This window comes from Eupeodes corollae, chromosome 1, assembly GCF_945859685.1.
Source record: "Eupeodes corollae chromosome 1, idEupCoro1.1, whole genome shotgun sequence".
Lineage (NCBI taxonomy): Eukaryota > Metazoa > Arthropoda > Insecta > Diptera > Syrphidae > Eupeodes > Eupeodes corollae.
The window spans coordinates 202,518,113-202,629,306 of NC_079147.1; the positions used below are offsets into that span (position 1 = coordinate 202,518,113).

Here is a 111,194-nt window from a genome sequence, read left to right on the forward strand (position 1 = left end):
TTCCACACCACACTGTGAAGAAGCGATTCCATCCAGTCTCTTGAAAAAATCATTATAGAGTATAGAACATCACAAAAACCAAAAAAAAAAAAAACAAGGAGGTACTCAAGACGAAAAAGCAACAACACGTAGCCTGCAGCCCTCTTAGATTTTCCCGGTATTCTTAACAAAGAACAAAATCACGAGGAAAGAAAAATGTCTCCCTCAAACTCAAACTCTAACAGCACAGCCAAAAAATACACCAGGAAAAAATCTACTACTAAATATCCTTTCCTTTAGCCAGCATAGCAGTTGAGTTCAGATGTAGGTACAACAGCAGAACGCATGCTCTAAGGACCTCATATTGTGAGCGCGTTGTAATTTTAACAATTGTTAAGGGTTGTCGCCTTATGAGTTTTTTTTGCACTATTTTGTTTTTAATTGCCTACCCCAAACGCTGGCTCGCTCGCTCAGAAATCATGAGAATGTAGCTAACAAAGCGAAAAAAATACATTCTCATAGATCCCTAATAATCCACAGGTTAATGTTGCTATGTGTTGGAATGAAGTTTATACTAATACAAGTCCTCGATAAAAGGGCGAGAGATTTTGCGCAGGTGATACAAAGGAAAAATTTGTCTCACACTCTTATAAAAGACATAGTAGTCTATTTTGCAAGTTTACTATTCGGCTGTTTCATAGTCAACAGTGCTATGAATACTCTCGTACAAGGGGCAAAAGTGGGGGTTGAGTGTGCCTGATTGGGGTTGATCTTCAATGTGTCGGTAAACATGTAATTTCAATGGTATGAGTATAAATGAAGGTGAATAAGATTGCCCCAATGTTGCGTTCTAAAGTAAATGGATTTTTGTTTTGTAGCTTATGAACGTTTTTCTTCTTTTGTTTAACTTTAGTGGCCATTTTCTTCATGATTAATTTTGGGCGTCTCTTATCTGGCAATAGCAATATATTGGACGGCGCGGTGTATCGTCTTGTTTTTTTTTGTAATTTATATCAAACTGATTAGTAATTTAATAAATTTGTAATATAGGTGTAGAGAAAGAAAGATTGAGTCTTTAATTTAATGGGTAACAATAATAAATTGGTTATTTCTCTTTAATAGTATTATTTTATTTAAACTAAAGAGTGCTCCTTTACATATAGATACCATCATAACACATAATTTATGTGTGGATACACTGATATACATATTCAGAACTTATATATAGATTCATGTGCAGTCATATCAACGACCATGAATTTAAACCCATTAAAAACTCTCAAGTGGATATTTGACCTTTTTGTTTGCAAAATAGAAGCACACTTTAAATAAATCCGCGAATACGATTTTAGGAAATTTTTCCGGAACCCGTACCTTCTTTCTTCCTACTACACATAAGCTCCGAAGATATATGACACAAAAACTTAAACTGAAATATAAGCAAATCTCCACACACTCCCCCGTGCCCGTCCACTGATGGGGTTTTTGTTGTGATTTTTGTACTTTTCTTTGGTGATGTGTATGGTTTCAGAAGGACAACTTTTTTCTTGAACTAGACGATGGTCCGTCGTCGTACCAAAGCATCGCATCGTATACTCGTACCAGTGCTATATGTTCACATACCAAAGTTATACGTATAATGAACAAACAACAACAATAAGTAGGATCTATTTACAAATTCAAATAAAACATTCACATCCCTTTTGTGGGTTTTCAACTTGTTGGAATTTTGATATTTTTATCCTCTTACGTTAGGTAGGTATACAAACCTACGTAACGTACAGTGTACACTGTTATACATAACAACATATTTTTTAAAACAGATTTCCATGGCTTCGAGACAAAATATGTTATCCTCGCTTATACCGTGTGAAGATTAATCGAACAAAAATAAGTATGCTCCAGCATATACACACTTCTTGTGATCTTTGATTGTCCGTTTTTACATTTTAAGTTGCAATTAAACAAAAGTAAAAAAATGTGAAATGGCTTTGAAAAGTTTTCTTTTTGTCAAACGAAGATTTTCAAGATATGTACCTTTTGATTTTATTGGAAAACTTTTAGTAACCATTATTGTCTAAAGTAAGTAAGCTTTAACGACCGCGACTAAAAACTTTGTTTTTTTTAAATCTTTGAAAACAAATCTTAAACTAATTCTTAAAATTGTTAAATCAACAAGTTTTCAAAGTTTTATTCATGTAATTGTATGACTTGGTTCATTCAAAACTTTGCCCTCTTTTAAAAATAAACTTTGAAATTATGTATTGCATTAATTTATTAATTATAACGTATTATTAACTACGTGCTTGTTTTACACATTTATTACATCAATATCTGATACTCTATTAATAAATAATATTATTGTCAGGTTTTATCTACGCTAAACTGCTTTGTCTATAATCTCATTAAATATTGTAGATTTTAATCCATTTTTATGTTCCCATTGTAAGTTATTGTAATCAGTCCGATTTATCGAATTGAAAATTTTGTCATTTTCCGTACACAAAGTAGTTTTGAAAAAAAAATATTTGTCACCTAGAATATTTAACAAGCAAAAACTGATTTTAATTAAAAAATAATTTTATGCGAAAATAACGTTTTTAACATGTGGTAAAATTTTGAGAGTATTTTGACAGTATTTTTTTTACAAAAAATAAAAACCTAAAGAAAAAATATTACTAAAAGTTGGTAAACATTGACTTTTAACTCAAATATCTTTTCAAAAATTAAAGATATTGGTTTCAAACTGATTTCACCTTATACAAAATTTTGTTTTCAACATTAACTACAATTTTAAGTGAGATCATGAGATGATGTTCAAATGGTAGACATGTGCATTCAAGAGGACACAAGCGTCCACGGGTCAACTCCTACTCTCACCTCCCCGTGGTGAACATCGGATGCCTAGTACTTCAACTGAAGATTGGGTTCCAATCCCAGTAGAAAGTTGTTGGGGGCAGCAAATGAGAGAGGGGGGAAGAGGTGTTTCCACTAAGGCACCTCTCCTTATCCAGACGGCAGCGGACGAATTCTCAAGATGGAATCAACGGTGGCGTCTACAGTTCCAATAAAGTTGAGCCCAGGCCTGTAAGGAGCGGTTTATCCGGCTCCCCTGCCTTGAAGTTATACTAAAGATCTGGCCCTCTAGGTTGGGGGTTGTGCCGTCGGGGTGACTTCCTGGCCACGTACAAAATACCTTTAGTTGCGAAGCACCAATAAGCCTCGGATACAAACGGATTCATTGTTGACAACCCACGCAAACAAAATAAGGACAACGAACTTCGGATTTGTACGTGGAATGTTAGGTCCCTTAACATTCCAAGTGCAGCCGAACAATAAGCGGAAGCCCTAAACTGCTGCAAGGCAGATATTACCGCCATCCAAGAAGTGCGATGGGATGAACCGGGCAAACGCAAACTAAAAGACTGCGATATATACTAATGCGACTGCTACCACGAAAACCAACAGCGCTTATTTGGATGCGGCTTCGTCATTGGAGCCAGACTTAGGCAAGAAGTCTGATATGAGCGCGCGCCCACAAAAGAGAAAGACGACAACACCAAAGATATGTTCTTCGAGCTCCTAGACAAAACATATGAGCAGTGCCCTAGCTACGATATTAAAATAGTCCTGGGCGATTTTAATGCCAAGCTAGGAAGGGAAGACATCTTTGGTGGAATAATCGGGAAGAACAGCCTGCACGACAACACTTCCGACAATGGATTCAGGTTCATAGATTTTGCTGCGGGGCGAAACGTCATGGTAGCCAGTACGCGTTTTCCACACCTCAACATCCACAAAGAACCTTGGACTTCTCCAGATCAATCTACCGTCAACCAGATTGACCATATTGCGATCGACGCCAGACACGCTTCCACCATTATGGATGTACGAACAACCCGAGGAGCTAACATCGACCCGGGCCACTACCTCGCTGTAGGCAAGGTAGCACTTCGGATTTCCAGACCCAAGGCAAAACAGGGAGGTGCTGTGAGAAGGTACAACGTCGAACGGGTACAATCGCCAGAGATCGCCAAATCCTTTTCCGACCGAGTTAGAAGTAACCTCTCTCGAAGTTCTCTGCCGCCAACACAATGTATCGAAAACCAGTGGCAACAGTGCCAAGATGCAATCAGAGAAGCCGCCTCTGATGTGCTGGGTTTCAAACAGACACCAACAAGGAACCCCTGGTTTGATGAGGAATGTCGGCAGGCAAATGCAGCCAAACAACAGGCACGTAAAGCGGCGCTGCATAAAAGGACGAGAGCTGCTCGTGAGCTCTATGAGTAGAAGAGGCGAGAGGAACGCCGACTTCTCAGAAAGAAAAAGAGAGCGTGCGGTCGAAGATGTTGAGAGGCATAAAAGCAGGAATGAGGTTCGAAAGTTTTATGAACAGGTGAAACGAAATTCACAGGTACATTAACCTAGAACCGAAGGCTGCAAAGTCGAAAGTGGAAACATCATAGTGGAACTGCAGTCAATGCTGATGATATGGAAGGACCACCTCTGTAGATTGTATAACGGCGACGAAGAGCTGAATTCCGCTGTCAGGCAGGATGATCCATTCAATATAGACGACGAAAGCCAACAATCCCGTCCCCCCGACTTAGACGAAGTAAAGATTGCCATATCTAAGTTGAAGTCTAATAAAGCCGCTGGAGCAGATGGCTTGAATGCCGAGCTCTTTAAAGCAGCTGGAGATAAGTTGGTTAGGAGCATGCACCAACTTATCTGTAAGATATGGTCGGAAGAAAGTATGCCCGATGAATGGAACTTCAGTATTGTTTGCCCGATCCTGAAAAAAGGAGACCCTCTAAACTGCACCAACTATAGTGGAATCAGTCTACTTAACATCGCCTATAAAATCTTCTCTGCCTTAATATGTGACCGTCTAAAGCCCATCGTCAACAACCTGATAGGACATTATCAGTGTGGTTTTAGACCAGGAAAGTCCACAGTTGATCAAATATTCACATTACGGCAGATCCTGGAAAAAACCAAAGAACACCAAATCGACACCCACCATCTTTTCATCGATTTCAAGGCCGCATATGACAGCATCTACAGGGACGAGCTGTATAGAGCCATGTGTAGTTTTGGCATCCCTGCCAAACTCGTCCGTTTGTGCAGGATGACCATGGAGAATTCACGCTGCTCCATAAACGTTGGAAACAACTTAACAGAGCCTTTCGATATCAAAAAAGGTTTTAGACAAGGTGATGCGCTGTCATGTGATTTTTTTAACATCGTGCTTGAAAGAATAGTGCAGAGCTCACACGTCAACACTAGAGGCACTATCTTTCAAAAGTCTGTCCAATTACTGGCATATGCTGATGACATTGACATAATCGAAAGAACTTAGCGTGATGTCAATGGGACTTTGAGGTAATCAATTACAAGTTTTGATACTGATACGTTATAAAAAAAAACGTGCAACTCGAAACATAGGCAATGAATGATAGTTTTGCAGTCAACTAGTTTTGAAGAAACTCAACAAAAATACAAGGAGTCAATTTGTGATTAAAACTTCTGTAAAATTTAAAAGGTAATGAAATAGACTAAAAAATAATAAAATACAAAAAATTGAATTAGTTTACGATGTGCAAAATCATCTTTTTGGCATAGTAAGTTACTAAATTTTAATAAAACGTTTGAAATTTTGCCCGAAAGTTTCTATTAAAATAACTAAAAAAGTATATACCTTTCAAAATATGAATAAATCGTTTTCGTTCGAAATACCACAAGTTCCAACATTTGCCGTAATTTCGGTATCTTTATTTTATTAGTATTAGGTTAACCACGGCCATTTTCCAGAACTTGCGAAAATTACTCTGATCCCGAAACAACATACACCTCTTACGTATTTTTGTTTGTTTGAAAAAGCACCCTGTGTTTAATGGAAAGAAAAAACTTTGTTGGATTCATAATTTCAAATATAACACATGAAATCAAAGAAAATTCCCAAAGGGATAAAACTCTTGCATTTGTGAAAAACAAACGAGAACAACACAACCGGAAGAAGTCAAAATGAAATCAACAGAAAATGCTATTACATCCCCACGATGATGTTTATAGAAATGACGATGACGATGTTGATGATGGGGGAATTACGTGTACCTTCTGCCTCGTTGCGAGGGTGTTTTGTGGTGACTAGAAAACCTGGCAACTTAATAGAAGGGGTTGAATCTAACCTCTGGAACGGCAAAAAGAATGGGAATGAAAATATAACGACACAATAAATATATTCCTCCCTAGGGGTAGAAACGGTCCTGTGGCTTTTCAGTAGCATTCCAAACTAATATGACAGACTCATTCATACACCTATGAATATGAACGATTGATTAGAATTCATAAACATATAATAATGTTGACAGGTTCACTTATGACTGAGCTTGTTTACACCATGTTTACGAACAGTCTCAGAGGTTTAATGAGTGAAAAGAAGAGTCAGGAGGGAAAGGATGCTTTTTAAACGCTAAACATAACTTATCAAAGATTTTCGAGGAATAATCTATAAAATTCACAGATCTGCTGATAATAAATACCCAAAGCAATAGGGTTTCGAAACAACCTATAATTTTAAATCACATCATTAAGGAAATATTGCAGTCCAGCCTTTGTGTTAGAATCATTTTTGGGCAATAAAAAAAAACATCAACGAGGATAGCGATTTTTAAAGTGTATATTTTATTAGATTTGTAGAACGAAGGGCCAAAAGTTATAGCTGCCACTTGTATACCAAACGGGAAGAAACTTCGCCTCAACTATACTCGTATTTACCCCTGTGGAGCAAGGTCATTTAGTGCACAAGCACTTTTTCATTATCTCAGATTTTATTTGCCAAAGTGACAGATGAAGGGAACTTTGTATATATAGCAGTTTAAAACACCACCCTCATGCCTCATGCTTTTTTATACTTTCATTTTTCTCATAATTACTTACAGATAGGACAGAAGAATTGTTTATCTTTATTACCCAACAATCATCTTTAAAAGTTCCATTTTTAAACATCCCAAGAACCAAACTACAGCTACAGATACCAACGACTTCGACTGCGACCAACCTTCTTGCCACTTAAGAAAAACTTTGAATAATTTTTTGAAATTCCTTTTTTAAAGTAAACAAACATTTTACTGTAACATCTTCTTTCATACTTGGCTGAAGAGCGACGAGCGACGGTAGCATTGAAAGCATCCCGCTGGGGTGGTAATAAACAGTAACCGGATACGAGCATTTTCTCTGTGATTTTGACATATGTTTTTTCAAACGTTAAGCCAACACATTATGACACTTATTGCCCGAAGGCCTCCTCATAAATCGCGAGTCACATACATTACTATTCAATTTTTTATTGTATTACACACTTGGCTCAAGGAATTTGGCAGGCGGCAACTTTATATTAAAATCAGATATACGTAAGGTATAAGGTAGCTAAGGTAGTAGGTACCTTTACACGGGGTTGTTGAACGAATTTGTTCACCTCAGGGCAGCAAGGCAAAGTTTATTTCAAGATAAATGCCACATAACAACACATCCGAAAAAGGTTTCGTTGCTGAAGGAAACACGTGATACTTCCGGACGCACACTATACACAAGTGTATTTTTTATCCATCACTTTATCTACTGAATCATTATAGAGGCCATCGTTTTGGGGAAATTACAAGGAGCTATCTCTATGTAGGTTGCATCCTTCATACCATAAGTTATCATTTGAGAAACTGTTTATAAAAATAAAAAAACAACTGTTGTAGTTTTCGGAGGGTAAATGGATTTCCCCCGATTGAGGCCTTGCAAAACGGGCGCCAATTTCAAAAAGGGAAAATAAAATTGTTTTCATATTTTTAATCTTGAGTTGCGTATATAATGGTCCATATCAATTAACAAGCAAATTTAATAAAAAATTATCGAAAATATGCAAAAATAAAAATTTTAGTAAACGAATTCAAGTTGCTACTGCTGGGCATTTAACACTTATTGCTTAACAACCCAACAGAGCGCTAACTAACACAAACCTACCAATTATGGCTTAGTGTGAGTAATTTTGTAGCCGCGTAATTTTACGCTATTACTTTCAAATTTGTTAACTAATAAACTTAAACTTGATTTTAACATTTTGTTAAAACGGCAGAAACCAGAAATCATTTCATCATTTTCTTTAATTAATTGTTTTATGGTCGCACGATTTAAGCCTTTAGACAAATATTTACAATGCTTAGCTAGCAAATTATTACAATCTAATGCTTATGATTTACAGTCCAATAAAATGAGTCGAAAAATGGGTCAACCTAGAAATAACAGATATTAAGCTGGTTATCTATGTTTCTATAGGTCAAACATGTTAACGCCTTTACCAAAAATATTAAGCATACTATTTACATTACATTACATTTACATTTCACACTACTCTGCACATAAATGTACAGAGTAGAGAACACAGCACCTTGAGCAACTAGACTATGTAAGGTGATAACAACACAAGACATTAATACAAGACAGAAGGACAGAAGAGAAAGAACAACAGAAAGAAAGAACACATGACAACAGCACGCGGTAGGTTTCGAGACGGTCCCCCATCTTTCTACTAACCACGCTCACTGATGCTTGATTTCGGTGATCGATGGGAACCAAAGCTTTATCAGTGACTAGGCCGTTTTTTTTCAAATTAATTTTTATTTATTCAATCTTAAACCTATCTTAAAGCTAGACAAAAATTCATATAACTAGCCTAATTATCCATAACTTACAACTAACTTAATGGTCCCATACGGACACTCTAAGTTAAACAATAATACTTAATACTAATGCCTTTCGGCCCTAAGATCTATTTTACTTCAATTTATATTTTATTTATTTCTGTATTTATTAGAAAATTTTGAAAAAAAACTAATATCAAGATCCTTTTTTATTTTTACTTAAAAACTACTTAAAATAAGGTCCTTAATAAAAAACTTAAAACTAACTTAAACTACCTATTCTACCTATAAACTACTTAAAACTAGAACAACCACAGCAGCAAATCTAACTATCTAACATTTTTGTTTTTCATATTTTGTTGTCTTTTTTTTTAATTTTTTTTTTTTTGTATTCCATGTTTTCTTTTTTTTTTTTTTATTTTAATTTTTTTTTTGTATTTTTTTTCCATTTCTTTTTGTGCCACCATGCCTATTCTACTTAAAACTAAACCCTAAAACTATAAAACAAGTATATAAGCCGGCCAAGGCTTAAAACCCCATCCCGACTACCCACTATCAAGTGCCAATTGAAGCCACCAAAACTGGTTCTCCTGCTTCACCCTATCAGTTCGGTCCCGTTCGGACACAGCCCTACTGAACCGAAGGAGCTCTGCTCCGCCTTGTGCCATGACGTCCCGATTGTACAGGAGTCGCCTATCCACGGTTCTTCGTCTGACGCGGTAGGTTAACGGAACTGCCAATCTATCCTGTATCAGACCGCATCTATCTAAAAAGAGGAATGCCTCTGGGGGAATAAAGCCGCTCAAGCATGCACTCTCAAAATACTCGTCGTTCGGATAGAACGCCCCGAAAATTAAATTGTTGGTCGAAGACATAGCCCTTGCAATGTGACCTCGAACGAGTTTTATCACGAAATTGTCAATTCTGTTGATTCGAGCCCCGTTGTATAGGACCTCGTTGGAATAGTAATGCACATAAGAAGATTCGGCTGTTCGATATAAGCCGGTACAGCGTCGTAAACACTGCCGCTCGAACACCCGAAAATTCTCCATCTGGGAAGGGGCAACGTTGAACCACACAGGACAACCATAAACGATCATTGGCCGTATGAGGGCCATGTAGCAAATTAACTTCACTCTGGGGTCAAGCCGACTGCTAAAAAACAGCCGTTTCGTCAAAACAAAGGCTCCTCTGGCCCTGGTCAGAGCAGCATTTATATGCCTGTCGAAATATAAATACTTATCTAACCAGATACCGAGATACTTCACTACACTTTTGCTCGCTAATGGCTGCCCGTGAAGATCAACGATGACCATCTTGCGCCAATTCTTACACGTATCCCTCGTGGCCCCAGCCAACGGAGTCCGGAACAGAATTGTCTCTGACTTCTGGACATTTAGTTTCAGTTTCCAGTCGTCGCAATATCGCTGAATCTTGTCGAAATCACGCTGCAAGAGAATTCTAATAACCTCAACCTTTCGGGCCGTTCTGTACGCAATTAGATCGTCGGCGTACGAAATTGCCTTTGTAAGACTACCTATCAGATCGCTGGTGTAAATGCTGAAGAGAATCGGCGAATTCACCGCTCCCTGTTGAAGACCATTTTTAATTGAGAATTTTGTGGTAGAAGTTACATTGCCACTTTTGACAACAAACTTTCTACCGTTAAGCATATCATAAAGTATATACAACAATGGCTTGCTTATGCCAAGCCTGCTCAGTTTTAGGTAAAGACCCTCTAACCATACGGTGTCAAAGGCCTTTTCCAAATCAACCAGAACAGCACCTGTGCATTGTTGTTTTGATTTATTCCATTGGATATCAGAAACGAGTTTAGACGCAGCATGAATTGTGTCATGACCCGCCTTGAACCCAAACTGTTTATCCGGAATTATTTTGTTGTCCGCAGCCCACTTAGTCAGAGCCCTATTAATGATCTTTTCGAAAACTTTGCTGATGCTCGGAAGAAGACTTATCGACCGAAGATTTGACCGGGTTGGAGTTTTCCTTTCCCTTTTTCGGGAGAGGATGAACCACAGCGGTCTTCCAAAGCACTGGATAATATGCATTATTCAGTGCATTATTGAAGAGCATGGTGTATATGTCAATTGCTTCCATCGGTAAATGTCTTAGTACAACGTTGGATATACCATCGACACCTGCTGACTTTTTGTTTTTTATTGAATTGAAGATGAGCTGAAGCTCAACCTTCGTCACTAACAAGGGACTTGGTCCCGTTTGCTCGGCGATTATGGCATTTGCCAAGGAATCGTCATTGAACCGCATGAAACCGCGGTTCTCAGATCGCCATTGTGTCATATCATCTCGAAGGTAAAAGTGATTAAGTAGGGCTTCAGTTCTTTGGAGTTTAAGACACGGAAGGTCATTATCGTTTTTTTTCCTGAATATCTTGTTGATTTTAGGGAACATACTAGGGTCACTCGAATTAACTGACCGGATCTTGCGGTCCCAGTACTTGTTAATTGATAACCTGTAGTTCTCCTTAATCAACAGATTGACATTTTTTATTGACGATTTCAGTGTCCTAACCTCCAAGTCGCGTGGGTCTGTAAGTCGTCTGTGCAAGTTTTTGAGTCTTGTCAGTAAGCCAATCTTGTGCCTACGTAGTGCGTCAATTGTACATTGACGCACTACGTAGTGACTAGGCCGTTGCCATAAGCATACTATTTGCTTAGATAATTCTATCAATCATTCATCATTCATTTTTTAAAGATAGAGGGCAAACCCTCAAAAAAAATTATTTAAATTAAATTGTTGGTTAAAAAATCATGAAAAAGCGGTTTTTGCTACTTTTGGAGGCCCACAACTTACAAATTTTCAAATTAATATCTCTCATATCGATGCGAAAGCCTTATTTTACTGGATTACAAAATTTTTTTTTTTTTTGATTTTGATTTTTTCATGACAAGAAGGATTTGTCAGTTCCTCGCAAGAGGCAGTACCCGTGAAAATAAATTGATTTTTTTAAACTTTAGGTGGCAGAGGCAGGGATTGAACCCAAGACCCCTTGCATGACAGTCCAATGCACTTTTTTTTTAACTCATTTTTATTAATTCGTTCTTAAACCTATCTTAAAGCTAGACAAAAATTCATATAACTAGCCTAATTATCCATAACTTACAACTAACTTAATGGTCCCATACGGACACTCTAAGTTAAACTATAACACTTAAAACTAATGCCTTTCGGTCCTAAGATCTATTTTACTTCATTTAAATTTTATTTATTTTTTGAATTTATTAGAAAATTAAAAAAAAAAACTAATATCAATATCCTTTTTTATTTTTACTTACAAACTACTTGAAATTAGGTCCTTAAATAAAACACAAAACTAACTTAAACTACCTATTCTACCTATAAACTACTTAAAACTAGAACAACCACAGCAGCAAATCTAACTATCTAACCTTTTTGTTTTTCATATTTTGTTGTCTTTTTTTTTTTTTATTCCATGTTTTTCTTTAATGTTTTTTTATTTTTTTTTTTTGTTTTTTTATTTTTTTTATTTTTTTTTTGTGCCACCATACAGTCCAACGCACTAACCATAATGCCACGGGTACTACGATTATACTGGATTATATCTGCAAAATTAGTTATGTTCAAAAAATCAAAGGCCATATGATTTATCATAAAAGCCTTAATTTTTATGTTTTAAAATTGATAGAGCGTTTTTGAATTCCTTTTTTAAAAATGCAATTTTGTTCGTACTTTCGATTTTTGAACAACAAATTTGTATGGAGTGTGCTGTTGCGCCTTACGCGAATCTGCTTAAAAACTAAATTTGGAAATTTGAACACAATCGACCCAATAGTTTTGGCTGTGGGGGCGAGGACAGACAGACATTCTGACGCACAGATCGGTGGACCCACTATTTTCTACTTCTCTACCATCGTAATGACATGCTTGATTAAATTCTCGAGTTCGAGACATAGTTCCAATATGTCGCAAGTAAAAATCTTACCAATACCATTCTCTTTTAGAATGTGACATAGTAATGGGATCGTTTAAAGTTACACCTCAACTAAATCGAATAATCAACTTTGCTTTGATAGATATATAAAATTTGCCTATATATGGCGAACTCTCTATAACTCAAGGGCCAAGGCCACTTTCTATATTATTACATCCCTGGATATAGGTACTATTTGATATGGTTTTCAAAAACACATAATATGAGAATTTTTGCGTTATTTGCTGTGGGGGTGTAGTAAAGAGGGTTAAATTGGATTTAAAAGTTACTGTAAAGTTAACATACATAAATATATATACAAACTTAAGCTACAAAGAAAATCTATGGCGCCATAAATGTCAAGAAGTGTCTGAAAGTATCTTGTTTGATGTTTTAGAAAAATAAGAAATAAGTGATCAAATTTCCTTTTTACTTTTTTTTTATTTGGGGTTTTGGGAAGAACACAAACTAAAATGGTTGAACAAAAGAAAGTTTACTATTCTATTTTAATTATTAAATAAATAAAGAAGTTTTGATTATAAATATAAAAAAATTAAATATAAAAAATACAAACAAACAATTTTTATTCTTCTTTCTGTTTATTTGAAGATAAGTTTCTGACAGGCTTTTTAGCATCCACCTGTGCTAAATATATTGACGTTGAAAATATTCTTAACCATTTAACTATCGTTATATCAATAATTTGTTACTTAAGGATGTTCTCAATTAAAATTAGATGAACTTATTTATAAACAACGTTCATATTTCTATTCCAAAATCCAAACATCTTTAATTTTCTTATTTTAAAGAATTCTGTTTTCGCATAACAAAAAACCACCCCGAAAAATATGAATAATAATGACTTAAAAATCTAGCTTGCATTGCGATTAATTTTATCACTGGTCTATTTAGTGAGCGTAAAACTCAAGGAACATATTTGGCTAGCGATGCAAGATAAAGTCAAGAGTTCTTTTAAATTGTTCGCCACATTGCAATGCTCAGAGAATAATACGAAAGAGTTTCACGGTCTCTTGAACGTTTCAGAACCGCAAAGCGAATATTTTTTAATTGAGGTTGAGTGTGCCTTGGAAGTTAACCTAACAACTGTCACTTCAAAAGTGAAATAATATCAACTTATTGACACTTCTCTGCTATGCAGTATACACACATATATACATATACAATTTTTATATACAAATAGAAGCTGTAAATTCTGCATTTGTAAATAAGTAACAAATAAATATGTATGAAGATTGAAAATCTTGGTGTTCATTGATTTGTCTTGGTATAATTGTTTCATAATTATATTAAAGCAGCTTGGTAACTACAAACTTATGGCTGGTTGAAATATATGCAAATCTCTGTGTCTATTCTTAAAGTTAAAGTAGACGCCTTTGCCTTTAGGGACTTATGACCAAAGTAGAAAGGAATTTTAGTTAATATTCAGTTATACGATATACAATCTCTTGCGTTCAAATAAAGCACCTCTATAAATAGTATATGAATTCATTTTAGAAGTAATTGCACATAAAGTGTTTTATTGGTAACTTATAGGTAGAGCAGTAGTACAAGTTGCAATAATACGCTTAAATCACTGAAAAAAGTCACTTTCAATTCAATCCTTAATGGTGATTCTCAATAAAAACTTACATACTTGAGGTTGCTTCCAACTATTTTTTCTTAAACTAAAATACTCGTATTTATAGAAACATCTATAAATAGAAACGATTTTGGGTAAGTATTGCGTTCGTAACAAAATGCGAACTCGAATTTTTAATCAAATATGACATTGCGATGGTAGAGACGCGGTAGAGTGGTTCCCCCGATTCCGACCGTCTGTCTGCCCTTGCCCTTATAACCATGCGGTCGATTGAGTTCTATCTTGGAAGTTAAGGTTTTAAGCAGATTTGCGTTAAGTGTTGTAGTCCCTTTAACAAATTTGTTGGTAAGAAATCCAAAAATAGAATTTTGTCAGATACGAATCGATAGATTTGTTTTATAAATGTTTTGCTAAATTTGTTTCTAAGTTTTATTTTTTATTTTCGTAGTACATTTGGCGTAATACTTAATGCGAAGGACTGTCGTGCCAGAAGTCTTGGGTTCGATCCCTACCTGTGCCATCTAAAGCTTTTCTCACGGGTACTGCCTCTTGCAATAGGTCCTAGTTCTCAACGGACTGATACGCCACCTAATTTTTTTATTTTTATTAATTTGTGTTTGTATTCCTTCAAAAGGGTACCCCACAGAACCGTTTTTTTTTTGTTTTTAAGTTTTCTCAAGAGCTAATGAACAGATTTCAATAGTTATGTTTCCGCGCAAGCTATTTTACTATCTTAACAATATTTGATAATACAAATTAATTAATAAAAAAAATTAATAATTTTTTTCGAAATTTCATGTCTCGAAAACGATTTATCAATTTTTTACGGAAATCCAACGTAAAACGTAACGGGTTCTTCAGATTGCGGTTTCAAAAGTGTAGACCTGGAATTAGACATGTGACAAACTTAGTTGATAAACCAATTTTATTCAGTTAAAAGTCCGACATTGTTAAAAAAAATACAAAAACGGCGTTTCTGCCACAGCCAAATATCGTGATTGGTTACAAATATTTTAAGGATTTGTCACATTCTTTTGCTTGTAAAACTGAAAATATCGCTGCTGTAAGTGAAAGTGTTGCTGAAGACTCGAATGTGTCGGCTCCTGGTCGTTCTCGGGAATTAGAACTGTCTTACGGCACGTACATCCATATTAAGTCCAGCTTACACAAGAACTGAAGCCAGCTGACCATTCACGACGTGGTAGATACGTCGAATGGGTGCTTGAAAAACAGGCGGTGGACGGCGAACAAAAATTTCGTCAGCAACATTTCTCACTCGGTGGGAGTTAATAAACAAAATTGTCGTATTAGGGTTTCTGAGAATCGTCAAGTAGTTGAACAGAGGTCAATAAATCTACAAATAGTCACTGTTTGGCGCGCTTTTTTTTCGGAGGTGTTAAAAACGACAATGGATCGACTGTCTCCGTCAACTCGGAGCGATATGGTCATATGATAACCGACTTTGTTTTGCATGCTATTAAAAAAACAACAACTTGGGAAATTATGTGTTTTCAACAAGACGTTGCCACATGCCACACAACTCGAGCGAATATGACTTTATTGCTAGTGACATTTATGGCTGAAACACATACACGCTTCAGCTTCGGCTTCGTCTGCGTTACGTTAGGCCTGCTTCGAGCTTGCTTTGAATGACATTTCTATTATTTCATCCCTCCAAAGAGCAAATATTTTGTTTGTTGACATTTTTTTACAGCTGATGAGCTGTCAGCCAAAGCAAATGTTCAGATAATTGAACTAGAGCTTCCGTTTGGAGTCACATTACGTTACATTACGTTCTTTTCCTTACGATTGTCAAACGAAACGTGAGGTCGAAGCTTCATTGTGATAGCATGCATTGAATTCCTATGGCTGAACTCGTAAACGTCAGGCGAAGCCGAAGCTAAAGCGTGTATGTGTTTCAGCCATTAGTGTCCGTGTAATTTCTCGTCGTGGTGATATCAACTGGCCACCAAGATCATGCGATTTGACACCGCGGGACTTTTTTTGTGAGGCTACGCAAAATACCATTTTTATGCAGATAAATCTTTAATTCTTGAGCAATTAAAAACTAACCAACAAAGTTATGGCTGAGATACCGCCCAATATGTGTCAAAGTGTGATCGAAAATTGCCTGAAAAGAATCGATGATAAATACAAAATAAATGACGTTGTATTTCACACATAATGTCAACGTTCAAACTTTATAATAAAAAAAAATATCGTTAAAAAACAAAAAATTATTTTAAATGTGTTTTATTTACATTTACTTTTAAAACCGCAAATTGGAGAACCCTGTATGTATATGAATATTTCAATGCATGGACATAAACCATAAACGTTATTTCCCTTAGTTTCCGTATAATTAAATTATCTTGTTCACGGTCAACTAGTCATTTACTTGCATTGGAATGAATCTTATTTAATTCTGACATTTCACCTGCCCTGACTTTATCTTTATTGTATTTCAATTAAGCCCGTTTTCATTTTCTTGGTCTATAGTCTTACGAAAGGTATCCACATATCCTCTTCAAATAAATGAATAGTACCTACTTATAAAAATAAAAGTGGTAACTTGTATTTTTTATACGAATTAAATTACATAAGTAAATTTTCATAAGCTATACACGCACAATACACGTTTTAAACATTTAAAAAAAAAAAAACATTAAAATGACGATAATATTAAATCACGTGCAATCATCAAGTTTATCACGTGCAAAAATAGTAAGAATACAGAGACATTCATCATTTTTGAAAAATTGAGTCATCTAATACTCGTACATAATTAAATTTGTCGATAAAAGGATTATATTTTTAAAGTTGAACTTTTTCGAAATTTGCTTAGTGCAAAGCCAACCGAATCCGTATCTGTATAGTGTATAGCCTTAGCCGGAGCTGGAGGGTGCCGAGTAAATAAAAGATGGATACAAATCAAATTATTAACGTTACTTTATTTAAATTCGCACTTAAAGAAATCCATTAGTGAGAAACGTGCATAAATTGAAAACAGTATTCACTCTATTGACACTAGTCATTTGAAGGAGTCCTTTTTGGTAGGTTGGCTATACACAAAACACAAAACTTGTATTCTCTTGCGTGACGAGTAGCAGTAGCTTCCAACAAATTCAATGTATCAATCAAGGTAGTAATTCCCTTTTATAGACGCCCATTGGGAATAAAGAGGGTGTACTTTGATTATTCGGCTAGAGTTCGACAAGTTGTCACAACACATGTCAAATGTGCACAGAGGGCGGATGGCTTGGCATACCAAAATTAAGAATCTAAGCTTACCTACATAGAATTTTCAATGCTATACTTCATTCGTTGGGAGGTTATCGTGGCGATGCGATGTAGCAAGATTACCATATACGCCACGTGTAGGTCGCGTGCTCATCTTGTGAAAGCGCTACAGTGCGAATTGTTAATAGAGGCCAACTAAACTCAGCTTTTCCCATCGAACCATCGAAAACTCTAATCCAACTTGTGGTTTTGGCAGACTTTGGGCAGGCAGGCAATGCCCGCCCAACCCTTAGCGATAATTATAATTGAACCCTTCGACTTACTGCTTCTGAAAATTCATGGGTTCAAAAAACCCTAGGACGCTTCTTATGACGAGACGACTAGAAGCTAAATTTATTTTTATAGTTTCTGGTTCATGTATATATAGTAGATCAACCCACCCTTGGGAGTTGGGTAGTAGAGAGAATTGATTCTGATGAAGCGTTAGATAGACTTCTAATTTACTCCGAGGGTGCCCGGATTGTTGTTGTCGTAACTGCATGCTTTATTAATTTATGCCAAAATCAGACATAACATTTTACACTCAATTATCGGCACTCGATTGCTTGCACGTGACATTTAACTGTTTTTTTTTTTTAAACTACCAAAAGAATATGCTTTCAAATTATGTCTACATTCAAAGTTCAAAGTGTAACGTTGAACTTAGAATAAAGCAAATATTATGTGATGTTGGTATTTGGATTCAAAGAAATAAGCTTTAAGTTCAAAAAATTCAAATAATTACCTTCAAAATTTGAGTATACAGAAAGTCATAAGGTATCAGGGAAATATTGCAGAATGCAAGGGTCAGTACGGTCAGATAGTTTATTCCTTATAAGAGTGTATTAAATATAATTTAAATAACTAATTAACTTAGATAGACATGTGTTTCCAGTTTTTGATGTGACTATGAGGCTGCTGAGCAAGAAATGTCCTTAGGGCTTTTTCTTACAAATTCTTTGATGCGTAGTCACTCACTTTTTCAAACCTAACATTATTTATTGAGTTAATTATCCCTTTTGTGTTCCACAAAGTCAGAAATTCGTTTTAAGTTCAACAATTCATCAAGTGCATGTTGTGGAATGAACCCATTATGTTATTTTGTTCTTTACTTAAAACATGTATGCCCCATATGAATATAAACAAGTTGTTTATTTAAATGAATTAATAAAATTTTGTGATGTCAAACTAAGTCCTTAAATTTCTCATTTTAAAGCTAGAATTACTCGTTCAACGCAAAAGGTCAAAGTGTTGACTCCCTGAAATCACAAAAAAAATTTAAATTTTCTGTGACTTTATCATACAAATTACATCCTTCAGTCAATTCAGTCCTAAAATGCATTGATGTGTATGTGAGTCAACGTGATTGATTATAACTGGCAAAACTTTGACGATTACACGATTTGAAAAAATGTGTTTATGAGTCAACGTAACATATTTAGAAATCAATAGTCCCAAAAACAAGTCATCGTAACAACGAGTCATCACCAATAAGTTTACTTAAAGAGGGTCAACGTGTTGACTCAAAAATGTTTGTCAATGTGCTAGTCAACGTGTTGACAGCATTTTTCGTTGACTATCACTATCACACGACATATTGTGCGTCGTTTTTACGTCAGAGAGTAAACGCGTTGACAGTTTATGTTGACCGCCTAACAGTGGCTTAAATAGTTATTATTATAACAACTAACATTTTTAGATGTAGGTAAAAACCATTTGGGTACAAAATTTGGTGTTGCACATTTGGGCAAAATTGTTTCTAAAGTTTGACTGATTGTAGTTTGTTGACCGTGTGAAGGGAGTGATCAAACCCTACCCCCAAAATGTGTTCTGTGTCGTGTGAAAATTTAATAGAGGTTAACTTCTCTAACTGATATATATATTGAGAAGGCTTTTCAGTATACTCACCAATTTCCATTATAATAGATACAATATAAAGGGTGTTTTTTTAGCTATTATCTTATCGGCAACATTGGTTTAAATAGCTGACACACGTTTTGTGTTTTGTTTTACTGTCAAGCATCTTCAGTTTGGTCTACAATTTAACCATGAATCGTCTTACAAACAACAACGTTCGCAAATTATTGAATTTTATTATCAAAATGCGTGCTCTATTAAGAAAGTTCATCGCGCGCTTCTTCGAAATTGTGTTCAGCGACGGAGCTCATTTTTGGCTCAATGAGTAAGTAAATAACAGAATTGTCCTTTTTGAAGTGAATATCAGCCAGAAGAATTGCTTCAGTTCATAATGCATCTAGAAAAAATCACAGTTTGGTGCAGTTTATGGGCAGGTGGCATCATTGATGCCGTACTTCTTCAAAGATGCGAATCGTAACGTAACAGTGAATGGTGAGCGTGAGATGATATCCAACTTTTTTTTTGCCCAAAATGCAAGAACTTGACTTGCATGACATGTGGTTTCAACAAGACGGTGCCACATGTCACACAGCACGAGAAACAATGAACTTATTGAGAGGTGAGTTCAGTAAACATTTTATTTTACGTTCGGGACCGATCAATTGGCCGCCTAGATCGTGTGATTTACTGCCCTTAGACTATTTTTTGTAGGGCTATGTTAAAGCTCATGTCTATACAGACGAGCCCGCTTCAATTGACGCATTGGGAGACAACATTGAAGCATTTATTCGTGAGATACCGGCCGAAATGTGTTAAAGAGTATCCCAAAATTGGACTAAGCGGATGGACCATTTGAGGCGCTGTCAAGGTCAGCATTTGCATGAGATAATCTTCAAACATTAAATTATATGGACCGTACTATCGATTCAAATAAACATTTCATACATTTTTCTAAATTGTATGTGTTTTTTTTTGAAAATCGTTGCTATAGCTTTTAAAAAATCACCCTCTTTCAACATAGTCTTTAATTATATTTAATACTCCCGTTTCCCGGTTAAGGTTTGTTTGTTTCTTTTTTTGTCACAAACTGTCAGTGCTTAGACGTTTTAAAATGCACTGGCTCAGAATTGAAACAATTCTCGGTTAAGCAATAAGACCGACTATTGTTAAAGCAGTTCTTTATTCAAATTCCTATTATAATTGTTCTTATTTCTAAACATTTTAAACAACTCTTCTTACTTAAAATATGTTTAAAAAAAATGACAGCAAACTTTTATTAAATAGGCCTAATTTTTAATGCTGCTTAATAAATCAAACAGAACAAAAAAATTTTAAAATATAGGACTTACGATTTGAGTTGGTCGTTTAATTTGCCCATGGGTACAGTCAATTATTGCTCTGATAACCTTGTTAAAACTGGCTGTCTTGTAAAAATCATTTTTTGTTTAATTCAGCTCCGTAGATGTAGTTGTAGTTAATGAAATGTTTCAATGCCGCAGGATGCATTTAGAGTTTTTTTTATAATATTTTATATAGTAGATTGTACCATGAAAAAATGAATAAAATTAAATGAAAAATTCACTTATCAACATTAACTTGGAGGTCATTTCTTCCGAAAAAATGAGACTTGCAGCTCTGGTGAAACGAAAAGTACGTGATATGTTACTGGCTCCATAATATTTAGATTTTCAATTAAAAATCGAACCGTGGTCTTATCAAAACTGTATCTCGAGTAAACTTCAAGATCTACAAGCTCTACGAATGGACAAGTTTAAGGTTTACAAACATCGAGTTAGACCGGCATGTTACATCTGGTGACATCGCCTAGGAGATTGGAGTTAGTCACTAAACTATTTTAAACCATCTGCAGATTGCTAGATGCCACATGATTTGAAGCAAAAAAACTTCTGGACCGAATCAACACCTGCTTCAAGAATTGGGCAACAGGAAGGTTGGAGTGTTCCACCAGGACAACACCACACACTTCGTTGATGACTCGTCAGAATCTATACGGATAGGAAGTTTTATCGCATCCACCAACTAGCCCCAAGTGATTACCACCTGATCCTGTCCATGGCGAACTTCCTTGGTGGTGTAAAGTTAAACTAAAAAAAGCTTGTAGAAAATGGCTGTCTGAGTTCGCAAATAAGGAGGGGGGCTTCTACGAGAGGGTACTATGAAGTTGCCGTCTAGATGGAAACAAATTAGGTATTGCACAAAACTGCGCATATTTGAACTAAATATAGCACTTTTAACATTATGAAATGGTCTCAATGAATGCTAGTTTGATTTTTATGGACACAAGTCTTGATTTGAAGTTGTTATTTTTGTTTAACTATAACACCTTTCTTCAAATAAAAACATCTTAGTGTTCCTTGAGAATCGTCGTTGAATTTTATAACAAAAATTAACGATCTAGTTTAAAGCTGAAATTCTCTTGTTTTTTTACAAGGAAAACGGTATAACCATATTGCGATAGAAATGATAATTAAGGAGTTACTTTTTCGACATTTAATTTGACATTTTTACAATTTTGTATATAAATATATATATATATCTTGTTAGTATATTCAAGCTACATAGATATTTAGGTAAAGGTAGTACCTATAGCATATTTACAAAGCTTCAATCTACTAAAACCTTCACATTTTCGCATACTTAACTTTTAATTGATCATAAGATGTTCATACATCTATAAGCAGGCTAAGAAGCTTAATTGTGTTTCTTGAAAAGTCCACCTGGGTTCTTCAATTTTCCTAGCAAGAAAGCGCACAGAGGCATACACACTTTAAAAACGTATATTTTTTTATTACACATATATGATGGTACAAATGTCGCTAATTGGGTCCTTAAAATCAGATCCTGGGCACATGTGTGAACACCCATGACGTACGTTGTAAAGAAGAGGCACCCCAACATGTTTCGCAATCCTTTCATCACTCATCGTCACCATCATCATCATCATAATTGGAATCTCAAGTTGGTAGTGGTGGTTAGCACCCATCTTTCTTTTAATCCCATCTCCATCTGCAATACAGGCAACTACTTAATAGAAGGGGCTGCCAGGAGGTTGGCCTCCTTGTGTTATGAACCCATTTTTGGTGTGTTTAGTTAATGCACCACGTAGAGGTGCTTACGTTATAATTAAAACGCTATTCTTATCATTTTACAAGGCGTCTCCCACTTAGCAAAGACTGAATAATTTGTTATTAAGCAAAGCCCTGGTCGTGTATAAGTACCACAAGGACTGCATCATAGGTATTTCTTCTCAAAACATATTTTATACTTAGTTAAGACAATTATTCTTCAACATAATAATTTCAGGATATGAGTATTCACATGCACCTGCCTCTACTACTCGTATTCTTATATAAGCGACTCACCTCACATTATAAAATATAAGCAAAGTGCATCTTTTGTCTAGGACGGCTTCATTAACGTCTTGAGCAATTTAAATACCTTTGAACATTTGTCATTATATTTATTTGTGTTGCAATGGTATCGCGTTATGAAATATAAAATATTAAGTTCTAGTTTAGAAATGAATAGTTTTTGCTTAAACCTGTTTATGTTATGCTAAGTAAACTTATCAAAAACATCCTTCATAATTTGATAATTTACACATATTTGATCAGAAATTATTTCATTGGGCTTCCATGTTAATTCTTGTGGATTTAACGGTCAATTTGAGGGTTAAACAAAACTTCAAACGATATAATAAGATTTTGAATCAATTTTTGTGCTTGTTGTGAAGCTTAAATGTATTTATTTATTTATTTAATAATGTACTCTAAATGCAAGGTTATCAATTAATTCAAAATGGCATTCTTAATTTTAAACAATTGTAGTTGTTTTACTTTTTAAATTTTTTAAATCCATAATATTCTCTAAGTTTCTGAAATTTCAAAATTAGGTTTGTTTGCTTTGCTTTTATTTAACGAATTGTCACTTTTTAGACGTGTTCAGATACTTCGTTTTTAATACAAAAAAAATAGTTATAGAATTTTGCTAGTTAACAAAGTTTTAAGATTTTTGAAGAAGCTTTAAAGATTTAGCACGTAATACATATCCTATTTAATAATTGTTATGAGCAGTGTTTTATTTCCTAGCAAAAGATTTTCCTTACTGCAAACATTATACCTTAGAAAACTTACATACTAACTCGTATAACTTACTCATCTTGTTAATTACATAGGTAACAAAATTTTACTACAGTACCTATCTTCTACGTTGATATTTATTAATCATAACGTTGCACAGGCATTGGAATGCAATAATCCATTAATAATTACGTTTTTAATATTACTGACAAATCACTACAAGCTGCCATGTCAAGATAAAATTTTCAAAATAAATTTCGTGGAAGATGAATAAATTTTTCGTTAAAAAAAAACTTATGTAAAGGTTGTTTATCTTTGGTCTTTAACAAGTTTGTAGTTTAGTATTTCTTTGATTTGAAAGTGATTTAATATCTTTTGTACACTCCATTGTCGAAAGAAAAAATAACAACTTTAAAATGCAGTTACAGTTCCAGTACTAAACTTGATTATCCATTAATTTTGGTTAGTCTTATTAATAATCGTGTTAACCTCCGCAGCTTGATGGATGATTTTATCATTGACTTCTTCCAAAAATATATTCCCTTGGCCCAATATTACATTTTTAACGAGTTGAATAATATTGTTAACGGAAGCCAATACCGAATGAAATATCCCAGCAAACTTTAAAAGCTGAGCATTATGCTTGCTTCCTCTTTCTTTCCGCCTTCTTCAAAGATTTTAAAATTTACGAAATCGTTGGTTGATCCTTTTCCGGTTGATACACCCGGAGCGGAAACATCCCATCCAAGTTTTCCTCTTTATATGTTCGTTGTATCATTTAGACACCGAAGTGGATTTTCAATCCCTTGCAAAATACGGCTGAATATGATTAGATATGTATTCTATGGATATGCATGTGTATTAAATATGTGTAATCACTAATTTTGCAAAAACGAAGCTCGCCTAAGTAATAAACCTGTGTTGGTATTGTATGGGATCTATACTTTTCAATATTACATTGAGAGAGAAATCTATATAGACTTGGCACAAAAATGTGTAGACACATAATTTTGGTATTCATTACATAATGGAAGCATGTAGCCGACAAAGATATATTACATATATATTTTTATATTTATAATATACATATTTATCTATTTTTCGTATTTGTCCTCTGAAATTCCAAGATCCTATGTAACTATCATAACATTCCGTGAACTGTTCATATAATATAAGTCATTTCTAAAAGATCTATTTTTCGCTCACAAATATTTTTTTAAATCGTGTGTAAATTCGTAAAAATATAAAGTAGAGTAAGTGCGGCAAATGTGGCCTGCGTGGCTAATATGGTCTATGACGGTATTTCTCAAACCGGAAGCCAAAGCAAAAAAAGTTTTGCATTACGAACACCTTCAAACCGGTTTAGCCTCAGTCTTTCGTGCTTATTGTGGCACGACGGTTGTAAAAGATATACGGGCCATTTTGTTATCTTTTACTTTGATTGTAATTTTTGGTAAGTTTACTAAAAGGTTTTAACATTAAGTTTTGAGTTAAATTGGTAACTTATTTTTTTAATTAAATGTTGTTTAATATTTTCTTAACATGTGTGATATCGTGATTTAGAAAAAATTATAACATTTATATATATGGCCAACCCTGGGCCATATTTAACTCCAGGTGGGCCATATTTTTTATTTTTTTTTAATATGATTTATGAAGTTCCTCTAAGTTTTTTTTTACATTTTGTTGTGTTTCCTTTTTTAGTTAATGTTTCTAAAAGCCGAATTAAAAATGTTTTGTTAGAATGTTTTAAAAAAATATATATGAATTAGACTTACATTTATGGTTTTATTTAAATAAATGTTAAGGGTAGGCCATATTTGCCGCACTTACTCTACATTTTGACAGTAGTAATGAATTTCAATATCTGTTTGGGGGCAAACATAAGCGAATACCTTCTTGATTGGAACCAGAGTCCAGTAGCAGGGTAGCTGTACTGTTTACACCCAAGCTACTCGACCATATCCTTGACAAAGAATTTCTCTTCATCTTAGTTTTGTTCAAATGAAACACCCATTGCTTAAACAATTTCATATATGTATTACACAGTTAAACTCTTATGTAACGCAAAGCAAGTCTAGTTAACAAATCATCTGTCACTATTGGTAGCTCCTACTGCTATACGGTTTGCGGATGGTTCTTTTATACTTACTAAAATACTATTTTCTTACTAAGCCAACTTTATATATTAACTAGCTGACCCTGTAAACTTCGCACAACCTATGCAACCTTTGCTTTGCGATGCACTCTCTAATATTTAGTTATTTACCCAACATTTCAAACACAGATAAATCCAAAAGTTCTACTGTTTTATAAAACATATTTATTTAAAAAGTAAATGTATTTTATTGATTGGATATATTGAATTTAAGACTTGTTGATTAGTAAACAATATTTTCACTTCCATTTTTTTTTGAGCATCAATAAATAGAGAATTAAAGTGTTTAGGTCATTGACATCTAGAATTTTTGCTGCAATATTGCTCAACCAAAATTATAAAGTTGTTGAATTACTGCGCTACTTCAAAAAAAAAAACACGTAAGCTGACAAGAATCGTTAGGGAATAACGTAAATTCAGTCAAGATGTCAGCTGCAATTTTCCCATCACCAATATCTTACAATAAATTGTTTAAGACACACACCTGCATTTAAGTCTTGTTGTAAAATTGTTTTTCACATGGCAACAATTTAGTTGATTTCACGGAATAACCGGAAAAGTCTGACGAAAATTACTGGACAAGAATAACATAGCTCCACCTAAAATGTTTTGGTTATCACGAAGATCTTTCAAAGTTCTTTGTATACAAAATTACGTAAAATATTGAATCAATACACTTTACGTGGCTTGGTACAGCTAACTCGAAATGTTTACCACACCTAAATAAAATCAAAATAAGTAAAGTCACACTCAATTAATTTAGCCTAAGAGTTAAGACTCGTGGTTTGACTTTAAATATTAATAAATACATGGGCTATTTTTGAAGTTCCAACTTGAAGTCACACAAGTGGAAACGGCTGCTGAGGAACCTGGTGCATCGGTCACATTTCCTTCATTGGAAGACGATGCATCCCAGGTAGTAGCAGTGGAAGCTCCTATTACCGACCAAGGTTTTTCCGAAATGGAGGGCGAGGTCTACGACACCGGAGATAAGGACATTTTTTTAAAATTGTCCTCTGATATAGATGACTCCGACATCACTGTGTTGGAGGCTGATCGGTAGCACGGTAGCGAAAATGATGCGGTTACTCCAGATTAACCTCCAACACTTCATAAAGACTTCGGCCTCCCTTATTCTTCGCCTATCCAGCAGCGATAAAAATATTGTCCTGATTCAAGAACCCTGGATTATAAAATCCATTGTTCGAGGAATCAGGACTCCCAAATGCTACGTGCTTTATGGATCAGGCGGGAATGAACCTAGATCTTGCATATTAGTAAAACATAGCCTAAACGTATATTCTCCCTAATTTCAGCGATCGAGATATCACCGCCGCAAGTCTGAAAACAGCCAGAGGAACATTCTGGTTGGTGTCGGCGTATCTCGGCCACGACCACCTTGGCCCTCTCCTGGGTGTCACCCTGGAGAGATTAACAGCTGAAGTGCAAAGGCTCAACATCGTCCTCATCATCGGAAGTGATGCTAACGCCCACCATACAGTGTGGGGTAGCACGGATATAAACGACAGGGGTGAGTCTCTTTTCGACTATATTCTAAACACAAACCTACTCATAAGTAACGTTGGTAAAGAGTCAACCTTTATTACTAAAAATCGACAAGAAGTTTTAGAAATAACTCTTGTCTCCGGCTTCATTGATAATAATATTTTGAACTGGAAGGTATCTAAAGATCACTCCTTTTCTGATCATAGATACATAGATAACTTTATAAATGAACCACCTTGCCAACCGAACAAATTGGCCAAAATACCTCTTGTACGTTAAATAGTTTAGTAAAACCTGAATACGCTGAAGATCTTGACGACAAAGTCAATATTCTAACATCAGCCCTAAACATAGCTCTAGATACTGCATGTCCTCTTATACAAGTAAGAGGTAAAAAAAACCACTCTGGTGGAACTCAGGAATGCAGAAAACTCTTTAACAGAACGAATGCTTCTAGAGGCATGTCTGACTAGGTTTCATATAAAGAATCACTGAAGATATATAAAAAAGAACTGAGGAAAACCAAACGATCGTCCTGGAGAAATTTCTGTAGCCACGTGGAAGATTGCTCTGAAGCATCCAGGTTGCCCAAAATCCTCTCCAAAAATCCAATCATGCTAAGCTACTTGAAAATGCCTCTGGCCTCTGGATCAATTCAAGCGAAGAATCGCTCAACTTGCTACTAGATGTTCACTTTCCAGGTAGCTCTAATATTATTAATAACATTTAACATTGTACCAAATAGTTGTGACAATACATTATATCCCCCACAAGGTCTAGTCACTAGGGAAAAATTTTAATGGGCTATTAACAGCTTTAAGCCATATAAACCTGCAGGTCCGGATGGTATAATTCCAGCTGAACTGCAAGAAAATGCAAGTTTTCTTATATCCATCCTAGAAAACATCTTCAAGGGATGCCTTAAATTGAAATACATCCCGATGTCTTCGAGACAAGTTAAAGTTGTTTTTATTCCAAAAGCTGGAAAATCCAGTCACTTTAACCCTAAAGACCTAAGACCTATCAGCTTATCATCATTCCTTCTCAAAACTTTTGAACGTTTGATCGATATCCACTTAAGGGCAAGTATTGATATGTCCCTCCTTTCAAAGGCTCAACACGCCTACAACAAAGGAAATCAGTGGAAACGGCTCTACACAGTATAGTACGTACAATCGAATATTCTCTCCATCATAAAGAGTACACACAGAGTACGCCTTCTTAGAATAGAAGGTGCATTTAACAATGTCGACCCATCTGCAATTGCACGTGTATTGACTTCTCTGATGGTAGATAAGTCGATAAGCGAATTAATTAATCAGATGCTGATAAGCAGGATTATCAATTCAAAACTGGGCGATTTTACTGCACAAAGGGGTGTCAGCAGAGGTACGCCACAATGTGGTGTCCTATCCCCTCTCCTCTAGAACTTAGTAATAAATAAATTACTAATTACTCTAGAAAGAGAAGAAGTGTTTTTGGTTATGCGGACGATTTTGCTTTTGCAGTAACGGGTAAACATCCCAATATACTAAAAGAACTCTTACAAAACGCTTTAAATAAGCTCACCAGATGGGGAAATCGGTGTGGACTAGGCGTTAACCCACAAAAAACCGACCTTGTCCTCTTCGCAAGGAAATACAAAGTCCCACTCATTGACCATCCCCTCATAAACGGTGCACCACTTAAATTCTCTGAACAAGCAAAATACTTGGGTCTCATTTTGGATAAGAAATTAAGTTGGAAACCTAATATTAAAGAGAGAATTAACAAGGCCATTTTAACCCTGTTCTGTAAAAAGGCCATTGCTAATAAATGGGACCTACAGCCCCGCATTACACACTGGCCTTATGACCGAGTCCTTACTTATGGAGTAGCGGTATGGTGGACGGCGCTAGATATAGCGTCAAATCGCGATAAACTCAACAAAGTCCAACGAACAGCCTGCCTGTGTATGGGAGGAGCACTTCGCTCTACCCCCTCCGCCTCACTTGATATTCTGTTCCATCTTATACCACTGGACATTTTCAGCAAGCAAACGGCCGCTAATACAACTATATACGGTTTCAAGCCTCCTCTATGTGGATCAATAATGGAATTTTCAACAACACTCTTTTGAACTCGTTCAGAACTATAAATGGTAATATCGACTACACCATACCCCATCCTCAGATTAATAACTATAGCTTCAAAGTGACTATACCTCCCCGGTCTTCATGGGAGAATAAATCATTTTTGAACGATGATCAAAAACGGAGGATGGGGTTGGTGGAGACGTATACTCAGATAGACTAAACTTAAGTCTCTCCCGATTTTAGCAGGTTCCAAGCTGAAATCCTGGCTATAAAAGAAGTTCTATCCTGGCTTAGAGAAAACGTTAAACGCTCACAATGCTAGCATAGGTATCCCCTTAGCTACATGTAAACTCAAGCTAAACCAAAATACCATAGAGAAAACAAACTTCACGTGGAATAACACCACCACCTGTTTAGCGACAAAACTAATTTGGCCTAATCTTAGCGCTTGGCGCTCAAAACAATTAATCTCTCTTAATTGCACAATAGCTACGTTAAAGGTTTCCTGGGGAACTACTTAATAGGAAGGCATGTTATTCGATTTGGAGCCCCTGCAAATGATTTTGTAGGAGTTACATGGACGAGGAGGAGGAGGAGGAGACAATCTCTCATCTTCTGCGCACATGCCTTGCCTTATCACAAAGAAGTAGAATCCACCTTGGAGACTACTACTTCAACGATACCAGCTATCTTAAACATTCTGACATTATTTTTCTACTACGTTTCATTCGGAGCTCCAATTTGACGAGTAATTCGACAAGTTAAGCTGATCAACTGATCCATGTGGTATCACAACTGACCATACTTTGGTCTAAGTGTGTTGGAATTCCCAACCAACAGCCACCTTAAACTAACTTAACTTAACTTAAAGTCAGTTCAATTGCATTCTCTTTGACTTCCTCAAGACTTTGAACCTATTTAAAAGCTAATATATTAAATTGTAGTCAATTTTTAAAGTTAGTATGTTATTTAAATGCATTCTTCTGAATTAAAGCAATCACATAGATGTACAAAATTTAATATTTAATAAACATTATATAAATATTGAAGTGACTTATTTTAAAAGCATTCTTTTAAATTACTAGTCTAAAAATTTAGAGTCTACAGTGGAAAAAAGTAACAGAAGTCGTGACTTTTAATTGGATTTATGACTTTTCTTTTTAAAGTAAACAAGATTTTTAAAATCAGGCTTAATCTTATACTACAGTCATTAAATTACTCGAGTTTTCACAATCTTATGCCCATACATTATTTTTTATTTTGAACTGATTTTGTATTTAAATTCATGGTTTCGATATTAAATACAAGTTTCCACTATCAATAATTGCATATTAACAAAGAATATAAAGTTACAAATCTTACATTCTTTGATATTACCAAGGTTCGCCACGTTTAACATTTATTATAATAAAATCTATCCTTCAAAATACCGCAAAACATTGCAAATGTCATCAACTCATTAATATTTGTACTTAACCTACCAATACTCTTTGCAATAAATTATAGTGCTTTTTAAGTAAACTTCAGATCTAAGGTGTAAATTTTCTACAGGAGGAATTATCCTTGAATGTATAAATACCTACAGTTCATCTCATATTATTCCCTTAAAAGAAGCTCTCTGTGTACTGTGAATACTGTATACCCTTTAAAAAACATAGCACATAAATAAATGTACCAAGACGGTATCTTACTCCACCAGAGTAGAGCCAGAGGAGCGTTGCAGTGTGATGCTTTCAGCGTTGAGATAATTTTCGTATTTTAAGCATACCTCTACCTACATAATGTATTAACAAAAATATTCGTTTCAACACGATAGACAAGGTAGCGAAAAAATATAATCTGCCCTTAGCTAAAAAATTCTTTTTTTGCCTCATTAGAGATCAAAATATTTTTTATTTTTTCCAACTTTCATATTATTTATATTTGATTTTCTTTTAGCATTTATTTTGTATTCAGTTTCTTTTTTTTGATTTTATAGACCTGGAACTTTAAGGATATAAAGCCGCTTTATAGCAATAATATTCATAAAAGTTCTAATTAACGTAGACAATAATTTATATTAAAATGAAAAAAATGAGCTTAAAATTAATGACGTTTAATTTTTAATGAATTGCTTGCATTTTGGTTATAAAATATTAATCAATTTGAATTCCACGAGCCCTTGTTAGGGCGAAATCAAATTAACATCAAATCTCAATCACGTTGTCCCTTTGGCAGTTACGGTTTTCAATTTCAATGACTTCTCTTTTGAAGACTTTGTACCTCATTAAACATGTCTGTGTCGATTAATAAAATTAAATTAAATGAAATAGTTTTTTTAACCACCTATCCTGTTGTAAAAGTGCATTTATGCGCCTACAATATTTCTTAATATTTAAAACAAAATTTAAGCCTTAGTATGATAATTAATATTTAAAGAAATCAATGCTTGTAAAAATCCAATTTTCAAAATTGTGTAATTTTTGTATTACCCTAATGGGGATTAAAAAACTTTGTTGGATGTAACGCTTCGAAAACTCAATGCTGTTTATACTGTCGCAAAATCCTAACCCTTCCCCAATGGCACTATCCATGAGTGGTATACAACTTTCAGTCCTAGGTATATGCATTACAAAACACTTGTTGTGGAGTGATCACATATTTGACATCGTCAAAAATTCTGCTAAGTGTTTAGAATTTCTGACTCGAGTATAATTATAATATGATTCTTAATCACATGCTTGAGCCTTTTCGACATAATTCAAACGAAAGTTCTAAAAATGATAAGTGACCGTTGTCTAACTGAAACTTTTGTACCTCTCGAGCATCATCGTAGGGTTTCATGTCTGTCATCATTTTATCGCTACTTCCAAAAGTGATGCTCTAATAAAATAGCCAATTGCATTCCTGCCCTTAAAGAACTCAATCGTAATACCCGTTCTTCTAGGAATCATCAGTTGACCCTTGCGCCCAATTTCGGACGCATTACACAATACAGAGATTATTTCTTCAGTCGCACCACACGAAAGTGGAATTCATTTCTAGACTCAATATTTTTCAGTCGTTACAATGTGCAGACATTCAAAAGCAATTTGCATCGGTATCTTTCTAAACCTATTCTTAATCTGAAATACCAAAAATCAAGTCATGTGGATTTGTCAAAATTCTAAAAGTTAAATTTTGCGATTTTAAGTCAATACAAATCTTGAAGAGATAGTTTGATGCTTAAACCGTTTGAAATAAGCCTTTTTATAGCTTATTGTTAATGTAAGATACTAAAATTACTTTAAAATTTGACTTCATCGTTTTAAATATTTGCGACATTGTCTTAAGCACTCTTTTAATTTGAATGGCGTCAGTATCTGATTGTTTTTTTTGTGATTTAAAACAAATACATATGTAAATAAAAAGATTGTAGAATCTTTTTGCTGTGGCCGAAAACCGTAAAAATTGGTTTATACTAAAAAAAATAATAAATGTCAGAAGAAACTTCAGTTCCTTGATAGATTTTGATTAATTATTAAAAAAAGTAAAATCTTAAAGCCTTTTTTAACAATTTACTAAGCTTAAAAGATAATTTATCTAATCTTAAACGATTTTAACGTCTAACTACCGCTTAAAAATTTGATAAAGTTAAGATCACGGAATGGAAACTTTATTTTTTAGCAGCAATTTGCTAAATCCAAATGACACCTGTACAATTATTCTTACAAGAACAGGAAAAGTTCAGTCAACAGTTGGGAATTCCAATTAATAGGTCCGTTTAAGCGTATTAGCTTTGTTTATTTTCACGAACTGTCACTGTTTAGACATGTTTGGATGCCCGTTTTTTTTTTGTAATAAATGGCAATTAATAAGTTAGCAAAACGAAAAGAAAGGTTTGAAATTTATGAATAGCTTAGACAATTGCTAAATATTTAGAAAATGACTACTCAGTAAAATGTGGCTTTAAAAAAGTCTGTTTAAAATGTTGTGCTATTATTACAAGTTATGCAAAATTCGTAAATAAAATTTGGACTCAAGATTTCAATCAAGCATGACATTACGACGGAAAAGATAACGAAAAAAGTGGGTCCCCTGATTCCTTCAACAGCCTGGACCATTTGGTCGATTGAGTTCAAACTTGGAAATTAAGGTTTTCAGCAGATTCGCGTTAAGCGATTTTCCATTTTTTAGATCACAAATAATGTAGACACCATAAAAATTTTTTGGTAAAAAATTAAAAAATTCGAAGTTTCTCAAACACGAACTTATACATTATTATTAAATTTTCTGTAATTTGTTTTCCTAAATTGGCTTATTTCAATAAGGTACAACTGACCATTAAAAAAAACTTTGATCTATTGAGCTAAGACGACAAACAGTCAAGCGTTTGCCTTGTAATTTGGTAATCGTCATAGCGGGTTCTTAAATCCATCGGAATCATTGGAATCTTCAGAAAGACAACTACATAACTCATCTTTAAATTATCCTTCCAGTATCGTCGCGTGAGTCAAATTATACTCATATTTTGTTCATATCAACAAGCTTCATCCATTTCATAATTTTGGTTAGCTTAAAATTTTAGGCATGATGATACCGAGCCCGACTTCTGTTGTAAATTTTAAATTGCTATGGTGAACCAGGCATTTCTAAGAAGTTAAAGCCTTTTTTCGACCCTTGCGTTACTGAGATATTACGTTAAAGTAAGCTTCCTGGAGGATACGAAGAACAGTACTTTAGCTGACTTATGAGTCAAAGTACTGCTTTAAATTTGACTATTGTATCGAAAAAATACTGCTGTATGGCATTTTTCTTCAAGTGTTCATAATAGTATTTATCAGATTGACTAATATGTACAGTGAATGATTTTTAGTATTTAGAAGAACGGGTATCTGAAGAACTAATTTTAAATGTTGTTTCAAAACATTCATATTTTTATAACTACGAGTACTTGTGTAAGAAATTCTAAAATCTAAACCAAATGTTTTTAAATTGTTTTTCATTTTTCTTCATTTAAAATTTAATTTCAGATTTTTGAAATAAACTATTTAAAACTAATTAAATTTTATTCTCTCAATACATGTACTGCACTGAGACAAGAAGATGATCTAGACACGAGAAGACTCCTGCCTTCTCAATTTAATATTCAAACTATAACACACTATATTAAACACTTATATATTAAACAGTGTTTTTTTGCTATGTTACATAAAATATTTATTTGTATGAGCAATGTTAACAACATTCTTTTCAATTAATAATTTTGAATTTAGCTACTTTGACATTACGTTTTTTCCTCACATACAAGTAGTTATACCTATCGAAATAGGTCCATAAAAATGCGCATGCTCTTGGTTTTTGAAAAGCCTTTCGTTATATTAATGTTAAATTGGTTTAGATGTCACATTAGTACACAGTGATGGTATATCAACAAAACAATTAAACATTTCGGGAATAATGATATTCTCAATTTATTAATACAAAAAATACATAGATTGACTAAGTTAATGTTTTTGCTATTCTTTGAATAAATTTTGATACGATTATCTTTTGGTAAGTGAAGTATAAAATTTTTGAAATATGTATACTTCAACGTCATTTGGGCGTGTTCAGAAATATGAAATCTAAATCTACCGAAACTGCGATAATATTACAAAAAGGTAAATCCGAGGCTTGCTTTTATTATCCTTCTATCTTAAAATTCGACTTTCATTTTGTATTAAGATTACGGACTTGACATATTTTCCGTCTGCCGGAAATGACATTATATTTATAAATGTATATATATTCAATATATTAATTAAGTTAAAAATGCGTTACATAATAAATTAGTTTTTAAATTACAATTTCGTGACTTTCATTTAATACCTGAGTATGTTCATGTGTCTTACATTTCTTTATCGTTCCGCACTTCAGCTCTAGTGGCGTGTTGGTTAGAGTGAGTAATATATAATTCAGAAATCTAAACAGACCTAATCTGTCAGAATATTTCACCTTTTAAAAGAAAAAACTTCAAAACGCTGACGTTTAAAGATTAAAAAAGTTATTCATACACATTTTTGTATAAACTTATACATACATATGTTTACACAATAAGTAAACTTACGTTGCGACGTTACATGGATGCTTTATATCAGCCCAGCTTTATTACTCAAAATTTTTGAAATATTTGTAGGTATACCCATTTGCAATATAACTTGTCATATGAACCTCTTCTTTATGAAACCAAGCTGTTCACAGTTTTAATCTAAATTGAAAATTTCTATTTTAACATTTAATTAGTAAAATATATTTGAGTACCTATGTATATCTATGAAAATTAAGTTGTTTTAATAGCGTTTACCTACTGGACCGGAACTTAGAAAACCCTCATTTAAAAAGCTTATTTTAAGGCATTCTACCACTTTCTATCAATTTATCCAGATATTCCTTCTTTATTCAATGAAACTCTATTGATTGATACAGATGGTATTACATATTGAAAAAAAAAAACACCATATGAAAATACTACGCGGTACCTATCTTGTTTTGCTTAAGTATGTAGCTGACTAGGAGTTCTTTCTATGTGTGTGTGATAAAATGAGGAGTTCATTATATTTTTGCGTTGTTGGAATTCACATCTTATTGACATTACAAGATCAAGAACAATGTAAAAAAAATGGGTTTTGGAGAATTGCTATCTTCAAAGAGAGCGGTTTTGGCATAAACATTTATCAATGCTTGCATTTAGTTGGCTATTTGCTGGGCTACAGCTGAGTATCTCGAAAATTTTCGATTAGAGCTTTGTTTTCATAAACAAAAATTAGCTTGAAATTTGATTTTGACAAAAGATGGTTTGTGTATAAACTGCTTTTCCCATGCGATGACATCAACACAAACCTATCCGAATGGAATTGAATTCATCCCTAAACGCGACCAATATTTATGGTTACGTTCAGAGAAGAAATACAAATTTAACAACCAAATTTACTAATTTGTTATTTGTTGTTGTGATTACAAACAATTTTTTTTAAACATTCTAATGTGTTATCAATTTAAATAAATTGTTAGATCGAGTTATAATCACTTGATATTTTTAAATACAAATTTGAATTAATATCATAGATTTTATTATTACTGAAATTCAAGAAGAACGGAAAAAAAAGTTGTTTTTTTGTTATCAAATTCCTATTAAAACCCGAACATGTTTAAAACTGAAACTTGAAGATTTGTTAGAGATTCCTCTCGCTATCGCTGCGGTTCGTTTCAGTTCGACCTTTTAAATTCGGCTAGCGTCGTATTTCCTTATCAACGAATTCGCGGAGAAAAAAGTTCTTCTAATATTCCAGTGATTTGGAACTTTTGGCTTGACTTTTTCTTCCTATATTCCAGTGATTTAACAGCTTTCCTAAAATGTTGTTTTGTTTTGATTGAATTTGTAAAATTTGCGGTGATTTATTCAAAATTTTATATTTTATTGTGGATTGTAGATAAATTATAGGAGAATTAAAATAAAGCGAACTCACATTTTTATATAAATATAATCAAGAAACACTCTTTCGCCTGTGAATCCCAAAAAAAAAACTGTTAGATTTCAACTCGCAACCAAACATTACGACATTTCAAATTCGCTTTCGAGGTCGAAAGCCAAAGCAATAATTGGAAAATGCCAAACTCGCTAGCAAAACGAATCACCGCGTATCCCATAAACAGGCATCTCTGTAGTAGACATTTAAAGCCCTTTTTAAGGGCCAGTTCCACGACATAGAAGTCAAGTCACAGCTTAGCAACTTGGATCCTCTAATCAGCAGATGCAATTCATATAAGTGTTTCACAATTAGCTGGTATTTCTAAATAGAAGTGGTAAAAGTGGTCTCCTGAATGCAAAGATGTTCTTAATTTCATTTTTTAACCAAAATGAATGTTTTTTGATATCCTAAAGGATTAATTTGATAAGTTTTTTTGTTTAGTATTGAGAAGCCAGGAAGAAGTCACATATTTCAAATTATAAAAAAAGTACAAAATGGGAAACCTAATAGAATCTTTGTAATAGACCTGATATAAGTGAACATAATGAGCGGTTTTGCAGTTTTTTTCACAACTCTCATTTGTCACTTCTCAATTAAAACATTGAAAAATTGGAATCACTAACAATTAGGTACAGTATCCATGGCGTGATAGTTAGTAGGACTGTCAAAACTTTTTATTTACTCAACTAATTTTTACTCGTACTTGTCTTCTAAACCGGCCAAAACTGAACAAATAGAAGAATGCAACTTTCTATAAAAAAATTCATGTATGTATATTTTTGTCTTTTCTTTAGAAATGAAAAAAAAAAAAAAAACAAAAGTAAAAGATCTGGGATATGGCTAGGGCTGATAAGAAGTTTATGTTGAAGCTGTTGGCAGAGAGGGGACAACAATTTCCTAGAAGGTCAAGAGAATCCAAAGGCAGCTTATCAAGTAGCAGTTAAACTAAAGAGTTCGAGTTCAGAACCTGTGAGGCCAAGGAAACTGCAAAAAGAAAATATACAAAAACCAAAAGATTAAAATATGTTACCTATTTCCCGATTTCTTAGAATATAATCATTTTGTTGAATCATTAGTGCTATTTCAGAAATTGTGGTGGAGAAATCTTGATGGCGGATTCGTGTTTTCATATCTTCAAAATCGATTAGCTTTCCATTTGGCTTAAAAGTTATTTTTCAACTAAACATCATTCCCCGAATACGCTTTGAGAGCTCTTCAAAATGTTTCAAAATGTTAATAATAACAAACGCAAAAATAAAATACAAATTATTATTAAATGCAATAAAAAATTCTTTACAAGGTATATCAAGCGGGCAGATCAGCCGCGCAATGATTCTCTTTGGATACGTAATCATCACATTTTCTGTTGTTCCCTTGCTTCTTTGCTTTCCGCATTAAAAAAAAAACACCTATAGAGTCCATCACATATTATTTTATTACACAGAATTAAGTAGCAATAGAACCAGATAATTGGTAATAAAAAGTTGGTGGTCAGAGAATTTTTTTTATAGAAACAATTGTCATAATTTTTGAAACAGCTGATATAAATATGGGAGGAGAGGAATAAGCAATGAAAACGACTTGGAAATTGTAGACATTTAAATTAGAATAATTGAAGAATCGTGTCCTTCCATGTTTGCTTTTGTGAATAACCCAAAGCGAAGACGGTAGAAATTAAAGTATTGTTCCAATATGATCCACTGTGCTTTCTGGAATAGCCCTACAGTTATTTTTCCCGAAAGCCAGGTATACTTAGAAAGCTTTATTGCGCTTATATATTTTTATTAAATATCTTTTATTACACGAATGTAATACAATTTACGAGATTTGATATAATGAGATTTGAAATAATAAAAACAATGTTCTTTTTCAAGTATGATTATGAATAATATAAAGTTAGTGATAGAAGGAAAAACTACTAATCTTTCCACTTTTGTGTTCTATTTTTCTTAAACGTGTAAATACCAACAAAAAAGTATTCGCATACTTAATCCATCTGAGATTAAACACAACCTATAAAATCCTAATCCCAAAATAAATGTATTCATTCACTGAACGCTGCCACACATTCTGTCAGTTTAGGAAACCCTTAAAAAGAGACAAAAGTTTATCTCAGTCCATATCCGCATATAGCTGTTCCACAATTCTTGCGAGAATGATGCCATTATATTCATACGTGAAATTCTTGTATCTTGTGGATAAAAGTTGTGGCGGAGATTTAAAAAAATTCAAGTAAAAACCTATTTATAAATAATTTGTTGCTTGTTACATTCGTGAAAATATGTCTCATTATAAGTTCATCCTCATTCAATAAAATCAAAAGCAATATCTAAGGCGAGTCAAAACTTTGTTTATTTATAAAAAGTATGTGTTAATTGAAGAAAAAAGTATTTTGATCTATCCATAATTTTATTTGTTCGCCCCTGAAATTCTAACGTACAATTAATTACAAATAAATGCCAACTAAATCAACCCAAACTTGAATAAAACAATTAAAATATAGACGAAAAATATCTCTTTACTTTTAACCAAATAAAAAGTTCCCTTTATTGCTTATTTTGTAAAGATAATCTTTTCTATTTTCACGACCGAATAATTTTTCTGTATTTCATAGATACATATATAAAAACCAGATTGCAGTTACCTACTCCATTACCATTAGAAATCGAGGACGGCAATTTGTTTGAGTGCAAAGAAAAAATCGAATTCGAATCATATACTGCCAAATTTCAGCTTGGGATTGGATTGAAAGGTATGTACCTACAATGTACATATGTATCTAGGTACATATTAATTAAAAAGTTACGTTTTTTCCAAAATATTTATAATTTATCGGAAAAATAAACTTCCTTCGCTTCCAATTTTGGTCATTTGTGTTTTTGGCACTTGGAATGAATACAAATAGAAAAAGTTTGATTGATTTTCCCAGTTTCTTGAAGGTGATTCTGATTACTACTGTACTTATCAGAGGATATTGGAATGGAGCTTGGTTGAAATTTGACGTACGAATAATTTGACTTTCGTATTAATAATTGATTGGTGTACTAAAAATTGTGCACAAAATTCTCAATTACAAAGCATTATTAAGGAAAATATGTTGTCTTATTTTTGTCTTAACTAAGTAAGACAGGCAGGTACCTTGTACCTACTTCGTATTGTTTTTGGAAAAAGTGAGGTAGGTAGGTGGAATTTATTTACATACAGTTCACACCTACTTGATAAACATATACTTAGTTTTAGGTATGTTATTAATTTTACTCATTCAGTAATATCTAAAAAAATCCTAATGAAATAATCTCAAACGACTGTACAAAATCTCATTGTGTTAACACTTTCGTGGAAATTACTTTTAAATGAAAAGTTTAGTTGACATTAAGATTTGCAAATAACTGAGAAGATCATTCTGGACACTATTGCATAATATGTATTTATAATTATTTTAAGAAGAGGTCGTATATTGGAATTTTTTTTCGAATACCTACCAAGATTTTTTCAAATGAAAGGAAGTGTTCAATATCTCAAAACTGAATCTGATAAATTACGGAAAAAAGGATAGCTTAATAACCTTATCCTGCCAACCTCACAGATGTCTCAGAAGTCACGAAAATCCCAAAGAACACTAGCTTTGGGAGAGTTTATTCCAAGACCTCATGGTTTCTTGAAACATTGTTAAGTCATTTTTAATTAGTTTAGATTCATCTGGACAAATTGTCAAAACAAATTAATTTTATTTTCCTCCATCTTATAAAATTAAAATAGTTCTATTTTTTAGTAGTTTCTATTTTTGTTCTCTCAAAATGTAAACATAGTTACATTTTGGTTAATATCGGCAAAACGGCAGCCGCGACCATTCGATTATGCATAATAAAAGTACTATGCCGTTAATATGCCAAATATCTCATCTTTTAGCTCTTGAATTTTGCTAGCATATTGAAGTACACATTCACTTTTTAATAACCCTAAAAAAATAGTAAACTACATTCAAAGGCGCCAACCCATAAACCACATACAAAAGTCACCCACTCTGTGGGTTCATTGGTTTTCCGACAATTAAGGTTGGATCACCATTCGCCCAAATGCCGCAGTTCTTCTTATTGACGAATTCACTGAGGTGATTGATGTATGATGTGCCTCATCACTGAAGATGATTTCCTTCGAAAATTGATCTTCAACTTTGCCATTTCTTGGCACCTTTCTGATTATTGACGACGCTTGAAATGGTCAAGAGACTTTAGTTCTTGAGTCAATTGCACCTTGTAAGTTGTAAGCTTATAAATGCAAGTCTTTATGCACAACTTTCATCTCAGACGATCGTGCAATTGTTGGGACGACGACGCACAGTGGTTCGGTTTGTATGGGAGAGCGGAAAAAAGTCTGTAAAATCTGAACGGTTCAACGGATTTAAATAAAATTTGGCATACATGTTAAGATTAGTCTTATACATATTTGGACAAAATTTGGTTGAAAAAAAAAATTATAAACAAAGTTATTGACATTTTTCTAAAATTTTAGGGTTTTTGATTTTTGTATGGGAGAGCGGAAAAATTTTTGTAAAATCTGAACTATTAAACAAATTTTAATGAAATTTTTAAATCATTTTAAGATTAGTCTTATACATGCTTGGTCAAAATTTGGTCAAGAAAAAATTATTAGAAAAAAAGTTATTGGAATTTTTCTAAAATTTTAGGGTTTTTGATTTTTGTATGGGAGAGCGGAAAAAAGTCTGTAAAATCTGAACTTCTAAACGAATTTTAATGAAATTTTAAACACATGTTAAGATTAGTCTTATACATGCTTGGTCAAAATTTGGTCAAGAAAAAATTATTAGAAAAAAAGTTATTGACATTTTTCTAAAATTTGAGGCTTTTGATGTTATATTTAAATAAAAGTTTTTTTTTAAGTAAAATCTTAACTTTTTTATTTTGAACAAAATATTATTACTAACTATGTATATTATAAAATTAAATAAATAAATAGATAAATACATACAAAAAATAAATAAAAAACAATTATGAAGTAGTAATTTTATGACGCTAAAATGAGATTTTTAGCGTCTGCGCTGATTGGAAGTATTTTCTTTTTTGCCTGTGGCCTTAAACCTGTTATTATTGGATCTGAGGATATGAGTATGTGATGCATCACATCTTCATTCGTCGCAATTCGGCTGCATTTTCTCGAATGAAACCTGCGGTAGGCTTTATAATCCTTATTTCGGCATTCTTGGGCTTCCTCGGAGAGCGATCCAACAGGAAATGCACAGCTTTTAATTATTTCTTCTCCATGGATCAAAATCTTATGTACGGTTGCTGGCATATTGTACCATTTATATTTCTCAACAAACAATTCAGCAGTTTCCCACATGTAAGCTGCACTTTTTTTTAAATCTAATTTTTCATTCGACGTTATTACTTCAAGGACAACAGCAAACCGCCGAATTAGGGATTCACTAACTCCAGTGATTTCTGAAGTCATGGTTGGATTTGCAAAAAATCTTCTGGAGGTGTTGCCGTCATTACTTGTCCCCGTACCTTGTTTTACAAGATCGACAATGATGATCAATACTGACTTTTTTTTAATTTAATCCTTTATATATATAGATTTAAGTAAGAGATTTTATTCTAATAAGACAGGTAATACAAAATTACGCAATACACAACAAAAACAAAGCAATAAAACTTTAAAAATAACACCTTTTTTATTTCTACCTGCCCTACTTTTAGCAAAAAACTAAAAAAATAAAGGATTATCCCTAATCCTTTTCTTTATTTTTTTTAAGCTCTATCATATAATTTAAAATATCATAAAACTATATTGCCTTTCGTGTGTTCTTTCCAAGAAAATTGAGTTCAAAGTTGAAAAAAATTTCCGGGCAGAAATAAATGGTTTCGCAAAAATCGAAATTCTCAGACCTGTGTCAATGTATTAATTTTGTTTTATTTTTAAAATAAAGTTTGACATTTTTTCTTAAAATAATGGGCTTAACCAGTTCATTCTGACAATTAATAACGAAGAAATCAAACTTTTTGGTAAACACCACCGTCAAAACGCAGTTTTTTGAAATCCGATTCAGTGAAACATTTTTGATCATAACTTCCACATCTGCACGTATCTGCAGCTGATTTTTTCTGTGCTTTTACATAAATGCATGGAGCATATGCTGGCATACTTACTTTCTTGGAGTCTTTTGGAGCTTTTTTTTGAAATCAAAAAGTTTAAAAAAAACACATTTTTTCCTAGTACTTAAGCTTCAGACTACTTATATAGAAGGTATCTTTTATAAATAATCATTTTTTTTTATTTTAGATAATCGAAAATAGACCAATTAAATTATTTAAGAAGCTAGAGAATTTATTTAAAGGAACTTCGGAAAAAAACATCTCAAAATTTGTTGAAAATACGGTTCGCGATTTGAGTAAAATTATTTTTCAACTTTGAGGGCTTGTAAATCAGAACATACAATATATATGTTGAAAAATACTTTTAAATCATACGCTCTGGTTATATAAGAGTACTTAAACATAAAATTTAAAAGGATAAATATAACTTCTTAAAAAGACTTTTTTCCGCTCTCGCACCACTGTGCGACGCGGACGCCGACGACGAGTTGAGGTAAACGGCTGTTCAGCCACACTATGCACTGGTGTTTTTGCAGCTCCTACAGATCCGATTGTACTCACATTTGAACGATTAAATTGAACGAAAAATCAGGAAGGCCACGATATGCGTTTTGTTTTGAACGCCTAAACAACTTACGTGTTGCGTATCTTTTCATGGTTCAAATTGAATTATTTTGAAATTGAAAAATTATCAAATGAAATGCAAAACAAAACTTAACGTTTATATTTATTACAAATAAAAATTAAATTTAAATTATGTTTTTGTTTTATTTTTAGGGCGACGCAATTCCAAATAGCATGGCTTTGAATATGGCTGTTCCCTTACCCGGTATTGGAGGCATATCGTCAATGTCTCCAATCAGAATGGAGTGCTGGGATAATTTAAAAATGATGGTATCACCAATTGGAAGTGAATCCAGCGGTGTTAGTTCCTTGGATTCAGAAGATATAAAGGTTTGATAAATGATATTAATTAAAATTTGTTATTTATTTATTTCATTATAAAAATCGTAAAACGGGGTACACATAAACAAAAAAGTGATAACAGTTATATTCCTTCGACTTAATAAATTGAGATGATTTCGCAAAAATAAATACAATGTTGTTGAATGCTTAGCATTTAACTAGTTACCAGTTTTGGAAAATATAGTTAAGTCATTTTCAAATGATTTAACTTATGGGAAAGGAATCTATTTATATATATTTTTATTATACAATTCCTACTTTTAGAATTACTATATGTATTATGTTAAAAATATAAATAGTTGTTTTAGTTTAATATATTAAATTAAACTATAAAAAAGAAATTTTAGATGAGACCTAAGATCTAAAAATATCTATCATACAAAAATCCATTGTGGTTACTCAAATACCCATGGTTAAAATATTCGTTTAAACGCGTTTTGCTCATTATCTCAATAAATACAAAATGTCGCTTGAATTTTTGTTTTCAAGTAGTAAAACTACAAACCCGGTTTTATACAAAACAGCATCTGAACACGTCGGAAAAATCTAAACGTAATGACAAAAATCTAAACTTACTACAAGGTTTTTCAACATAGACGTTGAAACAGAATAAAACAAGGTGTGTGTGAGGTATAAACAAAATTATTTTTGTTATTTCAAAGGCGCATGTATGCCATTAAGTGTGGAATATGACATCATTCAAATGCCCGCCTCGGCTTCTTACAATGGCACGGATCCGAGTGGTCTTTTCAATGACTCTTTCCAATAGATACGGTTGAATTTGAGCGATGGCATGTGTTCTGTTCACCTTTAGGGCATCGGTCGATTATTGTTTATTTTCATAGACCTGGGACTTCAATAAACCCTACGGGAAAAAGTAGCGTGGTCAAATCGCATGACCTTGGTGACCAATTCACATAACCCCTACATCACCAATTCACAACCTTAACATCAAATCCTTCATACAAAATGTCAATCGTGGCGTTTGATATGTGTCACGTAGGGCCGCCTTGATGGAACTGCATGTCATCTAGGTCCCTATGGTTGAATTTGGGCCATAAGAAATTAGCTATCTTCCTTATGTAGCACTCGTTGTTGACGAGTAAAAAAGTACGGACAAATTACGCCTGCCCAAAATGCACACCTAACGGTGGCTTTTTGGGGATGCATTATCACTTGCGTGGATTGGTACCGTCTCTGATACGGCAATTTTGCTTGTTAACACAGCCATTCATCTAAAAATGCTTCTCGTCAATAAAGATGATTTTTCGGCCAAAATTGGGGGCCGTCTTCCAAACAATTCAAATCCTAGTCAGCGAACAAACGCCGTTGTCTATGGTCATGAACTTTGAGCTTGTGGGTCAGTTGGATCTTGTACGGATCTTTACTTAACCCGTTGTCTTAAATTTGGAAACCAAACGTTGAAGAGTCGACTGTGAATGGCCACCACGTCTACCGTAAAATGGGTGCAATGCGCGCAACGTTTCCGTTAACGAACACTTATTTTGATAATAAATTTTTTTCGTTTGAACATGCAAGAATTTCCAATATTTAATTCTAAACAACAATGGCGCATACACTTATAAAATATTAATTAATTTTATAAACCTACTTTAACGCTAAAGCACTTGTCTAACTTTAAGAGCAAATAATTGCTTCTAAAAGGTGAAAAAAACCCGTGACCTCTCGATCTGCATCGAAATTCTCTACCATCGTGCCCGTAAAAAAACATACAAATGCGCTAAATCGCGTTGAAAAACTTCATTGGTTATAAAAGATGTTTAAATTGGGTTAGGTTCGATGTCCCGGTTTTTATATTCCAGATTTTGAAACCCCGTTTTTTATAATCCTGCTTTTTATAATCCCGATTTTTTGTAATCTCGCTTTTTGTAACCTCGTTCCTTATAATCCCGTTTTTATTATCCCTAGAAAATTATTATACTATTAATTTTATTGTAAACTTTAACAAAACATATACAAAAATATAAAGTATTCTTTTAAAACAAACTCAAATCAATTAACAAAGTCAGCGATAGCGACAAAACCGTTATCGAGAGGTAGATTTGCTGTAGGATGCATATTGTTTATGCAAGAGTGAATGTTTATGTACATTAAAAAAAAAGACGGTATTATTTTATTTTAGTCGAGTAATTTAACATAAAAATATTTGATTCATATTGTTATTTAGCTTAATGCACATATTTTGTAAAAAAAGGGGTTTTCGGAATTTGACTGGATTTTAAAAAGCGGGATTGTAATTGTACGGGATTTTGTACAAGTGGGATTTTAAAAGACGGGATAATCGGTATTTTAGAAGATTTTAAAACTTTTTTCGGGATTTTTAAAACCGGGATTCAGATACGCTCCCATTTAAATTGTTTAAAATTAAGACACATTTTCTAAATAAAGTACTGCTTTAAATACAGTCGACTTTATTGCTTAAACGAGAACTATTTTAAAAGGGAGCGTATAGAAATCCCTCTTTTTAAAATCCCGTCTTCTATAATACCAATTTTTTTAAATCCCGTCTTTTAAAATCCCGCTTATTCGAAATCCCGATCAATTAGAATCTCGGGTATCTCGGGTCCGGGTGTCGTTCCTGATTGGTCATCTTTCTCATTAATTGGTTAGGGTGGCTGGCGACTTTGGTGATTATCTTCCTTGCTGCCTGTGCAAGGAAGTGGTCAAGTGCCTTGATTTAAGCTTCTATGATTACTATAGTGCTTCTGTCGTTGACGGTCGAATTGTAGATCGGTGCATATCCTTAGTATCGTTGGTTTACTTAATCCAGTTTTCTTCTTCAAGAGAGGATGCACTCGATGGAGTGCGATGTTGGCTTTTGTTATCACAGCCTTAGAGTGAGGGTTGAAGCGCAGCAGCTCATTGAATTGTATTCCCAGGTATTTGGCGTTTTTCTTGGCTTTAATCCTTGATCCATCCGGGAACGTAAGAGCAAGGTTTCGGGCCACTGCCGCCGATCTACAGCGGCTGTTGTTGGTAACGGGTTTCCGAAAGCATACCAGTTCCGATTTGGAGGTATTTATCCTTATTCCCCACTTCTGGTAGTACTCGTAAAGTCGGCTTATGTGTGCTTCTACTCTTCGGGCTGCGATTGTAGGAAACATGAAGGACGAATCGGTGAGTGAGTCAGCCGCAAACAGCAGGTTCTCGCAATCCGTTGGCACTGGCTGGTCAGATGTCATCAGGCTGTAGAGGAACGATCAAAGTTTCGATTCTTGGGTGACCCCAGCCCTTACGTCTCTAATCGTTGACTTGCAACTATCTATTTCTACGAAGAATTTACTGAAAGAAAGAAAAGAAAACAATATTTTTATTATTGGCTGTGGGATATTAAAAATTCGGAGGTTATGGATGCGGGCCTCAATCCATACGCTGTCGAAAGCTTTCTTAACATCCAGAAAGCATCCAACTTTGGCTCGGTGGCTATTGAGAGCAACGGTCACGTCGGACTGAAACTTGTGCATGGATCGTTGAGTGAGCTTGTCGGAATCCAAACTGCATGTCGAGGATGATGCTATGCTCGTTGCAGAATTTCTTCAGTCTCCTTAAAATGACTTCTTCCAGAATTTTGCTGATGTTGTTGAGGAGTTAGACAGGCCTGTAGTTGGCGATCATATTGGTACTGCCTTTCTTCGGAATTGCCACTACTTTGGCTGTCTTCCACTTTTTTAGAAAGTAGCTGGTTTTAATGCTGTTATTTATGATAATAGTGAAGATTTTGTTCTTTAAATACGAGGGAAAGAAAGTAAAAAGAATTGTCTTAAAACGTCGAATCTTAAATATGAAAAGATTTGGTAAAATTTACGACGGTATTCATAAGTGCGGTAAAATATGGTGACTAATTTAAAATTCGTCTTGATTACATTAAAAAGTGCAATAATAATAAATAAGCGCCACTTTTGAGGCATATTTTTTTTTACTAAGCTGAAACGGAAATATTTAACTTTAAATGCTTTAATATTGATTTTCACAAACCTTTTAGCATCTACCTCTAATATTTTAGACGAATCACGAATCCTCATCCGATCGATCACCCTCTCTCTTTCTTTGTTTTCATTGTACTGAAATCAAATAGTTATGACAAATAATTTAAAAAACTAAACTAAATAAAACTACATATATCAATTTATCTGAGAACCTAAAAGTCAGACTTGTTGGACAGAAAAAGAACTGGTATTACTCTCATTCTTATTTTATACATAGTATCAAATGAAAGTAGAGAATTGAAAGTAGAATAGAAAAATATCGAAACTAACATAAGTTTCGATATTCTTATACTCAATTATTTGTTTTTCCATTTTATTCACTGCAAATCATAATCGCTTGATGCTCAATAGTAAATAAGTAACAACGTTAATAAAAATAAAAAAATTTGTATTGTTTGTTTTTTTTTTCCAATTACCATTATTCAACATTAAATATAATAATCTAGTTTACGAATCATAAAATGCTTTTGTAAAACTGAAAATTTAATTTAATTTGATTTTATTTCAAACAGATTACACCGACAGCACAAAAACGACCAGAAGCAGTTAAACGGGAATTACGAATTTACTACAATGGCCGTAATGTTTTAGATCTTTATAACAACTTGGAAACAAACTCATCGACCTGGAATTTTCGGTACTCTCATCTGCCTGAAAAGAATAATATATCTATGTTTTGGGCCAATCGATCGCTATATAATCGACTAGGACCAAATGGTCTCACTCCTGTTTACACGATAAGCAAATGCGAATGCTGTGATTTTCAATTTACAAGTGATTGTCCTAATAGTTACTTAAGTGAAACATCTCTTGTTTTGTCTTCTACTACATCATCCCCAATGATGTTTACGACCGCTTCTTCCACTAAAAGGGCGGAATTTCGTCCACCAAAAGCGGCTTTGTCTGTTACACCAACATTAAATTTGTCATCTGGTTTTAAACATCATCATCAACAACAACAACAACAACTTAGAGAACACAAAAATTGTCCCGAACCTACTATAAATAAACAATTCATCAATCAAAATAAACCTAAGATAAGTGACATGTTTTCCACTAAAAACAACGGACTTTTCGGCGCAAACAACAACAATAACAATGGTTATTTTAACAATATAAATAAATTCAACAATGGTATTTGTAGCACTAAAACTATGGCAACAACTGATTTATCACAGTTAGCATCCAATCTAGTTTCCATGAATTTTTCTAATTCTACCTCTTATACACCCCCATTAATAAATTATGGTAATAATGTCGTCCATAACAATGATTACAATGAAACAATGTTGTCAAAGAACTCTAAATCTAATGTACCTATGCCTACTACAAACTTATTTAATAATAGTTCAATTAATTTAGCAAACTTAAATACTCCTGTTGCAAGTGCAAATTATAGTTTTCAAGATAACAATATTTTTCCAAACAATATTCATCCTAATCAAATTCATTCAGGTAACTCTGTCGGCAATAAATCTCAATCATCTTCATCAAATAATTTGTTTTCGCTTTTTAACTCCAACAACAACAATAATAACAATAACACAAACAATTCAGTCAATAATGCATTCAGTGCCAACGTCGAAAGCAACACTTTCATAAATTCTTTTAACAATCCAATAAATAATAATAATAGGAACAATATTGGAAACAATCCTCTAACAGTGAACTCTCAAAATTACGGAAGAATGTACAAATATTTTTAAGACCAATTCGTGGCGTTCTAAAAAAACGCATTTGTCCATAAACTGATATTAAAGAATTAATTATAAATGATGTTTTATAAGAATTTAAATATTACACAACTGATATCACATTCGTGTCCTAAGTTTTTTTTTTAAGATAAACTATATAAATGTACATAAGAATGTGTTTACGATCACATGATCTATGTTTAGCTCAGAAAGTGAAGAAATAAATTGTAATAATGTTCCGTTTATAGAATTAGTCACACTAATTCTGACACTGAAGAACGGTACATTAACCAACTGTTTATTTTATATTTTTTAATTAATATTTTGATGCTTTTTGCCATTAGTTAAGTACATAAGTGTATAACGCATCGATTAAAACAAAACAAATTAAGGCTTTTAGCGAGGTGTTATGTTTCTTAAATGTGATAGTTATTTTTCCAATACCAAAAGTAAATTGTATAATTTTGAAAGACTTTTAAATTTAAAACTCTAAAACAAAAATCACAAACTATGTTATTTATTATATGTATTTTTATGAAGGGAATTAAAAAGAACTTATTTTCCGATTACCGTCCTTAACAATTATATTGTAGGTATACAATATTTATCTATCACTTCATTGCCCCACCATGTGATTGCCATTGTTTTTGAGATTTGTAATGTAGAACCGTTTTACTTACTAAGCAAGAACAGAAAGTAGGTACCTACAGGTATTATTTTATAAGGTCAGAATATCTAATGAATTGAATTTTTTGTTTTGCTTTTTGTTTACTTAAATCAATAATTCACATTTAAAATGGTTGAGTCATTGAGTCATTTAAATGCATAATAGTACTTATTAATTATCAATCGCACAATTCAATTTAAAACAATTAAAACAAAATATATTTTATGTTTAAATTCTCTTATAAGACAAATGACACAACTTTACTGTTAGTTTCAAACATTTAATTAGAAAATTGAAATTATAGATGATCGATCGAGAGGAGAACATAATTTTCTCCTAAGTAACAAAAAGTCAAACGAATACTTTGCCTAAACAGGGCTAAAGAATGTACTTGTTCTAAATCTTTCATAGCTAATTACTCTCAGTAACATGTGCACCAGTAATGATATTAAATATCGTCAAACTAACAAGTTATGAATGTAAAATCAAGAATTAACACCAAAAGCCAAGAAAGATGTTAGTGGAATGGTATGAAGTGGTGGAACTAAAATCAAATTTTTCACATTAGTTATCGGCTGTACTCTAGGCATACATTTAAATATCGTTTTAGCCAGTGACATAATTTATCCGTTGTTTATATCAAATCTGCCATATTTTAATTAAATTAGTAGGTATGTGTTACTCTTATGACATGAAATGGCTAAAGAATGATAGAAACTACAAAATTTTACTTGCAAGAAAACTCCCTACCGCCACCGATTAACAATTTCTTATCAAATTACATATTTTGTATGCATTTTGATTTTTATCCAAAACTTCCTCAAATTCGTACATTTTTCCATTTAACAGATTATGTTGTTTGAATAAAACTATTTATGTATAAGCTAGAATGATTGTGAAAGGCCTAATATAGTAAAGAATATTGCGGAACTGACCCACTACCATATTGTTGGTAACGACACATAAATCAAGAACTTTTGCTTTGCTTTAGTTTTATTAAGAAACAAATAAATTGACCAAATGGGCTTTGCCGCTAAAAATTCACAACGAAACACACAAAACTTTAAATAATAATAAAAAAAAATCTAACTAAGTTAATCTCCTACTAGAACTTGTTTTTATTAATTTAACTTTATTTTTTGAGTTTCGATTTAACAAGAATTTCGACAATGTGGTAACCATCTTTGCTCATTCTCGTAATTGATTGTTCGAAATTTATCAATCTACGAGATCTTATCTCCGTTTAAATTTAAAAGTTGCTTTCAAAAAGAAAATATTTTACTATATAAATACATTAAATATAAATAATCGGAAAGCACCGAAGCAATGAATATGTACCTAAGTATTAAATTTAATGATATAGTTCAAAACAAATTAAAAACTTAACAGCCAATCAGAACATTATATTAATTATGTATCTTCTTTACTAGTTTAAGGCATGAAGTTGGTTTTTAAATTAAATTCGTGTTGTTATTGTTGTTTATTTGTCGTGCTTTTTTATACTTCTTTATTTGTTTGAAGTGCCACTAGTTTGCAGGTTATTTTGAATTTTATTTGAAAATCAAAAAGAAAAACTATAAAAGCCTTTTAAAGCCAAAATTATATATAATGTTCATGCATATGTACTTGCACGTACATAAAATCTCCAAATATAAAATATTTGCATTAATATACATATACTAAATACTTATGTGGTTGTTTGTAAGAAATAAGAATGAAATCCCAAGTGCTTGTTGGCGTAAATAAATAATGTGAAAAGTAGAATTTAAGTATAACATAGTTAGCAATTTAAAATGCAAAGTAATTACTCAGAACGTAAGAAAATCGCAAACACATGGCTTTTTGATAATATGGAATCCAAAAAAGTGAAATGTTTGCATATTATTCCCGTATTATACAGTTCTGAGTATGTAATCATATTCATTTGATGAAAAAGTTATTTTGTCCGTAACAACAATGCCCAGATTTATTTTCATTAAAATTCCCTACAGGCCTGCAGGCCAGTTGAATATCCAATTTTTTTTTTAGATTTTGGACTAAGTAATATTTCTTTTAAAAACACAAAAATCTCCAAGAAAGAAGGACTTGGTCTTTACTATGATCAAATTATTAAAATACATTATCTGTTACGTTATGGACTACTAAAAAATTAATGATGTATGTTACCTTTATTCGTGGGTCGTTGAATCAATTGAGACTTATTATGATACAAAATATTATTAGTTAGAATATGAAAGTATGTAAATCAATACATATGGCATTAAACTATTTATCATTTAATTTTATTCATCTTTATGTACCTCCTAAAATTAAGTATTTAAGAATAAACAGATTGGCTCAGAGTGTTTTCATAAATAGTAACACACATAATAATGAAGATGATATCAACATACAAGAAAAAAATGTTTGGTTAAAAATTTATAATTGTTACTTTAAAGCCAAATTAATATTTCTAGTTTTTTTTTTTATTTTAAGGACTATTTACATTTACAAGTTAAAAAGTAAAAGTAGGCTGTTTTTGGAGTAATTTAAAACATACAACAAAACAAATTTTGTTTAACTTTATTTTCTAATTTAATGTTATTTCATTAAGTTTAACAAAACACAAACATATTGCCAAATCAATATCTATCTTAAATTTAAACAAATAATGAATATCAAATAGAAAAAGTTATATTATCTTATCTCGTTTTTGCAAATAAAAAAAAGTCTGTCGTGTTTTCTATCATTGTCAGTCCTTTTCATATAAAAATAAATACCATGATTATTCATAAATTTATCCGTAAAATATTTAAATATATTAACCAAGGCAACTTGTGTATGCCAAAAATTTAAATTTAATTTTGCTTGTGCGTTTTGAAACTATTTTCTCGCTATTTATATTTTGAATGATCGATAAAATTATAATAATAATAATTTATGTGACTAAAATATTTGTGTGTAATTAATTACTAAATTAATAGTATGAATATATACATGGTAATTATATTACAAATCGAATTTAAATATTTTATTAAATAAGACGATCCCACAGTCTCGCAATAAAAATTTATCAAAAGTGTCTAAATTTGTGAAAATAGAAAGTTTTCTGTTAAATATATTTTAAATTGTTGAATTTTAATTATTGATACTTTTAAAGTAAATTATAACATAATGAATTAAATTTTAATTTGTTTGCCCAAAGGCTTGCGTAAGAAAGAAAGAAAGGCAAGGTATATATAAATAAGAAACAGGTCCTGCATTCAACTTGGTTGATAGTTAAATTCTATGTGGGCAATTTTAACAGAAAACAGTATCAAATAATATGACAATCCCTTTGCCAAAGTACAAGACATTCAAAAGTCATAAGAGTACGTCCTAAAATCGATTGTTTAAATAGCAAAAACTCTCCTTTCCACAAATCGCAAGACATAAATGAAAAGGAAAAATTATTTTTCGAAACGAAAGGTAACGGAATTTAATTTTTTCTAGAGTACAAATTTGTGCCTTATTTGTTGAGATAAAGTTTTAAAATAAAACAAAATTGCTACTTAAGAGTTCATTATTTTATCTCACAAACCAAAAAATCTCTGTTCATCAAAGGAGTTACTATGTTTTTGTATTGTTAAAGAGCTAGTATGGTACTTCTTAATTTAGTCATTCCGCCATCTTTTCCATTAATAAAGTTAGTAATGTGAATATCAAAGGTTGTTTTCTAACGTGTTCCAACAGTTCACAAAACTGTATGGTTTAGAAATGAAAATTAAAATACTGTGGAAGATGAAACGATTTAATAATTACAAAAAAAAACAATGACTGTTTGCTGTCATAAATAATAATTAAATTAATAAAATGTAATCGAAAATGTGTATTTTTTCCACTCTAACAATTAACATACTTAATTTGTACATAAATTGCAAGCATATCTTTTTGACACTACAAAGAGTTGTTTGTATTCAAAACGCTAAACCTTATTTAAAACATAAACAAAACAAATAAGAATTAATATTCAAAAAGTGTGAATGTTATGTTTACATAATTAAATATAAATAATAAGTAGGTATATTTAAAAAAGGATTACATAAATAAAATAATTCTGAGACTGTTTTTTTTCAATTGTGATAAAGTTAAACCACTACTACAAAATAAATATAAAAATACGTACATATTAAGCAAAATGGTGTAAGATTTCACATAAATAAAATATGTCCTAGTTAATTATAAGTTGTTTTATTTAAAATACAGACGCGTGTTCTATATTATATACATGGTTGAAGAAAGCTTTTTGGTTTCATTTGTTCTTTTCAATTACATGATATTTAATCCAAAGTCGTAAGTATTATTTTAGTAATGTTGTAAAAGAATTAAAATAGTCGAATTTTGTTATCTCTTGTTTTTTTTAACAGTGCCCTGCAAAAATAAAAAACTACTAGGCGAACATTTAAAAAAATTGTGATAATAAATTGACTCTTAACTTTGTTTGTGCTATTATTTGTTTATTCAAACCTCTTACAAGATCGTACCCGATATAACAGGAAATCAAATTAAGAAAGGTAATCGTGCTCTTGTCTTGCCAAGAAAGCATAAAATAAAGAACGTCACACAAACCTCCAACTCACACATTTATAATATGGAAGACAATGGAGCACAACAAAAAATAAAATATCTATGATTGAAAACTTTTAGAGAAGAAGAATATCAGTGTAACTGAGGCATAGAGCAGATTTGAAAGAATAAAAATCGCCAGCAAAATAAGTATGAATGTGCTTAAATGTGCAAAAAATTTACCATACAAATTTTAAAGAAATACCAGGCGAGCATGTTATCATACAAGATCCATATCGAAACCAGGCATTATGACGACATAGATTCATCATGGTGTTGCCTTGCAAAATTTCTTAAAGAAATATAAGGTGTTTAGGACGAGCACTGATTAAAAAACTGTAAAAACGGGAGCACTCGAGAAAGCATAAAGTAAAGTAAACTCACACAAACCTTAAACACATACAATTATAATATGGAATAGATCAGGCACGGCATAAGAGTACAATAAAGTTTTATTTTCGTACATTCGAAATACAGAAATGTTTTTTCTTACTTTCTGAATAAATGTGGAGCCACCACACAAAAATTCTTTAAAAAATCCAATTTTATAATAACCAATTATTTTTTTCGTAAAGAAATACAGTGGTGTTTGTAGGAGGACCCCTGCGAAAAAATAAACAGAAGGAGTCGAGAAAGCATGAAAAAAAATAAGCTCCTACAAACCTCAAACTAACACCTTTGCATATGTTTAAAAACGAAGTATTGATGGAGACATTCGAATTTTCTTTCGTTATTTAACGTTTTTTTTTGTCTTAATCATAGAATTCTAAAATATTAAAAAAACTAAGTGTAACTGGATCATAGATCATAAAAGAATAAATCGCAAACAAAATAAGTAAGTGCAATATTTGGGCCATGTTACTATGTACCATGCAAAATCCAATACAAAAGATGCAGCCACCAATCTTAAATTCAATATAATCCAATTAAAACAGTTCACACTAAATCCTAACAGAAAAAATCTTATGCAATAATAGTGCATTTTGTTTTGTCCAAACTTAGCTTTTAACTTACCGAATATCCCTCTCGATGCACCAGGCAGTCGTGCGGAGGAAGGTTCATCAATGTCTTGTCTATTAAGAGATTACCTTTCTCCTTTATATATATGTACATATATATAAATACTAAAGATATATAATAGTGCTGGAGGAGGTTCTTGAGTCAAAGCAATAAAAACAGATAGCATGAAATAAAATAGCTTTATTTTGCAAATAAAATTTATTTTCAAAATTTCAACTTATGCTTCAACATTTTATAAGTTAAAACAATACAATTAAAAACAAAGAAAAATGTAATTTGTATTTATTATTTATTCCGACAGTATTTTAAATATGTACGTTATTTCTCCCTAGCTCATTTTTTTGCATTGCTCGAACTCAAAAACTAACAAAGTTTATAATTGTCATTTTTATACGTTTTTCACCATCTTGATTTTTTTTGGCGCCCTGCATTTTAATGAAATTAAAAATGAAACTACCAGGCGAGCATGAACATGAGCAAGTGTACAAATTTGCATCAGTTTTCAAAAAACTGCAAATAAATTGGTTACGTAACACCTGCACACCAACACTTATTTGTGTTGTTAATCTTTTACCAGATCCTAATCGATATACCAGCCAATCATGCGAAGCAACGTGCAACACATGAAGATTAACTTTTTCGTTCCTCCAAATCTATTTTTTTTTAAAGAACTATAACAGTTCTTCAAGGAGGAGCTTTGCTATGTAAACAACACAAAAAAAAATCTCTTTTAAAGGGTGTTTTTAAAAAAACTATCAAAACAACAGAGTTTTTTCTTTTTCATAGCTTCAAAATTTGAACGTCATCTAGCCACTTAAAAATAATCTATCTAAATTAGTAAAATTTATCAAAAATATTTAAATGTTTTGTTAATATATTCGAATTTTCTTTCCCAAATCTAATATTTGCTAAATGTTGGAAATCAAATGTGTTTCAAGTTTCTCAGAAGCGTAGTTTTATAGTTTGTTCAATGTATTGGACAAAATGTTAATTGTTCTCTTTAATATGCTAAGAAGGGGGACAAGCTTATGTATATTTGTGAAATTTGTTTGAGACCACGATATACTAAAAATCAAATACACCTCTTAAAGCACTTCTGAGAATGAATATTCTTTAGGTGGACGGTAGGTGCAAATATGTAAAAATATGAAGTTAAATGAGTGTCCATTAGATATCATATCTGACTTTAGTTAGTTAAAGAAAGAGTTTCAACATCACCTTGAAATTACATTTTAAAATGTACACCCTGTGGTACATTTCTTTCTCCGTGTGACTTTTTGCAAGATCTCTTAGCTTTATGTATTGTTTTCTTACTCATGCTTAAGAATTCCCTTGTAGAAGGAATTAAGGCAAAACCTAAGATCCACCCTCGACCACTGTTAATTTACTAAGAACAAAAAGGGGATTAATGATGATTACGGTTATTCTTATGAATGCTTAAGGTAAACGCCAGCAAAAGGCGGAACTACATTCGCCATTTTCTAAATTCAAAATCGAATATAAAAATATCCAAAAACCTTATACCTACTACCAAACATGATCGCCTGGTAGTTGATGCATATAAATTCTATAGCAAAAGAGAAGAAAAAAAAAGTAAAACTGCGCATGTGCGGTGAGGTGAGATTCAATGTCTGTTTATATAAAACGAAATAAATTACCAGGCCCCCATGGAAAGAAGAAGGGAACAGAACATGCTATTCATAGTTGAAATCGATTTCCCCAACTTTAGAGTATGATTAGGCCCGCCCCTCAATAACGGTAACTTTATAATCCATTGTGTGCAAAAAAGTTGAACAATTACAAAGCCAATTGAATTGAAAAGGTGTTAAGGTGTTGCCAACAAAAACTTTCTTCAACTAATTGTTAAGAAACTAAATGTGTAAACGTAAATTACATCCTCCTCACGAATTAAAAATATTTGAATTACTTTTATTAATTCAGTAGCTATAGGTACTATTTATATAAGTGAGTTGATATAGAAACAATAAATAAATACACAGAATAGGAATCTTTTATTTCAAATTATTTTCTTTATTTTTGAATGTGTTTATTTGTTTACAATAAATAAAGTGAACGTGCGTAAAATATCCATTGCACTCAACAAAGAAGCTTACTACAAAAACAATAATATTAAAGAAACATGAAGTTTAATGTTGAGGTAGAGCCTGAATATACCTTTATTATTATATGTATATCGATGGGGTCGGAAAAGCTTTGAAAATACTTCTTTTTTCGGCGTACAATTATTTCGAAAAACTAAAACAATGAGATCTATGCACCAATAGAATGGTGCATTTATGCTCTAACACAAGATTAAACATTATGGCCAGGAAAACGAAAAGAATTCGTCAGTGGAGTGATTTCCACAACAAAGCCTTGAAAAAAATATGCAGCAATCATTGCCTGGTACCGAACAAATACACCTTTCGAACAATGTAAAAAAATAAGTTGATTTTTCATCATTGTTCCCGACCCTATCAAGATATACATACATTTAAAGATAGGTCTTTTAAACCTTTGGCGATACCTGGCAACCAAAAACTTCGGCGAGTTCTTGTTTCAATATATTTGTAGCTAACCAAAATTAGAAAATTTCGATCCAAGCAACAAAAGGTTTTTGTCAGTGGCTTTATTTCTGAAACCTAACTTTGAAAAATATGCGGCACCTAGGTTTATCACACCCAAATAAAATAAAGCTGATGCAATTTTTACGAAACCAACTAAAACAAACATTAAATAGCTTGGAATTATTTGTCTATTAGTTCAACATTATGTAGACCACAGCTTCAGGTTTATTTTCAATTGACATCATTAGAATGCAATTTTATCTAATCAAAATACAGAGGAATTTTTCAATTTACTTTTCGTAGAAATAAAAACACTAAAGAATACAAATTGTTGTTAAGATAATAATCCTGATCATTGTTCTTTTTTTCTATTGTCGTCTGAAAGAACAACTATGAACCCTCTCCATATGCAGTCGTTTATTTTTATTTTTTCTCAGTTTAAACAAATTTTAATTTTTTAGCTTTTATTTTTTATTAAAATAAAAGATTTCTTAATTCTGTGTATTTATTTATTGTTTCAATCTCAACTCACTTAACCCAAACTGCGAGTAAGTACATATAAAAAGTACCTAGCTACTGAATTAATATAAGTAATTCAAATATTTTTAATTCGTGAGAAGGATGTAATTTACGTTTACACATTTAGTTTCTTAACAATTAGTTGAAGAAAGTTTTTGTTGGCAACACCTTAACACCTTTTCAATTCAATTGGCTTTGTAATTGTTCAACTTTTTTGCACATAATGGATTATAAAGTTACCGTTATTGAAGGGCGGGCCTAATCATACTCTAAAGTTGGGGAAATCGATTTCAACTATGAATAGCATGTTCTGTTCCCTTCTTCTTTCCATGGGCGCCTGGTAATTTATTTCGTTTTATATAAACAGACATTGAATCTCACCTCACCGCACATGCGCAGTTTTACTTTTTTTTTCTTCTCTTACTTTTGCCATAGAATTTATATGCATCAACTACCAGGCGATCATGTTTGGTAGTAGGTATAAGGTTTTTGGATATTTTTATATTCGATTTTGAATTTAGAAAATGGCGAATGTAGTTCCGCCTTTTGCTGGCGTTTACCTTAAGCATTCATAAGAATAACCGTAATCATCATTAATCCCCTTTTTGTTCTTAGTTAATTAACAGTGGTCGAGGGTGGATCTTAGGTTTTGCCTTAATTCCTTCTACAAGGGAATTCTTAAGCATGAGTAAGAAAACAATACATAAAGCTAAGAGATCTTGCAAAAAGTCACACGGAGAAAGAAATGTACCACAGGGTGTACATTTTAAAATGTAATTTCAAGGTGATGTTGAAACTCTTTCTTTAACTAACTAAAGTCAGATATGATATCTAATGGACACTCATTTAACTTCATATTTTTACATATTTGCACCTACCGTCCACCTAAAAAATATTCATTCTCAGAAGTGCTTTAAGAGGTGTATTTGATTTTTAGTATATCGTGGTCTCAAACAAATTTCACAAATATACATAAGCTTGTCTCCCTTCTTAGCATATTTAACAGAACAATTAACATTTTGTCCAATACATTGAACAAACTATAAAACTACGCTTCGGAGAAACTTGAAACACATTCGATTTCCAACATTTCGCAAATATTAGATTTGGGAAAGAAATTCGAATATATTAACAAAACATTTAAATATTTTTGACTAATTTTACTAATTTAAATAGATTATTTTTAAGTGGCTAGATGACGTTCAAATTTTGAAGCTATGAAAAAGAAAAAACTGTTGATTTGATAGTTTTTTTAAAAACACCCTTTAAAAGAGATTTTTGTTGATGTTGTTTACATAGCAAAGCTCCTCCTTGAAGAAGTGTTAAAGTTCTTTAAAAAAAAAAAACAGATTTGGAGGAACTAGAAAGTTAATCTTCACGTGTTTCTCGTTTCTTCGCATGATTGGCTGGTATATCGATTAGGATCTTGTAAAAGATTATAAAGATTAACAACACAAAAAAAGTGTTGGTGGGGAGGTGTTACGAGGCGTAACCAATTTATTTGCAGTTTTTTTTAAAACTGATACAAATTTGTACACCTGCTCATTTTCATGATCGCCTGGTAGTTTCATTTTTAATTTCATTAAATTGCAGGGCGCTGTTTAAAAAAATCAAGAATTTTCTCAATGGTAGATGGTAAATGAAAGAAATGACAATTATAAATTTTGTTGTTTTTGTTAATTTTTTTTTCAGGGCTCCTCCTACAATATTTCTATGCGAAAAAAGCGGTAGAGTACACCGGTAAAGATCTTGTATAAAGCATGAAAAAAAAGTGAAAGTGTGGGTTAGAAGAGAGGTGGGTCAATTTTGTTTTTAAAATAAAAGCAACCAGATAAACACTTTTACTCTTGCTCATTTACATGTTCGCCTAGTAGTTCTTTAAAATTTATGTTTGGTCTTTTACACATTCCTTCTTGGCTTACCTTTTTTTAATTCAAGCTGATCGGGTGCTATCTTAAATTAAATTTTAAAATCAAACAATTAAAGGTCTTACCATGCATTGTTTTAGTTTAATACAAATACTTACTTAAGGATGGTGCGAACGAGGCATCAGACATGACGCTAAACGAGGCGGGTTCGACTTTCCAACATTTGTTTTTATTGTTTGGAACATTTCTGTCACACGTAATAAATGGCACGTGTAAATCGTCCGTCACACTTGTTGACAATTCGACGTTTTATTATGGGGATCATTCGTCACACTAGTTCGTAAGCGTGGAACGTTGGAACACTCTTTTATAAATACATATAAAGACTAAACTGTTTTGGTCTAAATTTGAAGTAAATGCAAATAAAACAATTTTAACCCATTATTTTTCCAAAAATTCCGTATAAGTGTTTCTTACTTCTTCAAGGGTAGATTTCTAAGATTTAATTATTCAAAACTTACCTAATACACATTCTTCGCTCCTATTTCATTTTTCCCGGAGACGACAAATCTCAAAATTAACAATTCATGTACTTTAACTGTATCATTATAATATTATACCTATTTTTTTGTTTTTCCAAACCAATTAATTCAGATTTCAGCTGAGGTCTTAAAGCAATTTGGAGCAGCAACAAATAAAAAAAAGATTAAAACAGAAAAATTGAAATACTAGGTACCTATTTTAACTACAGGAATAGATAATACCATAAATCATGTTGTTAATATTACTGCTAAGCTATGAACGTTTTTTTGGGTTTTAAATGATTCTCAATTTGTATCTCTTTAAGTGGTATCTTTATTTTTTTAATTCTGAAATTTTTAACGATAGGTATTGATATGAATTCTTCGCTGATATAAATAAATATTACTAACTTACCGTTAAATGAAGAATACACAGTTTTTCAGAGCTATCCAAATGTCAAATACTTAAATACAGAAATTAAAATCGAAAGTTGTGTTTCCATAAATAAGTTAGGAATATAATATACGTACAGCAATATAAAATCTTTTTGAGTTGATATAGTCGTAATTGAGAACTTGCTAAAGCATCGTTTAAGCACTTACCTTAACTAAACAGAACGAGTGTCATTGATTTTGTGGAGATCGATATTTATTTCGTAGCTTACATATGTAACTGAGAGGATTCAGAAAGGTTTCCCAATATTATTCTTCACCTACCCAAATCTTGATTGAATCCCGTTAAACACAATGGGGCGAAACAGATTTGCGAAAGATGTTTTTTCCGCCCATTGCTAATGCATTACCACCTAACCTATCTTGAAGTGATAAGTAGTGTTTGTATTCAAGAGTTTTATTTGTTGAAGGATTTAAATTAACTTTTTAACCGGCGTATAATTTATATATAGAAGCACTTTCAAGTGACAAAAATAAACCTAGTACGTAGATAGCGGAAAACTTTATAAAATTTCGTTCTCTAAAAATCGAAATATTGATAACAATATTTTGGAATGCTGGTAGATACAATCACGAACAAAAGTGGTAACTTTTGTATGTTTGTCAGTTTTGCATTTGAACTGAATAACTGATTTTACACTAAGCGTTCAAATAGTGTCGAAAATTGAATTAAAAACAATAAAATTTTACTCAACTACCACAGTATATTTAAGGATCTTAAACATGAACATTTTTTAATTATTCTTTAAGTTGCAGTTTTATTAATTAAACAATAAGTATATCATACTAAATTACATACTTCGAGAAGACTTCATTGGCACATACCTACATAAAATATGAATGTTGTTAAAGCTTTTTTTTATTGTTAAATCTTTCGAATGCATTGATTGTGTGTGGTTTTTGTTAAAAAATGAAACCTTAGCAGCGCCAGTTGTTCTTTTTTTAATGTTTAGCTATTGAAAAATCTCCTTGCGAGACTTATTATTGCTAAGAGCAATTGTTTAGTTATAGAAACATCCAGACTTTTTTCAAAACATACATTCTTTCTTACTTTTCTTCCCTAAATGATACACCAACAAAAATTCAAATCATGCTGTAAATTGTAGTTTGTTGTTTGTTTTAACAACTTTAAAATCGCGGACCACGCAAGAAAGCTCACTGTGAAATTCATACATGCAGTTACATTATTGTTATACATTTATTAATTGTATTTTTGCGCTTATCGTATGTATGTATGTATGTAGTTTAATTAGGTTTGAAAATAATGTTGTTGTTTTCGACAAAATATGTAAAAAGAAAACTCACTTTAAATAAGAATATACATAAATAAATCAATATTTTAATATGCACTGATGTTAATTGGTCAAAAAATGTACGTTTTTAATTTGAAGTGGTAAAAGTAGATACAAGGAGAACGGGCAATTTGGTCTACCTATTGTCCACAATTGGGCTATTTGTATGTCTTTGAAAAACTTAGTCCTTGTATATCTTTATTTTGTACGGCCACATAGCCTTAAGCGAAGATTGTGATTAGACAAACCAAAATCAATTGCAATAGTTAACTATTAAAACGAGTGTAGTTTTCACTTTCGATTAACTGAATAAACGTCAAACTATATAAACTTTCATAGCAATAGCCAGTAATAGCAAATAACATCATGGTTAAATCCATAAACAAATCTGGGTGCCGACATTTTTGATGTGCTGTACAACTTTGGAAATGGCTTGTAAACCATGGAGCATGCAGGACAAACAGGCATAACACGAATTTTGTCGTAATCGGAAACTTTTACGAGTTTCGAGAAACCGTATCACGAAGTCCATTTGTAATGCAAAATTGTATGAGATTTTCCACTACGAAAGTCTTTGGTAATACTTTTTTTTCAGTATTCGTAAAAGTTTCCGATTACGATGAAATTGGAAATAGGGCTGAATAGTGAATACACCACAAAAATGTTCTTGATTTAAACATAAAATAAAATCTTACTATGATAATTATTGAGCTTAGCTAAAATTGTTTATCAATCACTGTAAATTACTAACATCTTTTAAGAGATGAACTTAATATTAAGTTGCAACAAGATGTCGTAGGTACCTCAGATACAATAGTTTGCACGTATTTGATCAACAATAAGATCAAGAAGATCCATTAGTACAGTATTACAAATTAATTCTTTAAGAAACTTTCATATAAAATATAAAACATTTCGTATTTGTTTTGTGGCTTATTCTAACCATGTTAGGTATATTGTTTAATACAAGCTCCATAATAACTAATTATTATTATAGGACTCATTTCTGGGCACTAGGTAGACCAGATCCTATTCTCCTTGAGGATCAAAAATTATAACCTTCTGTTTTTTAACACTGTAAATATTGTCACAATAAAATGATTCATTATATAGTTTTATTTTGAGATAGAAAAATGAAATAAAGAACCGAAACGTGAGGACACTTTTATTTAAAAATTCAAAATCAATGAAAACATGACCTTTAATTGGAAGACATTTGATTTGAAATCGGGATCATGTTGCATTATGATATTTTTCTTATAATTTTATTCATGAACATTTTTACAAAATTTACTTAATTTAAAAGTTTGGGTACACATATTCTGTTTTTAAGGTATGAATGTCTAAATAAATGTGAACAAAAACAGTCAATTTATATGATTTACAATTTGTTTTTATATGAATATAAACATACATATCTCAAATTTTTATTATAGCATCTGTTAACAATGCTTCGTTGTCTGAAAAATAAAATTAAAAAATAAAATTAAAAACAAAAACGCATAGAAAATATGATGTGATTTACGTATGTCTGTTATTTTTTTGGAAACGGCAATATTTTTTTCATAACTGTACTGTGAAATAAATAATTATTTTATCTTATCCAATCAAAACTATATATTTACATAATTTGTCTTTATAAAGCTAATGTGGGATTGAAGTCGAATTATATTTTGCGTCTAATCTAATTACGGATATTATCCTCTTTTTTGCATGTCTTCTTAAGAACATTATAATAGTCATAAACTTAACAAAATCAGCAAAGTTCTTACCTTCAATATAAGATTTATAATCCATGAACTATACTATTTACATTAGAGCTGGTCTCTTAAATTATATAAATATATCAATTTTTATCAGTTTCGTTTATTTTTGTTTTTCATATAAAATACAACTTACCCTCAATGTTAACTTCGATCCGACTATCTTTTTATGAATTGTTTTTATAATGTATTTTATTCAGTTTAACATTTTATTCTTTTCTTAGGCAGTATTCAACGGTCTTTTTTTTATATTCTATCTACTTTAAGATTAATTTAAATTGCGCTAGGGCCATTCATTTAATTATAATAATGCTAAATGCCAAATTTTAACCAATCAATACGGAACAAATATGTAAATAATTAAAATGATATAAATACTCATGTATATTAAAAAACACAACCTGTGAGAAAATTGCGATTGCGTATTTAAGACATAATGTTTTTATGCTGTTATTTTTGTTTTAATGCAGATTAGGCCTCAAATTTTTTGGAACTAAAAGCGTAACCGCGCTTTGATTGTCTTACTGTGCGAATTCGGGATTTATAAAAGCTAATGAAAAATAACTGTGTTAAAAATTGCGTGAGTTTATTTTGGGTGTAGTTCCTAACTTTGTTTGCTTTTATAAATAAAAAAAATATTAATATTATTGTTAAATATATATCGTTGACATAAATTTAAGAAATTAAGAATATGATGTTGCTTAACAAAATTAATTTAAGTGAAATTTGTAAAATGTGTTGTATTTAAATCGTAGTAAATTATAACATCAAAAAACTTATGTATGGTTGGTACATACTCGTATACCAAACAAAAATGGAAAGTTGGTAATAGCTTTCTTTTCAAACCATAACGTTTCTTGTTCTTAGAATAACTTATCTTCATTGCTCTATGGAAACTCACTCAATTTCGATTTTGTTTAAATTGCATTTGGAAATTTTGTTACTGATTTTTGAGATATAAATAATTAAAGGAAAGCATCTGCACTGTTTTTAGAAGTTTTTATTTTTAATATCAAATATCATTATTATCATTAAAGGCAGAATAAATTTGTTGGACCTACTACGTATATGTAGGTCAGAGTTGAGAATCCAAAAAAATGATTACAAACAAATTGAAATTTCCATACACTTTTTCAATTACTTTAAAATGTAATTAATTGATTTCAATTGATGATTGCTTGTAATGCAATTACATAAATGCAATAATTAAAAATAGCAATAATGATAACTTTTTCCAGTTATCATTACACAAACATATAATTATATATTATATTCATCATTTGTATTTTACGTAAATGTAATTGATGAATTTCAATTACTAATTGCATGTAATTTAATTACATATAAATGTAATGATCAAAAACAGCAAACAACATTTAATTATATATTATTTTCGTCATTTGCATTTGGGGACATATTACAAAATAATTTCCTGAATGCTGAATTCTTTTATGCATATGTTGCTTTAGTTAAATAAACAATTGAGGAAATCAATTACATTGACTTTGAATTATAAACTTAAATAAATGCATTACATTTTTCAATTGCATAGGTGCATTTTTTCAATTACAATTACAAGTAAATGAAACGTATATTTTATTTTTTAATAACAGTAACAGGCATTTAAAATGTTTATTTGTTAAATTACAATTACATGTCATTGTTATGGATAAAGAGGTTAATTACTTGTTATTGAAGTGAAAAATGAAATTAATTGCGAAAAGTAATCATTATTCATTATTTGTAGGTATAGGCGCCCTTATTTTTCGGATTACATTTTCTAATTTATTTTAACTGAATACAGATGCAGATTTAAAAAAAATTGATAACAGAATATTTACGCAGTATGTTAAACGAATCATATATTTGTATTTATCTTCTCGAAAGAAAGAAATAAAGAAGAGTTTCCATTGATAATAACTTGCGTTTATTAATCGTACGCTAGTTAACAAAATTGGTGGATTTGAAACTGCAATAATCTTAGTTCATAATAATTGTATTATTATTTAGATTAGAAGCAAAGGGTATATGAGCAAGTAAAATAGATAACTTCGAATTAATATAAGCTCACCACCAATGTTTTCTGCTTTAAAGAAATAGATTATTAATTCTACATGAAAAAGCTAAATGCAACCCATGCCTCCCTTCGTTACTTCCCATTCCAGTTTTTCAAAACTTTAGAGAGGAAGTTATTTTTTCTATTATGAAATATCAAACAATGAAGCTATATAAACTTTTTGTAAAAAAGTTGTGTTTTTAAAGAAAAAACAGGCCTATCAAGAATTCCATCGTAATCGGAAACTTTTAGAAATCCCAAAAAAAACTACTGTTAAATACATTTATGGAGGAAAATTAAATACAACTTTTCATTCCGAACGGATTTCGTGATACGGTTTTTCGGAATTCGTGAAAGTTTCCGATTACGATGAAATTCGTGATAGGCTTGAATATTTGGGCCTACAGATATTTCCCTACAATTTATTTTGTATTAGCTTATTTGCCTGTTATATACCTATACGGAACAAAACTAAGTGAAATTCGATGGCGTTTCTTTCGGCTACGGCGCGCATCGTTCTTCTCCTTTAAAGGTCTTTTTTTTAATGAAATGTTTATGTTTTTTTTTTAATTTTTTAATATATTTTTATTGATGACATAATTCATAAATTATAACTTCAATTTCGGTAAACAGATACCCCCAAAAATTATTACAAGTTATCTATCTTCCCAGTTTAACAAAAATAAAGAGAGTTAGTAAATATTTATTTTGTCACAATTTTGTATGTATCAAATATTTTTATCATCGCATAACTTTAGTACAGCACCTATAACTTTAAAGTTAATCGTATCAGTAGTTAAATCTTTAGGCAACCAGTGCATCTAGTATGAAACGTCAGCATCACAACTTTGGCTACAGTCTTTTTGACATGAAGTGCTTTAAGTTAAGTTCGTGTGACGCTAGTGTGACTTAGCCGTATAATGAAATCATAAATACTTCTTTTCGAAATGAAAATGATCAATCTGCTCTCAGCTAGAAAATGATGGCTTTAAATGTAAAGTTCTAACTACTGTTTTTCTTTAATACTTTACCTGATCCGAATATAAAAAAGGATCAAGTTACTTAGAATTGATACCAAATAAGTTCAACTTGCTGCTATTTCTTAACTTCATGCTTCATGTAACATACAGTGCAACACGAATATAAGAAAGTCTGAAAAACAAAGTAAATCTTCATGTAGTATGAATTGTCTGAAAACTTTTAAAGTTGAAAAGATCAAAATTCTTCGATGACGAAGAAACACGAACAACAAGCGAAAAGTAAAATTTTAATTAAATTGTCAAAATTTTTACAGCTTGTTTAAAGTCTTTTCAAAACTGCACTAGAAAATGGAAAGCTTTCATTGAGGTTGGTACCGCAATAATGGACAAATAAAAATGTTTGCAAAAGGTTCTGTTCTCTTAAAGTAAATTGCTTCTTTGGATTTTAAATTGATTTGGGAGTTTTTTATATCCGCAAAATACTGTATTATACTAAAACTGTTTTGAATGCACTCCAGCCACGGTTCACACTATAAATTGCACTCTTATCATTGAAAAATAGTTAATATGTGTTTAAAAAAGCGTTCGTTTATGGAGCTTGTAAGACAGTGAAAAGACAAGTCCCTCTTAAATGTTATAGCACGATGTTTAATTTGCTTTAAATAGTTTGTAGATGCTCTTACTAACTAAAAATTAAAAGATATTATAAATATACTAGGTCGACTAAAACCTTGCACTTGAGTGAGATTAACCTCAAACATGCTATTCTATGAAGTATACGGAGCTTTGTGTGAGTAAGAAAAATTATGCAATAAATAAAACATGAGAAGGTTTATACTTAATTTGAAATCATTTGTAAATAAGTTTTAAGAGAACAGAAAATGCTGCTGAAAAGAAATGATATAAGATAACGAATAATAATGAGAATAATATGTAATGGATAATTATACTCAGATACTAAGTAAAAAAAATATTTTTAGCAGTTTTGCTTATTTAACTATAATATTTTTATTAAATATTTTCTTCTGATTTAAGTTACTTATTTTATCTAATTTTTTTTTAAAATGTTAACTGTATATGTTTTCCATTGTCTTTTATTCAAATGTATATTATTTAAAGGTTTCTAATATTTTTTTTTATTTGTGTTTAAGCATAATAGTTTTATTAAATTTAATATTAAGTGGCTTAGATGTAATAAACATAAAGATATACATACATACATATGTTTAATTTGGAAACAAGTGAATATGGTTTTCAACCTTTAACATACTTTTGTAATATTATTTTTTTATTACTAAATGTGTCACAACACTTATAAGCATACATTTTTACAGAAAGAAAAAATAAACTAAAATACAAAAATCAATCTTAGAAAATCAGTACTTTAATAAATGTAGCTATTGAAGTACTTTCCTTTCACAGGGACTGGGATATAAGGACAGAATTCTTGAATGCTTCATATATTTAATACATATTATATACATAATGAAATTGTGCAATTTTTGTGCAGGCTGTAATTTTCAGTTCATTTAAATTTGACTGTGGATAGATTCGATAGCGTGACCTGAATCCCAGTATACAGGAAAATACCCAGGAAAAAAACACTTTACTTAACAAACGAAGTCATAAGAAGCTGTATGTGTATTTAAGAACCAAAAAATAATATACAAATATATAGATGTTTTAAATCCAACTTTACGCACTTTATAAAAATATTTCATTTGAAACCAGCAACCAGCGTAAAAACCATTTTTTAAAAAAGGTAAAACAGAACACTGCAAAACAAATAAAATGAATCCCTCCATATAAACATTAATTCTGTTAACTCTTTAAAAATCTTACAACAAAACAACGATAAGAAACTTTAAGTACATATGCCATTTTTGAATTCCTAAAAAATTGAACACATATCAGTAAGCTGAAATTTATTTTTTTAAATCGATTTACTAACAAAAGTTATTAAGTGTTATTATGTGTGGTGGATATGTTTAAGAATAAAAAGTTTTTCAAATCTTAGCCTCAAAGCTCAAGGAGTTTTGTTACACTTTTGAATAATAATATAATTAAATTTGCAGAGGAAAATATAAAAGAACAAAAATAATACAAAAATCAAAGTAGAAAACAGTTTAGTCATATTTATGGATACATATTTATGTAAAAGAGCAAAACCGTACCTTCAAACCAGTACCTTAAAAATTTAACATACTGATTGAATTCTTCTGAGAGTGGAACCAGTCTACCTTGTAAATATAATATTAAGTTAATTCAATACCCCATTCTTATTGATGAAAATGCATTTTCAAGACATAAACATATCAAAGATATAAACAGAATAGAAAACATGTGATATCTCTTTGTTTTTTTTTTTTAATAAATTATGTTTAGACAATAAGTCAATAGTTTTCAACATGTATTAAACATATTTGAAACTATTGAAACATGTCAGTGTCATAATATTGAGCTCTACCTTTTATATTTGTATACAATACAGGCTCTCCAGGGATTTAAAAGGAGATACTGGTACACATTGGTGTAAAGTTTTGAATATCAATATGACGGAGTTGGGTTCAACATTCTAGATGCGTGGTTAAAAAAAGAATCTCTATATTTACTTGGCAGTACGTTCGAAATTGAGCTCAAGGGTTAACTGATGAGCATTCCTGGAATTTCGAGGTCTTGGGCTGAATAGTCTTAGAAGGGGAATGATAAATATTGAATTTTATTTCTTTAAATAGCAACTTCTTGTAAGTATATTTATCAGTCTGAAGAATGATTTTCATCATCTTATTATTCTTATTTGATGGTTTTTTAAATGCAAAACTTTGATATTAATCAACTTTTGATTTATTGAAAAGATTTGTATTAGTCTTTTTGTCTGCTGTATTCTCAGTAGATGTTTATTTTCGACAAGATTGTCAAAAGAACCTAGAATTGTGACTCCTCAACTAACTAACTAAACAAGCTTTACCTAGTACATACATATGTACATATGTACATTAAATAATTTGTTTCAACCAGGCACTTGAATCTGAATTTCGTTTTTGAAACTAGAAGCAATGAGGAGCGGACTTTTTGCTAAACATTTTTGCAAAGTTAAAGTGAAAAATTAGTTTTTACAAAAAAATAGGGTCATCCAGATCGTTTAATTAATTTTAAGATAGCAAAACTCAATGGCGAAAATACATTCAACTCCTGAAATGGCATTAGAACTTCTGTATATAAAAAGGGTCAGTGTGATGAAATATAAAAATTTCCTTTTTATATTCGATTGAATAAGAATCTTTGCATATTTTGCATATTAAGTTCCAATTGAAAACATAATCAAAAACCTATACAAATCACGACACTGTAACGTAGGTACATGTTCGAAACCCATAATGATAATTTTAATCGCTGCACTTAAAAGGCGTTACCTACTACATCCGTTTGTCTAAATTATGATCTAAATATTATGTGTAAGAGTTTTAAGAACAAAATAAAATGAAAAACAGATATTTTTTATGAAAACTAAACATATGTATATATATACAAATGTACATCGAGTTCGTTTATTAAAAATCTTAATAAATTTCATACAAATATAATAAAAATCATTCGCCTTCCTTTGCTTCCTTTTGAAGGCAACTCTTAACTCTTTAACCATTGTGTCTCTGTCGTCTATACTTTTGCTGCTATTTAGCTTTTTATAAACCCCGTTTTCTGAATAATACTATAGCGAAATATTGTAATGGTTGTGAATGTTTGTGTTTCGTCTTTCATCATACTTTCGAAAAAAATAATATCAGAACTAAAAAAGTATTTTTTCCCTTTATTCGAACAAAAGTTTTAGTCTATTATTACGTTTTTGAATAATATTTTTGTTTTTATGTTTTTTTTTTTTTGTTAAAATTACCTTAACAACTTAACTGTTTTTTTTTAATCAATAGCATGAACAAAAACAATTCCGCACAACACAATAACACACAGCACACAGTATTCCATTCAAGTGAAGAAATATTCAATTTTTAAAGCTAACAATAGGTAAGTGAATACATAATCTGTGAATATAGTATCTTATTCACTCAAATATTCTAATATTTACAGATTGTTTTTATTTATTTTTGTTTTTGTTTTGTTTATTTTTTTTATTTTTTATTTTTCTTGTACGGAAACCTGTCAGGGGCTATTCTCTTCTGATGGTTTTTGTTCATGCTATTGAAATTGAATTACAGCTCGTACATCCTTTCCAATTATATATTATATGTTAATAACCTATTTCTTAATTTATCAAGTGTGGCTTGCAAGTGGTTGTAATGACGATGAAAAGGATAACAATGGCTGCGAAGACGATGGTGACTCAGTAATAGGATTAAACAACGATGAAGAAGAAAATGAAGGCGACATCGTCGTGAGAGACGACGATGTGGCAATTAAATTCATTGGATATTATCCTCTGTCATCGTCACGAGCCTCAAACAGAGTTCGCAACCAGCCTTGGATCATATTCCACCAACCGGCTGCGAACCCAAGTGGTCGCTATACGTCTTCGCTGCCCATTTTTAGCAATTCGAATTTTTTCTTAGCTATTTTTGAATACAAAATATCTATTGGCTGTGAATGATCATATAAACTAGGTGCTTGTAATATAATTAATGCTGTGCCAAGAATACACGCTATTGTGAATATCCAAAGAAATAAGCGGTCCAAAACCATTGCAACATACTTCCAGTCTTCCTCCACCTAAAAAATATAAATTTAAAGACCAATTTATTTATTAGGATGAAAAATTAGCTTTAAAGAGATTGATCTTGAAGTTCGAAATGATTGTCAGAAATTATATAAAATAATAATATTATAAATGCACTCAATGCACATAATTTTAATAAGTTCGTCCTCTTAAACCTAACGCCTAACATATACAAAGGTAACATAATATAAAACTTACAGTCAAGAAAACTTTTTTAATACTCACGCTCTCAAATTTGTCCTTGTTTCGAACATGTTGCGCAATGAACCGAGAGCCTTCTATTGTCTTTTCCATTTCCCTTGCGTATGGTTTATCGAACGTAGGACTAATATCGGCAGCACAGCAGCCAGGACTTATATCACCATTACCTGATGGGCTAAAGAGGTCATCATCTCCACCAGGTAGAGGCAGTGCTGATGGCAACGGAGGATCACCAAAACATGGGCCTATGATGCCAGAAGGAGCTATTTCAAAACGATGAGTGGGTAAAGCTGCAATTGGGGAATAGTATTTAAATACTACCATTATTTATATTAAATTTTAATTTGTTTTCAAATTTCAATAAAAATTTCGTTGTATTACGGCTTTTTTGTTTAAGGGGTGCTGGGAGGAATGCAACTTGCTAATTCCACATAATATTGTTTGTAAATATGTTGGTAAAATAACAAAAGGCAAGAAAAATTGCTATGATGTTCGAGTGATAGCTCTATCGCCTTTTATTTTCAAAGCTCTTATTTGGATACTATCATAAGGTGTGAAACATTTCTTACATCTTGGGAAAAATCCTAAGCACCTAGCAGCATTTTTGTAAATTTCAAATATCTGATTATTCCAGACAAGGTGATCGGATATAAACATTTAAAAAATTCATATTAAATTTCCATTTTAAATTGGTTAACAAATTACTGGACTATTAACCATGATTTTTCCATGGACAAAAATATTGGAAACAAATTAAGAATTATACTCTTTTTTTTTATAGGACGTTTTTTTACAATTGATTTGGCCTCGATATAATTTCGGAACAAAATACATCATATTCGTAGTTTTTAACTCTAATTTCGATTTAATGTATCATATTAATTCGATTGTTAGAAAAAAACACTGTGGTAGAATTTGTGACACTGTGAAAGATTTGTCTCAAGAATTCATATACATATTATTCTTAATCTAAATAACTTTTTAGTGAGCCATCATCTTTAGTAGGCTTACCTGCCTTTGTACGAGAACTTCACAAAAATCTAAATACTATTTATTCTTCACTACGAGACTTTGTATAATCTTTAGTTTAAGTTCATCCCAGAGATGTTCGGCTGGTATAAAAACAAAGAACTGTGTGCACAAATATGTAAAGTGTATTCTAGTGTTATTTTTTTGACAACTTAAAGGGCTAATTCGAATCATTATTTTGGGTGAAATGGCATCTACTTGGCAGTTCCTCTTTGTTAAAAGGCACTGTTTGTATCTTGCCACATTAAAAGTGTCCGTATTTTATCCAGATTTTCTCCAACTGCTCTTAAGTTTTTTGTTGCCAATAAAACTTTAATTGCAGTTGGATATTTTCAAAGAGCCATGGTAAAATTATGTATTTTTTTCTTTTAAAATGTATGACAAACAATAATAAACCTTTTGTTACTATTAATTTTTACAAGCAAGATTATTTTTTTCTTTTTTTTTTCTTTAACTATATTTAAATACAATTTTAGGCTTAGTAAAAATGAAGCTTCCATTTCTATTAGTATTTTCATAACTAACAATAAATTCTATTATTTTTTCTTAAAGAAGATTTATTGGAGTAACAGTCCGTTAATAACTAGAGCCTTGTAACTTAAAACTCTCATACATTCATGTGTGCGAGTCATTAAATGTTGTTAATAAATTTCTTATAAATTAAATTAAATTGGTCAATGTTGGCCTAGTAAAAAGTGGTTTAAGGGAATACCAAACTCGTTAACCTATTCTAATATCTTTTTAACTTACCAGGAATTCCATAGTCTCCACTAAACCGTTTTGTGTCATAATTAACGAACTTTTCGACGTCTGGGGGTAAGTGAAATACATCTGTTAACACTTCGGGCTGCTGTTCATCTTCACTTCCTTCATCCTTTTTCGGCCTTTCAATGCATAGGACTTTGGGTAAGATCTGAATAAACAGCCTTTGCACCCATGGTGCCATTTTATGCGTTACAGGTGATCTAACAAAGAAAAAACGATATATTAAAAGTATAAACAATATTATATGATAGATGAAAACGTACCTAAAGTTGACGTTGAGTACAGCAATTGTCACAACTACAGAAAGAGTGACCAGCATCATAGTAAACAGCAAATATTTTCCAAGCAATGGTACTGTTAAGGACGTCGGGGGTATAATTTCGGCGAGTAGCAAAAAAAACACAGTCAACGATAGAAGAATACTAATACAGAGTGAAATCTTTTCACCTGAATCACTTGGCAAATAAAATACAAGTACTGATAAAAATGATATACCCACGCAAGGTATTATTAAGTTAACGGTATAAAAAAGTGTTTTACGTCTCAATGTTAAATTAAACACAATATCCAAGTAAGGTTCTTCACAACAACTATAAAATTTTTCGTTTCGTACTGCTGGCACTCGCATTATATCCCATTCGACTGATATATAATAATCCTGTAGATCGATGCCAACTTCAATGTTATCCGAATCGGCAGTCTGTTTTAGATGACGTAAATCAACCTGTTGACAATATTTTTATTTATTTATTAAAAAGGACATATGAAAATATATTTAGTGGTGCCATAAATTCTGTAACAAGACTTATAGACCTCAAAACATCAATTTGAGACAAAATGGTTACTTTATTTTTTTGAACATTTATAATAGTACCTAAGCAATGAAAAAATGTCATATTGGTTTCAGTTTCGCTTATGATGTTACAGTGGAGTGAGGTTCATAAGAAAATAGAATCTAAAAAGTTTTTTTTTATAAAGTGTCAAAGAACTTTTACTGTGATACGCGAGAAATGAGCATAAAATAATTTGTACCGTTAAAGAAGTTTAAAAAAAAAAGAAAACGATACAATTCGTGTCACATTATATCCAACTCAAACTGTTTTTCCAAAGGACAAACTAAATCATCAAATGGCGCCTGTGTAATGGTTTGATTTAAAGTCTCACGTTAAAGTGTCCCATCTCGATATTTTTGTGAACGAATATGAAAAGTTATACCATAGAGATGTGGTAGAGGGTTTAACAAATAACCTTTAAAATGAAGATAAATAAATTGTTGACAAATGAGAAAAACAAAGTGAAGACAAATAAAGGCCTCAGCGTCAACATCGTACGTCTTAGAGCAGCTTAAGATTGTCGCTCGGGGACTCCATATTTTAATCTTTAAGATTATTTTGTGGTCTGAACGACTTCTCACAGAAATTTAAAATTTTTAAGATAGTACTTAGTGAAGGAGTGTCGAAAATATCAATAGAAACTGTGCCGCGCACTATAGGTCGATGGTCTTCACCTATAGTGGCATTTAAGCGGATGCTGGCCATTTTGAGTGAAAATACTTTTTTGATTAAACTTATATTATGGTCAAGTAAATGAAACAACAATGAATATAAGATCATAGTTCTTGCCTTATGGTAGCTTATACTTGTAACGGACACGTTTAGGTAAGTAGATATTCAGGTGAATATTTCGAATTTTAGTGCATAATTTCTAGTTTCGTATGTTTACTTTATGTGAAAACCCTGATTTTCCGATTTTTTTCTTTCTGTGTATCAAACAACTTTGTGCACAAATTCAAGGACATACGATATCTCATCAAATATTTATGTACTTGAGCTATGGAGTTATAATTTTTGTTTGGATGCATTCGAGAAATACTTTAAAGTTTGCATTTGACAAATTAAGCATATAAGTTAATTCAATAAATTATGTTTTATTGGAGTTAACCGTTTCCTTTTATAGTTTTTATCACATCAATCGTCATTTAAAGTCAATTCTGGTATACCTCAAGGGAGTAACCTTGATCCATTGCTGTTTATTATGTTTATTAATGATTTTCCTTCTGTTTTAAATAATTCAATGTCGCTAATCTATGCAGATGATGTAAATTTTTTTTGAATTATTAACTCTATCAAGGATTGTAAAAAGGTACAAGAAGATCTAAATCAAGTTTGGGAATGGTGCAATACATATAGTTTAATTTCAAGTTTTGATAAAAGTAACACAATATGTTTTACACGCAAACGTAATATAATAAATAGTCATACTATATTTTTTTTACTGATCACTATAAAGTATTCAACGTAGATTTTCAAAATTTTGGCTTCGGTTTTTGCCCTAGCCCGATAGGCTTTAACTACCTGCAAACACTCTTTTATTCTTTTTCGATTGTATTTCAACATGATTGTGGCTATCGAAGGAATTTATTCAGAACTAGATCGAACTATAGCGCAAAAAGTCCCTTAAATAAATTAATCATAATCATAATAATCAATTTAACATATTCCCTATACTCATTGACTCTACAAATGGCTATCTAAAATCTGCAAGCTTTATATTTAATTTGTTTTAGTTTTAAGTTTATATATTTCAGTAAATACTGTAAACTTAACGTATTATAAATCATTAACGTATTTTATCTTAGTAAATATTGTAAATTCAAAGGTAAGCCAAAGTTTAATTGAGATCAAAAATCTGGAGAGTTTTTTCCTATTAAAAGAAGTATTGACTAAGAATTGAAAAAATTGATAAAATTATTAATAACAGTTGGAAGTCTTGTGGGAAAACATGATATTCTGTATTGGATTATTATTTAACTTTAAACTCCATTCATAACCCATATGTTTTGTTGCAATTTAAGATCATAATGTTTGTGCATTTGAATATTATCTCACCATATATCCATCGTAAGTCCATGATCCGAATTTCATGAAACATGTTTGTTCATCAAATGGAAAGTATTCAACGTCTATTTCACAAAACGATTTATAAATAGCAGGAGGTTTCCATACAACTTTACCCGTATGATGTAAAATTGCTTTCGTCATTATTGTCACTTCATAATTGCCGTCGGCGCTAAAATATAAAATATGAAAATGAGTTAATGTATATTTATTTATATGTACATATGTTTATATTTATTATTAAGAATTATTACATAAAAGCAACGTGTTAAAAATTTCAAGATTATTTTCGAATTCAACAAAAAAATAAACCGTCATTTAATAAACACCATCTGCCTGAGATATTGAATTTATTTACATTAATTAATTTTTAACCAAAACCAATGTTTTGTTGTCTTCTTTTTTTGAAATCAAACCTTTAATAAAATAAGAGCATTCAACAAAATCTTTGTTAAAATTATTAAAAGAATAACCTTTCGAACTTACTTATTATACAAGACAATATCTGGAAGCCATATGTGTTCGGATGGTACATGAAGGGTATCGACGCCTCCGTAGTCATCAGGATTCCATTTAAGTTTATAATCATTCCATTCCTGAAAAATTGAAAATATATATTAAGTATTGTATATATTCTTGCTTGGTTTGGTAAGTACAATTATGTACAACTTTAAAGAAGCGTAATTTGGATACAAAAAATGTTTAATCATGTACTTTAAATTTTAGAGATTGTAAAAACGTCGCGTGTCAGCTTGAATTCATGCTAATAATATAAAAAAAACGATATTTTAAAATACTATGGGATCATAGAGATTTGATAAATTGGGATCATATATATTGTCCGTGAAAAAATATTGATTAATATATTGATACAAACTTCTGTTTTAGGGGCCAACTATAGCTATCATTCATTTTCATCATTGAAACGCTAACTAAAGCTATCATTAATTTTCATCATTGAAACCCATCATTGGAATTTTTTTGACTGGTTGTTTTTAGATTTCATTGAAAATTTCTGTCATTAGGCACATATTTCCGAACATACAATCGCATATTGGCCAACCGATTATAGAATAACTTAATTTCGAAACTAAGTTAAATAATATGTGTTATTTTGTCTTGTGTCTCCAGAACTAGAATAGATAGTTTCCCATTATAAATTAGTATTTTTTTGCAGTTCTAAAGAAAATCTTTCTGCTTTGCAGAATGATAAACGAATGTAACCATTATTATTTTTGTTTGATTTTGTCAAATTTTGTCGGCATTGTACGCAATGTTTAGTAGCCTACTTATTCTCTGATAATACTTGAAAGTAGGCAAACTTCATGAAAATCATCTTCATTTCAGGTGGCCCAAAAACAAAAGTTGTTAAATCACAACATCCCGGTGGATAATTGTGATTCTTTGTGAACAAAAAATCCTTAGAAATTTTTGTAGTGAATTTTAAAAGCTTTGTTAATGTGTGTATCGGTTTATTTTTGGTTATGGTGTAATTTTTCCCTGTCTTATTTAAAAAAGATAACTGATCAAATAACTTGCTATTCACAATCAAACCTCTTACTGGAAAACCCTTTTATTTTATTTTCCAGGAAAAAAGAGAGGACTTTTTGTTCTTTTATTTTTTATTTCAGCAGACGTTGTTTGATAAACAAGATATTTTTAACAAATTCTCTAAAATTTACTTTATTTTTTAGTGTATCCTAGCCCCTAGGGTTTCTGCCAGTTCAAAGTTTTACAATTATATACAGAAAAATCAATTCTTACCTGTTCCACCCACACATTTGTTGTCATAATTTGGTTTTTTAAGTTCTGAAAAAAAAATAAACAAACACGTTAATAATATTAATATTTATAAATAGCTCCATATATGGTTTATATCCGTGGCACTTTCAAAGAATTAAGTAAATTCTGTTTTTAGAGGTATAGAACTATATATTTGTCAAACTATTTTAACTGGCGGTCATTTTGTCAGCTATAAGTAAAAAAAATGGGTGGCGCAACAGTCAGTTGAGAACTAGGGCCTAGTGACTCACAACTCTCAACCATTCCTGTGTGCGAGTACTGTTGTCAGGGATATTTTGTTAGCTATCAAGTGATTTATTTATACTTTGGTTTGGAATTTCAACATTAATAGACTGATGCTGAACAAAGCTTCCAAAACTCGACAAAAACGATTTGCTAGGTGTACTTTCCTGATAGCGTTTCTGGAGACCGGTGTTGAGCCAAGATTATTGACTTTTCGATCACCAATAGAAACACCATAATATGCAGGACCTGTGGTTTCATCAAGGAGCATACAATGTCACAGAGCTTTCGATAAAATTGATTTATTGAAAGAAACATTTGGTAACCGCATTTTTTACTTTACCGAATAGTGGATTGGTTTTCAAGCACGTGTTATTTTACACACCTTGAATATTTTGATGTGGGGTTATGTAAAGTCGCTAATCTACGCCGATAAGCCCTTAACGATTGACCAATTATGGGATAACATTTGCTCCGTTACTTCCGTTATACGGCCACAAATATTGTAAACAAAATTCATCGAAAATCTGACCTCCACACAAAATACGTTTGAACCATCAGTTGCCAGAAATCAAATTTAAATTTTATTTCCATAAGTTCATCTTTCGAATTAAGTATAAATTCTATTTTCGTATGTCATGAAAGAGATCACATTTGGTTTATTACATTTTAAAGTTCTAAACCTCTTAAGAAACACACTTTTTTGTAGCTAATTAATACTTACAACATCTATCAATTGTGATAATCTAAGACCCATTTTGACCGTTAAACGATCAGAGTTATTGCCAACTGGTCGGATTAACCGATTATAGTTACTAAGAAGATCGTCGTATAAACGTTTTGCATCAGGGTTGCCAAGGCCGCCGGTGGCAAAATGTAGCGCTATGAATAAAGCTGCAAACAGCAAGCTCCCCATCTTAGGCCAGGTCCACCCCTTGAAATAAAGAATACATTTTATTAAATTATATATGTAAAAAAAACGATTAGCTACACTGCATTAAAACTTAATTAATTATAATTTATCATAACTACCTATATATAAACAAAGTCACCATAATTAAAAGCCAATAACAATTTTCAACACAAAATTTTAAGATATCTAAAGTGTTTACTACATTTACGTACTTTTTTACTTTTTAACAAATTTATAAAAACAATTAGTATAGTCAAGGTTTAAGAATAAGCTTATAGTGAGAACACAACTTTATGTCTACCGGGAAATTACTGTGAAACAATGTCTGTATTTGAAGATATCCTAAATTACTATTATTATTAAAGAACAAGTTATCTCGCTGAAAATGCAATACAAAAATTAAATTTATTTCAATTTCTCTTGTGAGAGAAATACATAATATATTCTGCTATGTTATAAATATTTATTTACTAGAGAGATATTAAACAATAACACTTTTAGATCTCTGGGTAAAATGTTTAACCAATTGTCTCGATATTTGACAAATTTATGTGACACTGTTTCTAGAAACTGCGAACCATCACATTTGAAACTGTCAGATAATAAAATAAATCTTTTCAAACTTTACACATTTTTTGATCCAAATCAACTTTAAATGATATTCATTTCAAAATTGTTTGTTTTTGATACTTTTTCTGAAATATAAAAAATAATTCTTTTGATTTTCTCAAATGCATTTTTGGTATTTTTTTAAACTTTTGGAAGGAAGAAAGTTATTTCAATAAAAACCGTCAGACTTTGATATAATTCCTAATTTTCAGAAAGCTCGATATGTTTTAAATTTAAGATAAGAAGATCCGTCATTGAGATCAAAGTGACATATGTTATGTATGAACATATGTATGTATGTATCAATGCTGATTTCCAAAATATTCAAATTACGTTTTTTTTAGAAATAAAAACTGAAACTGCAGATATTGTATGCATTATGCATTTTATTGTGTTATGTATTTAGTGCAGTGACAATTGATTATTCTTGATCTTTTGATTTAAAATAAATAATAACATTAAAAACGTGTCTCGAGAAATTGTTTTATTGATTGCTTTGATTTTGTTTGTGATTCAAGAAGATATCTTATATTTGTTGCTCACAATGGCAATCGAAAGACTAAACCTTTGTTTTAAGATCAACGATATATCTATGTACGCGATAGGACAATTTCCTTGTATTTTATGCACGAAGCTGATTGAGAAATTTAATAAGGTTTCAAATTGATAGTTGTTTGCAGTAGTTGATAGATAAAAAAATTAAGTAAATCTAAAAACATTCTTGGACAAATTAGAGTGGAGACAACTTAAATCATGTGACGTCATTGCTGGGACAAAACTTTTATTCTAAAATTAGTTTCAAGACAATAAATGTTAGTTCATATTATAATATTGTTAGATTGAGCCTAGTACGCAGAATTTCATTTCTACTATACAAATGTCTACAAAAATTTACTATTGAGTCAACATTTTGTTCAGAGTTGCAGAGATAGAATACAATTTAAATACAAAACCTTCCCTCAGGGTTAAAACCTCAAACTTGTAGAATAGAAAAGAAAATTAAATAAAAGAAAAGGTTTTAAATGGTGTAATGAACTATTTGTGCGTTTTTTTGTTATAATTATTAAAAACATTGCACTTTTTCAATGAGTTTTGGTGGCCTTTTTTTGAAATCCAACTTCAAAATAATGTATCACGTAAGGTTTCTGAGAAATTATTTTTTGCTAAACTCGAAAAAACCGGTAAAAAGATTTTTGGGTCTATCTAAATTTATGAAGTAACCTACAAATAATAAGTAATCTTGTCTTATATAAGATTTCACCCGTCTTACAAAACTCTGAAAGAAACTCTAAACCATTTATGCTAAAACGGTTTTCAACAGAAAAAGGTATTTGTATATTAAGAAATATAACAATAATGATGAAAGCTGGTATTTTTAAGTCTTGATTCTAAATCAGCACACTATGTTAGGAGATATTTTTAGTTAAACTTAGCTTTAAAAACGTTTTTGGTTGTTTTTAGCATTTTTAAAGGGGCATATTCAATTTTTTTTATGTGAGAGGCTTATTTAAGACCTAGATTCAAATTTAGGATATCTTAATCTTTTTTTTTCTTGTTTTGTTTGTGGGACAGAAAAACAACTTATTTTTTTCGACCAGTGAATTACGTCTAACAGTTAGTCGTGTTTTTAGTTTAACTTGTCAAACATTTTAAATGCATTTTTGGTTCCTTTGAAAAATATCTTTAAGTATCATTTACCTGTCCTTTGGTCAATTAATGACATTTTGTAGGAATGTTGATAGAAAAATTTTTGAAGAAGTAGTACAAATTTTAAATGTATTAAAACTAGGTGCAAATATTAAGCACTGTAGCCATTGGGCGTGGTTGGGTTGTGAGTTGAATGGATTAAAGTTACTAAATTTGTCAGACAAGCCATGGAATTAAAAGTTCAAGAACATCATGAGTTTTACAGAAAGTTAGACGGATGCATGTCAAATTTAAACTATAATCTGCATTCATGAAGATCTTTTGTATTTTTAATCTTCGTTTTTAAATAAAATAAAATTATATTAAATTTTTCGAGTTTCAAAAAATTCAAATTACATTTCAATGCCATCATGTAGGTAGTCCTAATAAATGTTATTATCCCTATTTTGGTGAGTTTTATTCGTGGTGTTCTTATTTGTTTTGTATTGTGTGCATGTTTTCTAGGTAAGTTTGTTGGTAAGTTGAAATACAAAACTAGATACAACGACTACGATTGAACACCATAAGTGACATGAATTGAATACCTTACAATCTAATCTACATACTTTCAAAAATTATAAATTTTTTCTATTCCTTTCCATTTCCATGTGTTGTATAGGTATATTGCGGATAAAACAAAAATGACTACGACAACCATACACATATTATTAAAACAAAATATACAATGTATATATAGGTATGTATATAAAATGCCACACCCTTATATCTACAATGTTTTTGTTTTCGTTTTATGGAAGACAGTGAAGTTAAGAGTATAAAAAAGAGAGTTAAGAGTAGGTATGGTAAGAGAGGACCAAAGGCACACAAACATTACATCCATCTTCAACTATCCACCCACAACCTCACCCAAACATTATTCAAGTATTCGGTATATCGTGGTGTTTAAACCGGGCTGCTTTGAGTTTTGTGATATTTTTTTTGTTAAGTAAAGGCGTAGGCAAGTAGGTAGGTAAGAGTCTTATTCATGGATCACAGTATCTTGGGATTTGTCATTGCAAAAATTATAAAGGTCTTAGATTTTAAGTAAACATTTTTTGGCTTTAACCGAAGTGCCTTATCTACTGAACTTATGTTTCTATTATTTAATAGTTCGTTAGAATTGAATCATAAACTAACCCAAACTTCGTTATAATTGTTTGGCACAGGTGCCAAATAACAATTTTAAATGTTTTGTTAATACGCATTGTAGAATAAGTTATTCTACGAAGAAAGTGTTAAAATTTAAAAATTACTATAACTGACACTAAAATTTCACCTAAAAACGTTGAACTAATGGCTAAACATCCACAAATGTTTAAATGTACAAATGACAAGATGCATAATTTTAATGTTACAAATAATTGATACTCCAAATTCCTTAAATATGTAGATTTATTGATTAAAATAAAATTGGTGTTATCTGAATTTAATATTTTCGTTGAATTAAATTCAATACACAATAATTTGTTGTTTTTTGCTTTACATTTTTGACATATATTTAAAAAAGTGAACCTATTCTTTTATTCATTTGACATAAGTTCAATTTATGATATACTTTCATACAAATACACATGATTAAATTATTTATCTATGGCTATTTTTCCATAAAACAATGTTAATTATCGAGATCGACAAGAACTATGTTAATAGTAATGAAGTTATAATTTTCAATTTGCCAACAACAAAATCTTAAATTTCAAGTTTCAAATGAAACTACTCGTATACACTTTCCCTAGGTTTTTGAAAAATTGGACCTCTGATGCTCTCAGACAAATTTGTAACTTGACTAAGATTATTTTAATAAACAAAACTCAACATTGTAATAATTGAATTTTAAAAGTGCTGAGTTAAGCAACATTTCTCAGATTTAATATAAATGTTAAGCTGAACCCTAAAATTGTGCTAAAAGTTTATCACTTATGCTCACAATAAGTATAAATTAAGGCGGAGTTCTTTCACTATGCGTATAGAAACAAACATGTATATTTATATTACTGTATGTAAGTAGATATGTATTTCAGCTCATCATAAGCCATTAAAAATTTTAAAAATATACTATATGTAAATAACAATCAAAAACCGATTGCTTGCAAAAATAATTAATGTTACTCACAATCGATTCGCAAGTCGGTGCATTGCCTGCAAATGACAGCCTTGCGCCAGTTTCCCCCTACATCCGGATGATGATAATTTGCTTTTAACGTTAAGAATTAGACAATAATTTGTTGTTATTGCTTGAGATAAGTTCAATTATTTTGTTGAATTTATTCCATACGAATGTAATTTAAGGCAAACAAGCATATTTATGTAAGTATATAAAATTGCAGTTAACTTAAATTATTATATGATACCGAAAGTGCTCGTTTTAAAGATGTTTAAATTGTTTTATGTATCGTATCGTAATTGAATATATATTTTTTTTTAAATTGTGTGTTGACTCAATTCCAAAACTGGTAATTCCTTTATTAATTATTTATTATTTATTAAATGTTGTTTTCGCAATCACAGTGTTTGTGTGTACTATAATGTGATTGTGATTTTGATTCTGATTCTAATTCATATGACGTTTGTATAGCTAGCGATTCTATTATTTTCGCTTTTAGGCGTCGACATTTCCCATAAAAGCAGCTTTTAGTACAATGAGATTGACGTTAAGTATTGCGCAGGCGAAGATTTTGATTTTTCGATGTGTGATAGATGAAACTGGCGATGGCGATAAAACAAAAGAGACTGCATTATTATGTGTGTTATGAAATCGTGTTCGTGTACTCTTGCGTTTTAAATTTAAGCATTTTTCTAGTTTTTACCATAAAGTCTGTTTTAAGTGGCGTATTGAATGAACGTTATATGTTTTTTAAAATTGCTCCTTAGATGTGAAAGTTGCATTTGTGAGTACGGTTTGCTTAGGCGATTCTAAAAGCTAGGTGCAATTTGCAATTCCATGATATAGTGTTGTTTTCTTTTTGATTATTTGAATTCCACAGCTCTTCCTTTTTCAAAACTACACGAACTTTCTACAAATTTACGAAATTATTTATTGTGTGCAAGTCTTTTTTTTTTAAAGATGTCTATACGTCTGGCCGGAAAATGTTTTAGTTAAAATGTTATAGTTTTGTTTTTTTTTTTTTTTCACAGAAGTAAGTGTTTTATATATTATCTAAGTACTCGTATAAGCGCTACTATTTACTTTTGTTTTAGATATTTCTAACTAGCCGATGAAAGCCACTGAAATAAAATATTTGTATTGGGTTTATAGTTTTGGTTTGGTTTCGTTGTATTTATTGTTTGTTGTTCTATTGTTGGCAACTTAAAAACATATTGCTGTCTTAGATATGCATCAAAGTCTTATTAATTGTTGGCCATAAGTCTTAAATGAAGAAGTCAACAAAGAACTGATATTTATTTGTACTCATTTTTATATACGTAATAATTTTCCCATATAGAGATTTTGTTTTTTGACAACAAACATTCGAAACAATAGCTCAAAAATTTGATGTGTTGTGGTGTAAGTGAGTTCAGAATTATTTTAAGTTTGTTTTAGTTTATTTTTAAGTAAATCTGATGTTGTTTTTTACGTAGCATTTGCACTATTTTAAAATGATCAGAGGTCACCTTGAACTGAAGCACTGAAAATAAATAGAAGGTATAAAGTATTTTAATCTCCTTTAGGGTTTTTTTCAAAAAAAAAAGTTATGTCAGGACCAATATTTTTTATTGTAAAAAAAACCAACTTTTATTATTTTCTTAAATCGAAATTGGAGAAATGTTTTTACGTTTTTCAAGGACCGGTAATTTAATACACAAAAACATTTGTTATCATAGGTTTAATTTGATATTTAATTCACGGAATAAGAGAATACTAAAGTTTGTGTCCCTGGAACTCAAAACCAAGCTTAGAAATGCTTTCAATCAAGGTATCATTATAGGGAAGAAATCCACGTAACACAAAAATATTTCCGATTTAAATGAAACAAATTAAAACCAAATAATACAGAGTTAAGTTCGAATCAAGGTCATATCACGAAATGTTTGAACATGACACGTTCGTTTAAACTTCTTTCTTTTTTTAAATAAACAAAAAATTTAAAGTCGTTTAACATTGCTGAATTGAAAGATACATTTTTAAAAAATCGTATATTACTGGTTCAGAAATGTTGGACATTTTTCTGATTACTAAAGCAAAATTTATCAAATATAATGAAAGTTGTAGGAACAATCTCAACATAAAAATGGTTCTGCTGTTTTTGAGAAAAGACAATTAAAGGTTTCATTGAATAAGGATAAGATTCCAAATGTATTTGCCTTAATAGAAACAATTATGGGGTAGTATTGTTTTGTTTCAAAATCGTCCTATCTTGAGGGCCTCAAGAAACACGTTTTTTTAAATTTCTTTTTTGAAGAGGTCACAAGAGAAAAGATTTGATTAAGAGTAACATGGAAATCTCGCTTTCTCAAAAATAAATTGTGAAGTTTATAAATTTTATTAAGTTTACTGATGTACAAATATATACAATACATATGTGTATAATGTATATGTATGTATGCATCAAAAATTAAGATACATGATTCTTTGTTTTGCTCGCTCAAAGGTATTATTTAGTACATAAGTTTAAACAAAACAGAAATTTAGTTTTTATCAAACAAAATCTAAATTTCTGTCAAAGTGAATGTTTTTTGACTGCTATTTTGCTAATAATAACCAAAATTGAAGGACAAAACAACAACTTTTCTTAAGAGTCTCAAAAAATACAAAATGTGTAGCCACATTTTATACAAGAACGTATTATAGGTACAATTTCAATAAGATTGTGAAATTTTGTTAAAACAACGATATTTCATATGTAAAAAAATACATCTACTATTGAAAACTTTGTATAGAAAAAAAAAAACAGTAGCTATTTAATTATTCAACAAGAAAACGAGATTTCCTTGTTCTATAAAACTGTAAAATATACGAGTTCTTAATATTTGTGAAAGGTTTGTGTTGTATTACTATAAGTCTTTTTCTATTATTTATAACTACTATGTAAAGCTTAAAATTTTAACAATGTTGAATATATAAACTAAAATGATATACTGATGTCGTTTTACTTTGTAATTACTTTTTGAGCAGTAACAAAACAAAAAAAAATATAGGACGAACTGCAAGGGCGTTTTAAGAGAACGAGGAAAATTATAGGGAGTGCACAAGTTTCAAACACATTTTATTTATCTTTCGCTAGAGTTGGTTCAAAGTTAAGAGATCGAATGTTGTCGTCACCGTTACCAGTTACCACCAACTAATATCAATAGTAGGTATTATAAAACAAAAGTAGCTTTGTATATAATTTTCGAAAAAGGATTCAAAGAGAAAATAGATACATTAGTTTTAGAGTAGAGTATCTATAACTCAGAGCTTTATGTAAAGAGAAATGAAATTGTGGGAGGAGGAGGTGTAGGGTGTAGGGCGTAGGGGACAGGGAGCGGTTGAGTGGATCTTTTTAAGAATTAAAAGAGAGCAAACTAAGACATTCTTAAACTAAAAATCTTACACAAATTAATCTACGGCTGAAATGTTACATAAACTCTAATTTTTCATTGAAAACAAAATACCATACTTACATGAGTCTGAGCTATTAGTCAAAAGTTAATCCATGATAAAATATATGTTTCTTTTTTCAGAAATTCCTGCGCTTTTCCTTGTGGTGCGGTGTTATGAAACCAGCGATAAATAGTTATGAAAGTTATTGAGAAAACTACGAACGGTCACTTGTTCAGAATTTCATTTATTCTTTAAAATATTTTTTTTAATAATATCTTTTTCTTTTCGATACGACAATATCCATATTTAATGCAAATTAAAAAATTATATATACTAGACGCAATTTGATGAAAGAAACCATGAGAAATGTTTAAAATTGAGAAGGACGCGAACTTAAGCTCACTATATGGAAGTAAACTGTTTGACAAAAATATATGTATATACATCATTTAGAAAAAGAAATATTAAATCATAGACCATTTGATATTGAACAAAAAAAACTTTTTTGATTTGATCCAAAAAATAAACAACTAAAATAAAAAGAAAACGCACGAACACATGAACGAAGGCACGTTGTTGAATTTTTGTTTTAAAAAAAATATAGCACTGTGCATCAGAAAACCATTATTTTAATATTTCCGATTTTTTTAATTAAAACAAATTTTAACACTTGCACTTTAAAAATTATTATTATCATTTTTTATACGAAAATTTAAAATTTTTAACGAGAACTCGTTCATATCCAAGCATGGAGGAGGGATTGAATAAAGTTATAAATCAATTTTAAAATTTTAAGGTGTAGACAATAAGTTATAAGATGCAATAACACAAATTAAATATTCTTGCAAAATAAAAAGAACTCAAATTAGGTATATGTACATTTTTATTTCTATGGCTATAAGGACCACACCTCCCAATCTTGATACTTGGTATTATAACTTTCAAGTATTACAACATGATACACTGTGAAATTTTAAATTCCATTGAAAAAATATCAAAGAAAATGTTAAAACATATTCGTATAAATAATACAAAATATTATTTTCAACTTTTGTTAAAAAGTCTATTCAATTTAAATCCTGGTTTTTTATAGGTACACACAAGTGAACTTAATAAAAACTACATTTCAATTAATTAAACTGCTTACTGGCAGCTTTAAGGAAAAATGGGTGTTAATGTATTCATTTTCAGTATCTTTTTTTATGAAATACGTAGTTTTTCTTTTTCAGTTGTGTTTAAGTAATTTTGTTTTGTGGAATTGTTATTCAATACCGTGACGGTTTATTTTCTATTTTACGACTTATTTATAAAAAAAATTTAAAAAAAACAACAGCGATAGAAAAACTCTCTCCTAGATGTTGTTTTATTGTTTAAACCCAGTTGTCGAAACGTTTTCCAAGCGATTTATACTACCCGCGGGCTCTGTAGCAACTGCTGAGTTTTGAACAGTAAGATTATAACCATTGCAAAAGTTGCGCATTTAAGAAATGTACGTTATGAGGAGATTTGTGCGCAGTACATTCCTTTCTCCAAAATGTGGAGAGATTTAGGATTTTTAAAAAGAGTCTTTGAATAGAGAATTTTTCTCTTTTTTATGATTTTAGAAAACACATTTCTTATTATCCGTATACATACACACATGTTTTAATGTTTCTGTTTGTTTACTTTTAAATAAAGCTTTCTTTATTAATCGTATGGGAGTCTTTAAGAAATTGTAATTTTGATAATATAACGGCTTTGAAGTAGGTTTAGTTTAGTATATCCTAGATCTTTTCTTCTTGACAAAATATCATCATTTATACTATGACTATGACTATGACACTACGACCCTATTATTCTGAAGAACTGTCAGCAGCCTTTTGCTTTTGAAATCCTAACAATTTGTACAGAAATTCTATAACTTCTAAGCTTAGCAAAAATTACATATTTATTTTATTTTTAAGAATCAATATTATTTCATAATCTAAGCCATTAAATCAACTCAATAGTCAATATACAAAACGAATCAATTCTATTTTAATTTTTGACTATATCGCTTATAAGGCGTTTTAAGTAAACAGAGATATAAATCACATCGGTCTAAATGTTGTATGTAATTGATTGTGTAATGTAATTTTATTTATTAGCGTTAATTTATCGTTTTTTTTTTTTACAAAATGGCAATTGCACAATTTACATAGATATGGTTTCAATACCTTACTGATGTCAATAATATGTTTGGGAAAAAAAATTAAAAGAACGTGATCAAATATAATTGGAAGGAAAAGCTAATGTAAAAACCTTCATCAAAGATTAAATAGTAAATATGTTTAAATTAAGGTGGGAACGAGAGTAGAGATGGTAGTTTTTCTAAACAAATAATTTGCAAGATACATTTATTTTACAGTTTGTGTAACAAAATAAATAAATAAAATAAATAGAAATAATGCTAACAATTGTATATATGTAAATATCACAGTACAATACTATTTGTATTAATAGTTAAATCAGTCTTTTCATTTTGATAGAAGTAAATAAATAAATAAATAAACGAATAAATAAATAAATAAATAATAAAAATAAATAAATAAATAAATAAATTAATTAACAAATAAATAAATAATGAATAAATAAATAAATACATTTATATATAAATAAATAAAAATAAATATGTAATTAAATAAATAAATTAATAAATAAATAAATAAATAAATAAATAAATGAAAAAATAAATAAATAAATTAATAAATACATAAAAACAAGATAATATATTCACAAATACAAAGTATATATATAAATGAACAAACAAATAAATAAATAAATGAATACGTAAACAACTAAATTAATAAGTGAACACCTATGTACTATATAAACAAAAGATGGACTAATAAATAATAAATAATTAAAGTAACTAGAACAAATTTATTATATACATAAATATAGAACGAAATGTAAATAACTGTTTTTATTAATTTAATAAACGCATCTATAAAATCACTTGTTTTTTTATTTTTATATTTTTATTTCTTTTTTATGTGTGAGTGTTTAAAAATATCTGAATGCGTATTTCAAAATGCTGTAACAAGAAAATAGAAGATCCATAAAGATTGGTTTTGAATAGTTTTATTCTTTAATTACTTTATATGTATTATTTAAGAATTTATAATCGTATTTACAAAACTACAAACGAAGAATAACAAAACAGTCAACATTTCAAACATTCTTTGCTATTTCATATAAATATATTCATAAATAAAATAAAGACACTTAACACTTAAAAATAAATACGCTTTTTATAATCACATCATAAGCATTCAAAGATTATTTTTATATTATTGTTTTTAAATATCTTCAAATGGTGTCACAACTACGGTAAATAAAAAATTGTTAATTTTTAAACTTGTGACAAATAGGAGAAATATATGGCAAGTTTTGCATTTGTAATAAACTTTGAATTCGATATTTTAATCAAACATGACATCACTAAAAACGAAGGTCCCCCGATTCCGTCCTTCTATCTGTCTGTCCCAGCCCTACGGAAAAAAACATCATGTCGATTGTTTTTAAACTTGGAGATTGCGATTTTAAGCAGACTTGTGTTAGGCGTTTCATTTTTTTAAGGAAACATAAATTAACAGTAGTTCCCATATAAATATTTTTTGGTAAAAAATCGAAAAATTCGAGTTTTCTCAAAAACTAACCGATAGATTTTTACTAAATTTTCTCTTAAATTTCTTGTTTTTCAATTTGGCTTCTTTCAATAAAAAAAATGTATTTTTGTATCAGCTCAAGTAAAGTCGAAGTTAAATAACGCTTAACAAATCCTAACGTAGAGTTGGCTTTGCATATACGACCAAATTAATCCGCATCGCGCCATAGAGATTATAATTTAAAAAAAACTTCAAGGTCTTCAAAACTTCAAACGCGATGTAAATAGAGTGTAATAGAGATATTTAACAATCAATCAAACTATGAGTACGTCTTTTGAAGAAAGTTATTGTGTGACATTTAATAGGGCTAAGGTTTAGCCCATTCTTTTTGCACCAAACAACTTAATGGTAAATATTCTCTTGGAATCGTAATTTAATGTTGAGTTGAGTTTCTATTTAATAACTGAAATACAGAATTTTTAGCCTACAATATTTTGTAATGCAGCACTTTGGCTAAGTATTATAACCCATACAGTATTATTACATTTGATTATTTTGAAAGTGAATCCACTTGTAATGCCATATAATTAATGCATTTAACTAAATAATTGACTAAATTAATTCAGCTTTAATTCCATACAAGAGCGGTGCACGAAACACTATTACTCCGAGCCGCGTCATCTACATAGTTTATTTAATATTTACCTATTTCAGTATAAGTCTTTATAAGTAGGTAACACAATAATGAAGATGGGTGAGGTTATTTACATCCGTATAGTATACTTCCGGTTATCTAACGAAGAACTAATGTTTTTTCTAGTAGAATATTATGATTTTCTTATTTTTCAATACAAAATATTATAAAAACTGACCTACGGCAAAATCTACTAAAATAGGTACAGGTACATATCTTGATAAAAATGTTATCATGGTCTTATTTTTTATAATTTAAGTGAAAGAACTACATTTTGTACATAGGTATTGACATTAAAAATTCTTAAATTTTTTTATTTTCATGTAGGTACTTTGGGGCTGTGGCTATAATTAGGTACTTCTTTTTTTTGTATTTAAGGACCCAACCCAAAGTTAAGAGAAGCTCCTAGAGTTAAAATAATACGACCCACCCTTAGCTTAGACTAATCCCGTTAGAATCATCTTAAAATTAAATGCCGAGACAAGAGAATTTAAGAGAATAAAGCCTGTAAATTTTGCCATGGATTTGAAATACGAATAATTTTTCGTTGGTTTTGGTCTTATACCTAAATGTTTCAAAAACAACTAGGATAACATGAACTGCTCAACAATTTTTGCTTTTTTTTTCTTTTTTTTTTTAATCCAAGAAACAAGCTTTATTATATATCTCACGCAGGCTTACTTATAGCTTACTCAAACTTTTTTGGGTTTGGTCTGTGATAAGCACATTTATTTACAAAAATGAAATGAGAAACAAATTGTAGACTTATCAATAGATTTTCTCTCAGCAAACTTCATACTTCACAGAAAAATAAGCATGCGCTTCCTCCAAAACGAGTATATGCGTATTCAAAATCGATCTAAATAATTCTTTCCAAAAGTTGGTTGATTGTTAAATTTTCTTCTCATATTGACAGGATAACAGACATAAAAATACATGCTGCTATTAAGTTGCAATAACAATTCATGACAAGTAGGCAAAGATATTTTTAACACCAGTTAGACTGTGGTTTTCATTCATAATGCACAAAGAATGAGAACGGAATAATAAAACTTCCAATTTAACTTTGAAAATTGTATTAGCAAAATGCTAGTTGCAAAAATAAGTGAAGAATTGTGCGTATAAATTATTTGTGTGTCGGAAAAAATAAGAAATAAGCATCAAGAACAATTTCTTAAGATGACAAAGAAAATATATTCATTTTTAGATTGTTTTAAATGTGTCTATGTGATCTTTTTTTGTTTGGTATTGATTGAAAGTGTGAACGCGAACCCAGATGCCAAGAGGTTATATGATGATTTGTTAAGCAATTACAATCGGCTCATTCGGCCTGTAAGCAATAACACAGATACAGTACTCGTAAAACTGGGTCTGCGATTATCTCAACTAATTGATCTGGTTTGTATATAAAACGAAAACTATAATATTTTTCAACCATTATAACACTTCTTCTATGGAAGTCGCGAATTTGGTATCTATTATTTTTTTACTTAAATTTCAATAAATATCTTATATTTCGGAGCAAGAGAATAATACATATTAAACTACATACATTTAAATTAAGAATATACTTGTATAGTTTGTTTTAAGAAAACCTTTGAGTTACAGAAAACCAATTTTACACACAGAGAGCAAATGGTGTTGGAATCAGTGCAATGAGCTTTGTGCGGTTTTCGATGTCATTACTGAAACGAAATTTGTGGGCTTAAAAGATGCACCCACTACCTACTATTTTATTTTGTTTATGTCCTTATTTCATTATTTATATCTACATAATAGTATCTAACAAATAAAAGAAATTGTTGCTAAACATTGTATAGAAAATAGCTTACTATACTTTAGCATTAAAGAAAAATAAAGAATTTATTGTTTAGGGCTTATTATTAACAAGTAATAGTTGTTGTTTGTTTCTAAAGGTTGGTTAAACTTTGAGGGCCGATGTTGATTTTGAATTAAAAACACAAATTATTTAGGAAATTATAGTAATTTATTTTTATTTTTTAATATTGGTATGGTTCCAATATGTTGTATGGAACAAAATATCGGCCAAATGACCTCTGAGATATAGGCGGCCCTATTCCATCCGATGGTAAAAAATTTCCATCACTTTGAGGAATACCTAATAGAGATCTTATGCCGTTAATAAGCCTTATAATCGCATCCTTTAGCTTTTGAATTGTTGCTGGCTTATTGACGCACACTCTTTCTTCCAAATAACCCAAAAGGAAGAAGTACAACGGTGTCAAATCACATGAAATTAACGGCCAATTCACTCCGCCACCACGTGACATTTCGATAGTTGTTTGGTACGTGCCACCAGTGTGTAATTGAGAAATGTCAAATCAAATGCAGAAAAAACTCGAAGTTTAGGTGTGGTTCACTTTCAACATCGGCCCTTAAAATTTAACTACCCTTTACATTTAACTTCGGTATTTAAACTATCTGTACTTGCGCAATATAATTTTTGATTCATATTATTTTCAGAATCTTAAGGACCAAATTCTTACTACAAACGTGTGGTTGGAACATGTAAGTAAAAAGGGAATAAGATATTAGCGATTAATTATGTTATGTGGTTGTGTTCAGACTTTAACCAAAATATACATTTTGTGTGCAGATTTGTTACAAATTTAGCTGTATTTTAACACTTGTGATGATGGTCTGATTGACTTCTAGGCATTCAAATAATTTGAAAAAAAAATTCTGTTGCTTTTAACATTATGCTTGTTCTGTCATAGAAGCGTTTATTAATTTTCTTTTTTTTAATTAAACATTCAATGGATTTCCTTAAAGACTTCTATGCAGTACTTTAATTTTTTTTTTTTTTGTATGTTATTTATTTTATATAATTATATATGAATATAATGCAACGTCGTATCTTTACAAATATAAGTTTACGGAATTGTTTTTATGAAAGACCTTTGGTCGTTAAACATCATAACGTTTTCGTTATGAACGTTCTTCTTCTGAAAATAAAAATATCTGACAGATTATATATGTTCACATTCGAAATCATACATAAACAACAAATTTAAACTAAAATAGCCTCAAGCTGGAACCAGTGGTTTTACGGAATAGCTTCCTTCGGTAAAACCACAAGCAAAATTTTATAAACTTTATTGATACTCAACCAAACTAAAGTGAAATAGTAAGGAATGGTGAAGAAAGCAACAATAACAATGTTACCAATAACAATTTTGTATTACTTCTCTGAGATGTCATTCCGGCTTTCTAATAATTGCAGCGTTTTTCAGGCGGAACTGTTGGCGATAAAAGAAGTTTTGTTCTGGCTTAAAGTAACGTGATATTAACATCTGATATCCGTATTTTCTCAGATAGTCAGGCCGATATCAAATCTCTGGACTTTGTCTCTATAATCTCTATTACAGTCCATAGCTACCGATTATCTTCAAAGGAAAACAATTCAATATTCACAACTGCTGGGTGCCTGGGTATACAAACATTCTAGGAAACCGTAAGTCAGATGAACTCGCCAGAAATGGTACAGCACAACCCATTCTACCAATCGCTTTATGTAAACATCTAGTGGAATAACATCTCTACGTGTCAGGTCACGAAAAACATATGGCCTACGATTTAAAGCGCTCAAGGTACTTGATATCTCTAAGCAGGTCGCATATAATTTCAATAATCGGTGTCATACCCGAGCATGATCTTATTGAAAAGCACGCCATACGCTAGGCGTATTCTCAAATGACATTTCCAGAAGCTGTATGGGTAAAGAAGAGGAGGAAACAGCTTTTCACTTCCTCCATACATACCCTGCTTTAGCTCAAAAACGCAAAACGTACCGAGGAAAATTCTTCTATAACGATCTCAATCAGATTAACATAATCAGTCTTCCACGGTTCGTAAGCGACTCATGTTGGTTTTATTGAGTTCAGAGGAAAGCCTCGAGGTTCATGTTGTATCAGAATGGACCAATAACTTGGCCTTAGTGTGTCCTACCCCATCCCTGACAGCCTTCGTTTGTTTCTGAAGACTAATAATTGTTGAGGGCAAAAAGAGGTTCCAGTAACTTTATTTGTTAATTTTAATCAACAAAATTAATCCAAATCTTAAACTTATCTAGTGTATTACGACGTTGTATGAATATCCTTATTACAATGACTTGTATGTACGATTTCTTAGATTTTAAAGTATTATGAGCAAGAGCATTGTTCTATAGTTTGATGGGAGTTTAATAAAAATGTGTAAATTAATTTCACTATGTACTTGACTATAATCAATGTTTAACAGGAATGGCAAGATCATAAATTTAAATGGGATCCAACCGAATATGGAGGGGTTACAGAACTGTACGTACCATCTGAACACATTTGGTTGCCGGACATTGTTTTATATAATAAGTGAGTAAAGTTTTAGTACTACATTGATTTCTGTTTAAATCTTATTTCTAGGTTTTCTTTTTGCAAAAATATTTAACTATTAAATACAAACAATTTTAAAGGTATAATGTAGGTACATTCCACAGCAAAACAATGTTAAAAATATATGATATGATACGAACATGATCGACTTTAGTGTATTAAGATTATGTGCTTTGAACTTAATTCAAAAGCCTATATACTATTTAAGTGGATATTTATATGTATCAAAATAAACAAGCCAACAAATACTAACTACATTACATAAATTCATAAATTTCCTTTCATTACCTGCCGACACTTTTTATTCACGCAACTTGTTTTATATCAACATTTTTAAATTTTCTTTTGTCGATCAAATGTTTTTTTCAAGCATTTTTAAACCATTATAGTGCCGATGGTGAATATGTTGTAACCACAATGACAAAAGCTATTCTCCACTACACTGGCAGAGTCGTATGGACACCACCTGCAATTTTTAAGTCTTCTTGCGAAATCGATGTACGGTATTTTCCATTTGATCAGCAAACATGTTTCATGAAATTCGGATCATGGACATATGATGGAGATCAGGTAAAAAGCATTTTTAACTTTAATTTACATTTTATTTTTCAAAAATAACGTTTGAAACTAAAAAGTTCGGTAGTAGTGATTAAACAAAAATTGTATTCTGTTCTTAAAAAACACATTTTACTATCAAAAACGTACTAAACGGTTTCGCTGTGTTGTACTTGTAAATTGTAAACTAAATATGTTTTTTGTTTTATCATTTGTTTAAATTTTTGTCATTTCCTGCATTACACTCACCATGTTCTCATTTTATATGCATTTGTTTTCTTAGATTGACCTCAAGCATATTAATCAAAAAAACGATAAAGACAATAAAGTCGAAGTTGGTATTGACTTGCGAGAGTACTACCCCAGTGTAGAATGGGATATTTTAGGTGTTCCAGCAGAGCGACATGAAAAATATTATCCTTGCTGTGCAGAGCCTTACCCAGGTATGCATAACAAAACTTTCTAAAATGTTCATCAGAGTTAAAAATTATGTTATTGCTATATTCCTATACTTTCTTTAAAGCATTTTGTTATATATTTTCTTGCCAAATACTTAAAAACAATCAAATATCAAATTGAAAATAAATAATCACGCCAATTGCCTAAGCTGTCTCGTTTGCATCTGATTTGGTTGCATTGATTTTCTAAAAATAATAGATCACCTTCTACTCAAACCTTGTTTAAGAATCATAGGTTTAAAAAGGCTTATTCTGTTTTATAACCATCTTCTATTAGAAGATCCTTGCTTTTAAGCTGGTCTGCTATGTAGTTCCAATTCCTTTTTTTATTAGTTTTGTCTAATCTTTTCAAAAAAAAAATGCTTTGCCAATTAATATTGACTCTCGTTTTGCTCAAAGAGGTTTTGAAATTGGTCTTGGTATGTTAGTTTCAGCAATTTCCTCGTTTCTTTTCCATTAATAGAACGCAAAATTAAACCATTCAGACACGTTTGAAATCAGATTCAGAAGTTCCGCATATCTTGCTGTCAATTACGTCGCATGTAATTGGGGTGGATATGCATATTGGTACACGCCATTTTTAGCTTAGCCACCAAAAATATACTCACACTTTTATACAAACATTATGAGAAACTTTTGTTAAAATAACTAGAAAATGTATGTCCTTACGGTTACAAGGTTAGATATAAACTTTTATATTGTATTAGTAACTATAAATGTTAGCCACTATCCTAACTTGAATTCTATGGTTCTTTTAGGATTTTTTTCTGGATTAGGATTACATTCATGGTAGGACTAAATATTAAAAGTATTTCAGTACGGCAGTCTTACTACTGATAGTAGAAAGCTATAGATAAATGATTGATTTACATGTAAATGCATCTGCAATTTTGAAGAAACGTAATTGATACTTAAAAATCGATTGTGTTGAAGAGAGGAAAATACATACATAAATGCATTAAGGAACTCCTTTTAAGCTGCGAAACTAGAGATCTTCTGCCTTGATGAATATTTTTAACATGCCCTTTATTTAGCAGAAGTCAAATTCAAAATCAGATACATGTAGACTCAGTATACGAAACATTTTGTAATTTTTTCTTCTTGTAGAATATTTGTAATATTAATTTGCCATTAAAATACGCTTTAAAAAAGCTTTTGTTTTATTTAGACATTTGCTTCAAATATAATATATAAATACATTTCAACGAAAATTGAATTTGCATTTCTGATTTCTTATAGGCTGTTACGCTTTTGCTGTTTTGCTTTTGATTACAGCAGAAGTTCACTAAATGTTTTTATTAGTATGTAAATATTTTAACTGATATATTAATTTTCGTTTTTCAGATATCTTTTTCAACATTACTCTTCGTCGTAAAACACTATTTTATACTGTTAATTTAATAATACCTTGTGTAGGTATTTCTTATTTATCAGTGCTTGTTTTCTATTTGCCAGCTGATTCTGGAGAAAAAATTGCTCTCTGCATAAGTATTCTTCTTTCACAAACGATGTTCTTTTTGCTTATATCAGAAATCATACCGTCAACATCACTTGCGCTTCCATTGCTTGGAAAGTATCTTTTATTTACAATGTTATTAGTTGGCCTTAGTGTTGTTATAACAATTATAATATTAAACATTCACTATCGCAAACCAAGCACTCATAAAATGGCACCATGGGTGCGGGCTTTCTTTATAAAACGTCTTCCCAAACTTCTCTTAATGCGAGTGCCCAAGGACTTGCTAAGAGATTTAGCAGCGAGTAAAATAAATTATGGTAAACAATTAAGCAAAACTAAATTTGGCCAAGCACTGATTGATGAGATGCAGTTAAATTCCGGAGGATCGAGTCCTGGTTCTATTCGAAGAATGCAACTTCGTGGAGGTATTGGAGGATGTAATGGTCTCCATTCAACAACAGCCACTAATAGGTAATGTTAATTGACTTTTGTTTTAGTTGTAAACAGTTTAAATATTGAAAGGTGAATGCATCAATTAAAAATGTCATTTCACCAAAATACAATTTGAGTCTAGGCTCTAGAAACTACAATGGCTCTTAACCTGACATTTGACATTAAAGGTAATTATAATCTTACATACGAAACTGCAAGATTGATTAAAATGGAGATTCAACTTATGAAATGATTTTCTAAAAAGCTTAAACAACGACGTAATGAGCAGATATTTATGGAGTAATTATTATAAATATAACTTAAGGCTAGTGTACGTTCATATGTACATGACTTGGTGTAATATTACTTAACAGCATTTCTATGTATTTCAAAACATTTAGCATTAACTTATAGCATCAAGGCAATGTTTTCAAAGAAGACTATGGACATCGAGCCTGCATAGAGCGAACATTTCTTTAGAGATTTGACTCTCAATTGAAAATCTATTTAAAATGAAAAATTATACTTAGGAACTTATACCAATATAAATACCAATATATAACTGACTACAAATATCATTTTCAGCTACATATACAGCGGATCAAAAAAGTTTTGGCAATCGCATTTTCTGAAATTGTATATAAATGTTGAAGGTTTTTTTATTAAAAACTTATATATATTTTTAATCTTGATTACGCCTCAAACAAAAGCACACAAAAAACTTTTAAATTGAGGTAAAAAAAAGTATTGGTAATACCTATTGATCTTTTAGCTTTTATGGTTTTTAAAGTACCTTAAGATTACAAAAGATAGAATTTAGTATTTTTAATTGCTTTGCCCTTATAATCAACGTTTCAGACATTAATGAATCGAAATGTTGCAAAAATCCAAATAGTTAAGTAAATCTGTTAAAAATTTAAGATGGTTAATAATTTGAAATAAGTTTATTCACGGTTCGAGGTGTTATCAAATTAAATTAAATTAAATTGGGTGGTGCAACAGTCCGTTTGAGAACAAGGCCCTAGTGACTGACAACTCTCAACCATTACTGTGTGCGAGTACTGTTGTCTCGGATGGAAGGGACCTACAGTTTTAAGCCGAATCCGAACGACAAATTTGAGAAGACACTTTTCATGACAAGAATTACTTTTGGAGAATTTGTCAAATCCTCGCAAGAGGCAGTACCCGTGAAAAAAACTTTAGGTGGCATAGGCAGGGATCGAACCCAAGACCTCTCGCATGACAGTCCATCGCACTTACCATTATGCCACGGATACTACGAAGTGTTATCAAACAATACGAAAATATCGGTTCAACGAAAAACAAGAACAGGCGTAATTCTGACAAAGTACGAAAAACCACCAAAATAAGTGTTCCAAATTGATAAACATCTTGATATTTTCCAAAACGTATTAAAATAAAACAAAAGAGTTTTGGGAATCGGTTGCATTTTCTGATGAATTGCAATATACCGTCTTAGGGTTAGTTGTTGCGAAAACCAAACACGGATCTAAAAAGTAAAAATAATGTCACTACTGTCAAACATGATGGTGGAGGGAGCATTTTGGCTTTGGAGGTGCATGGCGGCAAAGGGCGAGGGAAATTCAAATTTAAATAACAGCGTTGGAAAGCTTGATCTTCGTCTTTGATCCTGAGCACACTGCTCCTTAAACTCGTGAGTGGTTACTTTACAATGCTCCAATGCAACATAAAACTTCCCCGCAATCTCCTGACATTAATCTTATACAAAATGTTTGGAATAATTTAGGACAAGCATTTAGAAACCACAAGATTTCTTCAAAATCAGACCTTTAAAGGAATATAATGGAAATTCTAGTATATTTGATGGACCAAAGTTTACTAGCAAATATGGATGTCAATGCAATGCACACAAAGTACTAATTATTAATAAATTACACTTAGTTCATATTTGTTTATAAATTGCTCATTCAATTGTCAACTATATTTTTTGTCAGTAATATTGTTTCAATTGCAATTAAAATAAATTTGAATACTCTCATGAAATTAACTTTTAATTTCTGGTATATAAGAAATATGTATATGATTTTTTTTTTAATTTTTGAAGTCGTATGAAACTGTAAAAATTGCCACTACTTTGCCAATACTTTTTGTATCCACTGTATAAATGTACTACATTTATAAAAAAACTAAAATGTTTCCAAATTTCGTTCTATTAATGATGAACCTATTATATGTAATAAAATTATGATTTTTCTTTATAAAAAGCTTTAACTGTTAACTGTTTTTATTAATTCAAATTAAGAGTGCAATTTCACAGTTCTTTTTCAAATGGATTGTAATTCTTTGTCTAAAGATAAACCAATTTAATAGTAAATAAATGCTTTTTCCATCCAATTGAACACAAAAAATCGGAAAAGGGTTGAAATTTAAAAATCTTATATTAATTGATTTCAATTGTGAGTTGATTGTTCACAAGAAAGAAAGAAGAAAAATCTGGGATTAGAATTAAAAGGCACATACAAACATCATGTGAATTATAATATTATTTCGTTTTACAGATTTAGCGGACTTGTGGGGGCACTTGGGGGTGGATTGAGCACTTTGAGTGGATATAATGGCCTACCGTCTGTTTTATCCGGATTAGACGACTCTCTCAGCGATGTAGCACAACGCAAGAAATATCCTTTTGAATTAGAAAAGGCAATTCATAACGTAATGTTCATACAACATCATATGCAACGCCAGGATGAATTTAATGCAGTGAGTTGAATTGTATATAACTTTAATATTATTAAGTAGCGCTTTGGATGTCGATGTTTCGTACTTATTTACAAGTGAATAAGGTAATCTTTTGTATACTTGATTAGATTAGTCTTTAGAATGAACAAAAGAAATCTTAAAAAGCAGAATTGTTCAAAACTCAAGAAAAATAAACTAAGTAGCACTTTAATTGTCGCTGTCCTTGTAGACCAAGATCATAAAAACATATGTATAAGTATTCTATATACAAATATGTATTTCATAGCGTGAATGTTACTTTTGAAACTTTTAATTTCGTTTACCAAATTTGTTGATTATATTTAAAATAAATATTTCGTGTTTATGTACATATTTTTAAAAATGAATCTCGCAATTGAAAATGTAATTATTTATAAATCACTCTTTACTTTGTTTTATTTGTATTCATTTTTCTAGGAAGATCAAGATTGGGGTTTCGTAGCTATGGTTCTTGATCGATTATTTCTTTGGCTGTTCAGCATTGCATCGATTGTTGGAACATTTGCTATATTATGTGAAGCACCATCCTTATACGATGATACAAAACCAATTGATGTTGAATTATCAGTGATTGCACAGCAACTCTACAATTTGACGGAGAAAAAGTCATAGAAAGATATCCAATTTTTAATTACATGAAAAATGTATTTATATCGAACGTGCCAACCCCAATCCAGTAACATTTAAATTTTTAGCTTAGCATGAAAGGGCAATTGAATAAAATAAAATGTTTATGGGTATTTTCTCTTATTATCCCTAATTGTTTAAATAATTATTTATTTAAAAAAATGATTTTAGATACAAATGTATTTAAAACTAGTAAAATTATGTTAATAAAATTTTTATATAAAGCTGCAATTGGTAGCTACCAACCTTCCGTAAAATCATTTTTTTTCTTAAAATTGTTAATATTATTTTTTAAGTAAAAAGTAATTTTCCATTTTAAAAATTATAGCCTAGTACAAAAATTTAAATATCTGATGAAGTAACGCTTCGTACATAATATTTCCGAAAAAAAATATAGACTTTGCATGGCAGGTTAGCAACTTGGAGTTTTAAGTCTATCTTCAAAATATTTCCAACTCTGATTGTAATAATCTTTTGTGAAAAACAAAAAACAACCTGAAAACCAGTCATTTCAACTTTAGTAAAATTTTAAGAAATGCGGGTAGATGATTTATTGGTTAAAATTATCAAAAGCACCCTTTTAACTTTATAACTTACTAAAAGGCTTGAACAATTTTTTAAATCGTTTGAAATTTTCCGCCAACCTCTGTAGTAAGTTCCTACTTTAATACCAGACATGAAAGGACTCTTTTTTATTAGGTTACTAGTATGTTTGCTTTATATAAACGATATAACTGATAATGTAGTTAAATGTAGTAGACCTACTCGTACCTTGTTACAAATTGAAATTACATTAGTTGGATAGACTGTAATTGCATATTTGCATATGAATCAGATTATCGTTATAGGAAGCGCTATAATGCAGATATAAAGGCGATCATGTTTATAATCGTGAAGTAACTCATTCCGCTCTTCTTTATTTCATAATTGCAGATGTACATCCAACATAACTAAAGCACAAAAAGGTTAGTTGTTTAACTTACATTGTGTATCATTCATGCAAGCTCTAGGTATACTGCGTTCAAAATACATCGGACTTTTCGTTTGTCAAAATACGTGTTCCATGAATTTATTTTTTTAAATAAAAAAAAGAGTGGCTATTTTTTAATTAATGAAATGCAGAAAAAAACTTGACGTTCAGGTGTAGTTCACATTCAACAACGGCCCTTAAAATTTAGCCACTTTTTTATCGCTGCAAAGCGCGGTTTTGAAAAAAAAATGATATTTTTCAGCTGGTCAACGCTGAAGTCATTTCTTCGGATTTGGAAATAAAATTATAGGTCTTTAATTTTTCTTTTCATGTTTTCCTCAGAAACAACTGCTGTGAATATTTTGAAAATGTGTATCCTATATGCAGGCAAGTCGGTTAAACAGTTGCACACACGTTTATTTCTCATTTATATATTCTTTACGCTTCGATGACCTGGAACCAATATAATAGCGACAACAAAGTGTCATCCTCTTAACTCAACATATCAGTATTTTATATTTGGGTTTCTGCTAGAATCGGCTTAGATGATATGCAGTATAAATGACTATCAAAAACGACTAATTCAGTCATTTGTGGTAGATCAATAGATCCTCAATCAAATTCGGTAGATAATTTGATGGAGTTCATTTTTAAACTATGATTCCCAGCATCTGTCTGCCGAGGCTCGAAAAAACACAGTCCATTTGATCACTAAAATGTTTCACTACACAATATATATTGCTCGTTTGGTCACCGTTGTTTGTGGATTGAATCTTGATTTCCAATGCCTTAAGAGTTAATGACTTAACATTTATGTAGCTCTATAAAAAGTAATCGAGAGGCTTTAAATCGCACAAAAAAAGGGACCAATTAACAGAACAACATTCTGGAAATACAGTTGTACCTACTCAAACTGATTTGGTAATATAATTTTAAGCGCGCAGTATGGAAAAGTTACACGATTTTTGGAAACAAAGTATAAATTAGCTCCATACCGCTTATTATTCGCCATAAGCATTGATATTCGTTAGTGAACTATACTTATTGACTAAGCCATTTAGTCAGAAATAAGCTTCATGTAGTACAATTTATGAACTTCGTGACCAGTATATTTTTTAAAGTAAGTTACTGTTTAGAAGCGTTGGAAGCTAAAAAATACGGTATTCATATGTATATGAAGCAAACATCATTCATCGCCGCACATGAAGGTTAACATTTGCATCTCCGTGACGGTAACGGCACTCTTTCACACTTTCCCCTTTTTTGCACACATCTATTCCACTGTAGTCTTCTTCAAAATTGAAGAAGCAGTTTCACGTAAATCGAAATCCGTCATAAGAAAACTGATCCAACTATTTTTCAATTTCTTTTTGCATTTTCCTAAGATAAACATAATTTATGAAGTATGAGAATACGAACAATGTTCAACATATTATTATCTACGAGTATAATATTATACTCATTGAAATAAGTAGAATGCACTCTGGTTGAACTGAACGTAGTTCCTAGATTTTTACATTTCGTTTAAGGCATTCACAAAATTCAGCTTACCTACCGGAGGGATGTTTTGTAATTCTTTTTAAGAGCATGGTATTAGTTCTATAGATGAGGCTAGACATGTACTATTGTATTTTTATTTACCATGTGCCTCTAGTCGTCTGTTATGAGCTCAGCTAATTGTCTACAGGCGCAATACCTTTGCTATAGTTGAAAAGGCATCTTTTGTATTAAAGCAAGTAAACATAATTACTTACTTTTTCATACAAACTGCAGCTTTTCTTTTAGCGTGAGTCTTTCCTAGTTCTTAAAGTCCGTTTGGGTAATAGACATTTATGTAGGGGACATTTAACTTAGAAATACTATTTTTCAGTAATTTTTAAAGATTAATATATTATTATATATTTATTACATCTTATATAATTTTTTTAATCAATTTCGATTCGAAAATTTCTACTAGCTTATATTTTTAAATATGAAATATCACTGCATTATTTTTAGAAGAAAAAGCTTCAAAAACTTTATTTAATGACTAAGTTAGAAAAAATCTGTTTTTCTAACAAAAACAGTAAAAAGAATGTTTTAAAGTTTTGCTCTTAATATAACTGCTATAAGAAGTTTCTACCAAAAGCTTCTTTGAGCACTAGAATCCGAAGGATTGAGGATAAAATGAAGTTACAGACTTCACGAAACGAAACTGTTTCTTTTCTAGACTGTAGGGGGTCTCGTCAGTGTTTGAATTCTTTTTTTAAGTCAATTTTGTATAAGGTAATATACATTTTTTCAAATTTCTTTAGAAATATTTTTGATATGAAGTTATTTAGTTTGAATTTGAATTCAAACAAAATTAGACATTCTAATGATCATTTATTATTTAGACAATACATGAACTTGTTATATTGCAGAAAGGTAAGTTAAGGAAATAAAACAAATTTCATAAACATCTATAGGACAGTTTTTGGGAAAATTGTATTGGGACTACTTCTATTTTCGGTGTTAAGAAATATGATTTTGAACTCAATCGACTCAATGATTTAGGCTGTAGGCCCTTTTTTGTCGTCCTGACTATATAATTTATAGGGATACTTTGTTACGTATGGAACATCTTAAAGTCAGTACATACCCTCAGATACGTCGCATCGGTCGTAAAATTTTTTCAAGCCTATGCTTTTTGCACCATTCATTGGTGACAACTTGGCATACAATCATCCCGCACATTCTACAAACAAATAGTCTTGTTTGTCATGGTTTAAAGCAGGTTTATTTAAAAAGAATACTTGTATAAACCTAAATCAAATTTCACTACACAAAATATTCTAAAGTGGCCCATAACTTGCAACCCAATTTTCGGTGACAGACACCGATTTTCGATGTCAAACACCAAAGAAATTAAATTAAGAATTTAAAAAGTGGAAGGATTTTAAGTAAAAGCAAATACTTCAAGTAAAAGCAAGGAATGCATGAATTATCAAATGATTGTAGTCAAATGGTTGAAGATAAAATAATTGCAGTCTTTTTAAGGTCAAATGATTTATGATTGCTTAAATTGAAGTCCCAATCCTTAGGTGAACTCAATGAATACAATCTTTATATTTAAGTCATAAAAGATTGCATTCTTTAAAGATTATTTTCCTTTACAAACATGCGTAGCTGTCAGATCTTAACTCTATCGAGCATAATTGGGAAAACTTTACAAAACATGTCTAAGTGAAAACGCAATCCACCACAACTAAAAAAAACACGATATCAGGAAACAAATTCACGTAATAAGAATATTCGCGAGAAAAAAATGCTAAAGTGGAAATAAGACTTTAATTGACAAAAAATACCAATTAAAAATGTTCATACTTATTCGTGAGGCAAGCATTATTTTATTTAAAGGAAAAATTCTTTTATATATGCATATTATTTTTTACTCATTTAATTACTTCGGCCACTTTCTTCCGTCGTTCAATTAGTTTACTCTTTATAGTTAGTCAATTTTAAGGCATGAATATCAATTATTCAAATGAACATCCATTAAATTTTTGTTCAATGTTTGCATAAGATCCAAGACTGCAAATATTCCCTCAAGTTTCAACAAAATGTTAATAAAAGTAAAGCTACAACATATAAGAATATATGCACTTATACATAGGTAAAATGTACATGCGCATACATAATATATATGTACATTAGATAAGTAGTCATATATAGAACAAAGTTTTAAAATAGTTTTTAAGTAAAGTTGCATATTAATATATAATTACAAAAAGAATGTTTTTCATTTCATGGAAAAAAGGAATGTAAGTTTAATATTGGTACTGTTATAGTCAAAACAATAGGTAAGGCACTTTAGTAAAAGGTGTTTTAATTTATGCTATGAAACACTTTATACACTTATCAAAAATAAATCAATGTATTGTTAAAATTAAGACATACTTTGTGTGAAAACATTCCCAGTAAGGCCTCATGGAAGAGCTTTTTCATAAATAAAAATAAGTTAGGTGGCGCACAAAGACAATCATTCTTAAGTCATGTCAGGGATAAAGTGGACCTACAGTTTATATGCCTAATCGGAACGGATAATAAATAAAATACACGAAAATAAGTTTTTTAAAGAAATGCTGGCACAAGTACAATTATTTTACTAGGGTGCCAAGAGTTGATACCAGTTTTTTGCAATAATGTCAAAAACAAGCCCCGTTTAGGTGGTAAGACAATTTTAGAAAAAAATTACTTACATTAAATAAATGTAAATACAATGGCAACACAAACATAAAATACTTTACCAGTTTGAAAGTCAGAAGTATTTTCTATAATCCCAGATTAAAACTAAATAAATTATGTCAACAGTCTTAAAAAAATTCGAATGCAAACTCAAAATTAAATGAGAAACAATGTTTTTGAACAAAAATTAAAATTTCTAAAGTTACGTTCTTTCGGGATTTTAAGCAGCATTCACATGAACGCGACCAACGACCGATGAATGAATTACAAAATGTGAGTTTATATACGTTTGAAAGATATTTCCACACAAATTCATAAAAAAAACGATAGCAATATAGGTTCTATTTGATTTATGATGCATAATTTTACTTTTCAGTATCATATATTAATAAATTTAAGAAAACATATTTATTCGTCGCGAAAAATATTGTAGTTGATACCAACTGTCAAACTTTATTCGCGTTCCACATTATCCACATCCGCAACGAAAAAAAATAATCGCGCGTACTTAACCTAAAAAAAATCATTCTTGTTTTGGTTTCGGTGGTGAATGGAGTTCGGCTGGGGCTCATTCTCGACGAATTAAAAACTCCCATGTGAAAGAAATGTCAAAATCGACGAATATTCGTTCATTAGTTGGTCGTGCTTATGTGAATAGTGCTTTAAGAATGATTCTTGTGTTCGATTTAGTCTTGTAAAATCAAATATTTAACATTTTTACCATTTTATTCTTATTTTACTTACTTACTTACTTAAGGCGGCGCTACAGTCCTGTGTGAACTAGGGCCTCACCCAACAAACTTGCCCATCTAGCTCGGTCCCTAGCTAGATGTCTCCAGTTTCGCGCTCCAAGTCGGGTGAGGTCACTTTCCACCAGATTCGCGGTATTCCTCTACTGCGCTGTCCAGTGGGTGTGGATTCGAAAACTTTCCGGGCCGGGGTATTGGTTTTCATGCGCTCTACGTGACTCAACCATCTTAGTCGTTGGACTTTTACCCTTTTGGCTAAGTCTACATCGCTGTAAATCGTACAGCTCGTCGTTCCACCTTCTCCTCCACTCCCCTTCTATGCATAGGGGACCGTAGATCACACGAAGAACTTTTCTCTCGAAATGACCCAGGGAGCTTTCAAGTTTCAACCTCTTTTGTCAAAGTCCATGCTTCTGCACCGTATAGCGGGACGGGGATGATGAGGATCTTATAAAGCGACACTTTGGACATTCGAGAGAGCGCTTTGCTACTTAATTGCTTTCTTAGCCCAAAGAAACAGCGTTTATAGAGGAGCCTAGGTAGACGAAGTCCTTGACTACGTCTAAGTAACGTCTGCCGATGGTGAAGTTTTGACCGAGAAGTCGGTGTTCTAAGTCCTTTCTTGACGACACTATGTACTCTGTTATGCCCTCTTTAACCGTTAAACCCATTTTTGCCGCCTCTGCCCTAATACTCACAAAAGCCCTATTCACATCACGCTTAGTTCTTCCGATTATGTCAATGTCATCAGCATATGCTAGTAATTGGACAGACTTTTGAAAGATAGTGCCTCTAGTGTTGAAGTCTGAGCTCTGCACTATTCTTTCAAGTACGATGTCAAGAACATCGCATGACAGGGCATCACCTTGCCTAAAACCCTTTTTTGACATCGAAAGGTTCTGTTAAGTTGTTTCCAATCTTTATGGAGCAGCGTGAATTCTCCATGATGGACATACTACACAAATATGCCAAAACTATACATGGCTCTATACAGCTCGTTCCTGTAGATGCTGTCGTATACGGTCTTGAAATTGATGAAAATATGGTGGATGTCGATTTGATGTTCTAGGGTTTTTTCCAAGACCTTCCGTAGTGCGAATATTTTACCGACTGTGGACTTTTCAGGTCTAAAACCACACTGTTAAGGACCTATCAGATTGTTGACGATGGGCTTTAGACTTTCACATATTACGGCAGAGAAGATTTTGTAAGCGATGTTAAGTAGATTGATTCCTCAGAATCGGGAAAACAATACTGAGGTGCCATTCAACGGACATGCTTCCTTCCGACCATATCTTACAGATAAGTTGGTGCATGCCGCTTACCAAATTATCTCCAGCTGCTTTAAAGAGCTCGGCATTTAAGCCATCTGCTCCAGCTTCTTTGTTAGACTTTAGCTTAAATACTTTACTTCGTTTAAGTTGGGAGGACGGTATTGTCCTCATAATCCTGACAGCAGGATTATTGTTTATATTTTATAATTACAAATGAAAATATTAAAAAAAAAATATTGTAAACATCAATAATGACAAATAATTTTAGTAAGTCTATTTCCAATTTTTAAAGAAATGGTGCTGTTTTCACTATAGACTGGAGACAATGCTCCGAAAAAATCCTACCACACTCATAAGATATTGCTCGTATGATATTACTGCATAGTATACCCTGACAGGAATGTGGTTCATTTGCATGCTATGATATCTATACATATTACATCTACATATAAATAATAAAATAGTAGAAATGGATGTGTTTAATCTCGAGTTGGAATAAGTGAATTTTACAATACCGCACTGAACGATCTAGACACCTAAATTGACATAGCTCGTAAACAATAAAAATAACTTTCAGCTGTTCACAAAATGCAGATAAACATCTAGATTTCGAGGTTTATTGTGAGATAACAATTTCAATGGATAACTTAAATAATTTGCTGGATTTGTAAACAAAAATCTACTTATTTAAAATTAATTGTAGGGTTCTTTCAAATTTAACTATGTGTGGAATATTCTGTCCGATACCCACAAATACCAGCAATTCTTAAATACCTTTCTACATAAAACACTAACAAAAAGGTATCCGGATACATCTATGGTAGACTGAACGCAGCCAATGATTAGTTGTTACACGCCC

At 31.1% G+C, this 111,194-nt stretch overlaps 3 protein-coding genes and 1 long non-coding RNA gene across 7 annotated transcripts; 3 read left to right on the top strand and 1 right to left on the bottom strand.

Annotated features, from left to right (window-relative positions):
• The first annotated feature begins 38,851 nt into the window (after positions 1-38,851).
• LOC129938410 (homeobox protein 2-like) lies at positions 38,852-52,865 on the top strand. 2 transcript variants are annotated; one of them, XM_056045950.1, is made up of 4 exons: positions 38,852-39,050; positions 39,301-39,438; positions 43,580-43,756; positions 48,288-52,865. In XM_056045950.1, exons 3-4 carry the CDS (start codon positions 43,601-43,603, stop codon positions 49,479-49,481), a joined length of 1,350 nt encoding a protein of 449 aa, XP_055901925.1. In that variant the 5' UTR covers positions 38,852-39,050; positions 39,301-39,438; positions 43,580-43,600; the 3' UTR covers positions 49,482-52,865. The 2 variants fall into 2 exon arrangements, with proteins under 2 accessions (XP_055901925.1, XP_055901926.1); XM_056045951.1 differs by having other exon boundaries at positions 38,864-38,918.
• Positions 52,866-64,209: 11,344 nt separating this feature from the next.
• LOC129941345 (acetylcholine receptor subunit alpha-like 1) lies at positions 64,210-88,375 on the bottom strand. 2 transcript variants are annotated; one of them, XM_056049945.1, is made up of 9 exons: positions 88,212-88,375; positions 80,127-80,336; positions 79,142-79,186; positions 77,864-77,973; positions 77,369-77,549; positions 74,744-75,204; positions 74,466-74,680; positions 72,711-72,976; positions 64,210-72,478 (listed from the first exon to the last, which is right to left on the bottom strand). In XM_056049945.1, exons 2-9 carry the CDS (start codon positions 80,316-80,318, stop codon positions 72,275-72,277), a joined length of 1,674 nt encoding a protein of 557 aa, XP_055905920.1. In that variant the 5' UTR covers positions 80,319-80,336; positions 88,212-88,375; the 3' UTR covers positions 64,210-72,274. The 2 variants fall into 2 exon arrangements, with proteins under 2 accessions (XP_055905920.1, XP_055905919.1); XM_056049944.1 differs by lacking the exon at positions 88,212-88,375 and adding an exon at positions 84,724-85,123.
• On the top strand, positions 85,625-88,999 carry LOC129941347 (uncharacterized). The gene is made up of 2 exons (XR_008780852.1): positions 85,625-85,747; positions 88,272-88,999. It is a non-coding gene; the product is annotated as an uncharacterized LOC129941347 (long non-coding RNA).
• A 4,321-nt stretch (positions 89,000-93,320) lies between these two features.
• Positions 93,321-103,383, top strand: LOC129941344 (acetylcholine receptor subunit alpha-like 2). 2 transcript variants are annotated; one of them, XM_056049942.1, is made up of 8 exons: positions 93,321-93,852; positions 94,939-94,983; positions 96,715-96,824; positions 97,235-97,415; positions 97,684-97,843; positions 99,203-99,788; positions 102,290-102,491; positions 102,927-103,383. In XM_056049942.1, exons 1-8 carry the CDS (start codon positions 93,634-93,636, stop codon positions 103,119-103,121), a joined length of 1,698 nt encoding a protein of 565 aa, XP_055905917.1. In that variant the 5' UTR covers positions 93,321-93,633; the 3' UTR covers positions 103,122-103,383. The 2 variants fall into 2 exon arrangements, with proteins under 2 accessions (XP_055905917.1, XP_055905918.1); XM_056049943.1 differs by having other exon boundaries at positions 93,758-93,852; positions 97,216-97,415.
• The last annotated feature ends 7,811 nt before the right edge of the window (positions 103,384-111,194 follow it).

Excerpts from the sequence above, each read along its gene's own strand:
- LOC129938410 (XM_056045950.1), top strand. The coding sequence starts at position 43,601 with ATGGCTTTGAATATGGCTGTTCCCTTACCCGGTATTGGAGGCATATCG. Across the intron at positions 43,757-48,287 it reads TGGATTCAGAAGATATAAAG|ATTACACCGACAGCACAAAA; the intron begins GTTTGATAAATG and ends TATTTCAAACAG.
- LOC129941344 (XM_056049942.1), top strand. The coding sequence starts at position 93,634 with ATGACAAAGAAAATATATTCATTTTTAGATTGTTTTAAATGTGTCTAT. Across the intron at positions 94,984-96,714 it reads CAAACGTGTGGTTGGAACAT|GAATGGCAAGATCATAAATT; the intron begins GTAAGTAAAAAG and ends AATGTTTAACAG. Across the intron at positions 99,789-102,289 it reads TCAACAACAGCCACTAATAG|ATTTAGCGGACTTGTGGGGG; the intron begins GTAATGTTAATT and ends TTCGTTTTACAG.
- LOC129941345 (XM_056049945.1), bottom strand. The coding sequence starts at position 80,318 with ATGGGGAGCTTGCTGTTTGCAGCTTTATTCATAGCGCTACATTTTGCC. Across the intron at positions 77,550-77,863 it reads GATATTGTCTTGTATAATAA|CGCCGACGGCAATTATGAAG; the intron begins GTAAGTTCGAAA and ends TTTATATTTTAG. Across the intron at positions 74,681-74,743 it reads GTACTCAACGTCAACTTTAG|ATCACCTGTAACGCATAAAA; the intron begins GTACGTTTTCAT and ends TTTCTTTGTTAG.